Raw genomic sequence first — 117,790 nt, forward strand, 5'->3', positions numbered from 1 at the left:
TCTTGCACGATGGCGACGGCCAGTTTCTACAATAATTACGAGAGTGAAGGAACAGCAATTCATAAAATCCAAAAGAATTAATGTTTTTAGAAATTATTTTTCTTTAAATGGCAAAGGTATAATTTTATTAACCGTTAATTACTTCCCTCGTGTTTGTTTCTCAGATTCAGTATGACTTTTGCTCAGTGTTTTCTTGTGTGCTATTAAGCGCTGACCAGGAGCAGATTGATAGCAATATAATAATAATATATATTGTAGGGTGGATGCGTCCCTTTTCACCCAAAAGCACGAAAACTCTCCAGTTGGTTGGTTGGTTGATCCGCCAGAGCCCAACGGCAAGGGCTTCCGCAAGAAGTTTCCGCGCGTAAGCACTGCTTTGAACCTTTCCATCCGAACACACGTGTCTTGCTTCGGTCCGTCGATCTTCATGCAACGTAATAGACAAAAGAGGCGGGCCTCGTTAGGATGCTGCCAAGTGGCGTGTGTTTAATTTCCCACTGGGACGATAGGAGGCGGAGGCAGTTGGGCAACCTTGGTGGAGGCTGAGAAAAGCGACGCCATGGGGGATCCCATCTCTCACGCCCTCCTCGTACCCCAAGCTCATCTCCTTCGCTCCCGCTCCGCTTCTAGGGTTAGAGTTTCGCCGGAAGAGGTGGAGGGGCGGGGAGGATGGGGAGGGACGGGGCGCTGCGGTCGAGCCTGGTGGCGCTGTTGGCAGCGGTGCTCCTGGTCGGAGCCTGCACCTTCTCCTTCAAAAAGATGATGGGCACCTACTTCTTCGGCCTCCTGGGGATCTCCGGGATCCTCCTGCCCGACTGGGAGTTCTTCGATCGGGACTTCTCGCGGTGGGTCACTCCGATGCCGGCCCGGAGAAGGCCGCCGTCTGATCGGGCACCCGATGCTGGAAGGTTTGATCTCTCTCGCTCAGTTTGTTAAGGGATTTGTGAAAGTTTGAATTACTATGCGAAGAATTTTGTTTTAAGTTCCTTTTTTTAGGGGATTATGGATTAGTGTGTCATCACCTCATCCGAGATGGCACAAAATCTTATTTTGAACGTGAATGTTCAAATACGAAGTTCTGATATGTGATTTTATCAGGAAAAAGGTTTTCATTTGGGGGTTTGGAGTTTAAAACATTCTAACTGTCTTTTTGATAAATTGATTATAAAGAAAACTTTGGGATTTGAAGTTGGATATATGGAATTTCTTAATATGAAATTCCAACCGAGAAACTCTTGAGCTCAAGCTTTGTGTAAAGCTCTAGAAATTCTGACTCAGAACTTGGTGATTTTTTGAATTTAGAGGGCGATTCACCTTGTTGTATTAGGAGATATCATTGTTCACCGAATTGGTGGGGCAAGGATTTGGAATAGCTTGCAGTGACAACAGAGGTGGGCCTTAGTAGGAGTTATTATCGAGAATTAATGAAGCCAGCTATAGGCAGCTGGGGAAAAGGCTCCACCGTTATGGTCAAATTATTATGCACCAAAATCCTGAAAATTGTAGGGGAGGGAGAGAGGTACACAATTTTGTTCCATTTATCAAGTAGATCAGGTGAAAACAACCAAGGAAGAGAATTGTACGCTTGCTTATGTTTAATTGTGCTATATATTCTTTCCTTAATGATGCAGTGAGCCTTTTAAGTTAAAGATTCACACTGTTGATCGTAATTTACTATTTTTGAAAGACCTACACAGAACTTATGTGCTTTTGAGGTTTCTTACCTATAGATCAAGTGGACATACAATGGATAATTTAATGTAGTTAGCATATAAGATGTATTTTAGACCTCACTGATTGAGATTCCAAACCATCATATTGACATTTAAAATGCAGAGTCTACATTCAACTGACTTAGTTGCTTCTAAACTTTAAATTAAATCAAAACATTCTAACAGTTGGCTTGTCCATTTTGAAATCACTTGATGCATAAGTGGGAAAACTCTGAAACTTTTCTTTTTTGCACTCTGTAGCATGGAAGATAAAAGTATAGAATTCCTCAAGTAACATTGTCATCCATTGATTAGTGCCCTCATATTGGACTAAAAGGCACAAAATAGAACCACATATACTTCCAACACCAATATTAACTTGCTTGGGCATATTTGAGATTTCTCCTTCCAAACTATCTGCCCCACTACATTTAGGATCATGTACTAGGTTTTCTCTCCTTATACCTCCCATGAACATGTGAGACAAGAAATCAGAAAGACAGTACCAAAGGCTGCAACCAAAGTCACCATGAAGCAAAAATTTGAGATACGGTTCCCACCTAGGAACACATGTATGCTACTTCTAATATATTCTTAACAAGATTGTCAAAACCACCCACTGCACTGCATTCAGGATGATCTACTGGGCGCTCTCTCTTTCCTTATACCTCGCATACCTCATCAGTAATATGAGGTGAGAAACTGAAAAGACAGCACCAAAGGCTTGAAGTAAAGTCATAGTGGCGGCAAAAGTGAGTCATGATTGCCACCTTAGAGCACATGTTCCACTTTGAAAACAACTTAAGAAGATTGTCATTAGCAACTTATCTGGATACTTTTGTGTACATTAGCAACATGTTTCAGTTCATGTCATTATATCTATTTTAACATCCACTGATATATAAACCTGGTCTCTTTAAGTGATGAGCACTTAAAAAAAAAAACAAATCATTTGTTCAATCCTAAAAAAATAGATGTAAAAATCAAATTACTCAGTTTAATTGTGTATCATGAGCTGCGTTGAAGTTACTCAGATGTTGAGAATAGGTTAATTCCTTTACGGTTGCAGAGTATGAGGTTCATGTTCAACCAAATTGTTCATTACTTTTTCTTTACATGAAAAGTTATACTGCAAGTATAACATTATTTTCATTTTCAGGTATCAACAAATTATTCAACATATATACAATAGTGAGATGATGACCATGACAACTAAATCCTTTGGCTGTATGCAACTCTATTTGGTTTTGAATCACAATAAGACAGTATAGGTTGTTATTTTTTTTTAACTAAATTGAATAATTCTTGCTTATATATGCTTTGGAAGTTGAACCATTTTTACATTAGAATTAAGAGATGAATTGCAAGGATTTTATGAAGAAGAAGATGGAGCAAAAAGTGTACAATGAATTCCACATTAAAAGCAGACTGAGCTTTTTAGCAAAAAAAAAAAAAAAGCAGACTGAGCTCTGGTTTAAACTTTAAACTAAATGAAGGTGGGTAGTGTGTATCATGGACCCTAGGGATGCAATGATGGGGGAGTATCATTAGGGGAAAGTGGTTTGCATTTGTAGAATCATTCAAAAGAATTCTTTTGCAGTCTTGCCTCGCTGTTGTCAAATTGCAAGGTACCTCCTTGTTTGTCAGTATGTGAGATGGTTCACAATAGGTGTAAAGCTAGGTATGGATATTCCCTCAATCTTATGAAGGCTACCAAAAAATGAGTTCTGCTTCAGAATCATCCTCATATTGATTTGACAGTCTCGGTGATGGTGAAACCTGTTAGCACCAAGGTTCTAAGTGCCAGTCTATGCCTGCCTTGCAGTACCATGCTGGGCTTATGCTTGCAGGAGGCACACATAAATGCTGCATATGTGGATGTGTAAGTGCGGAGCTTATGCTCGCAAGAGGAACACATATGTGCCGCATGTATGTATGCATGTTTATTTGTTGCTGTGTGCGCATGTGCATGCCCGTGCATGTGGGTCTGTGTATATTAGTTTCAGCATAATACGGCATGCTGTGCTGGCCATGTTCCACAGGTTATTTATGTTAGTTTTGGTAGCAAGAACCTCATTTTTTTTTTTTTTTACAATTCAAACTGTATGTCTGCAAGAGTGGCCAGATCCTTATTAATGGTTTATTAATATGATAACTCGAAGTCAGAATGTCCTTCAAATATGAAGATCACCTTCATGCTAATCCCTTAAAACTTCTGCACCAGATAAAGCTGATTTAACCAGCTTCCATAATTAAATAGAGGGTGGAATGTATGACCCATAATTTCACATTGTCCAGCATTACCTGTGCCTTCGTTTTAGTTGCTAAGAATAGTTGAAGAATAAAGAGGTCTCAAAGGTTCTGCTTGGAAGCAGGTTACCAAATGAAAAAAGACAAAATGGTGGTTGATTTTGCCTCACTTGAAAGATGATCATGCCTATATTACTAAGATTTAAACTTTCCATTTCCAAAATTTTCCTAGTTTTGCCAGCATCGAAACAAAGCCCAAATATAAATTTATTAATTGTTGTTTTCCTATTCATTGTATTCTCTTTCCTCGTTAGTGTATGTAATCTACTGGACTATGCCTTATCATTTCTAGATATTTGATTTTTGTTATATTACTGTGTTTGCTGTGTTGGCATATCTAACTGAAAAAAATTTCATCCCATTATATCAGATCAATATTAACCATTTTGTTTCCTATTTTTTGTTGAGCAGATTTAAATTTCATCATCTCAGGGTTACTGTGATAGCTACAATTTATGGCTTTGGCCTGTGGAAGTGGTGGATGTTTGTAACCAGCTAGTTGGTTCAGCTTCTTCAGTGTCTCTTCATGCATTCTAACGCTGTAAACATTACTGCCTTATGCAACTTTTGGAAGTTTATGGGGTGTATTTATGGCTATAATGTATCTCTTTTCACTCAAACTTTTTCCAAGAAACTATAAGTCTCTGTGGATCATAGAGAAACTACAAGTCTCTCCGGATCATACTGTGGTGATTGTTTGTTGCTGTTTATTCTTCTGTTTACTGCTTCATTTTCTATACCTACTTTCAACTTTGAATGTTTTGGACAAGGGCTTCATTAATCTTGATTGCATTCTGATGCATCGGGATTTGTAGTTCTAGTGCAAGCAATGTAGTCTTGGTGAGATAATTATCGACTCTGCACCTTGGTGGCTTACACCGAGGATATTGAATGGAGCTTTGGTGGATAGGCTTGCAGAATTTTAGTTGCAATCATAGTGTTGAAGATTTTATAAAAGTTGGGATAACGCCAACCAAATTTTTAATTTGAAGCATATATTTGACATCTGAGGGTGTTGCAGTTATGGTTGCTGATGGGTTTTGTTCCTTTTATTTCCTCTCTGATAACTACTTGTCAAGCATTGGGGTTCGAGCCTTTATAGCGAAACGAGGGTTTGTACGTGGAGTCGGACAACATCTTGTATTGTATAAAACGGATGTAATCAAAGTATCTTACGCCATCAGAGTGGCGCAGCGGAAGCGTGGTGGGCCCATAACCCACAGGTCCCAGGATCGAAACCTGGCTCTGATATAGAGTAGCTTCCTCCATGCCCCCTTTTTTGTTTTTTTTTGTTTGTTTTCCAAAAACTTTATATGGTCCTACTTCCTAGCACAAAGTCTGTGCTTTTCACCAAGGAGCTTCTAATCTAGTCCCTCTAGCCATTTGAAGCCTGGGTTTGATTAATTATATTCAGCTTGGTTGACTTAATCCATATTGTGGATGGGTGAAGATATTGAGTCAATTTTTATCTTCCATTTTATTTTTTTATTTATTTCTCAAAAACTTTGCAAGATCCTGACAAAAACTTTGAACCTGTGCTTTTATTTTTGATGGGAGCCCATGCTTTTACAAAAGAGCTTCCAATCTAGTCTGTCTGAACCATTTGAAACTTTGGTTTGATTAATTACATTCGGCTTGTTCTAATCTAGCTTGATTTGCTCCAAATTGTGGATTGTATGAGATATTGAGACAATTTTTGAGTCAATTTTTGCTGACGGATTTATCTGTTTATTGGTTATTATCCTTGGTTAATTTTAGCTTGTTTATCTATCTCTGAATTAGGTGATCATGTAATCCAATAAATTTGAATGCATTAACCAACCAAATTCAAAGATAGTTTTATCTACAAAAAAATCTCCAAAAGAAAAAAAAAGGTGAAAAATTAGAATAAATAGAAATAGTCTGACAAATAACATATTGATCTCAAATGATGTCATGGATATGCCAAGATAGAGATGATTAACTATGCAGCTAGTTTTGATAAATCAACATGCTCACAGCCTGGTCAAAGCTGGTAGTCCTTTAAGGTATCAAAAATCAATTGCTTAATGAATTAGTTTATCTTGATGAACTACTGAATGTGGTTGTGCCTCAAAGTTAATGAAGCATAGTCATTAGTGACCTTTTCTATAAAAAAAAAAATGTTAATGAAAAAAAAGAATTATCTAGGTTAAAATTGTTCTCCCAGATGCATGGAGCTTTACATCTCTAGGAGATGTGTGTGTTGACTTGTGAAATAGAAGGAACAAACAGAGCAGTAGTGTAGTGGCTGTATTTTCTTTTCTATTAGCAAAATTTCTATGATAGAAAACTAGGTGGTTTACTTGATATTTCTTCCTCATATGGGACACTGCCACATTTTTTTAAAATATTTGTGAAATAGAAAACAAATGGTAAAAAAATATTTGAGGATAGAAATATCAAAAAAATCATGAAATAATAGAGTTTACTTTAGGACTTGTATAGATTTGTCCCCTTGATTTTTCTTTTCCAAGTTAGGGGAAGTCATGCTATCAACCACTACACTAGTGGTCACATAAGCATGGAGGTAAGTGACTTTGCTTGTTAACACTAACTATCTAAAAGCAGTGTATGACCAAACTGACTGTTAGAGAGTTGAGCCTGTTCTAGCCAGCATTTGGCAATTCCATCCTATGTGTGGGTATGGTAGCTCTTGACCATGCTACTACTACATCAAATTATGAAAAACTCTTCCTGCAATATCTTGCAATTTTCTTGGGCAAGATTTTATATGCTCCATTAGCTGGTTGGTCCTCCATATATTATTTCTTCTTTTTTGCCATAGCTTTTTCACAGATTTTTGACACATTGTGAGTGTGTACTTAGGAAATCAAATTTATTACCTGAACTTCTACTAAAAGAAATGAGCTTGGTTTAAATTGCAAACATAAATCATAAAATAGGAGTTGTTATTACATGGTTTTCTAGCTCATCATGCACATGACCGTTGCCATATGATTTTTTTTTTTAAAGCAGTTTTTTGCATGGAACATTGAGGGTGTCAGGGCCAAAAGCGACCACGCATGATGAAGACCTTTATAGTACTGTGAACGTTTTTATTAACATTTGAGATGAGGTATAATGCTCCGGATAGAGTGGCTACGTACTTGCACCAGCAGAAAATTTTATAAAAATGGGGAAGAATGCTCTGTGGCTTAAGCATGGCCACACGTTTGGCATATAGGAATATCTTGGTGAGTGACAGAATAGAAATTCGAAATAAAATAGACAATTACCAAAAGTTGGGAGAGATTTTATATGATTAAAATTATTAAAAAAATATAAAAAGATGAAGAATGTAAAACTTTTAGCATATTTATGCAATATTCACATAGAAAGAAGTAAAGGAGACCCAAAAAAACAATTAAGTAAATGCAAAAGCCATCACTACTACAGACCACCAACAATAAGTATCGTAATTAATCCACAAATTATTAACACTTCCTAAGTTGTCAACAGTTCGTGAATAAACCTACATATTCATGAGGGAGTGTTTTATTCTTAGCGAGTATGGGTTTAACTACCAAAAGAAAGCTCTATAATTTGTGCCAATAAATTTGATTGGACCTGTCCGATCTTCCTCCTAAAAAGTTATGCTGGCAACGTATGAAGCGTATTTTTTTTTTTTTTTGATAAATCGGATCATTCACTTCTAGTATGAATATATTCAATAAAAATAGAAAACAAGAAGTAATTTAGGTGTGGAGACATGGTCTCATAGCTGTTTCTAAAGGAAGCCGCCATAATGCTGAGCAACAAAGGATACAACTCAATCAGTTGCTCTATTTGCTTTCCTGTACACATAAACTGCTCGGAATGCTGTGCAATCCCTCATCAACCTGAGGATATCCTGCAGTAATGGATGCCCACAGACCTCTCTAGCTCGATTCTGGATCTATCTGATAACTATAGTAGAGTTCTCTTCTAGATAAATACACTCCATCCCCAATGTGCACCTTATATAGGTAATACCTTCCCATGCAACCCTCAGCTTCGCACCAGATACGAATATGTCAAAAATACAAGAACCTCCAGCCCCTACCAATCTAGAGTCATGTTTTAAATTACAAAGCCGACTTCGCCTCCAATTCCACCATTCGATACACTACCATCAAAATTAACCTTGATAAAGTTCAGAAGCGGGGGCTCCTAGAAGATAAAAATTGTCTGGGTCACGGCAAGAACTAAATGGGAATCCTGGATGTCCCTCACAATCACGATAACTTTGGCGGCAAGATACTGTATGGTCTCAGTAGCTTGAAGTAGGGCCCTATCAATAATAACCTTCAGTTGTTGCCTTCTGTTGTATTTTTGTGTTAGATACTTTTATTATTTTTGTTCTACTTCATTATAGTATGACATATATTAGTAAGGGTCCTTAACCTTAAGCCACTATATGCTTCTTTAGTAGAACACTTTCAGTTGTTATATATTTTATTTATTTTTTTTAAGAACTAGGATAGAAAGAAGCTTGACCATAATTAAGGTAAGGTGGAATTCTTATTCTAGTCACTTTACTAAGCAAGTTGATGCTCTACGTCATATGCCATTGTATATTTTCCACAACAATTTGAGCATCAAGGTGGCAATGGCATCGATATGGTTTATACAACAGAACTAATACATATGGGAATCCTAGAATTTATTTTTTTTAAATTTTATATGAGACAATAAATACGCCCCTAATTTCAATTGCTATATTTTTATTTTCTTTTTCAACATTCATAAATATACATAGATAAAGCAAGATAAATGTATTTGATAAAAAGCATCTATAAATGAGAGTATCCATAAAAAGGTGGATGATAGTCGATGATCTATTAAAAAGTTTGTTTTATTCTAAATAAAGATTATACATATTTACATATATATATATATATATATTTAATGCATATGTATATGCATAGATAGATAGGTCACACTACATATCTAATCTTGCGATTTTAATAACTCCAAAAATGAGATTGGTTGTATTTTGTTTGGGTTTGTGGACCATCTATCTCGAATTTTTGTCAGCCACTAATTTAAACTACCCCAAAGCCGTTAGCCTGGTAATTGTAACATTATGTGGGTAATATTTGAAAATTTTCTCCAATATAACCCCTTAAATCTCATAATGAATTTTTTTAAAAAAATAAAAAATAAATTGTGGGACACAGATCTCATCAGGGGCTTCAAAAAAAAGAAGAGGTGTGGCCCATCGACAAGGTCCCTCGTGCGTGGATGGGCATCCCCAGAAGAAAATATAAAAAGGTGGGCCACTGAGGTCAAACAGAAGTCAACCACTTATTTTGTCCATCATGACAGAGGACAGCACGGGTATTATGACTCTCAGAAAGGGGATGGTGGGGCATCCCCCAATAAATTCCCCTCCCACTCGGGTCATCCCATCCGTGTCATTACTATGCAGCAAAGTCAACACGGGGAAGCCCTTCCTCTGTGGCTGCCGTGCTCTCTTTTATTTTATTAGTTTCTTTTATCTTTCTTCTTTACATCCTTGGAGGACTTGTTCAACTCTTATAATCCGCCTGATTGCTTTTCCTCTGGCCCAAAAAAATCTCTCCTTTCTTTTTAAACTCGTCATATCGATCAAAAAGAGAGTAAGGAATCTTTGAACAGACTCTTCTTCTGAGGTAAGACGGATTTTGGATTCCAAAATTGTCTTTTTTGGCTTTTGATTGCTTATTTTGGTGGGGGATTCAATTTTGGTGATCGGGTTTGGGTTTGGCGACGCAGGGAGGAGATTTCTGTGAGAAAGTTGGGATTTTGCGGAGTCATTCGTGGTCAAAATCGCATCTTGGGGGTCGGAAGGAGGAATAGATGCGGAGAATTTAGCGGGAGGGGCAGAGGAACAAGAGGATTATATGGATAAATTATGCTGCTTCGGGGGCTCCTGCTCTCGGGTGAGAGAAGATTTGATCTATTTCCTTGTTTATCGATATTTTCCCCTTTTCGATGCTTCTTTTGAGTGAGCTTTTTGATTTCTGCTCTCCGTTTTGCTGCTCTTATTGGTGATTGGATTTGGGTACCTCTGTTCCGTGTGGTGTTGATTTGGTGCTATGAGATTAATAGGAAACTCTGTTTCTGATTTTTTCTGACTATTTTGTTGATTGGTAGAGGAAAAAATTAGAAACAAAATAGTTAAATCTGAAGTTTAATCATGAAGAGTTGATTAAGTCTTCTATTCTAGGGTTGTTGAACATTTGATGCAACTCAACTCAACTAAGCCTTAATCCAAACTACTTGGGGTCAGCTTGTCGAACATTCGATCTTCATTAATATTTCCCCTTTCATTTTAGCCTGATATATATATATATATGTGTGTGTGTGTGTGTGTGTGTTGGATTCTCTATTCTGTTTCCAAGTGTCATTTTTAGTTTTTTTAGTATATAGAGAATATGCATATGCTCAGTGAATTAGATTAGGCTTAGTTGGTTACATCAATTGCTAGTGTTTCCTTTTCTTAGTATTCTATTTCTTTTTCTAATTTAAATTGGGGATATAGTAAGATAATAGGCCTGACATTCTTAAGCTGGCGAGATAGCAGGGGATTTACTAAGGTGTATTTGGTAAAACTCATGGTTGCTGCCTTAACTGAATAGTGAGGAATAAATTTGTTTTGTTCCACAACAAGCTTACTTATTGAAACCAAGAACAAGGATAAATCTTTGTATTATAAGAACAAAAGTAAGGAGAAAACCAACATTGACAAAACTATGAACATAATTTATGGGTATGGTTGCCTCTATGTGGCTAGACCAGCTGTCAATTCAAAGAAACTCTAATGACAAGTCCCACTCAAACAAATAAGAAAACTCAAACCAAGATATGTAATTATTCAAGTTTTGCTCAACTATTGAGGGACATAAGGACAAACAAACTGAAAATTATAAAATAAAAGTTTTGGAGCTCATAGTTAGCTTCAAAATTAGTACATGCATGGGAGTTCACATTATGAGTTATACCTCCGAGAAGGAATTCAGATTTTCTACCAAGCTTGCAGCCTTAGCCACATGGATTGATGTTTTTGCATCTAGTTATGCCTCCAAAAGATCAATTAACTTTTTACCAAAATGTTGGAAACAGTTAAGCACCTTAAATGAAGCCTATCCTTAATGCTCGTTTGCTAACTTGTTTGCTAATTTTGCTTAAAACTCTTCCTTGAGTCTTAGAAACCCCAGAATATATGAAGCATGTGACACCTTGAAGATTTTGCAACTTGGACACTTTGAAGAAAGACTAACCATTGCCTCTGGAAGGATCACCAGATGAACTTTTGAACAATATATTGAAAAACCTTGGGACAGTTGCATTATGACTTTCATGGGAACATCAACCTCTTGGTGATTCTAATCCACAAAATTTTCCTGATTCCTTTCATTATGTAAAATCAATCCTCATCATAGATGAATGATGAGGGATCCCATTTTCCATGCTATGGCTCCTTTTGACATTGTTCTTCAAATCATGAAAGCCCTTAGTCCTTACCTTGTTGTATATAATTAGATTATAAAATCCAAAAAGACTGAAGAAAATTGAAATTTTACCTCGTGAGAACTTGGGGATTTAAACGGATTGCTGACTGCGTTGGCCTTTGCTAGTGGCTTCATTTTTGTTCTATATCCTGGATTGCGATCTTATGATTTAATGTTTTGTTTTAGATATTGCGGAAGCATATTCTTGATAGCTCTGCAAATCCAAGAATCATTAGTGGCTTACAGTTGCACAAATCGTCTTGGTAGAAAGGCTAATCCTTTTGCCATTTCTATTTCTCTTATTGATTCCTACATAAATGGCGATGTTAATGACCATATTGACAACAAACCTGCTGGTTGATTTGAATTAGGGAAGAACATAAAGCTAAAAATCAAATAAAAAAATTACTAAATAATCATTTCCTAAGGGTTAATTTGATTATTAGTGCAGAGAATTAAGCTTTTTGATGATGTTTTGCCTTCATAGATAGCCAACAAAATTGCTACTAAACTGACCATGCTACTTGCTAAGAACTCCACTTCTAAGATAATCCAGATTAGACTTCTAGTTCTACTTAACTCTTTCTGAAACTATCTATTATTTACTTATAGTACTTCTAACTTGTTTGAAATCTTCTTACAAAAAATACTTTAAAAGAAAATTCTTCAGTAGAAAACATTAATTAAAATCATATATTGAATATTTCATTAGTTCTGTCATGATCCTTTAGCCCACTGTCATAAGATCATGATGATTAAACTGAAAGCTGTTCAACAGAAATTGGGACTTTGTGCATAAATTAGATCAGTAGATTGAAATATGCCTGTAGTAATTTGGCTACTTGGTATACATAAATACCCATGAGTGATGCAAATTCTACAACTAGTAAATATTCTGTTAATCTTGATTTTTGGATAATCATTTTGATCCTGAACATCATCTCTTTTATTTGCAAGATTTGGATTCTAATATAGCTTGTGAAACAATCTGAAGCTTATATTTGTTGTGCATTTGTTAGTCAGAATTAGAAGTAGAAATTATCATTATTTTTTCTTCTGGAATATGTTTTGCAGAATGTAAATTAATAATCAGTGTTGCTGACTCATTTCCAGGTTCTTAGAACTCGTAGTGCAGAATACCTTTGTTATAGTTTTAACCAGATCCTAGTCAGCTTCTGGTTTTGCATTGGCTGATTTGTATAGTTTAAGTTGTAAAATTTGTTGCTGTATGAAATAAAGGTAGCATATTTATCCCTCTGAGGACGAAGCCTGAAATTAGATTCTGCTATATAGTTTGCAGGTCATTCTTCAGGTGATGCCGGTAAAGGGAAAAGCTGTCAAGGCCGCATAAAAATTACATATGGATTTAGCCTTGTAAAGGGAAAAGCTAGTCATCCAATGGAGGATTATCATGTCGCCAGATTTGTCCAGATGAGAGGGCAGGAGCTTGGGCTGTTTGCTATTTTTGATGGTCATTTGGGAGATAGCGTGCCTGCCTATTTGCAGAAGCATCTGTTTGCTAATATTCTGAAAGAGGTGTGTTGTTATTATCATATCTTATTTATTGTTTTCATCCATTTACATTATTTTTTTAATAAAATTTATTATTTTTTAATTCTTGATCTTTGATTATGCAATATAATTTTATAAAAGCCCTAAAATCATGAAAATGGAAACTTTGACGTTGAGTTGAATTTTCACAATTCACATCTGTCTCCTTATTAACTTATGCTTTTCCATTTTTGAACCGTCTCTTGTTAATGGCCGGATAACTCCTACAAACCTCAATCTCAAACTTCAATAATTTCTAAACAAAGTATACCGTACTGGCCTAAACCGGGCAGGGCGTACTGTACCGTACCGGTTCAGTACCAGTATCCAATACGGGTGGCGTACCGATACTTGGTATGCCAAAAAATTTGTACCATACCATACCAATATTGTGCTAGTGTGGCACTAGTACGGAGTCCGGTACCGAGACAACGAATCTTGTTTCTAAATATTGAAGAATTTAAAATTAAAAAACTCCAACTGCAGCCTCAGTATTTGTAGTTATCAGAGATGGATTAGCTGTTATTTCAGGGGAATAAATAATTTTTTTGGCACACAAAAGGTATAGCCTAATTTCTCTTTTCCGTATATCAGGAAGAATTTTGGACCCAGCCAGATAGAGCCATTTCAAAAGCCTATGAAAAGACTGACAAGGCAATTCTTTCACACAGTCCTGATATGGGACGAGGGGTTCCACTGCTGTTACTGCAATTCTTGTAAACGGTAGGAAGTTATGGGTAGCCAATGTTGGCGATTCACGAGCAGTTCTTGCAAAAGGTGGAAAGGTGATACAATTGACAGTTGATCATGAACCAAGCACCGAGCGTGAGCGTGGGAGTATCGAGACAAGAGGTGGCTTTGTTTCAAACATGCCAGGTTTGCTTCAGCAGCCTTTATTTAAATCAATTTCTGATTATGTTTGTGTTCTTATATAGTGTTACATATCCATGCTTGTCGATAAAATGCCATCCTCTATTATTTTCGACGTGTGATCTGTTTCTGCTTGTCAATGCCTACGAGCATCTTCATTTATTAATTTTTGAGGGAAGTATCAATGCAGCTTCCAGAGAAGCATCTGTTCAGAACCTTGCAAATTTGTTGGTGGCAATAACTCCACAGATGAATTTTCACTTAATATAGAATTGTTTCACACTTTTCTCACGCTAGGCAAGACTGCTAGGATGTCATCAATAAATCAAAATTAGCATTTCTTATAAGAGATTGACTGAAACCTAACTTGCTCGTATATAACCCTTAATAGCATAATTGTCAATTCTCATATAGCATCATATGATTAGATATTTTGTTGAATATCCATGTATTACATTTACAAACTTTATCTCCAGGCTTGTGGTCAATCGTACTTCTGCATTTTGTTTGGTAGCCCAAAAGTGGATTATTGCTCATTGGTGACCATTCAACACATTCTCCCCAGGTTACATAGTAATGATAATCATATTCCATGTTCTTTTTAAAAAGGCTCCGTAGAAGAGATAGAGTAGCCTGCCATCTAGGACATATAATTTGTTGTGATTGTCTTTATGAGCTTCTTGAGATTGTACCATTGCCAGACCAACCATCACCATTAAATGTGGTTGTCTTGTTTAATACTTTACAAGTCAGAACCACCTGCAGGCGATGTGAACCACATCCTATTAACTAACCAGTTTACCCCAAGCGCTTAAGCTACTAGGGAAGGGGGTCAACAACATATATTAGGCTTAACACACCTTCACATGTGTAGCCCGGACCAGGCATGTGGGGAGACCATATTGACTGGAATGAGTTAAGATAAACTGGAATAAGTGAAGATAATAACTGGATTAATTAAATAAATAATGGGGGGAAGGGGATTCGAACTCACGACCTCTAGTAAAGCTTGAGCTCAGATACATGTTAACCAACCAATTTACTAATAGGGAAAGGATCGACAATGAATGTCAGGCTTAACACGTCCTTCCCCACTTGAGATGTGGATTGTGCCTGACTTACTTGCAGTATGCACTTTAAAAGTGAGGCCTACATGGTTCAAGATGCATGTAGATGAAAGCTTTCATCTATGCACTCATGTTGGTGTAGCACCATTTTATTTATTATTTTTATAAACTTGATGGGAGAAAATATCTCATGTTATCTTTCTTTTATTTATTTCTTATTTAGTAGGCATCCTAATTCGGTTAAATAGAAAGTAATTGAAGGGGACTGTCAAGCCTGTTTGAAGGGTATTATAGTTGGCTGGGAACAAGTCATTGATTTTTCCCCATATAGCAGAGTTAAAGAAAGCCATGTCCAGCTTGTTTCCCTAATCTCTTCATTCTCTCTTTAGTTTTTCCTCTCTTCCTCTCTATAATTCTTTTCCTTCTCTGAAAAAAAAATCATCCTTCATTGGCATTTACTGCAACTGCAAACAGCATCTCCATAGATACTCAGAATCTGACCTTTTTCTCACTGCTGCTGCTTTACTTTATGCCCAACTGATTGCTCAATATTCTTTGGAGTCCTAAATACATTCAGGAACCCTGAAATCTTTATTTTTCCTTCTTTCAACTGCTACAACACTAAACCTGTCTGCATTATGAAAACCTGCGCACAGGCGCACAGCACCCTACATTTTTCAACATAAACCAGTAGAGACCCTTTGAACCCTGACCCAGTGCCTTTTAACCCTAGTTTATCATTTCCAATATTAAACCCCCTTCCTTAAATCTCTAAAGTAACCCTTTTACCTTCTCGTTTCTCTTTAGTCTGAATATCTATTCCATTCTGTCCTTAAATTATTTTCTGGACAGCATACCGATAGAACCTGTAAAGTTTAAACCCTATTAATCACTTGTATTTGCTTATCCATCTCTCCATCAAGGTTCCAATCAGTTGGTGGATACAGGAGTTTCACGCTTAACACTCCATCTAGAATTGGGCATCTTTAGTGACTGGTGAGCTTTCGCTTCATTAACAGTTCCTAAAGTTGACCTGATTCTTATTTTTCCATTTTGTATCCAACTTTCTCACCTACATTCTTCACCACCACCACCACCACCATGACCAAAAAGGAGCCTCTTATAGTGCTTTCTGATACATGTTCTGTTTATGATGTAACCCATAAATAGTCTATGAGGATGGGCCTCTTTCCAATGACAGGGAACTAAATTTCAAACAATGCTAGATGAATGCAAATGGTGTCATGTACAGAAGGCTAAAGATTTTTTTTATTTTTATTTTGGAATGGAATATATGAAGAAAAAAGGTTGATCTAAGAATGAAAGTGCATCAGGAATGAGTATCAGGAAGTTAAAGACATCAGCAAGTAAAAGAAAAGGAACGTGCTGACACCCAAAATGGAGTAAAAAGGTTGATTTTCATCAGTCCTTGGAAAAATTGTTAAAGTTGAGAGTTTCTGACATGGGATGATCTTTAGTGAAGGGAGATAAGGTAAGATTTAAATGCTATTGAATATATTTTGTCAAACACGTTTTGGTGTATATGAAAAGAAACATTTAATAGGATGACTGAGATTAGGAGTTGAAAGATATTTGCTTTTTCACATTGCAATTACAAATTCAGCAATCCAACTTTTACCATCATTTGCCAAATCTTCTATAGTGATAAATGTGGAGATAGGAGAATTCGTAGATAGTCCTTAGTGTCAGAAAATCTTAACAAATGTCTGATTGGATAGCAACTTGGAGCTTATATATTTCACTATCACGAGGATTTTTTTTCTTGAAATGTGTCCTTGCCATCTTATTGCCATAATGTCATATTCTCTGCTTCCATTTGCTTCTATCTTGCCTCTCTGCTTCCATTAGCTTCTATCTTGCCTATCAATATGTGATTCTTTTTATTTTCCTAAATAAATGAGTGAAAATTGTAATTGTAGATTGGCCATCAATATTCTAGTTGAAATGTGTTGATTTTGAGGGAGAGTTTTGCAGATCAATAGGAAAACTTTGAGGTATTGTGCCATCTAGTAGAGTGGCAGTCAGGCCTATTTGTTTGCTGAATATTATTCATAACTGTCAATTAGATGAGCTGATATTTGGGAGGTTTCATGGAATGATATTGCGGTTTGGAAGTTGGAAGCAACTTTGGTATATTAGCGGACTGAATTGATTCAAGTTATGAGCACTGCCGATAGGGGAGGAGTTTAGCTTTTTGAGTATTCTTAGTCGATTAACATGCAGTAGAGTAGCCTAGATTTGGCTCCAAAAGAGGATAATTCATTAGTGAATTATTTTACCTTATTGTAGACTTCCTTCTTCGGTTCTTCCATTATACTTCATATCAACTTTGTGTTAAATATTACTGATTTTGTTCATGACCAGTTGACAACTTCACTAAAAGTTAGGAGATTAACTTGGGAATTGATTTTTGGAGTGTCTTATTTGCTCAAAAGATTATTGGAATGTCTTAAACTGTGAGGAAATTCCATCATATTATAGAGATTGACCTGAAACTGGTGATATTGGATATTCTTTCAACATACAAATTATGTAATTATAATTTTTTGATTGGAAAGAAAATAACTCTATTACAAGTGGAAAATGATGATGGCAATGCAACCTTTCTTGTTGAGTACATGGAACCCAGATACAAGATTTAAAGTATTTTATATGCCTATTGGATTATTGGCACATACTAATGGCAAAGTAGGATTTATGAAGCTAACCACAAAATAGATGGTCAGGTCTTGTTGTTATTATAAGTAATTGATGATATATAAGTAATTTACAATAACTATTTACACCTATGAATGGTTAAGGAAAGAACTTCTTTTAATAAGAATTAATTTAGGAAGAGAAGGGGCAAGATCTTCAACAACAATTTGTCAACAATAATATGTTTCCTTATACTAAATCTTTTAAAGAAGGAAACCAATGGGGAAAGTATTATTATTAAGTATAGGAAGAAAGATTTCGATAAACAATTCATCAGAACAGGATATGGTCTTTTGGAAAGGAAGACTGAATTATTTAAATTTGACATCAATTGATGCATCAATAACTCGACATAAGCCTTAGGTGGGAGTAATAAGAAGTGATTAATGACATTCTATTTTATGGACTTGCTGTTTTGTATGAACTAAGGGAAAAGTAGGATCCAAAATGCTAACACCAAATTGATAGATAATGCTTTCTGAAAACACAAACCCTGTCAAATGCCATTACTGCAATATTGGAGGCACTTTTTCTATTTATTGTGGAAAAAGGATCCATGAACATGTAAGGTTTAAAGTTTTGTTTTTAGGTTTTTGAACTTGAGTGGTGATGTTTCAGAGTACTTTAGCAATTGGCTTTGGATTCTTTTTTTTCTCATGAATCTTAGCTAGGTTAGATTCGCTTGCTTATAGCAAATTAGATGTAGAGCTTTTGCATATAATAATTACTGTTTGCATACATGAAAAATTACTATTGAAAGACACCATTAAGCATTATCTAGAGAACCCCAGTCAATTTTTTGAAAGGATAGCATTGAAGGAAAGTGTTTTAGAGTTACTGTATTGCAGAAAGGAAAGAGGATTTTGGGTTAATGTGCATATAATTGGTAAAAAGCTAGCACAGTATACTCTCTGGAGGAACCTGAGGCTTGTAAAGAGACTGAAATTCATCCTTTTTTCTATAGCATGCACCTGATGCCCTCCTTTTCCCAAGCCTACTCTGCATTATTGTCTTGAATAGCTTTGCCAACCAATTTCTAGCATATGCCTATGTGATCTTGATAATATCTTAGAATTTTGTCAATGATATACCACAACTTAGCATGCTTTTCTTTTCTATTCTTTTATTTAAGAGGGTATAAAAGTGTATTTAATAAATTTCAGGAATTCCTTGGACTCTTCGGAATCATTTTCGGTTCCTTCTTTTGAGATTTGCTTTCATGGTCTAAAAGGCTCAAAGAGAAGAATACTTCCAAATTTCAGGAACAATCTTAGAATTTTCTAAACCTGGCTAAAAGGAAAACAATTTTCTTTATGCTTTAGGCTTCTCATTTCACCAAAATTTCTCCACCATCTCAAAGTAGCATTCAGGCTTATATGATTTATAAGGTTGTTCGATGATGTTTTAAAACCAAACTGCACTAATAGTCTAATCATGTACTTATGGAATCTTCATTATGCCTTGTAGCCTTCTGATGTAACTCTTACTCTACAATGCACGACATAACATTGAGCATGGCTGACATATGCTTGTGCATAAAGCTGCCTTCCCTTGACAAAGCACCCCCACATTACATCCCACACTCCATCATCTCTATCCTATACATTTTTCTAAATAGTGCTACCTCATGAGGCCTTCACATTATAAAAAGAATTGCTTTCACTCCTCTTCTTAATTTGTCATGTTCCACTCTGTATAAGCAAAATAATCCATTTATGAGCTTCTGCCGTTCTGCTCAGTGCTCATGCTTTGCATGTGATGTGTCTTGTGGCTTAACATTTTTCTTGAGTGAGCAACGTGATCATTGTTTTGACCTCCCAAGTGGTAAGCAAATTCTTGTAATAATTTCTTGATTTGTCATGCCTTCACTAGAGACAATTTGCTACATTCTTTTTCACTGTATTTGGTTTTGTTCCCCTAGTGTGCTTGCAATCTTTGCTCCCTCGCCTGTCTAATACGCATTGATGAAGTTTATGTTAAAGGAACTAATGGATTAGTTCCTTGAACATAAAACACTGCCTCCTTGACCAGTTGACCCACAAAGTCACTCTTTCTTTCTTTCTTTCTTTTTAAATCTATGCCCTAGTCTCAAAAAAAATCTTCTATATCGGCTTGCACCTCATCCATTAGTGCTTGTGGTTTTACATATAGGCTTCTAGCTAGGCCATCAAACCTCAAAGTATGCTGAAGTTGTGTCACGGAATTGATGCCTTAAATGTGAGACTAGTTCCTCAAATGTAATCACCACTTCCTTCCCATAATGTTACTCTAGTTTCTCACTTAATCCCAAGCTACTTATGTGTAGGTCCTAATCCTTCATTAATTTTTTATCACCCCTTTTGCATCTACTTCATTCCTTGACACTTCCATCTGAGTGGAGGTTACTTATTTGAATAACACCACATTAACAATCCTTGAATGTTACAGCTTCCTTGTGCTCAATATTCTTTAACCATACTGAACTTCTGTTCTATGGTGCCTCCCCTCCCAAGCAACATCCCTACATGAGGTTGTAATCTTGCCACCATGCATCATGGATTTATCAATCTCCACCCTTTCGGTGATCCCATGAAATTTAACTTCTCCGAAAAGATATTCTAGATTGTCATTGAATGCGAGGATCCTGAGCATCAATCTAATTTAACCATTTCATCCCTTAATGCAGCTTTCGCGCCCCTTAGTCATCGAGGTGCTGACTTCAATCATGCCCATGGAACTGGTACCCTAACTAGTTTATGTTTACGCACATTTTCAAGCACGATATATCCCATCCGGCAACTTGTTTGGCCTTATAAATGTAGCAAACCTCCAATTGAGCTAGAGAGAGACTTTGCCCTGGATAACTTACTACTTTTAACAACTGGTTATGTTTTCCTAGCATTTATACACCACTGTGCCAACTTCATGGGTGTTCACTTGCTTGCACAATTGTGACCCTGCTTCTGACACATGGATGTATTTGAGTGCTTCTTGACTAAGTGCAGTATCATAGGCACTGCTCTAGCACTGATACCTTTATGCCACAACACAGAAATTTACACAGGTTGCACTATGCAATGTGTATCATGTCCTTTTCAAAGCGCACTTGAATGAAAAGTGTTTTGCTAAATTAACAACCTATGCTTTGGTGAAGGACTTGATGATGTCTAAGAAAATTAGAAACCAATTACTCTACATGCGTCAATGCTTAAAATTAGAGATTTCTAAATGATGACATGGAATCTGTTCTGGAAACATGATCCTACTCCCATCCTTGGGCCACTTTGAACCGTAAAAGCTCGAGACGCTGAAGTTCATTGTTTCCTCCTTTGAATCTTGTTCCACTCTTGGTTTCTAAGATAGATTGCTACTATATGCTTACTGCAATTCTCTATTTGCACCTAATTACTTCAGGAATACTTGTGGATGGGTTTTCATAAACCACTAGTAGGATCTAATACATATCTACTGCTTTTCTGTGCTTCCATAGACTGTTTCGTGGAAAGACGCCAAGCTTGCATGCATCAGGAAGGGCATTTTTGAAGTCTTACCTTCTGATTTTCAGTGGTTAGAAGTTTGTTAACCACTGCAACTTAGGATAGATACCATGTAGCTTTGAAAATTGATAGACTCAAGTTGGCTATCAGTAGGTTTTTATCTATGTGCCTGGTTGCATAGGTCTCTCTTATGACTATAGAAAAATGTCAGTTCTGCGTTTTGTGCTTGAGAAAAGATGCTTTATCAGACAATCTGGCGGAATAAATGATGCATGGAACTTTGTTCTGATGATTGTTTTGATATACTTCATGCATCTTTTCTGATTACCATCCATTAGCAAATATAGTGGTTTCTCCTGTTTAGAAGTCCTATTTACTTTATTAAAATCAATCTTATCTTTACTTTACAAACATTACTGTTGTCTTATTGACACGATCATGGACATTTGAGAGATAATATTTTTGAAGATATAATCGGATATTTGTTTCATATTTAAATCTATAGCATATCTTTTACCTTTGTGGATATTTTGTCTTTAATCTGTATCTAAACTAGCTTCCTCGAAAGAATGCATACTATATGCTGTATGGCTTCTTTGTAGAAAGCATATGTGGCATGCCTTAATTCATATTGATATTGTTAAATCTTTAAATGAAATAAAAGCTTTATCCATGTAATAAAGCACTTATTTCATAAAAAGGTAGCTTTTCTCTTTTCCTCCTTGAAGTGTTCAGCCAAAATATTCACCTGAATTTGAAAAATATTTTTGTAGATGTGTATCTTTTGCTTCTTACCTTCGTCTTCATTTCACAAAGATTCATGTTAATACCGTACATAGGCTGATATTCATCTCTTTATCAGGAGATGTCCCAAGAGTTAACGGCCAATTAGCTGTTTCCCGTGCTTTTGGGGACAAGAGCCTCAAGTCGCATCTGCGGTCAGATCCAGACATACACCCTGAAGATATTACTGCTGATGCTGAATTACTTATCCTTGCAAGTGATGGCCTCTGGAAGGTTTGCTTCCAAAAGCCCCGGGCCTTCTCTAGTTTACTCATTTTATCAATATAAACCATATTTCTTCTGTAAATTTAATTCTGTTAGGTCATGAGAAATGAAGAGGCTGTTGATATCGCTCAAAAGATTAAGGACCCGCAAGCAGCAGCGAGGCAGTTAACAACTGAAGCAGTGAATAGAGACAGCAAAGATGATATTTCATGCATTGTTGTCCGGCTGAAAGCATAGAAAATAGTTGATTCTTTCAGATGATGGTCTCTCCGAGGTCTCTCCATTGTTCGAGAGAAGTCATCTATAGGTGGCTAGTAGCAGCATAAAGTTGAGTTGGTCATGTCCAATGAAGCCGGCAGAGGAATACCAAATGCTGGAGTACAAAAATTAGTTCTCGCACCCTTCTCGCTTATCTTGTATATGCTTTCATCCTTAATTAGTTATTAGCTGAGTGTGATATTGTTTGATTCCTTTAATGGATTAGTTAATCAAAGTGTCCCTTGCCTTCAACTGTGTGGTGACAAGAAGCCTTCTGGGACAGGAGGATTTATTTAGCATAATTGTTGGTGGTATTGCTTGCATTTTTCTTTCTTTCTTTTTGTTTCCTTTATTTTGTTTTAAGCTACAGTAAAAGCCAGATTGTGTTGATGAAATGCAACTGCTTATTTTGCTGATGATTTCCAAATGATGCAGCTGCTCCCGGTTTCTGTATCTCCTAATTACCTCTTGATATGGAGCTCTTGTAAATCAAAGATTGCCGGCCATGTTACACCATAGATAAAGCTCGTTTTGGCTGCCTGGGCGCTTAGTCGCCACTTCAACTTTACTGCACTACGAGACACACGTCTTGTCTCATCTTCTTCGTCATGATGGGCCAATCAAAGCTTGTCATGAAGCTAGGACCATCCTGTTAAAATCTGCCATATGGCTAACCTGGGAGTGCTTCGAATTTCAGAAGATAAATACAGGCAAAACATCTGTGCGTAACCTTCAGAAGATGCAATGAGCTATGAAAAACGGTCAATCTGTATATCCAAACTTTTCGACGACGTGCATCGATTTTTGTGCCCTAGTGTTGGAGTTTTGCTGCTCTCGTAATATCTTTGTTATTCCCTAAGAGTGTTTGACTTAGAAATTAGAAATTAGAGGGTCCTCCTGGCGACACTCTCCGATAAGAAATTTTTTTCGTTTTTGATATTTTAGATCTGATCCAGTATTAGAGCGAAGGTCTGGGCACAGTTTTTTCTTCCCTATACTATCTCTAGAGCACTGTGTTGGAGCCATCGCCGTCCGTGCACAGCGACCGCTGTCTTGCTACTGTGGCCCATAACAATTTTTTTCTGACCTTTAAAGTTTGAACAGCCCATTAAACCCTCGTTTTCATTGGGCCGATTTCCAGCGGCAGAACCGGGGAAACACCTCGAATCGAAGCGAGAAATCTCGAAGGCGCTCTTCCCGCCTCCTCGAGAACAACGGCCAAAATGCAGCGGGGAGGCATCGTGGCCGTTTGATTTCGCGCGAGGATGTGGAGGAGGGAAATCGGAGATTGAGATGGACGGCTCGACCAAGTGGTGGAGCCAGCTAGCCAGAACGCTTGTACGAAACTCAAAGCAACCTCAAGCCTAGGCCAAGGCAAGATGGCAGGAGCATGGTAAAGAGGGGGCTGCCGACGGCCAAACAAGAAAAACATACATTTTTCTCAAAAAGCTAAGGAGGCATCAGGCATGCATATGTACTTTGAGTTGATGAAGCATCAGGTTTTGCCCATAGCGTTCCATGTACATCTCAAATGACTAAGATAATACATGCTATTGTGGTCCTAAAATGAAATTATTGTATATGCTTTATATCCATATTTATTTTAAAATATTATATATACATATATATATTGCTAAATTTTGATTTGCTTTTCTATTTATTTAGAACAAATATGGATACAATTTGCGTGCCTGAAATATATATATCCACGGACAAAGAAGATAAGGATATACACACACACACATTTGATCTTAGTCCTAACTAATAATCATTGTTTTGGCCTTTTTTTCAATATTTACATTGTTATCATGTTCTAAATTCACTTTTTGTGCTTATTAAGAATATTTTATTCACTAGCTAAATGACACAACAAAATAACATCTTATCAGTGTTGTGACGGGTAGTTCGAAGCAATTATTATTTTATCCAATAATTTTATTAGAGGTTCAATTGATTTTTATTATAGCGTTAAGATAGGGTTCAAGAGAGTCTGTTGTTGTTAGAATATATCCATGATCTGAAACAATGTGTATTTGGATCTATTCTTAATTTGAAAGAGTATGCATTTTAGGTCCACTGCCTCAAACCTAATCCACCGCCTCCTCGAAATTTTTAGTTTTTTTTACTAGAAATATCTATTTAAAGAAAAAGAGTCATGTAGTTGAAGAGTCCGATCCAAATTATGCTAAGGTGGGCCTCATATTATAAATAGAGACTATTTACCTTATTTTTTAATCATTAATGAAAGATAATGGGACTTAAAGCTCTATTTTCGAAATTTCTCCATCTTCTTCTAGTTTTGTTTTGAGAAATTCAAGTTGCGCAGGTTGAAGAAAATTTTCTTTCTCTTCGATCGGATCATAGCCCATCTCACCTCAAGAGGTCAAAGCATAATTCTTGTAATACACTAAGCTGCTGCTCGTAAAAATCAGGACTCAGCTTAAGGCTGTAAGCTAGAGTCGAAGCATGTACATGTTTTCTTTTTATATATATATAAAATGGCAAGAGAAACCAAAATTAAGATATCTTATGTCCTCATCTCGTGTTATTACTTTTTATTTAATCAAACTATAAAAAGCAAAAACCAAAATGGGAAAAGATGGAATAATCCAAAACAAAATTCAATTTTTTTATCCTCCAATTATTACTTTATATTTTTATCAAAACTATAAAAAGAAAACAAATAAAGAGCGATGAAAGGAGAAAAGGGCGGAAGCTTCCGACCGGCCGTTGTCCCTCCCTCCTGACCCGGAGATCCAACGGTCGTTTAGACACCCGCCCGAACCAGCAAACGGCGGATCACGAGTCCGATTTAACTCCCAATCGTAAAACAAAACGAAAAGCTCCCTAATTCCCCCCGCCTACTGGCCTCCTCCTCCCTTGCCCCTCGGATCCGATCGCGCGAATCGGATCAGAGATCCGATCTCCGACCTGCCGCCGCGGAGATGACCCAGTGCCTCAGCTTCACCGCCTTGAGGGACCGGTGCTACGACCGCACCTTCTACGCCGCCGGGCTCCGCCCCACCGTCACCGTCCTCGGCGACGGCGCCACCGTCCACTTCTGGGCCCCCAGGTACCCCGACCCCGCCCGCCCCCCGCTCCTCCTCATCCACGGCTTCGGAGCCAACGCCAAATGGCAGTGGGCCGGCTACCTCCGCCCGCTCCTCCGATCCGGCTTCGACCTCTACGTCCCCAACCTCCTCTTCTTCGGCGGCTCGGAGGCGCCCGGGCCGGACCGATCGGAGGCGTACCAGGCGCGGTGCCTGGCGGCGGTCATGGATGCGGCCGGGGTGCGACGGTTCGGTGTGGTCGGGGTGAGCTACGGGGGGTTCGTGGCGTACCGGATGGCGGCCATGTTCCCTGAGAAGGTGGAGCGGGCGGTGCTTATCTGCGCCGGGGTGTGCATCGAGGAGCGGGACCTCGCCTCCGGCCTCTTCGTCGTCAGCAACCCCGCCGAGGCCGCCAGCATCCTCCTGCCCCAGCGGCCGGACAAGCTCCGCCAGCTCGTCCGTCTCTCCTTCTGCAATCCGCCACGCATCATGCCCTCTTGTTGTTTCTGGGACTACATCCAGGTCAAACTCGCGCACAATCTCTCTCTTCTCTTCCGTCATCCAATGCATTTTCTTGCTTTCTTTTTTTAAGAAAAAATTAATTCTTTCCTTCAGCTTGCTTCTCGATGAGCAGAGAATGTAAGATGGACCTGAGTGGAGACCCGAGAAAGATACTACCATTCCTATGGTTCAGTATTTTTAGATTTTTTAATAATCTCGTTTCTTTGTGTGACGCCACGTGTGAGGAGTCCGTGGCTCAGACAAGGAAGGAGATTACCGATTATTGCATATATTTTCAGTATTTCACACACACGCATACTGTTTTGAGCAGCGGCCAGGGGCAAAACATTAAGCGGTCATTTGCATCATAGGTTAGGGTTAGGGTTAAACTTTCAGTCAACAAAACGTAAACATCAAATGACAGTAAATTCATGAACCGGGTGTATATGGTCTCGTTTTGCAACTATCTACAATGACTATCATTGAACATTTTGTTCTTCTATTTCATGCCCTTTCTACTAAGGCTATTTAAGTATTTTAGTGTTAATTCTGCTGGCATGCAAATTTTTTGATTTTTTTTTTTTTTGTGTATTTTGTATTTTGTTGGTTGACCAATCATCCAGTTAATTCAATGCCTAAATACATGTGTCATCAACTCAAAGACTTCTTTCCAAAGATAAATTATTTTTTTTTTTCGAGAATGATTGCTACGTAATTTGCTGTGAAAGGTAAACCCTCACAGTTGAATTTATCTCTAATGATAGGTGATGTGCACAGATTATGTCACAGAGAAAATGGAGTTGATCAATACTCTAATCAAGGACAGAAAACTTTCAGATCTCCCTAAAATAATGCAGGTGATTTTATGTTCTTGTTCCCATGACTTTTAATGTGATGTCAAGGGAAAACTCAATGTTTTCCTTTTGTAGCCTCTGCAAAAGCGTGAGCTGCTTTTATCTTTTCCATGGCTGTGTAAAAGTTTTTTTGCTTTTATCGGTTTCACTTTTTTATCAAATGTGTTCCTAAAATTGTGTCTCTCTTTGTGCAGCCAACATTGATAATATGGGGAGAACAAGATAAAATATTTCCATTAGAACTGGGTTACCGGTTACAAAGGTATGCCAGGCATATAATAGATATGACTTTTTTCTTGAAAGAAACTTCTGTCGGAACTTTCTTGACAATTATTTTTCTAAAAGGAACGAACTATTTGAAAACTACAGGCATTTACAGGAGAATTCTCAACTAGTAGTTATCAAGAATGCTGGCCATGCTGTTAATCTTGAGAAGTCCAAAGAGCTCTGCGAGCATATAAAGGCATTTTTTCTTAATTTTTCTGTCAACAGTCACAAAGATCACATGGTATGGTAACGTATTCTAAAATAATATATTTAATTAAATAAAGTTAATGCTCCAGTGGAAAAGTAAATAGAAGGACAGCCTTTAACTCTGTATTCTTATTTTCTTTGATGCTTTAGGCCTTTAATGAAATCATTTTTTGAGATGTGAGTGCTTCAATTTAAGAATTTAGAATTCCAAATGCAATACCAGAATAGAACTTCTCTGTGAAACTGTTGCAATTTTATCAGATATGATCTAAACAAATTGGGTGTCCTAAAATTCTTTTTAGAGAGGTTGCTTATGGTGTTTCTTTGGATAAACATAGTGTTATGGAACGAGGTGGAAAGTTATAGTTAGATTTGCCGGTTTGAGCATGAGGAGGCTTGCTTCTAAACTTCCACTGCTGTTATGAAAAAAAGACATGGATAAATCTGGTCAATGTAAGAGAAATTCTTATTTCCATTATTATTTTATTGAGTTATCAAAGTTTGTGAAGGTGGCAATAACTTTAAAGGAAGCTAATCATTTGGAATGTTTATATGAATGATCCACATATTATTTTTTACTCTTTGCAGAGAAATAAGTTTGAAAAAATATATGACGTCTGGACATGCCAATACATTGCCACCTGTGATTTATAATGATTACTAGCTTTTGATATTTAATATAAAAGTTCTGTTTACATAAGGTACTGGATTTTTTTTTTTTTTGGAAAAGATTCCAAATATTGTTGTGCTTGAAACCTTAACATAACCAAATAATGCATAGATGAGAGAAATGAGATTTTATATATATGACAAATTGATTTAACAACCTAAAGATCATGAACATACAAAGTGTTATGTGATCTCTCTTGATTTATCTGTTCTAGTATGGTGTTTTAGAAGCTTGTGCATAAATCCCAAGTTTGAAGTCTTATTTTGTGGCATTTATGTTATTAACTTGAGCTTTGCATTGGTAAATGCAAATTATCTACAAAATGAAACATAAGAAAAGACAGATTTCCTAGTTAGAGATCAAATGCATTAGCTGGCAATTAAGATAAAATGTGCAAGTTTGGATTGATATCTTGAACTCTGAGTTGGTGCAATAGCAAGAAAGTGTAGTTTCCCAATGAAATAAAGTGTTTCTTATTAAGTGTTTGAATATAAACCAGCAGCATTCGTCACAATTTTCCGTTTGCTTGGTCGATTTCTTTCATAAACATATAAACAAATCTTAGAAATGACAAATCATAAATTTCCTTAAAAAAAGGTCGGAAAGAAGAAAAAAAAAGGAGCTTCACAGGAAACTTCATCAGAGATGTTTACAAGTTCTTTCAAATGGGAGAGCAACAATCTAGAGTATGTGCTGTGTTCTAGTGAAAAAATCCTACTATGATGGCGAAAAGTTTCATTTACCACATCCAGTGAGGTTAGTTTGTCATTTTAAAAGTATCCACGTAAAAGTTAAACTATCAAACTTTTTCAGGATACCTGCATTCTTTCTCACACAATTTCTTTACATCTGTAAAATACATTAAACTTCAATGTTTTTGAATGTTTAGAAGTAGTGGAAAGATTTCGCTAAGAATTCTTGTTCATCAACTTTTTTATATCGTAATCTCTTAATTCCTGTTAGCTTCCTGTGAGGGCTATGCATAAATTTGCCAGTTCTTATTATGATATTTATACATCTCACAATATCCAAGAGAAAGCTTTCAAAATAATCAGGTTTAACACATTATATTGAACTCTTTTTTGGCTTCAAAAACCAGTTGTTCTTACATATTAAGTGACCGTTTGTTTGACCCTTTAAGAAAGAGTTTGGCAACCTCAATATTTTCTTATAATTTTGTCTACTTTATACTTTGAAGATAGATTAAAATGACTACTGGAGAATTGTATTGAAACACTTCTCTAGTACACTCAGTATAATGCAAAGCTAATCCTAGATTTAATAAATAATACACACTCAGAATGATCGTTGTGGTTCTAGTGAAGACATTGTAGCCACAATCTTGATCTTTATAGCTGTGGTTGTAAGCTTCCATTAACATTTAACCTTTTTTAAAAAAAATAAATAAATGTATCTTGATTCCTGTCCATACCTATTCAATTAGTTTCTAGCAGCAGGTGCAAAACTGATAGGGTTAATGTCCTATACTTTACTAGTAGATGGTCGTAACGTTTAACATGGAAACAAGTCAATTACATTCACTCACACAAACTGGGTGCGTCCACAGATGATCAATAGGACTTCTGTATTTGAGGAGCATATGTTAAGTGAGTACTATTTCATTATTCTCCTAGCATTTGAAAAGATCGGTTTCAGAAATATTATTCATGTCATCAAGGTTCATAAATGGAGATGCCTGGCAATAATAAAGAAAGATATACTTATGGCCGTTTAAATGTTTGGTGCATGTGTTTGATATTGCTTAAGATGGAGGAAAAAAATAAAGTCACAAGTGAAGTCACTAAAAATTTCAAATGTTGCAGTAAGTATTATAAGAATGCTAGGAAAGCATTTATGTAACTACTAGTACAATTTTGCTTTTTTTTTTTGAATTGTAGTTTCTTTTTATTACATTAGTAAACAACTGGAGAAATTCATACGTTGAATTAGCTTATTAAAGTTAACTGGCCTACTTGGGTCACCAACATAATTTTGAGACATTAGATAATAATATTTAATCTATTGTGTTTTGAAAAAAAAAAAAAGATGGGAAAATTAGCTCAAAGTAGAGCAAATAGAATGGGCTGGTTATCTATATTTAGAAAGTTACAAAGTAAAAAAATTTCGGAATCTGGTTAGATTGTTAATTTTATGCTTTTAAGAAAATAACAATATGGTGAAGAGTAGCAACTTGCACCCCCAAATTGACCATGTAAATCATTCTGCTGTGGCAAAATCGTAGTGCATGCCCAGTGAAGATATTGATCAGTGAACACAATTAGTATAACATATACGCATTTTTCATTCACATTATTGGTGAAACATCTAATTATTTTTTTGAAGAAACAAAAAGTTGGATGATTTCTTTATTTGAGCATGCCATCCTTGTGCAACCTCTAATTGTTGATTGTTTTGTTTTTCTTTTTTTTGGACCAAAAGTTGTTGTACCATCAAAACTAACTATTGGTCGGATTGCAGATAAAAATGTAGCCTTTGATTAAATGTTCTAGACATTATTGTATTGATCAATAAAATTGTTCTGCTTTTACTAAACTTCAATAATTGGATTTTTCTTTTGTTGAAGGTGGCATACCAGGAAAATTGTTATCGATTGAATTGCAGATAAAAATTAAATATTCCAGACATCATTAGTATTAATCAACACTAAACATGTTTTGCTTCCATTAGAATTTAAAATTTGTTTCCATGATTATTTTCCGGTAGATGAGCTGGCCAAGGACATCAAGAAGCAACATCTACGACTGAGATTTTGCAAGCTCTTTTACTAAAACCATATTTGATGGGTTTCATGTAGGGTTGCAAGCGAATCAAGCTGCTAATTGGCAGCTCAATATTGGCTCGTTCAGGCTCCGCTCAGATGGAAAATGAGCCGAGCTCAAGCAGCTTTTCTAGCATGCAAATATGAGCTGCTTGCAAAAAGATATTGAAATTTAGCAGGCTCAATAAAAGCTCAGTTCAAGGCCGAGCTTGAACAACCCCTCTACGTATCTAGCCAAGCACAAGCAGCTCGATGCCTGGCTCAGCTTGGCTCTGCTCGGCTCTTTTGTGACCCTAGGTCCATCTGTAACATTGACCATTCCAAGTAATGAAGGTGGAATATGGTGTCACAGCCTCAAGCATCATCTCAGCATCCAGGAATACATTTGGACACTTGGACTAACAAGCTAGCGTCATGCTTCTTTTAGATCATTCCACAACTATGTCCATTAATTTGTTATATATTGATATGCCTGCATGATTGAGACTTAACCCAAGCAGATTAGATGCACTAATCATATAATTCTGATATTTACATAAATGGGTCTCCACGGATGAACTGAAAAGTTTCTATTATTGAAATGTTTTTAACAACTTGGTGTTTTTAATAGTGTGTAGTTTATTCTTTTAGTATTGTCCGTCGATACCATTGATCATCGTATGCCATACCATACCGAACTGAATAATATAGAGCGTACCATACTATATTGGTTAAGTACTGATATATGGTATGGAGGGCGTACCAGCACTTGGTATGCCGAACTGACTGCCGTACCGGATGTACCGATATAGTGATAGGGTAGTACCGGTACGGAGCCTGGTACTAAGTGGCATACCTTACTGTTGATATTTTATTTTGGGTTTGTATGACCATGGGAACAAATTAAATAGTTGATTGAAGATCTCAAAATTCAAATTGGAACTAGTTTTTGCTGTATTCTAATGTTTGATTTTTCCCCTGCATTTTTGTTGCAGGTGTAACTTAATTAATAACATATTGCCCTTTTTCATGGCCATATGCTTACTTAAGCATGGGAGCTGGATTCCTAAAGGAGTAGGAAGTTGTTTGTACCAATAAAAAAAAAGGGTACAAAGCGGTTACACATAAATCCAAAAGAATATCATTTGTGAAGACAAATTGTTCATGCAAAAGAATTGTTGGAAGTTTGATTAAGTCATTGATGATTCTTTCAGCCTCCTTATCACGATCCAAAAAAAAAAGCGGAGGCTCATTGTCTGCATGGAATGGTGCACATTGAATCTGATCATCTCTAGAATTTTTCTAATACCATTTTGATTCTTAGTTTGCAACTTGAGCTATTATTGTTGCCATCTGACACTTGAGTTTATGTTATTGGTTCATCACATATTTCTTTTCTTCTTCTTTTTTTTTTTGCTTCAATGGATGATTCATGCATTTTTAGTGTAATATATCTAAAAAAAATTCAAAAAATAACAAATTTTTTGGAGTGCTCTAGGCAACTCCCTCTTACCGACCTATAGGGCTCCAAAGTGGTTGAGGCCATCTAATCCGTAGCTTCATTGGCTTCTCTATATGCATGCTTCATCTACGAGTGTGACCCTAGTGATGTTGGCCTTTTAGCGAGTGGATTCGGCCACTTAAAGAAGAATCCCATTAACTAAAATAGCAGTCCATTTGTTGCCCCAAAACAAAGGTGGTTGAAATCCTTGACAACGGGTTTCCACCATCCAAAATTCATTTGATAACATTTAGTCATCATTCCTTAGGACAACCATTGAGGACATAATGTGGAGTGGAGATATTGGATGTGAAGTCCAAGCTCCAAGAGCAGCAAGATGTTCAAGCTAGAGAAATTGAGGACAACAGTTGAAATCTATGGCGGATAACTTCAGTTTGATTGAAACCAAGACATCTTTATTTCGAAGAATGCTTTAGAAAGATCCCACAGCTGAATCCTGTATGCGGGAACAAACCAACACTATCTTACCTCAAATAGCATAACCACTGCCCTAGGATATTTCCCATTCTCCCTAAAATAGTGGGGAGCATCAGCAACTGCCATCCCAGACACTCATAAAAAATTCCTCCATGTCCCCACAGTGTTTGCCATAAGCAGAAGCTGATCAATCCAATGATTTGTCAATATTTGCAGCCTTGCGGGGACCTTAGGTCTCAGGAGCCGAGTCCGAGAGAACAATCTTTCCGACAATGCTGGAGGAACTGGTAACTAAATATTTACCATTGTTCCACCCAGTACCAGTTTGCAAGACAAGCCATTAGCTACTGCTACCAGAAACAATCAAAGGAAATCAGTTTCATTGGCTTGGTAGAAATCAAAACGAAGCATGGGGCGGCCCTATATGAAAACAATCTCAAATCAATAATGACAGCGCATTCCAAGATTGCAACATTTTCTAAAACCAGCATCACTGAAAGAGGCTCCAATAAATGTCTAAACATTTTGGGTTAAGGAATGCCTGGAAACTGAATTTCACTGTTCCAAACTTGTAAGAAAGCTGTAAATATACATCAGCTAAATCCAAAAGAAAAGGAAGACACTACTTTTAAGCCACCAGCATACTGGAGCCACCTATCTCCTTCACCGACTGCAGTTCAAGGGCCTAGACCAAGCAACACCCCCTTTGTGCGCACCACCTATTCCTGCAAAAAACCAAAACTCAGTATAATCATACATAAATTTGTGGTATAATATTAACTTTCCAGACGAAAGTGTCCAATCTTTATTCCCAAAATATTAACCTAGAAGATAAGAACAAGAAAGCAATGCATACACATGGCTAAAATGCGCTAAAGAATGGATCTTCAGTTGCCACAGAATACGAGATGGCAAGGAAATGAATTAGGAAGGTTTAAGATTTGCACAAATTGGGTAACATGATGCGTTAGGGGACAATCTGCTCCCATTTGCTCAACTTCATCTCCTTTAATTTACTAGACCAAAGGAAGCCTTGGCATCCAACACAAATTACAACCCACAGTCCACCAAGTGAGAGAAAAATCCACGTCAGCATGGAGGTGATGTTGCTAGATATCCACATTGTAATTAAAAGTCATCTACATGAGATCAGATCAAATTTCAATGGTCATCCCTCAATCAGAGGCCAGACACAAGCAGATCATCGTCCCAGAGTATCATGCAAGTCACTTGAAAGAGGGCATTTTGTCAATGAGCTTCTAGGAGGAAAGTATACTGTTTTCTAAAATGGAAAATATAGATTTCCACCAAATTTCTTACTCTGTAATTCTATTTGCTTTTGTTGCAACCAATCTATCAGTTTTATTTAGCTCTAGCAAAATGTGGATATTGAACCGTATCAAGTATCAACCATATCGGGCAAACGGGACACCTGCACTAGCCTACAATTTCGTCTTGCTATGGATGAAATGCCTTACCTCCATATCAATGTTAGCGTCCTTGGATTTGTTCACCTGCAAAATGGAACAAATATCTCCAAAAACTACATCTGGAGATAATAAATCAACCAAATTTAATGATGAGAAGAAATTAACCAACAAAAGGCGGGTAAATTTAAGCCAACGATGTCACTGCAAAAGATTTTGTGGAAAACAAACACGATGAACACATTCAATCATAATAAAGCTAAAACTGATCAACAATGAGTTCGCAAGAAGTGAACATAAAAAAAACCATTGGAAAGTTGCTGAACTCCTGGGTGGTCAAAGCTAGCATCTCCTTTGCATCCAAATGGAATATTATCAGTCGAGCTAGACAAGGAGGGAATCTTCTTACTATTCAAACTTCAATACCTTCTCCCCCTCTAGGCATAGATAAGTTAGAAATTGATCCCTATGATCGAAGTTATATACTCTATAACATAGGCCTTATACACATAAGCAACGGAACGTTATGCGGTAGCTCTGCCATCTGAAGCGAAGGAAGGAGGGCTAGGGTGGGGAAGGGATGTCTGGGGAGACAGGTGCGGTAGAGAGGTCCCCCACTTCGATTCCCATCTCGTTAGTGTTCTTTGAAGAGTCAAAATTAACAACATAAGAAAAAAGGATAATCCCTGAGGCCATTTCCATGAAAAGCAATCATTTACCAAGTTAGTACAAGTGGCCATTAACTATTTGTTTATGTTCAGCAGGGATTTCTGTGCCTAGAGCGCCCATAATAGTAAATTCTGTTATACAGTTGTCAAATAAAAGAGGGTAATTAACTAATTATGATGTCCTAACAACATCCCAACTGACATGTTGCATGGATGCAAATATGAGAATCAGATTCCGACACATGTTCAAGTGTCTGACTTGGCAAGAGTAAAAAAGGAAATATTTAAATCTGTATAAAGATAACAATAAAACATATTATTTGTTTAGGTCTTTCAATATGCATCATTCTCATTCAAACGTACCAATTAGCTTACATATTATATAAAAAATGACATTTTGCAAAGTTACTTTAATACCTACGTTCTTGACAATATCCATAAAGAACAAGAGCTCGATTTAACACTATTTAGTCGGTTGAACTCATTCTGGAAGAGTTCAACCCACTGCTGATATTCAAAGCTGCAGTTTTAAAAAATAAGTATTCAAGCATCCGACGCATATCCAATTAGGATATATGTCTGACACAAATTCGAGGAGATGGATGTGAGTGCCAATGTAATGCTCTTACATAAATACCACAAAGATAAACTGCCAACCAGTGTCCACCATTGAGGATGTTACTTCATCATTGCTCCATGATACTCTTAACAACTAATAGTATAATTGACATCGGGACTCTATATGCAACCCAAGCATATGCAATATTTATACAAAAAGACTCTTTACAGAAATTTTAAATATCCAATAATCAACTTGTCAGTGATAACGTTCAAACTACATTTACATGAATAAACCATTAAACTTCTGAAGAGGGTAAGCTGTCATGGAAAAGATGGCATAATAGAATGGATACATGCATGCATGGAACATATAAATTTACCTCCTTTTTCTGGCAGTTCCATTGCCCATACTGTGAGATTATCCCTGATAAGCCGCATAATACTTGAGGTGTCCTTATAAGATTCTTCTTTGAAGGAAGGTTCTAAAATGAGGGAATCGATCTCCGTAATAGCCTCATCAAATGCTTGTTGAGCCAAGATACATGCTCTGTAAAGGTCCAAGAAGAATTAACAAGGATTCATGTGCAGCCACATATAAAGAGTAGCCATTGTATATGGGAAGACAGGTACACATACTACTGCATACGTAAGACCTTTACACATACAAAATACAATGCACGGACTTCTGATTTCTGAATCACAAATAGAAGAATACTAGAACCACTTTACTGCATTAGAAAGAGAAAGCAGGCATTTATTATGCTGGGTTACTTTTGTGTACTTACCAATAAATAGCATAAACTAGCATTCTTCTACACTGAAGTTTGTTCAGTACAATGAATACCAACATCAGAAAATTGAGCAAATATTTTTTTAAAAAATTAATTGTTAAAAGAAAATTGGTAAATTTAAGTAACACATATTTGCGTCTAATGACAATTATCCCGTCAATATATGAACAATATTTGATTCCCCTGCATGACTATGTTAGGACCCGTGTTTTATTCTTGGCATCAGGCCCCTTACAAGTGTGGTATGGTATATGCCCACATATCCACACATGATACACTGTAGGAGTCAGTACAGCACCTGTACCACGTGTCTTTCTGGGGGCATATGGAGATTTCGTACCATATAGGTGCCACATCACGTTCGTATGGTATACACCATACAGCCTGGCATGGCAATTACTTAAACACTGGTTAGGACCAAATAAAGGCCTGAGCACTGATGCTCAACCAAATGTGTGTTATGCATCAAACACAGAATTGAAGCATCAAAATATGAAACATTGAAATAATGTTGTTACTGAATGATATATCTATTTGATTCCATAATTCCAGGCAATACCAATATTATGAATGTTAACCAAAACTGAAGTACTAAAAATAGAAAAAAAAGAGGACAGTTGATAGAGGGAAATGAATAAGTTTTGATTTGACCTTTCAGGACAATTCATAATCTCATAGTAGAACACACAGAAATTCAGGGCAAGGCCAAGCCTTATTGGATTGCTGGGAGGCAGATCTGTCCTAGCAGCGCTGGTAGCAGCCTGCGTTGCCATTGCTTTTGTTAGGATATTTAAAATATTCACTAACAGAGATAAACAAACATTCATTAGAAAAAGAAATCAATGAACATCAAAGTATTGCAAGGTTCAACCACACCTCGTAAGCCATGAATGACTGCTCCGCAGCTTCTTTTTTTTCAATCCCGGTCTTAAACTCAGCCAAATATCGGTAATAATCCCCTTTCCTGGTGTTTACAGTGAAAATGGATTCATAAGGACAGAAAGAAGTTCAACTTTAGTCCAGAAATCATTAGTTCAATAAATTGGATTGGCTGCAGAGGTCCTCTGCTAAAACATATTGGGCAATACAAATTACCAATCGATTGGATGCTTGGGCTGCCACTGAGAGAGAGAGAGAGAGAGCTAAGAACTCGTAAAGGTTGATTGATTGGACAAGTTGACCACATAAATTCACCCTATGGAAATAGAATTTGCTTTTGAGCCTTGGATTCGAATTAAAAATGCTATCATTTTTTTAGCTCCTAAGATGGGAAATGTCTAATGTCAGGACTTCAATTTATAGCACCAGAAACAGAGAACAATAGTATTCAGGTAAAGCAGAAACTCGGGCTGTATACCTCAACCCAACCCAACCTCGGGTCAGGATTAATCCAATCCAACCCCATCTTAAGCTAAATCTTGATTGAGTCTGGCTATTTAGGCTTGCAATGGATTTTGTCAGATCAACTGGGTTAGATTGGGTTGTATATGTTAGATTTTGGGAAAGTTTCGTGTATTTGTGCTAAGCTACCATTGAATTGGTCGATATCATATTCGGGTGCACCTATGCAATTCTATTAACTCAACAAGAATAAAGATATTGTTAGATGGCATATAGAAATGTTTATAAGAAACCTGATTTTAAATTTATTTATTTATTTATCAGTTTCGACCAGGTTGGGTCAGGTTGGGCCAGATTGGATTGGGTTTGGGATGGATTAGGATAGTTTCGAGTTGGGTTTAAGCTCAACCACACCCAATTCAAATTGGGGTCGTGTTGGGCTGGTTGATTCTAGGTTGAGCCCAATTCAAGTTGCATCCATACATTCAGGACAGAAATGCACAAGTTACACAAGAGGAAGGTGTGTTTGACGAATGGCATTGATCCCATCAGAGGATGAAAGGAAAATAGAAATAGATGAAGAAAGGTAAGGTGCCACAGAAAGGAGAATGTGTCCTTTAGTCAAGTTAACATGGGGCCATAGGTGCTCGCATAAAGAATGAGATTTCTAAATTCCGGATTTCATGAAATTTGTGAGAATGAACAAACAAAAGGCAGCTCATTGTTTTGGTTATATAGCAAATAGTTAGAAAAGCAAAATAAAATTTTTAATATTTGAACATTGAGATGTCTTATCCATGCACACACACCTAATATCAGTCAACTTTTGAATCATAAAAACGAGAGTCCAAGTGTTCAACATATAAAGGGCAGAAAATACAAATACATTAAATGAAACAAGTAATAATTAGAAAGAAAAAAAGATGGAAGGTGCATAAACAGAGAAATATAGAGTTAGGTGGCCAAAGTAGATTACCCCTAAGGGCTCATTTGATGTTTCCTAAAGAAAGTTCTTTTGTGACTCTTTAAGTAACAGAAGTACTTACCAAGGAAAAAATAAGTGTTTCATATTATCATTTGAGAAATGCTTCTAAAAGAAGCAAAAGTACAAAAAGCACTTCTAGGAGAAGCTAGAAGGACTAGGTTCTAGCTAGTTTTCCAAGGTCGCACCTTGTCTTTCAAATATGGTAACTCCATCCATAAAAAGTAGTTATATAATGTGTAATTACCAAAAACCAAATATACAGAAAAAAGTACTTTTTGAGAACTCAAATAAATGTAATTTTTCAGAATACCTTTTTGACAAGAAAAAGCGACACCAAACATTTCCTAGTATTTATGCATATAGTACTAAATCCTTTAGTAGAAATGTTATATGGCAATTTCCTGGAACTTTAGGCAACAAATAACATAGTGAGTGCTTCGATCATGGCTAGTTCCACAACTGTAATGGGGCAGTGATAGAGGAATGCAGTTAAGCAAATTGGTGGTAGGTGCAGCGATTACAACTAGTATCTTGTGGCATGACAAGGTGATTGCAGCTACAACAGCAAATGTGGATGAAGAGTGAGTTGCTGCAGCAAGCAACTAACTCGATGGATGAACTAGGAATAAGGGGAAGTGAGCAACAGAGGATAGCAAGACATGCTGAGGATAAGCAACGACCACGGCAAATGGCACACATAGCAAGCTGTTGAGAGACAATGTTGTCGTGGAGAGCAATGGAGCAAGTATAGGAGCATGAGAATTAGGAAAAATCGAGGTTGTGAAAAGTAAAAGGTGTCCTCTAGGCAACAAGACCCCTATATTGCCTGAGACCATAACTTCAAATACTACCAAAACCGAACAATACCATCAACATCGTATTATTATGGCCAAAAAAAGGGACCGAGAGGGGTCCAATCACGAAAAGTGTAACAAATCAGGACATAGCAGCTATCTTGATTGAAACCTGCCAGTATCTACCGGTACTAACGTTGGTTTTGCAGGTATGATGTAGGAACCACATGTTCGGTAAGAATGGATCCATAAAAGGTGGTACCTAACCTGGTCAAGCCAGTACCAAGGCCATTCCATATGGGACGACAAATTTGTCAAACACATTGGTGGATGGCTGCTAGGTATAGCTAGTTCTCCCTTTTTATATCATGGGGCAGCCACTTGAGGAAGGGAGCGAGGAGGAGGGTGGGGTGCTGCTGCATTTCCACCCCTCAATATTGCTCAAAGATATCAAACATGCCAAATCCAATGAGAACATGTTTTCACCCCTTTTTTGTTTTCTTGGCCAGAAATAGGCAAGAAAACAAAAAAATAGAGAAATTTATCCAAAATCTTTCCATTCAGCATGAAATATGGATATAGAGGATGGACATCACACTACAAAACACTAATTTTTATAATAATTTTTTACATATATTTTATTTTTAAAATTAATAGTTTTGGAGTAAATTAATAGTGTGCACGTGCTATAATTTTTTTTGCATAATTTGGACAAATCAAGGTTGTGTTTGGGAGCACTCGAGAATTTGATAAATTTAAAATCATCCCACAAAAGGGCTTCCATTCATCTACTGCAAAATTCATATAACATTCATGGAAGGTGCCTATGTAAGACCTAAAAATTTTCATTTTATAATTTTCATAAATTTTAAATTAAAATTTTGGGGGAAGTAATGAAAAATTACAGAAATTAGATTAAATAGTTAAAGGTTAAAAAAACCTAGACAATATGGAGACATTGTATTTGAATAATTTTTAGAATTTGTGTGCTTTTTAAAAATATTTTTAAGAGCGTTGTTTGAAATGGATAAAATATCTTACGAAACGTAAAGAAATATGGAACATGTGCAGGTAATTTAGAGGCTCATGTTGAAAATACTTAGCATGCATTTTACTAATAAACTGACTTGTTTGTTTTAAATTATGATTAATATTTAATAGTTATTTTAAAGTAAAAAATTAAAAATCAACACACTCCCACATAATTTTGTATAGACTATATTGAATTTTGATCATTTATAATGAATATGCTAATGAGAGCATTGGTCTTTAGATGACTGTGTATAGCACAGAAGAGTTTAGGGAGGAAATATACCCTTAACATCCCATAAATTTGACCATTTCTCCTCCTAGTCATGTCAGGAAATGATTTTATATAGAAAAATTATTAAGTGCAGATGTGTGCAAACAGATAATTGAAAAGTGCATGGGAGATATTACCTTTTTTTATCTAAAAAAATAGTAATCTCTTTCTTTTGACAAAACATTTTATGATTCCTAATGCACTTTTCAATAATTTATTTGCGCACAGCTGCACTTTTCATAGTTTATTTCTGTTTGACCCCTTTTCTGACATGACTAGGAAGGGAGAGGGTCAAACTTACGTGATGATAAGGACATATTTCCTCACTAAATTCGTCTACATAAGGTTTCAATTTGATTTTACCCTAGACAAGAATGTTGCTTAGTCCCCCCTATCACAATCTGATATTAGTTGTGTATGTTTCTAAACTTTTAGTTGCCCCCCTATCACAATCTGTATGTTTTGAAAATTGGATTTATTTTTTACATGTTAGATAAATCATCCTTTTAATCTGTGTTACTTCTAACTTATTGGTGACTATCTAGCTATTGCTAATTTAATTAGTGACCTTATTCTAATAAGTTAAAGCAGTAGTCTAGTTTTACATGTTCAAATGAGAGAAGGATGTATTTCTTTGCCATCCAATCTGGTTTTACATGTTCATATAACACAGCCCAACAATCTTAGCAGTGAACTGGTAGATGCTTTCTAATTGCCTGTACAAATTATTATTTTATTGAATCAATAGTACACAAGTCTCCTATGCAAGCAACAGTATACAAGTGCAGATTACAAAACACTTAAAAGTTGAAAAATTATTGGATAGCTACAGCCATGAGAAGAGAACGACCAAAATTTCACAAAGCAAAATAGTTTCTGGTCAAATGGTAAAATTAATAGAAGGGAGGGAAAGACATCTTGACAAGATTATATGATGATGATCATGGAACAAAAACATGTATTAAACCAGTGGCAAATAGCCTATACCCGATCCTACCATGGATGAACATTTTGTTGTTAAAGAAAAAAGGAATGTGTAATGCTAGAATAAAAGAATCTCACATCTTGTTCAAGAAGGCAATGGATACACCAGCAGTGGAGGATGGAAGAAGATGGATGTCAATGATGGACAAGATGTCATTGCAGATCTGTGTGAGCTCATATTCAACTCTCTTCTTGTACTCCCGTATCCTCTTAAGACTTTGCTCCTTCCCCTTCTTCCCCTCCTTCACTTCAAGTAAAAAGAAGATCCTCCATGATGCTCTCCTCGAACCAATCTTATTTTTATATGCAACTGACAGTAAATTCCTCTCCTCTTCTGTCAGCTCTACGTCCATGCTAGCGATCTTCTTCATGGACTCCACCATTTCTGAGACAACGGTAACATCACAAATTAAACTTCTATTTGACACAACTGGAAAGAATGTGAGGTCAGATGACTGGCAAATACGTGTAACTATAATTAGTTTTCAGGTATATCAACCAGATAAGCTGGTGCAGACAGCACATTGTGGCATGTCCAACATCCAGTGGCCAGAAAAAACAATCACAATTCGGATTTAGGATCAAACATCATTTTGGTTCTCGATAGAAACCAGCATATGTGGAAGCAGTTTGCTTATCTAAAGAGTTTATGCTAATAGCAACGAAAACAGAATTTTTCTGTCTTACAAAATAACCAAATGTGATTTGGAACTAGTTAAGTACAACAGAGAAATAATCAACTACCTTTTTTCTCAGTGAATGCAGATCACCAAGAAAAAAGAAAAGTTTACTGGTTCATGAAATGTTGTAAGAAAAATTTAGACGCCAATACATTTAAACACTTGAAAGCATAACATTGAGCCCTCCTCCCAAACACATTTTCATAAAGAAATCATGACAGCATATTTTCAGAACCCCAATAGGAGGAGAAAAAAAATTCAATCTGGAACAGAAAGAGTAATAACAATAATAACAGAAACAATAAATAAATTGCCCAAGTAATCATTATCTGGTCCTTGTATACTCACTGATAAAAAATGACGAATCGAGATATAAGTATTTAAATAAAGAAAAGTTCATTAAAAAAACAAAATACGATTCTAAACCAATAAAATGATGGTGAATAAATCCAAAAACTTAGAAAAAATAAACCAAATATATACCAAAGGAATTCCAAATTACTACCAACCAAAGATGCAACCAAACTGGAGCAAAGAAACCGTCACGCCCACGAAGCCAAAAACTATTGTAAAACACGAAAAGCTACCCACGCTTGTGAACCCAAATGAATACGTCTACCCCATTTACAAACAATACATCAATATATTCCTCATCAACCCACTCCAAATTACGTCGACCAATCACCACATGAAGTAAATAAGCCCATTGGCCCAGAGAGGGGGGAAAAGGAAAAACCAGAAAACAAATCCACCTGCCGAACTTATAATCCAGTAGAACAACAAACCCACCCCACTGATCAGCAACGATTCATTGCTAATCAGAAGAAAATAATAATAATAATGACCAATTCCCAGAAAAAAAAAAGAAACAAATTTGCGTCTAAAATGCCAAATCTACGACTCCAGATGCTGCTCAGATGAAGCAAACGAGACCATTAACCTAACAAAAAAAAAAAAACAAATTCACCCACTCCACTTGTAACCCAAACGAACAAGCCCACTCACACATCATCAACCAAGATATTCAACATTGACCCATAAAAAAACAAGAACAAAGGGAACAACAAAATTCCACCAAAAAATCAAAACTATCATCCATTCAACGTCGAATCCAGATAACCAAATCAATCATTCACCACAAATCCCAACACGACAATCCCTAACGATATTTTCTTTTCGTTTTCGGTAAGAACCAAAAGACGAGAAAGAAACCCAGTAGCTTACCATGGTATCTCCCCACCTTCTCCGCTAGCTGCGCTGTATACACATGCTTATCCCTCTCCTCCATCTCTCTCTCTCTCGCTCTCGCTCTCGCTCGCTCGCTCGCTCTCCTATGCGAAAACTTCCTCCAACTTCCCCTTTTATTTCCGCCTCCCCGCCTCTATATTTGGTTGATGATTTGATTTCCTTGATTCGGGGGGAGTCTCCGATCCGGTCCGGCCCTTCGAGTCTAGTGCGAGTTGCTGCGGTTTTTTTTTTGTTCGCCCTTCCGCCTTTTTCTTCGCTGGGTACCCGAGAGACCGAAAGACTCGCGCAGGGACGCGTGGCGTGGGGGGATGGGTGCCGTTGCGGGTGAAGACGGTTAGGGCACTGTAGCGTTTCAGAGAGAAGAACGTCGGACGCGATTCGCGGGAGGCCCTCCGATCTAACTCCCTTCTGTTACGCGGAATCCCGCCCTCCCTTAATTGCTTATTATATGATTAAATAAATGTACCAAAAACAAAACGTACCAGAAAAAAGAAAAAACGGAGCCCAGTACCCCCAAAATAAAAAAGAGCCCAGTTACGTCTTATATGCATCCGATCGACTATTACCCAACGAAGGCCCAACCTGACCAATCCATGAAGAGAGAGCAAAAAAAAAAAATTGATGATATTCCTTGCATTATATAATAATATAATAACAATTACATAATTTTTTTTGTTGTTATATATAATGAACGTGGGAAAAATAGGAGAGAGGGGTACGTCAGTATGGGGTTGTGCTCTTGTTAAAGCGTAAAAATAGGAGAGAATGATGGAAAGGCACCACCACAAAGAGCCACAGCGCAAACAAACCGAGTTTGGTAGTTCTGGATATGGTTTGTTATAGTTTTTTTTTTTTTTTTTTTGGTGCAGTAGCACGGGAAGGTACCACTGTTTACTTTATATATATATATATATATTCTAGAAAGGAAACTTTTACCAGCTTGACTCCTGCTTATTTAGGCCCTCTTTGCTAACATTTTGGTATTTTATCCTTACAAACAATCTCAGAATGAAGATTTCCATGTTACAATGCCGAAGATCTTAGGTTGTGAGGGCCACATTATATCAACAAATTGATATCATAAACAATGAATTTTAGTGTTTATTCTTAGGTCCATGGTAGGATAGTTGAGGTTTTGGACCAAAACCTATTTCATCCATAATACGAGCCAAAATTGGCTACGGTCCAATCTATAAGAAATTATGCGGGCATGTGTTTAGTTCCACATCACTAATTTGCTGCATAAATCTTAATTACTTATACAAAATTAAGAAATCAAAATAATATCTTCCAGTTAATCATTCAGAGCTTAAATAAGTATTTTTATTAGAATTGAAGGGGGCATGGTTTGAACCGCATAGGACAAGACGCCATAAGATTGAGATCAAAATGTGGCCAGATTTAGAGTACTAACTTTTTATAATAATAGTAGGGCGGATCTCCGATCTGCCGGCTACCAACTTTTTGGATTTCTACATGCACCATTGACACTAAGCTGAAATTTTAATTAATATAATATTATAATTATATTATTTAATTAACCGGTCATGCATCAATATAATAGTATTTTTTTGGTCTTTCTCGATTGGAGTTGGGGCCGATGAACAGTGGAAGAGACGTATTTATTCTAGGACGGGACGGGTGTGCAGTAGTTGTTAATGATGATTTTTTGTACAAATTCTCCTAGCTAGTTACTTGCATCCTTTGCTGAAAACGAACATAAGAATTTATTAAGGACTGCATCCCGCTATGATGTAAGCTCTTTGTTTCTGTCACTGCTTCACAGCACACTCGACATTTGAGGATCTTCCAGTGTTTTCTCGAGGAATTTGGATAGTTTGGTCTCAAAAAGTTTGTTTGTTCTTTTTTTTTGGGGAAGCCACGTCAGTCGTTATAGCTAATTTTCTTTTGGTAGATGGTTATGGCGTCCCCATCAATGTCTTTACCTTCTTTACTTTCAAATCCTCTCTAATGGGTCATTCCCATCTACCTCAGCCACTCATCAGGATGTGCTGAAGCTACCACCACCTTCTAGTCTAGTAGTTCCTAATTAACTGGACAAAAAAAATTGTAGTTAGGGCCTGTTTGGTATTTCAGTAAGAATACTCTGATAAAAATCGTGCTTGTCGGCCTACCCAGCCCATGGGCCTAGCTTAAAACCCGCTTGCGGGCCTGATAGTTTGCAGGACAAAAAATAAATCTATAGCGATCTTTTTGTTCCCATAGATTTCGGGTTGCAGGGATATTGGATGGATACAGCCCAACAAAAGAAATAGGATAAAGACAAATAACAAAAAAGAGAAGGTGGAAGAAAAATAACCAGGATAAAAAAAAATACTTTTTTTAAAAAAAATGAGCTACACAAGTTGATTTCTACTCAAATTCAATACCTACTAAAAAGATAAAGATGAAAGTTAGAATAAGACTTATCATTACTAAAAGATAAGAATAAAACTCATGACTACTAAAAGAAAAAGATAAGACTTATCACTACTAAAAGATAAGTATGTTAGTAGAATAAAACTAGGGATAGAATCCCGGATAATCAATGATTCTTAACACCCACTTCATCCCATTCCTGTTGGATTTTTCAAAGAGACCCTGGCAACGTTCTTTATAAAATAATAATAATAATAATAAAAGTGGGTCCAGCTTAGAGAGTGCTGTTATAATTTGGTTAAATAATGTAAACGCAACACTGCTAGTTTGGTCCTCTGTTTCCCTTTTCTTTTCTGGAACAGCTAGTAGCAGAATCCTATATTATAATAGTAGAAGGTAGTTGCAGCTGGCATTAGGATTCTCACACAAATAACATTAGGATTCTTCTTAGACCAGGATCGAGTTTGATGAACGTGGCGTTGATTCATGCAGGATACCAACCTCTCTGTCAACTGCACGTAAACTGCTCCCATCTCCGAAACGTATTGCTGTAATTAGCACCTAAGCAGCTCCAACAGAGGCATCGCCTCATAGTATAGCTTATACCGACTGGAACTGCCCTCTCCTCACCCTGCACCTAAAGAGAGCTTGATGGCAAATTCCAAATAGAGTAGTTGCTGTAACCATTCTTCCGCCATGGCACAGGGCACACCTGATGGTCTGTGCAAATGGCAGCATGACCGATGACACGCCGCACCTGCTCCACCTTGCAGTTCTACTTCTTCCTCCATGGATTTTCTTTTGTTTCCAGCACCTTATCAGGAGCTCTCTTTAGATGCAATGGCTTTAATCTTGCAGGGAAAATCTTCAAGTCTATATGAAGTTCGAGTCTCCTTTCTCTTCTAACCTTTGTTCCAACAGAAACAACAAGAAGTGGGGAATTAGACTCTCCCTTCTCTTCTTTTCTAGAGCACTAGCCCGAACATCAGGCCTGGGTTCGAGCAATTCCCTGTATTTGGAGATTTGTATCAACCACTCTGATGGCAAGTGTAGGAGTTGTCTCCGTTTGCTGTACCCTGAACACAATAAAGTGAGTCCATCCTGATTATGGAGGCACACCCGATTGAGAACTTGGAGGTTTGTTCATGACAACGATATATTTCAAAAATTAATCCAGTATCCACCTAGTCACTAGATTATACAGCACAAGACATATCTCCAGCATCCTAAACAAGTACACTGAAGAGATTGCAAGTAATTTCTACCATTTACCCTGTTCATTAGAAGGATTCAAGTGATTTGATTACATGAGATTTACTCGAGTATATTGTTAGTAAGTCATGCAACAACCAGAAGTAAACAGGTGAACAATGAATCATCTACTTTGAAAAGGGAGGCTGCCGCAATAATTATCGGAGCCTGTAACAAAGCGTAATGTTGTTTGTGATAAATTGTACAGACATGGCATCGAGATCTACCAGAAAATTCTTAACTCCCTTCACTTCCAAAGTGTGTCCGTGCTGAGCTCGGCTCACCAATGGATACTGATGCTAGTGTCTTGCTAGCCCATGACTTTGCATTCATTGCGCCTTTGCTTCTTTTGCATGGATTCAGCCTGCAGAAAACCTGCTTGGCTTGCACAAAATATGCCTGGGAACAGTCCCACAAGCTCATTAAGCTTGCATGCCTCGTGCATCTCCACCATGCATTAAGCTTCGAAAGAAGAAAGTAGAGTAACCTCAAAAGCAGAAAAAAGGTAGCCAGCGCGAGGTATGTATTTTGCTGTAGCAACTTCTCCGGTGTCCTTGACCAAGAATATGGACAGTTTTTGCGATTTGTTTCTTCCACGAACTCGACAAGGCTTGATGAGCCAACAGTTACTTCCAGTGAGCTTGGATCCAGTGATTCAGGCTTAATGCCTAGAACAAGTCAAATGCACATTAAATGTATCATCATTCTAAAGAAGGAAAAGGATGCTGGAAATGTATGCCAGACTTTTGTATTCTACTGCATTATCAACTTTTTTTGATGGAATACTGCATTATCAGCTTGCAGTTATCCATTCTTCCATTTAAATAAAATGGTTTTGGATAGCTCCTGTTATCTGAATATGTATCATTCAAGATGTGGATTTTAACTTTAGACAGCCTTGCAGATTTTGAGGATTGTTAGTTCACACATGACTGAAATAGGCAAGTGTGCTTAAGAAATGGTCTCAAACATGTCAGGCTGCACTTTGCTGGTCATCTAATTTCTGTCACTTGATGTTTTTTTGACTGTTTTCTAGATAAGGCTAGCTGGTTTCTTTTCCTGTTAGATAATGTAGACTCTTGTCTGTTTCATTATCTCCCAGCTACAGGACATAGCCTAATTTTCTTATTGCTCTGCATCTTTCTTTCTTTCTTCTCCTTTTTTTAAAAGCCTTTCTGTGCCAGTTTCTAAAGTTTCTGATATCTACTAGTAATTAATCAAATAATCAATAAGCTTGAGCAGAATATCATGTCTAGATTTCCAATTTGACCAAAGAGACCAGTTGAATCATGGTCAATAGGAATACAAAGTGGAGTTACAGTAGTGAACTTCACCTTTAAGGTGGAGAAAAAAGTTATCTTGATTTCCTGCAAAGCTGTTATAAAGCTTTATTTTAACAGTTACTCTCTTCCCAGCATGCAGTTGCTAGCATTTATCGGGATGATTAGAGATCAATAAAAGATGCTTCTGACGGTCATCTCAAATCCTCTAGTTGTGAAACAATCAACATAAGTGAAAACTTTGGCATTGCAAACTATCGAAAAGGTTCATAAATAGCGAGCGATGACAGGTGCCTGCGGAGGCATGCGCTTTAAATGGAAATCCAGGTTTAACCTCTAAAGCACACCAATGGTCTAGCCTGTAAGTTTTGCTATACTCAGTACGTATCAGGATTTTCGAAAAAAAATGCTGCGGTCAGGGATTCCTTACATTTCTTTTGCTCTCGAAATGTCAATAACAATGGTGGGTTGCACATGATAAGGGAAGATATCTAGTTTACTGAAAAATGGCCAAAGGCAAAGAACAAAAACATAAATGTCATATGAACATATTCATGATCGGGACCTAACATATATGTTAAATTTCAACAGCAAACCAGTTGAATGGAAAACTTCTAGGATAAAGTTCCCTTCGACGCTGACCTTATAATAGATACCAATCATAATGAACAATGGATACAAAAATTCAAAAATAGTCAGAATGCAAATTACCTGTAATATCACTGTAGAAAGCTACAAGAGAATTGGTGCGTCGCGATCCATGATACTGTACCCGATAGGTACAATTCATAATAAAGAGGGTTGGAAACCCACGGACACCATACCTTGAGAGTATGCTGCAATTACATCCGTCAGTCATCTATGAGGATTCTATGTCCCTATAAATCCAAGCCTACAGACAGATTGCAGTGCACACCTTCGCCCGATTAAAGATTCTTCAACTGCAAAATGACGAACAGTGGGGTACAAGGAAGACAGTACATCGAAGCTTGGTCGGAATATTTTTGAGAAAGGACACCAAGAAGCATAAAATAGCACAGCCACAGAGGCCCCTTGCATGCTGTAAATTAGTTGTAATGCTCTTGACAACGCATGCTCACCCCCCTAAAAAAGTTCACCCCATAAGCAATGCATCACTGCATCAGAGTTCTATATAGAATGAAAGCACAATGCTATCCACCAATATATCATGCTTATCTTTACCCTACTTATTAAAAAGATCACCAAATCAAATTATAAAGAGAACAGGAAGAACAACAAAACCTGCTGACCAAATATGGTGTCACAACATGAACACCCAAAGTCTGTAACTATCCTGAATTGGTAACCCTTGGAATAAGAAACAGTCATGATATGGATCATTTAAACCACATCATCCTCACAGCAATCCAAAATATTGTAACTGATTTTGATGCTCCCAATAGTTCATATATTGAACACCATATGTTATTACTTGTCTAATGATTATAGTTATGTAAATGCATTTTGAAGAACATGAGACATCTAACTCCAATTTTGCAGTTCGAAACAAGCTAGTCATGAACTAAAACATTGAATCTTATAATAATTTTTCTCTCTGGCCAGATCAGAGTAGCCCAAAATAATTTAAAAATCAATTGTCTCCTCAAGTCATTACTAAAGTGAGGATTGTGATTATATCTCCATTGACTATCCCTTCAGAATGGAGGTGGGACTTCCAATAAATCAAAAATGTAATCCCCCAACTACATCAGCAAAATATATCTCTTACCTCCCATTCTTATCCTTTTACCAGTGAACACAAAGCTGTTGCTAAAGAGGCATTTATTAAAGAATATGGATGGCCACTGATATAAGATCCTAGAAAGAATGGAAATTAGCATATTATTACATGTGAGCTCATGAAATCTGTCAGCCTGTTAGATCACATGGTGACAGGCACTCTGACACACTGTGAACCAACTCTAATGGAGATGTTAGACTTTCTAAATATCTCAAATTGCAAGTTCATTAAACACAGAGTCTAGCCAGAACTAGCTTGCCAAACCTACTAAAATAGAGCAACATGTGGTTGGGTTTTCAGTTACGATATGAGTAGCATGTGAGCAGAAATTAGTTGAAAAAAAGAGCGATAGTGCAAGTATAGAGTTGAATGCCTGAATACAGATTAACTGAGAGCACATTCTGCAAAGAATGACATGGAAGAGATCATGAGGAACACTATGCAATGCATGAATGTGGTACCAGTAGTGTGTCCCTTGAGGCAAGAGTAGCGAACGTGGATCACAGAAAGATGAGCGCAAAGAAAGAATCAACTATATTATGTAAAAAGACCATAAAAAATAATAAAAAGAAATAAAACTTTGGTCTTGATGCCACAGTCAGACAATTTTCAGATAAAACAAAGGAATAAAGCAACTACTATCCACTGGGCATCAGAATATCTACTTCATCGTGTTATGAAGTGAAGCAACCACACAAAAGTAAAAGAGTATCTACTTCATCGTCAGAATTTTCAGGTTGATCCTATGACCCAAGGGATTCTATGATGCATAATATGTGTGTAGAACTTATGATCCTAACTGATCCCAATCCATGGACGAGATTCACATCATTTGCGGTTTCGATCCGACAGTAAGGTCCAAACTGTGGATAACTAACAGCATAAGATACCTGTTATCTGGATATCACCTTTTCCTTGAACGTGAATGGAAATTCTCACTCGCAATCATAATTATTGACTATTCTTGACCAGCTTTATGAGCCCTTCTACATCAATAATCCTTTAAAGGTTAAAACAGTTAATACTAGAACAAATTGCATTTCCTTTTTTGTTGCAGATGTCCATACCATCCCAGCAGTCTCTCGGCCAACTGTCCTTAAACCACACAATGACCACACTTCCTCTAATGTACAAATTCCTTATCCCAGCATTCCTACTTTTACCATGTATCAACCTATCTAAGATTCTCAAATTCTGAGTAATCTGATGCTCTTTATTACTCAACATTTTGAACCATACAGAATTTTTAGTCTTTGCCTGATCCCCCCATCCCAACCAAAATAAAATAAAAAAAACATGCTTCTATGAGAAAGATCCCACCACATTACCCTAAAATTTTTGCAACATTGTTAAACATCAAGCGTACATTTCTATAGTAAAATGACTGCGGATCCACATAATCACCTCAACCACACCCACGAATCGTAACCAATCCGTCATTTTCTCCATACATAAGCCCCATCTTGGCCATTAAACTATCGTACCATTTGGCTATTCTCTTACATCTTTCTTCCTTCGAGAAAAGCTCCTCCTCATTTCTGAGTCTTCACTGGTCGCTCCTTCCCTCAAGCCGCCCGGCCATAAAAATATCATCTTTTGTTCTTTAAAATCTAATGTACTAATCATCCCAACAATTCAAACTATTTGCAGAAAAAAAGCAATAAGTACGAGATTGCATCATTCCATGGACGAGGGATGTGACCATATGCATGAAATCCCAATTCTTTCCAAAATTATGTAGCAAATTGGGCCTAATTTCTCTCCATAAGATACAAAGGACGCATGGAACTGGAGCAGAAGCTAAATTCTGAGACGTCACCTCGATGACGCTGCTCGAATGCTCATTGTGGGCCGGAAAATCCACGGCAGTGCACGAATTCCGATGCCCGAGGATCGAGTCGCCGGCCGAGACCCTGGGGCAGAGGCCCTCCGTCGGCGGCGCACCGCAGGCGTGGCCTCCCGGCAGCGACGCCGCTCCAAGCAGGAGAAGAAACCCCGCCGTCCAAACCCTCGTTCCCATGGTTCCTAGCGCAGAGGCTCAGAGAAGGCAAGCAGGAGAAAAGAAATCCTTCGATCGAGGGTTTGGATGAGAGAAGAGAAAGGAGACGAGGAGGAACGCACGGCCTATAGTTCGTAGCTCTCGTCGCCATTCATGGCGGAGAGAGAGAAAGGGGAGCACTATTTCTGCTTCACTTTTAATGTCTCTCGTCTTCCAACCAAGTGGCGAGCGAAGACGAGGCCCAGCCCTGGATATAAGAGTTAGGTCGGTGTGGCCTTGGAGCAATTGGGAGGAGGACCAGGTCATGTTAGGCGCAAGGTGGTCATCTGGCCCTCTTGGATGTGGGAGGGTGAGGCTGGTCAAGGTTGGGTTGGAAAATTATTAATTTGGTTCAAGTTGAAGGCTTCATTGATCTGGGAGGGTGAGGTTGGTAAGTATAGGTTGGAAAATCTTAGCCTGATTTAAATCGGATATGGTTCTGGTTGAAGAATCCACAGATGTATGTGGCCTGCCACTTCGGAGATATCCTGTGGGCCGATGAGGAGGAGTTGTCGAGAGCACTCCAAGACTTGTTGTTCTTTAATTTTATTGGATATATCCGTACTCAAATCGTATAAAGTGCCCGTTTTAGCAAAGAAAAAAAAAACCCACATGTGGGAGGCTTAGGTTGATCAAGTTTGGGTTGGAGTATGTTTAAGCTTCCAGTCTCTTGTAATGCTGGCTTTATTCCTCAATAATAGTTGGATAAATTCAAGGATTCTACCACGGATGGAATCATTTCTGACCTTGAGCTCTTAGAGAGATGTGGGTTGGCTAGGTCATGGCCATGTAGCCTTTCTTAGCATCTGACCCAAAATGGGATTTTTATGTTTTTCTAATTCTCAAATCAAAGTAATTGAGGGTAGAACAAGGACAATTTATCAAGGGGTAGGATACGTTTAAAGAAAAGATTGTGACACCCCCATATAAAGATTCTAATATCTCTGCCATGTCACCCATAATTTAAGGGCAGGGTGTAATTTGAAAAAGTTATCATTATATCTCTTTTAGAATCCATTTATTGTTTGACCTTGGAATGGGCCCCGCGACCATTTTAATTGTGTCGGGCCTTGCGAGTCCAACTCGAGACTAATCTAACCCCAAACGTGGCCCAACAAGATCCATTGTACTCTGGATACACTAGACATGATATATTACTTCAAAATATTATTTATGTAGACAAATATATAGGATAATGGACTGCAAAGAGTGTTAACCATCAACATGTCACTTTTAATCACTACAGCAGGGCTATAGTACCAGGGAGTGGGAATTCTACCAATAGTGTTTGCTGTTTGGTGATTAGCGTTTGGGGCATCTCTCTTTGTAACAGGGGTTAAGGGAGCCAAATAAAAGAAGATGATTCAAGGCAGCCTAATTATTAATCGGGTGTATTTTTGCGATAATGGTATTGCGATAATACATACAATCCCTCCATTTGTTTAGCATATTTATTTTTTAAATCTTGCTAGTGTCATTATGATGAAAAAAAAGTCGTTCGACATCAACTCTTCCATATTTTGACTACAAAAACATCTGGCCTGCCGGATTCAAACCGGCGACCTAAGGATTTAGGTCGTTTACTACCCGACTATGGTTCTCCACTCTACCGAGCTAAAGTCGGCCTGGCAAAATTTTGTATTTTTTTTCTGTTTAATCATAATTTTCGCTTTGGTAGTTTTTGCAGCAACAACAAGATCCAGCCTGAGAGAAACAGCTGACAATTGTTGTCCCAAGAAAATGTTTGTAGAAATGACATGATGCACCTCACAAACAGGAGTCATGTAAGTTCATTTTATCTAGCATAGATCTGAGAATGTTAGTATCAGATTCTGTGACATATCTCAGCTTCAACAGTTTTAGCATGTTAAATAATAGAATCGGGTCAGTCCATCCCTCTGTAAGACATCCTAATTTTGAAGTGCATATATCATGGACTTGGGTTTTATTCCCTTTTTGGTTTGGGTTTTAGGGGCTTTATGCCCGAGTTATCCCGGATAAATAGCCGAACGGGCTATGAAGGGCTGGTATGGCTGAGATCCCTGAGACCCCGCCCGCGACCAAAACCCAGGCCTTTTGCGGGCCTTGGGACTCTTCTACTCCTCACCCTCGATTGACCGTCCTCTCTACCCACCCGGAGTTGTTGTTATTCAGGCTAACGTAAAGAATATGGAATAAAATTATGCATGATGTGCTGGGATTATTACAATATGCAGTTAGATTAATACGCATTAATGGAAGAAACGAGATTCCCAGTGACAGATTTAACCTTGTGGTAATCAGTAAACTTTATATTAATCTTGCCTATCGGGTGAGCAAGCTTAAATATCTTTTCTAACATCTTGGTACCTCACTGCCAAATCATTTCATGTACATGAGATACCATGAACGCAGCTAATTCGTGGTCCGTTTAGAGATCAAAAAAAATAAAGACAATTAGGTATTAGCTTACAAATTATATTTATCTCTCACATCGACGACTGAGATGAGCAATATAATGGTATGGATGCATAGAAAGAAACACTGCAGCAAAAGAGGATGCAATTTAAAAAGGAATAAATAATAGAGTTGAATAACAGGTCGGTGATAAGGAATAAAGAATATACTTAAAACAGTGGGTTTTTGGTCATAACGAGTACATATGTTACAGCATCATTCATTTATTTCTTGATCGTTTTAAAAATAGTAATAATCACTTGCAAACCTTCATCATCATATCCTTACACTAACCTTTTCGCTGACAAAAACTGAACGTACCCTTTGCTCTCCAAGCTGCTCTTTCTTAATTACATGATCTATGGAGACCTTGCGGTTCCACAGTAGTATGAGGTCTCCATTCTTCCTTCTTCCAACTCTTGTGGATACCCCTTTATGATGTGGCTTTATGACAATTACCATCCATGAAGTAATTGGATACCATATACCATGTGAAAAACAAAATATGGTGAATCCTATCTATTTCTGTTGTTTCTTGAAGAAGGGCTTCTGACAAATTAGCAGTTTCTCATTGCTGTTATTGTCAAGCTCCAACATGCGTGCATCCCATCTTAACTGTGTTATAACAGATCGAGCTGCTTCGATGAGAGGAGCTGTATCATGAAGTAATACCCAACCCTGCATACAGGCAAGCAAGCAACAGCTTTTGAATCAAAGTAGCACAAGAGCAATGATACTTATATCTTACTGGTTTTGTGTTATACTATAATGACTCGAGTCAAGATATAAGCAAGTATCTTGGAGATGCCGAGCAGTTTGAACTTAAAGGATTAAGTTCTTTGCATTCTATAGGTACTCTAAAATTCAATGAATTTTGATTCTTGAATAGAATATGGATCCACTGCTTTTGTCCTTCTTCTGTGAAAAAGAGTATTTCTGACCTCTTAAACTACAAAACAAAGGGAAAAAGAAAAGGTACACAGAGCAAAGGAATGAGCCAAATCTCTTGTGAAAGGATACGATAAAGTACAAAAATCCAATTCAGGCACGCAACTATGTCCATGCATAATATTGTTGATGCCCATTGGGTATTAGATTGCGCTATAGGGCAACCACAAGGTGCAGGGAATCAACCAAAGCATGTCCGATGAAGAAGAGTGAATGAAATGTTGTGATAACACTGTAGTCTAGATCTCGTAGATAGCTATAAAAATGTCTTGAAAAATGAAAAATCATTAATACAAGTATAATTTGCTTAATCTAGTAAGAAGGCCAAGACAAACTTCAATAGCTGTGTCTTGTGGTATCTTCGCTAAAGTAGCTGCTGCCCTTATAAGGATTCAAACCAACCACTAAGCACATTTGAACAAAAATACAGACTCTGTTGAATGATAAAACATGAATCCCACAGAAAACTTCCCAGATCTATACTTGCAGACTGAATTAAAGCCAAACACTTCCAAACTTTAATAGCAATAGCCAATTCTTAAAGATGGCTGTTAAGTCCTTAAATGAAATATAATCTCTGCAGAACTAGGGAAGATCTCTATAAAAAAATTTCTGAAACTATCCGGCCAAATCCACCTAATACAAGCAAAACTCGGCAACACTCAAATAACAATCCAGTTTCTGCAATGACTGTAAAATCCTTAAAAATTTTGCATCCTCCTCCAATCTAGAACCAAACACTGCTTTTGATAGGCTGAACTGGCAAGCTTATATTTCAGATCTTTGCTTGAGGCTAACTGCATCTTCCAGTCCTTTACATGGGAAATTATTTCAAACTCATCTTATCAGCAGCTCCACAACAGAAATAACCTAATAAGATCTGAAGCAAGTTCTCTGAGTTGCTGTTGCAGTTGTGCTAATACAATAAAACATCTTGTTAAATCTATTCTAAAAACCTTTTCTCCTTGCATTGCAGTTCAACTCTAACTCCAGCCTTAACTATGAATAGACTGATAAAGTTACTCCGTACTAAGCTGTATTTGGTAAAACTTACTGTTAGATGAAACCGTCATATAATTACGACTCTCCAATATATTTCATACTTAAAACATAAAATTATTGAGTATTCAATGCCACAAAATGATATAAGATAACCTTAATAGAATTGGAGATGATCAGTACACAGCATCGAATGATGTGAAGATATTTCGGAGATATGTGAAATACTTTTGACCTTCAAATAGAAATTTCTCCAAAGGCACAGAGGACAATAATTGGCAGTGAACCCATGGATATGGGTGGCATTACGAGAACAAATTTGGACCAGCCCCCTCCAAGTTAAGAATTCACTCTTGCTAACCAAAATATTAACCCAGGATCCTAACCCGCATCGAGACCTAGCATATATTATAATTCTCATCGTGACTGGGCAGGCTCGAACCCACTAATGGGCATTGGATTTTCACCTTTATTTTCACATTTACATTGAATGATAATTCTAACAAAAAAGTAGAATGAATAATGTTTGAAACTTAGTAATTGTTTTTAGCAAAGTTTACCATCTGGGTACTAGAACCCATGCCAGTACCATCCTAGTACAGTATTAGTATGCCTGGTATGGGCGTCGATTTGGTGTACCAACATTCGATATGGCCCCCATACTATGTTCCAACATGGTACCAGTTTGGTATGGTATGGTCAGTATGTACCAGTACCGACCGATATGGCATACCATGACTTCTTAGTACTTGTATTCACACATAACACTTCCTCGTTCCTTGTGCATACAACAATATTTGTGCAGCTCAGGGAATGTTTAGATGTGATGGACAATATAGTTTTCTTCTCCTTCATAGCTGGCTGTATGAAGATATCAATTGCACATCAAAACATTGTCACTAACATATAAGAGGTCCATATGAAACTTTGTTAAAGAATATCATACCTCGGGTCTGAGAATACGATCTACCTCCAAGAATATATCAATCATGGAACACCTGTCTTGTTGATTGGTCTCAAGTGTTAGCAATCCTTCAGCATGCACCATATCATATGTTCTTGGATATGTTGGAAATGCTTCACACCTATCATAGATAAGAATTCATAAGTAAATTTTCATATGTATTTTTCTAAAGGATAAGATGAACAAAGAAATGGTAAAACAGGTAATTATCAAAAAAATGCCAAGTAAACATCAAAAAGTTAAAAGAGTAACTCCATAATATTAATATCCACATTCTAGTCAAAACATCTCGGTGTTGAAAAGCCTAAGTACAGCTACATGAACTATCATTATGAACATTTGAGTCTTAAAAGATAAGAAGCTGGATGACTTACAAAGACAAAAGGGAAGATCAATGTATAGTTAAAAAAGTTAAATGAGGGAAACAGTCGAGGTGGCGGCTTAACTGCAGAAAAAATCAGGAGAAGGTCCAGTAGCTAGATATTTTAATCAGAAGAGTGGATCACTGAGCATGCATTTGGGTTTACCAACAAAATCATGAATTCCATGAATCTACATCTTTCTTAAGAGAACAACTTATGACTTTATACATCTGAGTGTTTGATTCTGCAGCAAAAATCCAAAATATTCTAAAACAACAGAATATTCTATTTTGAGTATAATATTCAACGTTCTTGATTCTCCCTCTATACCATCTCATATTGTTTTTCTTTTTGAGCCTCCCCCTTTTAGCAACCAAAACATCTCCTAAAAATCTCAACAATCAAAAAAAAATTGTCAAGTCATGTAAAATGATATAATCATGCTTTTAATGTTAGAGACCCCCAAAGGCAACCTATGGGGAAAAGAATGATTTTTACCCCAGGAAGATCCACATTTAGGTGGAGATATAAGAAATGAAATGCTTATGCAAACCATTGCTTGACCATCAGTCAACAAGAATAAAAGGGAAAAAAAATATACTGCAAAGTTGTCAGCCAATAAAAGCAGACATGCATACCAATCATGATGAACACCAATGAATCCCCTATCAAAGATAAGAGGAAGGTAGTTGGGACCACTTGTGGGAACTACATTCATAACCCATGCAGTCTTCCCAGCATCCAATAAAGCAGCATTAAAGCTGCCAAATCGAGCATTCATGTCTAGTACATTTCTGAGCATGTTGAAGGGTGGGGAAGGATCTTCATCACCAGGTCTCTTTGGATGATCTGAGAATATCAGCGGTGAAAGAAGAGTCCAATAATTATGAACCACAGACTTCCAGTTCAATGCATCCTCTGCAAAGTCCCATGACTGTAAGCCTGATGAAGGAAAAACATGAGTTAACAGACTGAAAAGTGAAAAGGAAATTCAATTTCTAACAATGATTTTTCATAATGCAGGCATGACAGTAAAATAATTAGTGATCACATGGGTATGCATATTATTTTGGTGAATATGATTATACCATAGATATCAAGTTCAGTGGAGTTTAATGTAGCTCGAGAAGGCCATGGTGTCCGGTATTCAATAGGAAGCCATCTCTGACTTCCGGTTCCTGCTATGCAAGGATTGAGTGGTTGGTAATATGGAGACTCAAGATCGTGAATTCTGTCACAGACAGGAGGTCCAGATTTCCTAGAGATGTTTTCATCAAATCAAGATAAATTAGGCAACATTCAAACCACATGTATTGAGACAGATGACTGCTCTTATTGCATGAGATATAATCCGACAGCAGAGAGAAAAACCTAATTCATAAAGAAGGGGATTGCATACCGAGAACTATAACATTTCTTCTTGGTAGTCTTTTTCCATACAATTGTCTCCTCTTGTTGTGACATCATATCCCAGCAGAGCTTCTCAGCAGAATCATGAATAAGTGACCACTTCTTCTGATTATCTTTATCATGCAGTAATCTTTGAGTATTTGTAAGTGAGGTCCAGATAAAGTAACCTCCAGGCCTTAAGAGTCTGTCAACCTCAATCAAGAAAATACCATCTGTAACAGCATCATAGGAGCAAGTTAGCAACTAAATGGATCGGCAAAACGGTGAAAAGCGCGTACTTAAATTTCAAGTGTATGGCCAATAATAGGAAATCCAGCTTCACTCACCACCCATCTTCCCCAACCACCCCCCGACCCGAAAACCAACAGGCCCCAAAAAAATGGAGATGTGCGTCTAGTTTTTGACGTAGTTTATAGCTCTCTGATATAAATAATTTAATTACAACAGTCAGCAATAATTAATAGAACATCAGCTGCTGGAGAAGTGAAACAAGTAGACAATTCAAAACTAAGAAAATGATCACAATATATACATACATACATACATTGTGATCATTTTTTTAGTTTTGAATTGTCTACTTGTTTCACTTCTCGAGCACCTGATGTCCTATTAATTATACCGACTGTTGTAATTAAATTATTTATATCAAAGAGCTATATATATATATATTACAGCTATCTAATTGGAATGGGTGCCCTTCAAATAAGAATGATGACTATAAAAATGCTTCAGTATAACCTTTCATCCAAGCAGCACCCTGGAACCTTATGCTTGCAAAGGACTTCATTTTCCAGTGCTGGCAGAGTTGATGGCATCGCATAATAAAGATTGCCATCCACAGAACTTATATTGTGCATTTACACTTGAGTAGGGTAGTCTCTTTAGGTTTTCGCATCCTTCTTGCTAGAAGAGTGTAGAAGCAGCACACCCAATTTGGGGAATATGTTGCTTCTACAACATCATCACCAATTCTAAAGGTTGTTAATCATTTTGTCATTTCTTAGCAAGAAAAAGAAAAGACTATGATGAAATGTGACGCTTAAAGTGTTTTTTTCCAAGCACATATATACAACAGAATATATACATTAAAGATGTTAGAAAGATGATAGATGGATTGGTACACAACATTTTGCCTTCCAAACCCAATTACCCACTTAACCCAGGAATTACTCCACCATGTAGGGTGGAGTAATTTATCGCAGCGTAAAGAGGGGTAGGAGCAAGTTAACAAATTTACTCCAGGTTAACTGATTCCACTTCCAAATGAAGCCTTAATAGAACAATTTAAGGTAGGTAGAATACTGAATGAAGTCTGTAATATGTCACAATTCTGAGGTCACTAACCAGGCAAATATCATTGCCCAGGGCTAGATGGAAGAGAATAAAAGCAGATGCTGGGACCACTCATAAATCATGAAAGAAAAAGTGTAGCTGCAATAATACCACTGCAAGAACACCTAGATAATTTTTTATATATATTTCCTGATTTTCCTTCTAGTTTTGATGTTCAACAATGATGAAAACGAACAGGCTCAAGGCTTCAAACATTCATGCAAATTATCAAATTTAGAAGAAGTGGAACTATCTATTTTGCTCTTTCTGTCAAGCATCCCAATCAACTGTTTGGAAATCTACAATAGTAAGATGGTTACTTCATCACATTAAATTCCATATATTTTTACACAGACACACACAGAGTGGGGAGAGAGGGGGAGAGAGTATCCTATATACATTTGCAGTAGCCTATAGAATGCAGGGAGGAATCGAACTTCTCCTGGATTCTCAACTGACTGAATCCTAGATTTGCCATATCATTTATTCTTTACTGGAAGAAGAGACCGAGCAACTATATGCTGTTCAAAAGCATATTCCGATGTAACAACAAAATGTACATCAGATAGGTCGTCAAATTTCTCTCATAGGTCATCATTACAAACTTAATGAGGCATGGTGCACACAGCACAAGAGACATAATACAAAGGTAGACATCAAGATTTAGCTTCATATCATTAATACAAGGTTAACTACAGTTGGGGCAAGAGGAGGTCCAGATTTGGGTTGGATACTGGGATTAGGAGCAAATCATCAAATAAAAACGACAGTATCAACTAAAAACTACCATAGCTGACATCCTCTTGGATGGGAGGAAAATGAGGGGGGAAGGTTGAGACCTAGGTAATGGAGTCTTATCACATTGGATGGAGTTGGTTGTTCTCAAAAATGATTCACTTGATACTTTTCGAAAGACTAACTAGTGATCAATTATAGTTGGCAACCAAGATTTCTAGAGTCGAAATCTTCAACATGACTATACTCTTGAATTTTGGGTTCCTCATCCCCTGCCATTATTCTGATCTTGTCTGCCTCTTCAGGTGACTATATTGGTTGACAAAGAATGCAAAATCCAGCATTTACATAAAATAGTAGTCAAATGAGATAATTAAACAAAACCAAGTGTCCTTCCCTGCTACTGATCATATTAGCAAATTTTCCCATATCATGGGTGACATTATTCTTGACTCTACACTTGTCCAACTTAAACATCAATTCTCTGGAACCTAATTCCTATATTCTAACAGGAATACTTCTGAATACGATTTGACATCAGAATTTGTCCTGTAATAAACTAAATGGCTATTTTGATCACAGAGTATTTTCAATCACTTACGTTTCATAATCATGTAGCTGACTCTATAAAAAACATCTGGTCAAGCTTGGTTAATTAAGAATATTGTGGCCCAGATACATTGTGGAAAGAGTAAATAGGAGATATGTACAATCAACCAAGAATAGTAAATTCAGAGCAATTATATAATTTAGTACAAACCTTTCTTCTCCCAGTCAATCTCACATCTTGCACAATGCACAATATCAAAAGAGAGGTATGGATATGGCAACTGTTTTGATGCAAAAGAACCGATCATAGCAGGCATGCCTCTTTCAAGAGTAATTTGGACTTGACTACCAAAGCGCTCATAGTTGGCAATACACATAGTCAGCAACTGTCTGGAGAAGAGGTGTGCCCCAAAGCTACCAAAGCCGCACCCTATATCTAAGACAGTTCTAATCTGCAAGATTATAGTTAAAAGTAATCCACTTGATATTGTATATATAGATGAGTAATAAAGAAAATTAGATAATTTCCTAAGATTGATGGTTCATGCATTTGAGGATGAACCTTGCTGGAATCCAAAACTACATCTAAATTTAAGCAGCTACAGAAAGGATCAATTATAAAGAAACGTTTCATGTTAAGCATAAAACAGAAACACATAAGAAAATTGTTCAATTAACTGACCTTGGTTCAAGAAATAGTGTTCAGTCCAATTTACATAGAAGTTTCTTGTTGAGGTCTAGAACCAGTTTCAATCTTAACAGAGATTGTCTCAGAAACAATTAAAGTCAAAATTAGCAAAGTCAAGATTTTGGAAATATAATCTGAGGTTTGTCTCATGAAACCATGACGCCAAGCGCAAAACCATAAATATTTGTGCAGTGCGGAACACTGAAATAGACTGGATGAGTTTTCATTCTAAAGAAAATTTCACCAGAGATATTATACACATTAACAAAACATACAATATCAAATGATGAATGTATCTATAATTAAGATAATGTTATAGACGATTAAATCATTAACAGTAATAGTATTATTTGCATATCATGTAAATGTCATCTTGGAAACATAAAAAGGGTGTACAAGTGCATGAGGCTCCTGCCACTGTGTTTGGGAAGGGTCACATATATCCAACATTACCACCATATGCAAAAAGGCTATTTCCATATTTCAAATTCATGATATCTAGGTCATAATAGAGCAACTTTATCGTTGCACTAAGACCTACCCTCACCTTTGAAATTTAAAAAGTTGCAAATTCATGAAAAGGATTAATTTTAGAACCAAAAATAAAATTATAAGGAGAAAATTGAGAGATGTAGGAGGCTTTGGAAAATAAATGGATAGAAAAAAAAACAAGAATAGAAGAAAAATCCGGAGAACAAGGACACAAGGCAATGATCATTCTGAGAAAAATCATGAAAATTTGCATCTCCAGTAAATATGTACATTTTTTTTCCTAGAAATCTCATAAAAGGGTATCATCTAAGAAGAAAAGAGCAGTATTGTCAAGGGAAAATTAAATAGGTTATGTTGACTTCATTTTCTTCACAAATGGGTAGAATCAAAATTAATCACCGATCAAAATCAAGGTGGGTAAAACAAGGTCTTTGGTTTTTGATGACAAATAATTTCATTAGCTCATGGCAATTGAAGTTGTAATAATCATCACAGACAGATAGCATGCACTGAGGAATTGTTATAGTGATAGTTTGATCCCAAGGAGCCATAAATATAAGATTACAACATCAAATACCTGACTGCTTTCAAAATTGAGAAATAAATGAGGTTAACAGAAAGAAAAAGAGTTCGTGTGATCTATAAAGGAAGTGCAAAATCACACTGTACTTCAGAACAATCTGAAAGCATGAAACGTAAACTACAAACTAGAATCCAGTCCAAAGTATAGCCCATCAAATCTCTTTCTCATATAATTTTAATATTTTCCCACACAATGTAATATCATCAGAATAACATAATTAGAGTCAAAAAAAGAATTGCTGCATAACATTTGTACAGTACTTAATTAAGTTAAGCAAGCACCATTTAAAAAGTACCATTATCATAAATTCAAACTAGTTTCAGTAAATTAGCTTTTTGATAAATTCTAATATTCTTTCTGCTCTTTACTTTCCATTATAAGCATATACAAACTGAATATCTTGATTATGTTCAAGGACCAAACAGTGACCTGTGAATGGAAAAATTGTACTCACCCCTGCTTCATTAAAATTAGACTCATTTTTCAGCCCAATCATCTCTGCTATCTGATGTGAATAATCTTCTACTCCATCAACCATAAGGGAGTCCGAGCGAAACGAGATCTGCTCTTCTTCCACCATCATCCTGCAATCCAACAGCTCTTATGCCAGAACTGTCAAATATAACATAAAAACAAGCTAATTAAGAAAACAATAGAGCCACTGAACCTCTTTGTCAAGCTCCCAGAGGAGAACTCGAGCCCGGTGATCTTCACATTCTCCTTCCAAATGAAGTTTCTCCCACTCGGCCATCTAATGGGAATTCTATAATTCCTCGGCGGCAGAACTAAACAGCCATGTTCCTTGGCAGACTCCCGAACACACTGGCGCTCATACTCCATTGTTCCATCTGGATCTCCGGCATCCAAACTCTCCGAAACATTGCAGTAACATGGGACATAATCCTCATACTCAGATGAGCAGAATTCAAGCTCCCTCAACTTGGCGGAACCAAGCGACAGCTCACCGATCTCCGAGAGGTCCAAGACAAGCAGCTCCTGCAGACGGCGGTGGCCCCGGTTGATGGGAACCTGAGACAAGGTGGAGATGGATATGGTCCAATAAAGGGAGCCGAGGAGGGCAAGCACCATGACAAGGGCCAAGCCTAGCTTGACGAAGGGAAGCCCTGTTCCCTGCCGGCTCTGACAAGCTCCGGCCTCGTGCCCGAAACCATTCTCAGCAAAATCCTTCGAGTAATCCTGATTGAATGGGTCTCGGTCGGAGATGCCAGTGATCCGCCCACTGCCGGTGGACCACCGGGAAAGCGGCCTCGACATCGCCCACACTGCCTGCCCCAATGCTAATTCACCAGAAGACCAAATCAAACACCTTCGAATCAAATCTAAGCAAATTAAAGGAGACACCTTTCCTGCCCCCAAGACAAAAACAAGTATGGAAGGAGAAGAGCGTTGTTGGAAAAAGAGAGGTTGGCCTTCAACTTGGCCACGAAAGGGTCCCCGTAAATGTCGATATCACAGTAACAAAAGAGAAACAAAGGAGGGAACTTTTTCCAAAGGGAGATCTTTGTGGTTCAGTTCCGATTCAGTAAAGTGCAGAACATGGCATTGGAGGCTGGATTTCTTATCATTCTATGAAGCTCCGCCGGACCTACCAGTAGATCATTAAAATTTAGAACACCAAGATGAGACTTTTAGAAGAAAAAGGGAAAAAGAACGCATATGGGCGGTCGAGAAAGATCGAAAACATATCCCACAAATCCCAGCTTTCTCAAGGGAAGAATCTCAGGAGCTCATCAAAACCAGAGCGGCATTGCTTCATAGCCTCTGTTTCAATTCAAAGGTCTCACCTTCGTCCTTGAATCTCTATTATTTCTTCTCTTCTTCTCTTCTTCTATTGAAAGAGATGGCAAGAGAGGAAGAATCCGCGTTTTCTCCCACCGCCGCGCTGCTATTGCCTTCACTCGCTCGTGAGGCTGGATTCCATTGCCCAACTGGATCCCCGTAGCAGCAAATAATGTAAAAAAAAAAATAATAATACTTTCAACTACAGAAAGGCTGCCAAGTTAACCACAGGGTTAAAAAAACTCGGACTGTTTTGGATGCATTGCACCACCCTAGATGCATTGAACCGTTAGATGGATATAAGATAAGAAGAGGCATGGCGAAATTATGGCTGCCAGGGGAAGTATTTATGAGTTCCATTTATGAGTCACTAAATCACCAATGCTGTTTGAATTAAAGAAGCATCACATGCATATGGAGCCCACCTCGTTAGGGTTTGCAAGGCCACTTTTTTGAGACGTCCATGGAAAATTAATCTGCTGTCCTGATACGACAATCCAGTGCAAATAGGAATTCCTTGTCTTGGATACCGAGCCACTTCAGTCTTGAATGACCGGATATAAATAATAATTTGGTATTATTCTCGAATATACCTGATATAGATTATTTGCCATTTTTTGATAAAATTTGGGCATTTTGAGGACAACAAAAACCAGCACCTCACATTGCAACAACGGAAAATATTTTTTCTTCTAAAACAATATTTAGACAGCCTTTTTTGCAAAAGACCTTATTGAACACTTGCATTATATGCCACAAAGGCTAGAATTGTATCATAGCTAAAGTAACAAGATTTGACGTTATATCAAGTGTTCATGAGGCCTACGACATGAATATTATATAGCATCATTTGACGGAAAGTAACACATATTGCATACGTTCATTTGTATTCATATAATTTTTTTTAAAGATTAGAAGCAACATCAGCAAATAAGAGCATGTTGATTGTTGACCTTACAAAAAAAAAATGGAACGTTTCGGACTTAATTATTCTTACTTCAAGTCATTTTTATTTGAGAACAAACAGTATGATCAATATTTTGAACCATGAAAAGAGGCAACAGAACCATTGCAACCGCAGGTCATTCATTCAATAATGTTTGGACGCTGGCAGAAAGGAGGAAGAGGACATTAGTTAATCTCCATACATCACTGCAGACCAATTGGAAAGCTGGGAACAAGTCGGACTACAAGATTGGAACCAGACCTTTCTATTCTTCACTTTAATGTAGCATAAACAAACAAATAAGAAGATTAAATGAACTAATTGGGGATAGGTTTTCCATGGATATCACTGTCAGTAGCACTATTGCCACGGTTTAGTGATTTGTTTGATCCAATTGCCTCACGGACTCAAATAAGAGTTTACCGAGTGGCTAGGTTGCATAAAGTATGTCCAAAAACTATGCAGCTTCGTGCACGTGAACAATCTCTTCATATGACATAGAATGAGGAGAACATTCTATTTTACAATTCGAAGAATAAATTATTTTACCTCAATTCTAGCTTGTGGCTTGATGCTGACCACTTGACCGGATTAAACATAATTATTGCCTTCAAACTCTTTTTTAAGCAATAACTTGGTTTTGAGAACACCACATCATTGTTGCTTGTCCGGATTCGTGAAAATAAAAAAGATTTTTTGATAATTAGCTATTAATTTCTTCAAATTTGCGATTTTTCTACTGAGACAAGCATATGACAAACTACATTTCTCAATAAAAGTAATTTTTTGAAGCAGTTTTCTTTACATCCAAATATATCTCATATCAACAAACCAAAATATTCGGAGAGGATTTAGATGTTGCAAAATCTTGCAAAGCAGTCTCTTTCTTTTTTTTGTCATTTTGAATAAAGATTCCATATATCAAGCCAAGTACATATGCATATGCTAAGATAATTATTTCAATCGGAAGATGCTAAATTTATTTGGTTTAATTGTAGATATCCTAGAGAAGCAAATCACTTATTCATGATTTTTATTATCTCTAGCTTGTTAATTTATTGCCGGCCTGCCATTCAACTTTCTGTCTTCACTCCTCACCGTATGGGCCTGTCGTCAACTGGGACAGGAAAAAAAAACTGTTCTCTCCTAAATGTTGGCATGAAATCCGGAGCTTTACGAAGAGTGAGCAGGCGAGCCATGCCGGCGGCCTGGGGCGATGGGTCCCACATGGAAGCAGATGAACACGCCTTTCTGGATGCCGCCGCGACGCTGCCGACACGGCTCTCCGGTTATCTTAAGAATATAATTGGAGATCAAATGGTGGTTGTTTTTCCTTAGAAACCCTGATAGCTAATACTGTGATACTCAGATACTTCATTTAATGCATCGTTTCTTATTAATTTGACTTGTAAATTTCTTGCAACAATGACGCTAGTGAATAATTCTCAGACATTGCTATATATATATATATATATATATATATATATATATATATATATATATATATATATATATATATATATATATATATATATATATATGAGCTAAAACATGGGATGCGAAGGAGCATCAGTAAGGCCAAATGGTCGTTATGATTGCCAGGGCTCGTTTCCAAGGTTTTCTGCATACGGATAATCCTGTACAAGTTTAAGATCGGTCGCAATGATGCACACCTTGACACACATACATGACTTAGAACAGCACATACATGCCTTTTCTAGAGATATACCTAGGCCTTATTTATGAGTTATTCGCACCTTATCTAATTTGATTTGCAATATTTGTCGATGCATAATTTATTTGTCATACACTAAGTACGTCATGCCGATACACACGTACTCGGTGTCCAATACACACAATTTGCTACCTGATCATTTTTGGCATCGCTAAGTCTGGTATTCAGTTGCACACTTGTTCTTCACTCGACACATGCATGTTTTGCTATCTAGTCCATTGATGCATGCCTAACCAATATATGGTGCATGCATGATTATAAATATATACTCTCGATACTGCATGTGGATACTTATCCTTTATCCTTGATATTATAATGCCTCTTTTGATTCTTTAGTGGTGCCAATGACGATAGTCAGACCATTAATTCCTCCAAAATTCTTTGTAGTCCCTCAACCAAAACATACGACCACCTCCATGTCTTCTTCTTCATCTACCTAGCCTATAGCCATATACATGCCCTCTTGCTGACATCACCATATTTTTCACCAACCGTCTTATCCGCTCCACTCCAAATTCATCACCATCGGTGCCATTGCCTCTCTCCTCCGAGTGGCCACCCATCATATCCTCCTCTGCCGAGGTCGGCCTTTTTGTCGTCCTAACTGCCTCGTCTCTAATTATATCTCTACTTATGCCCACTCTTTCAGAATCCTATAACTTATCTTCAAACTCATCTCCATCTTCTCCGCCATCATTGGAAACACCAACCTCAACGATGAGCCCTAACACAAGTTTTCTCAATGATGGCCATGTTCCTTCCCCAACTGGCCTTCCTCACCGCGTCGAGCCGATCATGATAATTTCCGGCACTGTATATATTTTGGGTGCTAACACAAGAAAACATGATGCAAGTCATATGCGGGGATAATTTGGTGTATGAGAGTAAACATAGACGGAACTGTAAAAAAAAAAAAACAATCCAGCCTTTTTTGTAAAATAAATTATGAAATATTTTTTTTACACAATCCACTTATATAAATAAAATTAATATTATTAATATATCTAAATAAATTGGATAGTTAGATATAACTATTTGATGATCCACCAGGCATGCAACAGAGATGTGCATGATCGATGTTATCTTTTCCTTTAGTAACGTACTGTTGGTACATATTTGCACTTCGACCTAGACCGTTCGAGTAAGGTTAGCATGTCCGACTAGCCTTTCTATGTATTCTTCACTTGGGTCTACAAGCCCAATATTGGGCAGCTGTGAAGTAAAAACTCATGGAGCCGCCAACCCCCTGTTTTGGCCATCTACAAAGCTACAAGGTTACACCGGAGACCCTGGTAATACGTAATCAAGTCAAGATAAGCTGGGATCCCATTTCGGAGCTCATGCTCCCACAGAACACAAGATAACGCCAAACAGTGATGCCAACTGCCGTCGATAAGTGCACAACCGTATCACCCGTCATCACGTCCCATCCCACCAACCCCTGCGTCTTCGCCCCATCCCTCCCTCTTCTTCCATCCAAACCCAGAAACTTTTCTCTCCCCTCAACCCCGCTGCTTTATGCAAACCCCCAGGCACCGTCCTCTCAGCCCCAATCCACGTCCGCGTCCTCTATTAGAGAAAAACACCTCTTGCTCGCAGGGAGCAAAGAGGGAGAGAGAGAAAAAAACCATCAACTTATAATAAGTACTATAAATCCACCCACAAACACCGCAATTAACTTATAATCAATCAAAATGAATATTTATTATACCATCATAGTTTACATGGATCACATATCAGATTCACTGTTACTTTTTTAACAATCCAGATTTTCACCTTAAAAAGATTAATGAGAAGATATTTGAATTTTTTGATACTGTGTAGATACCTAAAATCTACTAATGCATAGCTAATATAGAACTAAATACACACCTCCTCCTACAATAAAATCTAGATGGAAAATGTATATAAAGAAAAGAAAGCCAACGAACAGGCAGCTGAAAGATGTTTGAAACTTGAGTTCAGAATCATATTAAGATTACCCATAAATAATTGTCAGATAGATGTGATCGTACTATTAAAAAGAAGAAGAAGAAGAAGAATTGACTCGAATTTGCCGTAGAGAATTGAAGCTCTCAGGTTGAATTATTTACCGGATGGATGGCTGCCTCTAGACAGCCAAAAATCAGTTGCTTGATTTCTCTTAAGCTCCACTTGTTCAATCGGCTCGCTCAGAGACTGTTTATATTAGCTACAGCATATGAAGGCAAGCGTCGTGGCCTTGCAAAATAGGGCAAACAGATGGGCTATATTTTCACTGCTGCCATTCCATCTCTTCAACCTACATGTTCTCCAAGCAAAATTTAAGTACTTAATAAGTGCCTTCGAATTTGATCTTCCTCGCCAAAAACATACCCACGATGAGAGCCCTCAGTAACATATGCGTGACACTCGTGCAACTCACCTAATTAATTCAATCTCAATAATATGGAAGCTCATTAGATTTTAAATAAGGAAAATATAAGACATACCATCACAAACAGTTACCCCTGTTTAACATAAATGCAAGACTGAAGGCACTAAATAAGTTCAGATGGGCATAAAGACACATTCTTGTTCCCTGAGACATGGGAACTCACAGATAGGCTCAAATTGAAAAACAGAGAGCCAGAGTTCCATCCATAAAATGTCAGGGTCATGGATGAAAGCTAGACTGATGATCCAGAAATCAAAACAAAGAATAATTTCAGTCACCTCTTGGTATCGTCTTTCAGAAACTTATAAGATGATCGCTTTCTAGACATATATGTGCCGATGGAGTAAAGACCTCTTGATTGTTATTTTAAGGGCCTCTCCACAAATAGGCATGCAGCTGTACCTGATACAAGTGGGGGAAAGCATGATACAAAAAAATAGTTTATTAAAAAGTTTATCTCTACCTTCCATGAGCATGGAAATCATAATATCCTCCTGAGCAATGATACTTTTTATCAACATAAGTCTTTATTTTGATGCAACGAAAAAATTTATTTAGGTAGAGCCTGCCCCAAGCTTTTGGTCAATAGCCAAAGCTTGCGATATCTTATAAGTGGATATGTTTTCTGGCTGTTAAGCCATTTCTCACTCAAAGCAAGTTCAAAAGAACCCTCTCCTGAGCTTGCCATCTTGCATTGAACCCATGGTATGCTGAACCGGCCCGTACCGGCCGGTTCAGCACATACCATATCGGTCCGAGCCCTGACCGGTACGGCGGAGCCGCGGAAACCAGTACATGGCCCGTAGATGCCGAACCCAGCCAGAGCCGAGGAAGAAGAAGAGAACAAGAGAGTGAGCGGGGGCGGGAGGGAGAAGGAGAGGCCTCCGCCGCCCCCCGCAAAGGACCGTGGGGGGCCGGCGGAGGCCCGAGGGGGGCAAGTTTTTTTAATTTGGAGATTTTTAAGTGACTTGCTGACTTCACTTAAAAGTCCTAATTTTTTTTCTGCGGCCGCGCCCCCGCGGGCTCCGCCGCCACCCCCCCCCCCCCCCCGCGGCCCTCCGCGAGCAGTGGAGGCCTCTCCTCCCTCCCTCCCTCCCCCGCTCGCTCTCTCTTTCTCTTCTTCTTCCCAGGCTCTGGCTGGGCGCACCCGCTTCCGCGGGGAAGAGCTGGCCGGTTCGGTATTGGTTTAAATTGATCCGAACCAGAACCGTACCGGTCCGATAGGCGACCGGTATGCCTATCGGTACCGGTACGGCGTACCTTAATTGAACCCACTACTATTAGATTGAGTTCGTAACATAAAGTTCATACCTGACTTTTGATTAACTGACAGTATTAAGATAACTTGCTAAACATAGAAGGCTGTCAACAAGTAGTTACCTCTATAACTATGCAGAAACACATTATGTAGACCAGTAGGACAAGTTATCTTCTCCAAAGCTGAAGGTCTTATATTGCCATTTTCATTTCTATCTTGTAGTGAGGGTCGTACCCAACAAGCTCGAAGTCGGATGCAACAAAGGAATCTACATCCTTCTTCAAAGGGTTGATCTTCAGAATCTGTGTTTGATGAACGAAAAAAAGTGGTAACATAAAATCAAATAATTGGAATACTACAATTAACTTCAGACCAACCATTTCTTCTTTTATTCTACTTAATTCTATTAGTAGAATAATTTACATAGCATTGCTCACCGGGAATGCTTTTGGTTGCTTTTGAAGCTGCTCTTCTAAAGGCCTCACATGAGTTCTATAAACATGAGCATCTCCTATAACATGGATAAAATCTCCAGGCAAAAGATCTGCATATAGAAAACAGCCATGAAGCAAAATAATAACAAAAGCACTGGTCCATGTAAGGAGACAAACAAATGTATATAGACAAAATAAAAGGAAAAGGATCATTAATGTGTAGCAATCTCATCAGTATGATTTTTTATGCAAATGGCTTCAAATAACTACAACAGAGTATATCCATGGTTCTATATGCATTATGCATCCTAGTTGGAATCCATAACCTAATTTGCACAGGTAGGGAAAAAGCAAGAACCAAGGAGATTTTCATCAGCCCAACATATTCTATAAATTGTCCCCCCAAAACCCAACGTGCCCACCAAATCCCAAAATAGAAATAATTAAAAAATACTGATAGAAGTGGATGACAGATTGAACAGCTAAATATAAGGTGGACTATGCACTAAAGCAAGGAACAGATTTCGTACCAAAAGGTTGATAACTAAACATGCAAGTAACCACCTTTAAGCATCCTTCAGACCTTCCAAAGACTACTACATAATACCACATTTCTATGCTTAAACTGGCTTCGTTAGATACATATGATGAGGATCCTAAATGCTAGAGGGAGCAAATTACTGCTGGAACATTAAGGCTTCCTGCAAGCTCCAAGCCTTTATTTGGCTGGTCATCTAGAATCCTCAGAGAAGAGAACCTCTGAATGAGGGCATCAAATTTGAATGAAAATGCACTTTTTCAGTCAAAGATGAGAGCATGGATCATGTGCTTCCTTCCTTCACCTAGACATTGTGGCAAGATTCTAGTTTTGACCGAGCTATAAATTGGTGTCTCAAGACATACAACCTTGGTTATTAGCTTGGAGCTCCCAACTGCTGTGTGATAGGGCTACAAAAGAATGGAGCTTGACATTCCATATAGTTCGGTAGGCATTTGGAAAAAGTCATAGAAGTATTCTCTAGAAAGTGAGACGGTGTCTTGATTATTTGTAGTCAACCATGCTCAACTTCTGATTTGTCAAAAGAACCTCCCAAAATACCAAACAATGCATTATTTGCAACCAATATACACCTCAGCACATTTAACTCCCAAAGAACCTCCCAAAATATCAAACCATTAAATATTGGCATCTATAAACTCTTCAAAAAATGTTTATTGCACTCCAATAACTATGTATTTCCTAACATGTAGATCATGCATAAGGTTAGCCAGTTTTAACAATCATATTCAGATGTATTGACTTGCTGGCATCAAAATATAATCCATACCCAGGCAGCTCATGAATATTTAACAGTTTCTTAAGCATAAAACAATTCAACAAATTCTGTGAAAACAAAGATAACATACCGCAAACTTGAGCAATCATGCATGTCAAAAGCGAATACGACGCAATGTTAAATGGCACACCAAGACCCATGTCTGCAGACCGTTGGTACATTTGGCATGATAGCTCACCATTCTCCACATAAAACTGGGGAGAAGCAACAACTTTTATAGATAGAAACAGAAAGAGGAGCATGCACTGAAAAAGTATGATTAAGATCTAAATAAAGAAAAATAAATAAACATAAATTACATGTGTGACAAAAGTCATCCCACACCAAGAAAATGTTTTCAAATATCACTTTCACATAGCTTCTAAAGTCTCTGAAATCATTTCACTCCCCCTTCCAGAGAGAGGGAGAGAGAAAGAGAGAGAGAGAGAGAGGGAGGGAGAGAGAGAGAGGGAGAGAGAGAGAGGGAGAGAGGCTTGCAACAAGTGAATAACCTAAACAAGCAAATTATCAAGCAGTAATAATAGATGAGATCATGAGCCTATTGATTTATGCTAAAGGTGAAAACCTTAATATTCAAAATGTGTTAAATGGCCATTTTACGGCAATTGGCAGCAGGTAAGGATCCTCAGATGAGAGGATTGATACCAATATGGATGCTTTTGGGTAAATGGAACCCTGTCCCCTGTTTTGGCTGCCATTTAACCATAAATTCTTGCCCAAGTTCCATTTATCAATTAGTCCATAATATACAATATATATACACCTTTTACATGGGCCAGGAATTAAAAATTAAATAGCCATAAAAACCGAGGTCCAGCAATAAAAATTTCTAGTCAACAAGTTCTAGATGTGCAGTCAAAACAACTGGTGGAGTTAATTTTCCTAATGCATTTGCTACCATTCCAAGTGCTAAAAAGAGTAGTTACTAATTGTCTTCTAAGAACATTTCTACGTTAATCTTGCATTGCTTCACAGACAAGAACAGGATGTGGCAGTAATGTCAAGGCTGGGAAATATAGAAATATCAATAGCTCATTTCAGACACTGTTGCTCCCAATGGGTTACACTTGTCCTCACTTTTTGAAAGATAAGGTTTAAAAGTTTCCAGGACTAATTTAATAATAAACTGTGCTTTAAGAAAAATGCATAAGCATACAACAACACCTGAAAATGATTACTGAATAACAAATTCAACAGCTAAAACCTACGGTGGTGCAACGGGTTCATATTATTTAGAATTTCTGCATAATCACTAACTTGTGCAAGCATGTGGCAAGGAGGAAGGGCCATTATCTTGAGATCTGAAGGATTCCAAGCTGAGAGAATGATGCGACGATCATCTGGATTGTTCTTTATTTTGTCAATTACATCCAATAGCTGATCAAATCCTTTTCCAGTGTAATCAGCATGCATGTCAGTGTATCTGCAAAATATGCGATTCTAGGTTAGAAGTTCACCAAGTCAGAGCAGAGATAGATGGACAGGTTTCCAAAATTATATCATACTCGGCACCAAAATGTCTCCACTGAAACCCATATATTGGTCCTAAGTCGCCTTCTTCTCTACATGATAACCCAACACTGGAAAAAGAAATTTAATGACATCAGATAGCAAGATTCGATGGAAATCAAAACATCAAATTTATAGTAAAGAAAGCATGGTGCATGCCTATCAAGGTACTCTCGTGATGCATTGCCATCCCAAATATGTATACCCTTTTCCTGTAAAACCTGTTCAAAAAATAAAAGTCTTTGTCACAGAATTGCATCCAAACGAAATAATGAAAAAAATTGGTTCAGAGCTATATGGCCACTATGCAGCTCACAGTTAAAAAAGAGACTTGTCCACTAGAATGTGTTAAAACAAAGACAAAACCAGCAAATTAAACTTCTATTACAGAATGGGATACAAAAGGATGTTAGTGTGCACCATATAATTCATCAAATAATTAGTCCAATCAGCAACAACCTAAGTTGTGGATAGCCTCATCAGAACATAGATCTTGAAAAAATATAGTAATTGTTTCCACATAATTGTCAAATATATATTAAGATTAGCTGGTCAATAGCAAGACTTCCTATTCATTATCCAGCTCACATTATAAAAGAACCAGAGCTGCAATCATGCGGTTCACCCCAAAAGTAGCTAGCCCAACCTTGCCAATCTTGGCCATCTTGAAAAGAGAGAAGAACCTGGTTGGATTCAAGAAAACTACATCCAGACCAAACCATTCCAGCTCATGTTCAGGTTGCCACCTTAAGTGACAAGACCCAACCTGATCCCACTACAGAATATCAACATATATATATATATATAAAACATACCATATGTATAGGTTTCAAAAGTTATCACAGGCATGCAATAGTGTGTAAGCGTTACATACTTCAACAAACCCTATAAACTTCAATCTAAAATTCTTAAATCAACCATCCACCACTTAGAAACAAGAAAAGATCACTTCATGACTGGACTGTCTTCAAGTGAACTTAAACCCTTTCCTAGTTATTATGTTATTTTGACTTGTTAGATAGTAAATTCTTTTGTTCCAGATCCCAATAACTCAATCCTATCTAATTTCATTTACAGTTGAATTGTTGGTTTCAGATCAACTTTAAATGTTGGTGTTCCAGATTGCAATATGTCGGATTAGGCTGCCATCTAACCAACTGCAAGATTGGGTTGAACTATGGTTCACACATGACTGAACTTGCCCCTTAATAGGCTTTTGAGCTCCAATCACTCTAATAGGTGCAATGTAGTCATGAACTAGCAATTTAATAGCCATTAGTACAATGCACCTGAATATGTACCCCACACACAACATCATCAGAACATTTACAGAAACATGTTTCAAATGCTGTGCAGATTACATAACAGGCCTCATTAATATAGAGTAGGTTTCATCAGCATCTTGTCACCAAAAAGCCACTAGGATAGCATAACCAGAAAAGACCATTTCGATGCCATTTTCTTCTAATATCATCCATGAGAAGATTCAAGATTGTATTAATCACATTGCCAAACATTTTTTCAGCATTTTTTCATCATTTCCAGAACTCAAAATATCTTTACCAAGCTTGAATGTCCATCAGGATTTCACCAAGACTAGTCAACTCATGCATGACTAATTTCTATGCATTACGATAGCAGAATTTTTTTCTTTTCTAGTGGAGTTATTGCAAATCACCTGATTTATCCACCATAAATTGTACATTACATATCATTTCTTCCTTAACCAATAAAAACATGAAACTACAGGACTAGCAAATAGAAACCAGCACTTGAAAGTTGAAACAAATCTTAGCCAATACAACCCAGGCAATTCGATAGATAGAAATGATTCATGAGCTAATCTAGCTGATAGAAACATTTGGATATAAAAGAGTATAGGAGCATTGAATTCGATAGATAGATTCATGAGCTAATCTAGATCACAGAAACATTTCCATATAAAAGAGGATAGGAGAATTGATGATGGTGGTGGTCATGGTGGTAGTGGTGGTGGTGATGGAGATATGCATCACAGCTGATATAAAATTTACCCATAATATGTTACCCACCTTTGCATTCGTCGAACCACTGATGAACCACAAGAGTTCTTCAACAACACCTCGCCAAAATACTTTCTGCAAAAGTGACCATATAGTGATATTCTGTGGTACTAGAAAATGAAAGAAAATGTACATCCATGTCATGTTGAACTTTAGAAGGCAGTGGTATCCTCTCCATAATTGGTAGGGTGAAATTACTAATCATAAGACCATAAGTAAATTATAGCATCCAGAAAGTAAAATCATGATTAAACAACTAAAATTCGAATCAAGCTTTTTTTGCATGCAGGTGCATATGGTGGGGGTTGTGGTCCACTGTGAGCAGACAAAGGAATTTTATATAGAAACGCCAAATTTTCCATAAAAAGACAAAGCAAAACATTTTTCAAAGTTTTGCAAAATTACAAAAGCTAAACGCAAACCCTGAATTTCTGGCAAATTTACAAATAATTCACCAACTAACGTAAACAACCAGGAAGCATCTGAGCATGTTCAAAATATTTTTTATTAATGTGTTTCTAATATCCCATATTGTCTCTCGATTCAACTGACATCCTTAAGTTTTTTTCAAATTTCAAAGTAATATTTTTAGCAATTGCTACCTGTGCACTTGCTGAACTAATTCCAGATCTCAGCTTTGTGATCATAAACTCTAGCATACTGCAGACACAAACATCAAGATTCAAACAAGATAACAGGTAGTACCTTGGTTGTAAGCAGCGGAAAAGATCTTCGCAAATTAAACCGCATCTGTAGTGCAGGCAGACAATTTTAAGATGCTTGTGTTTTTTTTAATGAAACAAATTTATTGGCACGAAAAGTAGACAAGCATTTACCAGAAAAACAGGCATACCTGACAACCAAATTTTGATAGTGTTCCAGTCCCTGTCCTGTCATTCTTTTGGGCACCATTTTCTATGATATCTTGCACAAGTCTAAGATACACATATTCATCATGTCTTTCATGTATTATTTTAGGAAGAAATGAGAACCTCTCAACCTCAAACTTGTTCAAATATAATTTATCATCAGTTTTTTCCCCATCATGCAGAGCATGAAGCTCAGTAGCCGAATGTCGCACACGAACATATGTCACAAAAGAATACCTGATATTGTTCTCTACCAATGGAAAGGATGAATACCAAGGTTGAAACACTGAAAAATCAATTGGAGGGATGAAAGTGTCACATTCAATGTTTGTTTCTATGTCTGTGAGATGAATGGCTTCACATTCAGGTGCGTTAAGAGATTCCCTGCAATTAATATTGTCAACATTTCTGATGCCGTAAATACTTAAATGAGTTAATTAAAACTCACCTTAATACCTGGCCACCACCTATAACGAACACTTTCTCAATTGACAAACAATAAGGGGTTGCTGCTAGCAGCTTTAAGGCAGAATTCATGCTTCCACAGATGACGACATTCTCAGCTGTTGCAATATCAAAACTCCCGGAGCGAGTCAGCACAACATTCAAACGACCAGGCAGAGGCCTATTCTGAAGAGGAATGCTTTCCCATGTTTTCCTACCCATTATCACAGCATTCTTTTTTACAGGATCTGATGTAGTCATAGTAACCTCCTTAAAAAATTTAAGGTCGGATGGCAGCTTCCATGGCAACTTCCCATCCTTCCCAATACCCATATCTCGAGTGCCAGCAACAACAACCTGAAAAGTTCTTCTAGGATCATGTTGCGTATTACCATTTGAAATGTTTGTGGGAATGTCACCAGCCATAACTGGAATGGAATGGCAATAGCTGCACTTTATCACTTTGTTAAAAATTCCAACTCCTAGGCAATGCCTCTCAAGTCCAATGCGAGATAAGCAACTTTTGCTCGAAACTGGTACAATCTGAACATAGTAAGACAACTAAATGAATTAGACATGATTAATAAAGGTTAAAGAATCAATGCCTCGATGCAACTAAAACACACGTCAACAAGACAAATAAGAAACATGGCAACAGTGAAACTGAAACTTGGAACAGAAAAGGATACTGTAAGTACAATATGCAACATGATGGAACGGCAAAAGCTGCAACATGTATGTACTTAACATGTGTGCTTGAGAAAACCTTGAAAGCTATCTTCCCAGAGAAAAAAATCCTATTGTCTTGTTACGATTTGAGAAACATGACAAGATCTGACACACCAAAAATGATGCAAATTCCTGCAGTTCAATAGTTATTAGTAATGAAATGTAAATATAATGCCAATACATAAAGTGAGGAACTTCACAACTTATCATGAACATAAAAATCTGGAAAAATCTGCAGTTCTTTTATGTGCCTATGAAGCCAGTCAAACCAACTTCGGCATAAATTTGTCTTGACATTAAAATCATATTCTTTTTTTAAGCAATATGCTGGCATAGCTTAATGATAAGATTACAAGACCATTAATTCAGAACAATTAATTAGAATTTATCAAATGACACCACAACTATGGACATAACATCAAGGCAAAGTTTTTTGTGTTTCACTCTTAGAGGGTACACCACAGGCTTCAATTTCATAAAAATGGACAACCAGTTTTCAGGTTCTCATGATGAATATATCTGCAAAACTAAATTCAGAAACTCGGCAGGGAAAAGCGAAATCCCCCTCCAATGCAACTGAGCGGCTCCTCTTGTGGCCTTCGGTAAAAGGAAGCAGACTTTCATGATAGAGTAGACACCCACTAAAAGATACATTCAAGAGACAGCTCAGTAGCGGGAGATTGATGGAGAATATAGAGAGGAGCTCGTTCAAGAAGAGCAATCCATTAAAAAAGCATTAAAAATGAGATTTTCCTCTAACGCTTCCACCAAATGAAGAAATTTCACCTTAAATAGCGAAACAGTGCTCGAAACTGAACAAAATGTCTTCTTTTGTCCTCAAATAATACACGGGACGGCATTCCTCCGTAATCTCACAACAAATTGGAGGAAACCTAGATTTTTGCGTACATTGATACAAAACACCGCCCAAAAAAAGACCAAAAATCCTGAAAAGAACTCGAAATGCAAACCCTACTCCCAGAAAATCCATACTTTAGTAATTTCCGGAAACCCTCGTCATCGATTCCAAACGAATAACAAAAGGAAAAACTAAAACCACATATCTACTACGATTCCATCCAAAAAAAAAACGCACAAATTCGCTAAGACCCCACACGAACCGATCATAAAGTCAAAAATCATCAATAAAAAATCAAGAAAAATGCGCGAAAATCAAGAATCCGGCGTTTACCTCACAAACTGAAGCGGGAAAACCCAACGAGGGCCTCTGAGAAGATCTCGGCCCACTCACTTCCTTCCGGGTCGCCGGCACGACTCCCGGAGACCTCTCCGCTTTTGCTTTCCAGAAGCCAGCCGGATTTCAAAGCCACTTCAGAGGCGGAGTGGAAAGTGAGCGTAACAGAAAAAGAATAAAAAAGAAAAAAGAGAGAAATTGACAGTTTGCAAATCAAAGGCTTTTATTGTTATAAAGTTTAATCTCAACAATCCTAAAACCCAGTCAAATAAGTTACTCAGCACCAACATTTAAAAGATGATCATGTAATAATAGACAGGGAACACAAAAGAAAAAAAATAATAAATAAAAAATAAACACCCAAGGAAATCCCGCATTACTCCAAAATATGAGAGCTCATCGTCCCAAGAACCCAGAAACCTCCGCTCAAAAAACCTCCAAAAGATTGAATCTTTCCGCACTTCCCCGCAAAAAGAAGCGTCAAAACACAATAAACCAGTAAATTCACGCTACCTCTCGGATTAAAACCCCACATCCGCCAACTTCCAGGCCATAAATCATCAAAACCGCCATACAAACAGAAAAAGGAGACCAAGATTCAAGATTCCACTACCTGGTACCGCGCTTGGATGCTTTTCTTGCCGGTCGGGAATGGCGCTCGTCGCCGATCGCCGGTTGCCGGTCGAGAATGGCGCTCGTCGCCGATCGCCGGTTGCCGCTCGGGAGGGCGGAAGGTGTTGGGAAGTGGGAAAGAACCCTAGCCGGCCTTGAACACTCGAAGACTTCGAGGAGTGAAGAACCGAAGAGAATTGGGAAAGGGAACGGCGGAACGCGGATCGGGTTTGCCTGGATCCGGGACCTCCTGGCTATTATCCAAATACGCATGAGGCCATTTTGCTGCCAGTGTCCGGATCCGTATCGGATCTGGTCAGACACGGTCGAATTATACCCGACCCGCTTCAGCCTTTGGCTTCACGGACCCGACTATAATTGAGTCGGGTTGACTGGGACCCCTGAGTTCCGGTCCAGATTCCTGTATTTCTTCACTCCCGAGCCCTCCCCAATTAACGATGTCTGTTTTGATAAAACCCAATTAAGGAGGTTTAGAATTATCAACATGCCTAGGGATGGCAAAATCTGATTTAGATCCATCAACCTGCATGAATCTAACACTCATTTGGTTTGCGAGAAGAGAAGGTAGAGAGTATGGTCAATAAAAAATTTAAAAAATATATTTGGTTGAAGTTTTCAAAAAAAATATTTTTTCTATGAAAATAAAATTTTCATATTCATAAAAAAAAAATCTACATGGGCCTAGAATAGGGCCATTTTCACGTGTTGAAAATTATGATAATTTTTTTTTCAAAAATATCCTCAAGTTTTTACATAAAATGTATAAAAAAAATTTCTTTACTAAAGTCATAATAAGTATTTTACATAACTTTTTCATAAAATATATATATGCTTAGCCAAACACAAGCCATTTTCAAATATGCTATTTTGTCATAATCAACCAAATATGTAAAAAATACTTTTTCAGACATCATATACTCGGATATCAACTTCCAAAAAAAAATATTCTAATAATGAGAAATTTTTCTGTGAACGAACAAGTCCTAAAATAAATAGATTTTAGTTAACTATTTCAAAAATTGGATTCGCACCCCTTTTCAAGTGAAAGAGATTTAAAATTGCTAATATAATCTACAGATGGTAAAATCTAATCTGGACCTGCCACATGAACCCACCTGAAGCAAATAGGTTTGTGTTAACTATTTTGAAATTTGGGCCTCATTTGTCAACTCCGGGCTAATATATTTGTAAATGGATTGGTTTGCATGCTTTTGGGTTTAATGCCAGGAATCAATGAGTCATTAGAACCAAATTGGTTGGAAATTAATTGGCTCCACGCGGGACTTAGAAAAGTCCAATTTCCACCGGCTGAAAATTTATGATATTTCTTTTTAAAAAAATATCCTCAAAGTTTTAGCTCAAATGCGTAAGATTTTTTTCATTATTAAAATCAAAATAGTTATTTTATATAACTTTTTCAAAAAAATATATGCTTAACCGAATATAAGTCATTTTCAAATATGCTATTTTACTGTAGTCAACCAAATATGAAAATAAATATTTTTTCAGGTATCATATATTCAGACATCAACTTTTAAAAAAAAATATTCTAGTGAAAAACATTTTTTTTGGTGAACTAAACGAGTCCTCAAATAAATAAATTTTAGTTAACTATTTCAAAAATTGGATTCAAGCCCCATTCCAAGTGATAGAGATTTAAAATTACTGATATAATCTACGGATGGTAAAATCTGATATTGACCCACCAACTTACATGAACCCACCAGAAGCAAATAGGTTTGTGCTAACTATTTTGAAATTTGGGTCTCACTTGTCAACCCCAAGCTAATTAATATATTTATACATGGATTGGTTCATATGCTTTTGGGTTTAATATCAGAAACCACTGGGTCGGCTGAATCAAATTGGTTGGAAATTAACTGGCTCCTAGACCCATGAACCATATTGAATTCTCTTATTCGTAGTATATGGTTTAGTTTATTAATGAAATATCAAAAGCTGAGTCAAACTAGATTGTCCCAAAACATGACCATGATGGGGACTTAGGAGTTGAGTAGCCTTGGGATTTGAGGTTTAGGGCGAGGATAAATCCAAAATTTTTCTTTTGAGATAATCGAAAACATAAATCTATTATAAACTAAAAATGTAGTTGGTCAGGACTTTCTTTCTACTTGGAGATGAACATGCCTGAAAGCTCAGAACAAATCTCGGGGTGCCTAAGATATTACATTAGCTGAAAATAGAGTAATCAAACAATAACGAGGACAGTAACATGATATTCAAAAACAATTTATTACCATCAAACTATTCATTTTAAACAGATGGATAAGACAGGATAGAGTGTAGCCGAGGCTACAGTAGAAATGATCCATTGTTACTGCTACTCTTAAAGTATGATCCAACTAATAAACTACTTGTGAATAAAGTTGAAGTAAAAAATAATTAAGGATAAACTGAACTCATTGATGTGCTGAAGATTTTTTTTAGCATTACAATATGACACATGTAAATGACTCCCATTAACTATTTTGATAAGACAACCTTGGTGAGAAAACTAGGCAGGGAATAAGAGAGAGAATATGGGTGACGGGATCCAGACAACCATGATAAAATAGTTTGGCCTCAGAGTCCGAGACAATGGAGACTAGAAATTATAGTACAGTCAACAAAGCAACCGGATATCAATTTCTTTTAAATATGCGCTGGCGCACCCGTTACTCTATTTCATCCAACTAATCTTGATTCCATTTAGTTTGGTAGGTTCGGTACAACTGAACCTATATAAATTGTCTGAAATTTGCTAAAGACAAATCACCTATATAAAACTTCATATAGGTGTTTCTATCAAGGAAAAATTAGGCCCATCCTAATATGGATACAGCATTTTATGTTTATTCTATGTTCACCTTTATTCTCACTCCTTGATTTCTATGATCATTTTAATACCCACGGCTAGTAATTTACTTCGCTCCATCAACGACCTATTTGACCGCAATGAGGCCAGTTTTTCACAACCCGTAGCAGATCCAGAATAGGTGCATGTAATGGTAAAATTAGCTCCGAACCGAAATCGAATATATATAACTCTTCATAAATTTTCTCTTTGTCTTTGTCTTAATCACTTTATTCTTAATAAAAATTCAACATGTGAAAGCTATAAGCCGTGATGCTTAGATATTTTTTTAATTTAAGAAATATTCGGCTTTTTTAAACAATAATATTTTTGTTTATTATGTTTTTATTATTCTTGATAAATCAGTCTATTATATCTTATATCTTCAACTATTATTTATTTAATCTAGTATGGACTATGAAGTACTAAAGTTTATTTTTATTTTATTTTTATTTAGTTAATTTGCATTAAAATAAAAAAATAGCTTTATCCGACTCGATCCGTCTAACCCTTTCTGTCTAACCTATCCACTCTGCCCCGCTCCGAGACGAGTATAGAACAAGTGTAAATAAAGGCTGATCTGTTGCCATTTCTATTAATATAATGTCCGACCTATGTATTTGAAGGTGCAAATTAAGGATAACCATTTACAAACCAACAAAGAAGATCAACCATCCTTTCGTGCCAAGGGTACAACCCGAGCCGAGCCGCGGGCATAAAAGACCTAATGTTTACAAGCACTTGACATAAAACCTTAGTTGTGTATTGATAAAAAAAAATATAATGATGGACGGACAGACCTCCTGGCATTAAGTTATTTTATACGAATCAGCTACAATCGGATACAGTCAATAAAACACTGTAAAAGAATTGCACCAAACATCAAATGCTGATTGTGGGATGGCAAATGAAGTCTCCTTAGGATAATAAAATGCTGCAGATGTGCAGGAATTAGTTATCCGCTGTTACACTCAAGAAAAAGAAAAATATACTATAGCAATTAAATATTTTTATTTCCTTCCGCTTATTTTTTGGACTGAAATTGTATTTGGGGCCATCTGAACTTCTTTAGGATTTAATTAGGCTAGCCTAAGTTTAACAAGCTAAGGGCACAAATAGATCGAGCTAGTCCATCAGGCCAGCATGACACATTGATAAAATAGTTATGTCAGGCTATAATTTCAGACCATCCTGATCCGGTAGTTCAGCATTTTAAGCTCGATTTTTTTTTCTAATGTTTTAATACTATTTGGAAGAATCTAAGATTCCATCCAAAAAATTAGTCGGAAGATATTATTTAAGTTTATTAATTATATATACTAAAATCTATTTAATGCTATCCAATGTTGACCAATGTGTAACTAAGGGCTCGTTTGGTTCGCGGGAAAAAAAGGGGAAAGTGTGGTCAACGGAAAAGTAATGAGATGCCTCTTGTTTGGTTGGAGTTTTCAAAGGAGAGAGATGAGAAAGTTGTATTCTCATGGAAATATGATTCCCATATTTTATGGAAAAGTCTTTCCCATGAGGCAGGAATCATTTTATTTTTATTTTTTCCAAAAAGTTCCTTTAGCATTAAAGAAGCATTAAAGACCTAATTTTTATTAAGGGCATAATAAGAATTATACATAACTTTCTCAGAAAAGTGGAAATTTGTCGCTTTCCCATGGTCAACCAAACATGCCAAAAGTACTTTCCTAGACATGCTCTTTCTAAAAATTTGTTTTCTAAAAATCATATTTATAGGAAGGAAAAAAAAAAAGCTTCCTGCGAACCATACCAGCCCTAAATACATTCCATATACCCTTACACAGTCTCTCCTCCCACCAACCCCCTCTTCGATGTGCCATCTCCTTGATGCAGTCAAGTCGCTATCCCTCTTTATGGTTGATGGTGGAGTATTGACGCTGGAGTGAACTCTCTTCTTAGTTGTGCGAGAGAGAGAGAGAGAGAGGGAGGGCCCTGATCCCGACTTGGCATTGGTAAACCATGTTTCTTCTTGTTTCTGGTTCCTTGCTGAAGGTAGCTAGTGGTCTTTGCCACCTCTATTCCTGATTAAAATCTTTTTGTTTTTTTGAAAAGCCCAAACTAGTGGTTGTCATTAATGGTAACTTGTGAAGTCTTTCTCTCAGATAAATACTTCTGAGAAAATCTTTGACACTACAAAAAATACTTGCACAAGATCATCTAATTTGGACTCCTTTCTCTCATGGGGCACTGCACAAAAATGTCATCATGCAAACTCCTTATCAAAAATCTTTGTAAAGCTTCTTCTTCTAACCCACAAAGATTTGCAAAGAGTCCCAGACTATGATATAGCAAAGCTGAGGCAGTGCGAAGCTACAGAAGCATCACCATGTCCATATTACCCACCTAAGATAACCCATCTTCAACACATCCCTCGAGAAAAGAGATGAACTGGGAAGAGATTGGTAAGAATCAAGTGGCTATCTTCTTCTGTAGTTCACACTAAGTTGCAGAAACTGCTTCCATGTGAAGTTACTGTGGGTTGGTTTGGTTTGCGGAAAAAGAAAGGAAAAAAGTGTAGTCAATAGAAAAGTAAATAAATGCCTCTTGTTTGGTTGGAGTTTTAAATAAGAGAGACGAAAAATTTATATTTTCATTGAAATATGATTTCCACATTTCAGAGAAAAGTCTTTTCCATGAGAAACATAGAAAAGTTACTTTTCCGTGATCTAAAAATTGAAACATTTTTATTTTTTCCAAAAAAGCCCTTCAGCTATCAAATCAAGGATCCTTATTTGATACAAAGCATTAAAGACCTAATTTTTATTAAGATTATAATAAAAATTGCACATAACTTTTTCAGAAAAGTGGATGGTCAATCAAATATAAGCACTCTAAAATTCTATTACTTTTCCATGGTCAACTAAACATGCCAAAAGTACTTTTTCAGGCATCCTCTTCTCAGAAATTTGCTTTACAGGAATCATATTCGTATGAAAGAAAATGCTTCCCGCGAACCAAACGAGCCCTAATTATTAGATAAAAAACTCTACCGCTATTTTTTACATCAAAGCCAAATTGAGCTGGCTTCAAATTCAAAATTCGTGACTGTTACGGGGGAACTAAGCCGCCATGCTCCACGTGACCGGCACGCGCGCCCATGAAGACTACGGCTGTCCTTTGATCCAGCAATCCGACCCCGAGTCGGACATCTTCGGCTCCACAGCCCGACCTCGAGTCGGCTGCCCTTCGATCCAGCAGTCCGGCCCCGAGTCGGACATCCTCGGCTTCGCAGCCCGACCCCGAGTCGGCTGCCCCTTAATCTAGCAATCCGACCCCAAGTCGGATATCCTCAGCACCGCAGCCCGACCCCGGGTCAGCTGCCCCCTGATCCAGCACTCCGACCCCGAGTCGGAGATCTCTTGATAACGACAGGCTGCTTCCCAGAGGCACGCCGAGGCCTCCTGCTCCACTACTCCCTGCAACGGCTGTACCCGATGCTGTTCCACGATCTCCTGTATCAGCCGTACAAAGCGGAACTCCACTACGCCCTGTCATGGCCGTACCCAGCGCTGCTCCACGACGCCCTGTAACGGCCATGTCAGTGGCCACTCCATCGCGCCCACGATGACAAACCCCCCTGAGAGACCCCCCAGCCAGGTATATATGCGGCTGGGGGGAGAAGGGGGGTAAGCAATATCTTCCAGAGCATTCTCTTGCTTGCGATTATCATCTCTCCTCCTCCTCCAATCTTCTCTGACTTGATCGTCGGAGGGCCCCCACTACCCCAGTGGTGGTGCGAGGCTTGCTTGCAGGTTTCCCGGTGGAAGGTGGAGCGTAACCAACACCAACCAAGACAACTCAGACGGAACCCCGTTCACACCGCTGTGTCAATCGTTCTCGGTTTGGACCACCAGCAACAGTTGGCGCTAGAGGAAGGGACTGATCTCAGAGCGATCGTAATGGCACGGCGAGGTGGTCGTGGAGCTTCCAATGCCTCCGGTCGCGGGGCCTCTCGCGCCTCCGGCCGGGAGGCCGCTGCGTCTCCAGCACATTCTCAGCAACACTCCACCGTTCCACCCCCGATTCAGATGGTCGAAGCCGCTCAGTTCGACCAGTTAGCCCAGCAGGTCCGCACCCTCGCGGAGGCGGTGCAGAACCTGCAGGGTGTGATGTCTCGGGCGCCGCAGCGGGCCCAGGAGCCGCTGCTCCCTGAGCGCTCACCTGTCCTCCTTAACCGCGCTCCTTCCTCTCCCATGGGGAGGAGCGCCGGCGCGAGGAAGATTCTCGAGCACGGTCCATTCTGCCGGGACCGTCCCATCGAAGCTGCGCGGGGTACAAGAGGCGGGCCCGGGCGCGTTCCCAGACCCCCCAGTCCTCAAGGAACCCACGCTCCAGTCGGTCCCCCTCTCGGTGCTCCTTGTCTCCCACCCATCGGTCGCGCTCCCTGGACCGGCGGGTGGACGATCTCCACCGACAACTCCAGATCCTGAAGGGCCACTCTAAAGATCCCTTCGCCGACTTGGAGATCTCCTCCCAACCGGCGCTTGCCTCGAGGATCCTGCGGACCCCAAATCCGCCGGGATTCAAAATGCCGGCGATCAAGCCCTATGACGGGGCGGCGGACCCGCGGGATCACGTGGAGAGTTTCAGGACTCTTATGCTCCTCCATGGAGCATCAGATCCTCTCCTCTGCAAGGCCTTCCCGGCGACCCTCCGTGGCCCAGCCAGGGCGTGGTTCGCCGGCCTGGAGGCTGACTCTATCCAGTCCTTTGACCAGTTCACTCGCCTCTTCATCAGCCATTTCGCCGTCAGTAGCCGGCGGCGATTGGTTTCCGACTCCCTCTTTGATGTCCGGCAAAACGAGGGAGAAAGCCTGCGGGATTACCTTACCCGCTTCAACAAGGCTACATTGGAGGTCCGGAACCTGAGCCAGGAGGTGGCTCTCTCAGCCCTGAAGCGTGGCTTCCGGAAGGGCAGACTCACCTTCTCCCTGGACAAACGCCTGCCGCGGAGCTTCCCGGAGCTGTTGTCTCGGGCGAACCAGTATGCAGACGCCGAGGAGGCAGCCGCCCACCGGAACAAGGAGGCCGCCGAGGCCCCTCTAAAGCTCGGAAAGAAAAGGCGAAAAGAGGCACCCCAGAGGAGGAGCCCGACGCCTCAACATCGGCGCAGAAGCCCATCACCGGCGAGGAACCACGGCGCCCCACGCCCTCGTTCTCCGCACTGACGCTTCAACCGGTACACCCCACTCCTGGCCCCCCGGGCCCAGATCCTTATGGAGGTCAAGGGGCGGGAGAACCTCCCGGTCCCGAGACAGATGAAGAAAATCCCTGGGAGGAGGCCCTCTCGAGCGTACTGTGAGTACCACCGAGACCACGGCCACGACACCGAAGACTGCTTCCAGCTTCGGGACGAGATCGAGGCTCTCATCCGCCGAGGGCGTCTCGGTCGATATGTAAACGACCGACGTCCCCCCGCAGACCCGCGTCCGGCCGACCCGGCCCCTCAGGAGCCTCGGGAGCAGAATCGACCCGTCGCGGGGCGTGATCCACACCATCACTGGGGGCTGCTCTCGGCCCGTGAGGAACGCGGGGGGCTCGGTGGAAGCATCAGGGGTGGCCGTCGCGAAGAGGCAGCGGGTCGGAAATGTAATCACTTTTTGTGATGAGGATGTAAAGGGGGTTCAGACCCCCCATGATGATGCCATGGTGATCTCCCTCACTATGGCGAACTATGATGTAAGGCGTGTTCTTGTGGATAGTGGAAGCTCAGCTGATATTTTGTTTTACGAGGCCTTCCAAAAGATGAGCTTGTCCCGACAAGTGTTGCACAAAACATCCACCCCCCTCATAGGATTCACTGGAGACGCTATCTCGGCCGAAGGCGTCGTTGAGCTGCCTGTGACTGCGGGCGTTGCACCCGCAGAAGCCACGGTGCGGCTCGGGTTCTTGGTCGTCCGTGTTCCCTCGGCCTACAACGCTATCCTCGGACGACCCGGACTGAACGCCCTTCGCGCGGTAGTCTCTACATACCATTTGCTAATGCGGTTCCCCACGGCGGCCGGGATTGGAGAGGTCCGAGGTGACCAACCGACCGCACGGCAATGTTTCCTAGCAACTCTCAAAGGGAAGAAGCCCGTGGAGGCCCTAAGCGTCGAGTCCCTTGACGCCAGAGACGAGGTGGCTTTGCGGCACGGGGAGCCGGCCGAGGGTGTGATCGAAGTTCCCCTTGAAGAGGGTCGCCCGGACCGTACGGTCCGAGTCGGTGCCAACCTCGACTCGGAAGCTCGGCTCAGGTTAGTGGAATTCCTCCGAGCCAATGCTGATGTATTTGCCTGGTCGGCGGCCGATGTACCTGGGATCGACCCGGAGGTCATTTCTCACGCCCTCAACGTCGACCCGACCCACCGACCAGTAAAGCAGAAGAAGAGACACTGTGCCCCGGATCGGATCCGGGTGGTCGACCAGGAGGTAGACAAGCTCTTGGAGGCAGGATTCATAAGGGAGGTCAGCTACCCCGAATGGCTGGCAAATGTCGTACTTGTCCGGAAGGCGAGCGGAAAGTGGAGGATGTGCGTCGACTACACCGACCTGAACAAGGCATGCCCCAAGGATAGCTTTCCGCTTCCGCGGATAGACCAACTGGTCGACGCGACTTCCGGATATCAGCTGCTGTCTTTCATGGACGCCTTCTCCGGCTACAACCAGATAATGATGGCTCCACAGGACGAGGAGAAAACTGCCTTTATAACAGACCGGGGGCTGTACTGTTACAAGGTAATGCCCTTCGGTCTGAAGAATGCTGGCGCCACTTACCAGCGCCTCGTCAACAAAATCTTCAAAGGGCAAATCGGCCGGAACATGGAGGTGTACGTGGACGATATGCTGGTGAAGAGCCGCCATGCAGACCAGCACATCGCGGATCTGGAGGAGACTTTTGCCACCCTGCGGAAGTTTCGCATGAAGCTGAACCCAGCGAAGTGCGCCTTTGGCGCTTCGGCCGGGAGGTTCCTCGGTTTCATTGTCAACCAGCGGGGGATCGAGGCCAACCCGGACAAAATCAAGGCCATCCAAGATATGTCCCCTCCGACCAAAGTGAAGGAGGTTCAGGAGCTCGCTGGAAGGGTCGCCGCACTCGGACGATTTGTGGCAAAATCGGCCGAACGCTGCCAACCGTTCTTCAAGGTGTTGAAGCGCCCGAAAGACTTCCTTTGGACGGCCGAATGTCAAGTGGCATTCGACCAACTCAAGGAGTACTTGGCGTCTCCTCCCCTGCTGTCCAAGCCGCAAGAGGGGGAGATGCTCTACCTCTATCTGGCGGTCTCCCCAACCGCAGTCAGCGCAGTACTGGTTCGGGAAGAGGCAAAGCTCCAGAAGCCTGTGTACTACATCAGCCGGGTCCTACGGGATGCCGAGACGCGGTATACGAAGGCGGAAAAGATCGCCTTCGCGCTGCTCACCGCGGCCAGGAGGCTTCGCCCCTATTTCCAGGCTCATCCTGTCACCCTCTTGACCGATCAACCACTGCGGCAGATTCTCAGCAATCCTGAGAATGCGGGACGGCTGGTGAAGTGGGCAGTAGAACTTGGTGAGTTCGACATCCGCTACCAGCCCCGACCCGCCATCAAGGCCCAGGTGCTCGCGGACTTCCTCGCTGAGTGCACTATGCAGGAGGCGGAACCTAGGCCGCCGGAAACACCCAGCCTCGACCTCCCAATCTGGACGCTTCACATTGATGGGTCGTCGAACCCCGAAGGTGGAGGGGCCGGGCTGGTCCTTACCAGTCCAGATGGAGTGATAGCCGAGTATGCCTTGAGGTTCGGATTTCCAGTGACCAACAACGAGGCGGAATACGAGGCCCTAGTCACAGGACTCAAACTCACCAAGGAGCTCGGCATCCGGCGTTTGAAGGTCTTCACCGACTCCCAGCTGGTGGTCGGGCAGGTCCGAGGGGAGTTCGAGGCTCGGAGCCCGACCATGCAGAGCTATGTCTGGAAGGTGCAAGCACTCATTCCCGACCTCGGCAGTGTTGACATTCAGCAGGTCCCAAGAAGCGAAAATGCCAGGGCCGACAGGCTGTCCCGCTTGGTGGACGCAGACGCGCACAACTTGTCGAGGGCGATCTACCTGGAGACCCTGGATGCCCCGAGCATCGGCGAGGCCGGAGCGGTGATGGCGATTGATCCGGAGCCATCTTGGATGGACCCGCTCGTCGCCTACCTCGCCGAAGGGATCCTCCCAGAGGACGAAGATCAAGCTCGGCGACTCGTCATGAAGTCCGCCCACTACGTACTCTATGAAGGGAGGCTGTATCGGACCTCGTTCACCGCCCCCCTCTTAAGGTGCCTCCGCCCTTCGGAAGCGGCTTACGCCCTCAGCGAAGTCCACGAAGGCATCTGCGGATCGCACCTGGGGGCTAGGTCCTTGGCGCATAAGATTATGAGGCAAGGCTATTATTGGCCTACCTTGTTGGAGGACTCAAAGGATCATGTGCGGAAATGCGACGCCTGCCAGTGCCACGCCAACGTCCAGAGAGTCCCTTCTGTCCCCTTGGCACCAATCACTGCACCCTGGCCCTTCGCCCAGTGGGGAATGGATATCCTCGGACCATTCCCCGTCGCTTCAGCTCAGAGGAAATTTTTGATTGTTGCAATCGACTACTTCACCAAGTGGGTGGAGGCAGAGCCGCTGGCCACTATCACGGAGGTGCAAGTCCGGAAGTTCGTGAAGAAGAACATCATTGTCCGATTTGGGGTACCTCGGGTCCTCATCTCGGATAATGGGCGACAGTTCGACAACAAGCATTTCCGTGACTTCTGCGAGGAGTTCGGGATCGAGCATCGGTTCACATCTGTGTCGCATCCCCAAACCAACGGCGAGGCCGAGGTCACAAATCGGACAATCCTCCAAGGAATCAAAGCGCGAATCGGTCGGACGGGGCAAGCTTGGGTCGAAGAACTCGAGAATGTCCTTTGGGCGTATCGGACCACGCATCGGACCCCTACCGGGGAGACGCCTTTCAGCCTAACCTATGGCACGGAAGCCGTTGTCCCCGTGGAGCTCGGACTCCCCTCACCTCGGGTGGCCGCGCACCGACCCGAGGCCAATTCGGAACAACTCCGAGGGAACCTGGATCTCTTGGAAGAAGCGAGGGAAATGGCGCAGGTTCGGATGGCGATGTATCAGCGGAGGGTGGCCCGATATTACAACTCCAAGGTCCGACCGAAGCTTTTCAGAATCGGAGATCTGGTGCTAAGGCGAGCTAAAGCATCTCGACCTGCGGAAGGTGGGAAGCTAGCGCCAAATTGGGAAGGCCCATATAAGGTTCGCTGGGTAAACCGACCTGGCTCCTACCAGCTGGAGGCCCTAGATGGTCGAGAAATTCTAAGGAGCTGGAATTCCGCTAACCTGCGGATGTATTACCAGTTAGAACGACGATGCCAGAAAGACAGTTCAAAAATGTATAACACTTTGCATTTCAATAATTTCTGGTTACAACGGCGTGCTCGTGTGATTACAAGGAATTCCCAGGGGGGAATTAGGGTGTAAAGAAAGTAAAGAAGAGGTGGAGACTCCGAGGAGCTGAAGATCTGGGATCCCGAAACCTCCATCTGAAGCGGTTGCAATCCCGTCGGAAGTGGGTGCTTCCAACCGGAGGCGCCATCGGCGTCTCACGAAAGAGACGAAGAGCCGGCGCGGATGAAGAAGAAGTGGACGAAGGAGAAGTCCACACTGCCTCCAACCGGAGGCGCCATCCACGTCCCATGAAGAGGATGAGGAGCCGCCGCCGACGAAGCTCCCGCTGCCTCCAGAGGAACGCCACCTCCAAGGGATATTCCGGTCCTCCCCATTGTTAGGGGAGAGAAGGAATACAAAGGGGAAGAGCATATGGAGGCGCGGTCCCGGATCAGGCGTCTGGTGCAGAGCTCAATCGGGAGGCTGAACTTCAAGGAGGGGAGATGTGATCCCGGATGAAACGCCTAGAGCGGAGTTCCGCCGGAGAGACCCTCCTTGCTGATCCCAGAAGAAACGGCTAGTTGGCTAAAGTCGCGAGGGGCGCGCCTCCCGTTCCTTCGGCAGGAGTCTCTCAGCCATGCGCCAGAGAGAAGGTCCACGATCCATGGCAACTTGAACAGCTCCGGCTTGGCAAACTCCATCGCACCTGCACCTGTATTTATAGCCAAACTGCAGCCCCCCGGTCGTTCCGATGCGGGTGGCTCCCATAAATGCGGACGCATTGAATCCGGAGCCGTTCTGGCTCTCGAGGCGTATCTTCCCGCGATTTCCTAAGCGTCATTCTCCTTAACCGCATTCTTTGTGCAGGACACTCCGGGTGGCACGTACCCCTAGGACCACATATCTCCGCTCGCGCCCAGGCCGCATCCGCCTCGAAGAACGCGCGCATCGCGGCCGCTTAACTGACACTCCTCGCAAGCAGCAACTGGCGATCCGATTTCCCAGGTAACGCATCAATTAGCGTTTAATGCCCTTCTGGTGTTCCCCAGGCAACGCTTGGAGAAGAGGAGAAACACGATCGCAGCTGGCCACGGAGAAACCCCGTCGGGCTGCAAGCGACAGGCGCATGGCCAACGAGCGGAATTTCCCGAGGCACGGCCCTCGGATGCCAGGCTAACCCGATGATCATCCCGGGAGCAGACTAGCCTGAAGCCCCGACCGGTCGCCTTGGCTTGCGCCAGCCTTGGCCGACCAACGAGCGGAATCTCCCGAGGCTCGGCCCTCGGATGCCAGGCTAACCCGATGATCATCCCGGGAGCAGACTAGCCTGAAGCCCCGACCGGTCGCCTTGGCTTGCGCCAGCCTTGGCCGACCAACGAGCGGAATCTCCCGAGGCTCGGCCCTCGGATGCCAGGCTAACCCGATGATCATCCCGGGAGCAGACTAGCCTGAAGCCCCGACCGGTCGCCTTGGCTTGCGCCAGCCTTGGCCGACCAACGAGCGGAATCTCCCGAGGCTCGGTCCTCGGATGCCAGGCTAACCCGATGATCATCCCGGGAGCAGACTAGCCTGAAGCCCCGACCGGTCGCCCTGGCTTGCGCCAGCCTTGGCCGACCAACGAGCGGAATCTCCCGAGGCCCGGCCCTCGGATGCCAGGCTAACCCGATGATCATCCCGGGAGCAGACTAGCCTGAAGCCCCGACCGGTCGCCTTGGCTTGCCGCCAGCCTTGGCCGACCAACGAGCGGAATCTTCCCGAGGCCCGGCCCTCGGATGCCAGGCTAACCCGATGATCATCCCGGGAGCAGACTAGCCTGAAGCCCCGACCGGTCGCCTTGGCTTGCGCCAGCCTTGGCTGACCAACGAGCGGAATCTCCCGAGGCTCGGCCCTCGGATGCCAGGCTAACCCGATGACCATCCCGGGACCAGACTAGCCTGAAGCCCCGACCGGTGCGCCTCGGCTTGCGCCAGCCTTGGCCGACCAACGAGCGGAATTTTCTGAGGGCCTAACCCCTCGGATGCCTGGCTTAGTGCCGGAAGAATTTCCTGAGGCCTAACCCTCGGGATGCCTGGCTTAGTGCCGGAAGAATTTCCTGAGGCCTAACCCTCGGATGCCTGGCTTAGCGCCGGAAGAATTTCCTGAGGCCTAACCCTCGGATGGCCTGGCTTAGTGCCGGAAGAATTTCCTGAGGCCTAACCCTCGGATGCCTGGCTTAGCGCCGGAAGAATTTTCTGAGGCCTAACCCTCGGAATGCCTGGCTTAGTGCCGGAAGAATTTCCTGAGGGCCTAACCCTCGAATGCCTGGCTTAGTGCCGGAAGAATTTCCTGAGGGCCTAAACCCTCGGATGCCTGGCTTAGTGCCGGAAGAATTGTTCTGAGGCCTAACCCTCGGATGCCTGGCTAGTGCCGGAAGAATTTCCTGAGGCATAACCCTCGAATGCCTGGCCTTAGCGCCGGAAGAATTTCCTGAGGCCTAACCCTCGGATGCCTGGCTTAGCGCCGGAAGAATTTCCTGAGGCCTAACCCTCGGATGCCTGGCTTAGCGCCGGAAGAATTTCCTGAGGCCTAACCCTCGGATGCCTGGCTTAGGGCCGGAAGAACTTCGAGAGTCAGGAGTCGGCAAGACGCTGCCAAGAGTCAAAAAGAAAAAAAAGGGGAGGACGAAAGCGAGATGAAGAAACATTCGACTTGTATTAATTTTTCATTGTTTCAGGGCCAAGGCCCCATACCATTTGGCAAAACGCCGACATACAAAAAAAAGAGGACAACGAAAGGTACAAGAGGTCAGCTTGGAGGAACCCCCGGGTCGGGAGCGTCGGGCTCGTCCGCAGGGGGTAGGGAAGGCGGTAGGAGAATCAGCAGCGATGCGCCGGAGAGGAGTCGAGAAGGGAAATCCCACTCAGGTCAACTTCGGGGTACTTAGCCGACACCCTGGCCAGGCCCTCCTCGAAGCCTAAGATGAAGGATTCGGACCCCGCATCCGACGCGTCAACGGACGAACTCGTCAGACTGACGATAGGCCCGTACCGCCTCCGACATATCTCGGGTGAACTCAGCGGACTGACGATAAGCCTGTACCGCCTGGCGCCCGATCTCCGCACTCTTCTCGGCCAGCGCCGCCTCTGCTCGCTCCGTAATCTGAGCCTTAGCCTCCAAGACCTTCGCCCACAATCCGGTCCTTCAGCTCGGAGGAGACCCTCAGCAGATTAGGCCTGAGCCTCCTTATGCTCCGCCTCGGCAGGCAGTGCGAGCGGCCTCAGCTTCCTCCAGGCGCGAACGGAGCTCTTGGTCGTTCGCCGCGGACCTCTCCAAGGCTGACTCCAATTCGGCCCAGTTTGGCTTCAAGAGACCGGGTTCGGTTGCGGGCGCTGTCCGGCAGACCGCTGAGACCTTCTCCCACCTCTCTCGATAGTCCGCGACCTTCCGGGACTTGCTTTTCAGCTCGTTCTTCGCCGTTCTTAACCCTGGCTTTCGAGGCCCGAGGCGACTTTTGAGTTGCCCCCGAGCTTCCAACAGTTGTCTTCTCGAAGCGGGCGAAGCCGGCAGTCCCGCTCTGTCGGCCTCCCGGAGCCTGCGCCTTGAGGTCCCCGGTCGTCCTGCCCGCCACAGCCTGGCCTCCTCTTCCACTGCTTTCAGTCGGGTCCTCGGCCTTCGCCAGAAGCCCCGCCTGTTCCTTGTAGCAGCTCCTCTAGACGGATCATGTACTTGGGCGAGTAAGAGATAGGAAAAGTGAGGGCGTCAGGCGGAGAACAACAGAGCTAATAAATGGTGAAGAGCGGCCAGAAGACAACTCACCGACATGAGACAGACCACAGCTTGGCAGCACCCCCGACGTCAGAGACCCCCAACTCCCGGACCCGCCGACGTCCTTCTCCAGCAGCACTGTTTCGATGAGGTTCGGGCGGCCATCGGTAGTGGAAGGGCCGACCCCGATTTCTCCCCGGAGGCCGGATGGTGGTTCTGCAGCCTTACCCCTTATCCATCGCCTGGGGAAGAGTCCCTGCTGATTGTGCTCGGGGGCGGGGGCCACTCCAGGAATTGATAGGGCCCCGCTCGCTGGGGCTCGGGCGGCGTCCTCTCGAATCATCAGGAGCCGGCTGAGCGAAGGCCGGGCCGGGGACCGATTACGTCCGACCCGTCCGTCTCGAGCGGGCTCGGATGATACCTCCGGAATAGCGGCAGTTCTCACCACCGGAGGGCTGATACAGCGTCAGCTTGCCTGGTCGTGCCCCACGGCGTCTCCCCTGATCGGTGGGCCCGGACTCGTCGGTCGGCGTCGGAGGCACCTCCTTGCGGGACTTCTTCGCCGGCGGGGCCCCGCTCGGAGGAGCTCGTTTCCTCCTCCGGACCGCTTCCAGTAGGGACGACCTACCAACAGCCGGTCCCTTGTCCGACCGCATGACGTCGTCAATCTCTGCAACAAGAACGAGATGTCGAGGGCTGAGAAACCGAAGGAAAGAACGAGACGAAAGAGGAGAAAAGAGTCAAAAAAAGAAATGGTGGCGGGCTCACGGTCGGTGGGGACCGAGCTCAGACCGACATTCACCAAGGTATCCTCGGAAATAAGGCGGGCCACCGGGGGGGAGCTGGCCCTCGGCAACCAACCCCTTCAAGGCGGCCAAGCCATCGGATTCCTCCCTCGACAGTCTCGATAGGCCGATCGGGGACTTCATCGGCGTCTCCCAGGTCGCCCTGATTTCCCAAGAGGATCTACATCGATGAAGAAGAAACGCTCCTTCCAGCCGTGAATGGAGGAAGGAGCCTCTTTGACGAGGCCGCACCCTCGCCGCGCCGCAAAGCACCACCACCCTTTGTCCTGGGGGTGGCCACTCAGGCTGTAGAACTCCAAAAAACATTCAGAGTGGCGGGAATCTCGTGCATGCGGCAGAGAACCTGGAAGACCGTCAGGGCACGCCACGAGTTCGGCACCAGTTGCGTCGGCGCAACTCTTAAACCCCGGAGTACCTGCACGACTAAGTCCGAAGGGGGAAAGCGGAACCCGGCCTGGGAGAATGCCCTCATTGATGGCGATCTTCCCTGGAGGAGGATGGGACATCCTCTCCTCAGGCCCCGGGAGCGTAACGTTGCAGGCCTCGGGAAGGTGGTACCGAGCCACGAGTTTGTCTAAGTCCTCGGCGACCAGCTCCGACTTAATGCGGTCTGCTCTCACTTCGCCCATTCCTAATGGCCAATAACCTACGGTCAGGACGGGGACAAGAAGGGGGGAAAGACCGGAACGACTGGGGTACACTAGTACAAAAGGAGAAAGTACGAGAGCCCTAAGTAGAAGAATGGGGTAACTCACCGGAAGAGAAGGAAGAACGGCTCCGAGAGCGTCAAAGGAGAAGCAAGCGAACAGTCCGACGGCAACAACGGCAGCGCAAAGGGGAAACTCGAAAATGTCTGTAAAGAGGAAGACGGACGGGGGAGGGCCCCGGTTAAATAGGCGGAAAGGCGGGTGATGCCTCGATGACGCCAGAGGACGCCTGGCCGCCGAAGGGTCGCTCGCGCCCCAAAGGCAATCGACACCATTAAGGAAGGATGTCCGCCGAAATCCTCAGACTGCCAGGTCAGCAACAACCGCCATACGCCATAAAGAAGGCGGGGAGCTCGAAGCGCGCGCGCCTCTCCGAGGGATGGCGGCAATCTCGAAGCATCACTCCCTTCACCCGTTCCCCTTCTGGTTCCAGGCTCGGAAGTGGGGGGGCTACTGTTACGGGGAACTAAGCCGCCATGCTCCACGTGACCGGCACGCGCGCCCATGAAGACTACGGCTGTCCTTTGATCCAGCAATCCGACCCCGAGTCGGACATCTTCGGCTCCCGCCCGACCTCGAGTCGGCTGCCCTTCGATCCAGCAGTCCGGCCCCGAGTCGGACATCTTCGGCTTCGCGGCCCGACCCCGAGTCGGCTGCCCCTTAATCTAGCAATCCGACCCCAAGTCGGATATCCTCAGCACCGCAGCCCGACCCCGGGTCGGCTGCCCCCTGATCCAGCACTCCGACCCCGAGTCGGAGATCTCTTGATAACGACAGGCTGCTTCCCAGAGGCACGCCGAGGCCTCCTGCTCCACTACTCCCTGCAACGGCTGTATCCGATGCTGTTCCACGATCTCCTGTATCAGCCGTACAAAGCGGAACTCCACTACGCCCTGTCATGGCCGTACCCAGCGCTGCTCCACGACGCCCTGTAACGGCCATGTCAGTGGCCACTCCATCGCGCCCCACGATGACAAACCCCCCTGAGAGACCCCCCAGCCAGGTATATATGCGGCTGGGGGGAGAAGGGGGGGGTAAGCAATATCTTCCAGAGCACTCTCTTGCTCGCTATTATCATTTCTCCTCCTCCTCCAATCTCCTCTGACTTGATCGTCGGAGGGCCCCCACTACCCCAGTGGTGGTGCGAGGCTTGCTCGCAGGTTTCCCGGTGGAAGGTGGAGCGTAACCAACACCAACCAAGACAACTCAGACGGAACCCCGTTCACACCGCTGTGTCAATCGTTTCTCGGTTTGGACCACCAGCAACATAACCAATTGCCATTTTGCTGAGAGATAGCATGACATCCGTTCCCATTTAAGCTCCTGTGGGCAGAATGATCTCTTCCGATTTTCTTTGTATATAAAGAAAGCAATATCATTGTGTATTTTAATCATGATTAATTGTTACAGCAGCTTTTTTATTACCAGCAACAATGTCTACACTGCTCAATCCAAGCTTTTGCTTTAGGAGTAGGCAAACTTCCTGGTTCCTGGTTGCATCCAACCAATTAATTTCCAAGATGCCTTTTATCATGACTTTCTTTGTAGCTGTTCCCATGGAAACTATTGCACTATATATCATTTTATATTTGTAATTCCTGCACTTTTGACCACTGCAGTGGATGCAGTTAGAAACTTAGTGGTTGAATGCTTCAATCTAGGGCAATATCCACGGAGGAAACTCTTTGGAAACTTTGATCCTCCCCCCCCCCCCCAAAAAAAAAAAAAAACCCAACCCCACCTCACCCCACCACCTTTCTAATTGCTTGTTTAGCTCAAATGTTTTTAAGATATCTGCTTCCCTTCACAATAATTCCGCTCCACCTGCACCCAAAAAAAAAAACAGTTCTGCACTTGTTCTTTATTTTGGCAACTGAGGCTGGGAATGTTGGGAGTAGATTTGAAGATATTTCAATAATGTGTTGTCTGATTTACTGTACTATGGAAAATGGAAAACGGTAAAAGGCTTATGCTACTATATAACTGAGCTCATGTTGAAACATTTGCATCCAATAAGTAGTATTTGTCATTATTAGTGTTGTTATTAGACAAACTGTGGTTGGGTTGATCATCACATCAAGAATTGATAGTTAATGTCTGATCAAGCAAGTCTGTAGCAACAACATATCTGAGTATTTCCTGAGCAATTACATGTATCTTAATAGAATTAAAGATCTATCCCAAAGGGCGCCCCTCCCCCTCCCCTCCCCCTCCCTCCCTCCCTCCCTTGCTCCCTCTCCTTTTCTTCTTTTTTGTTAATCTCTCCCCACTATGCATCAATTTTGTCCCCTTTTTTTAATACAACAAATGGAGCATCTAAACATCTGCTAGGATAATAGAAGGAAAGACTGAAAGAAACACTTAATATTGCTCTTTGATACGAATTTATGTGGTTTATTTTGTCAGACTTGTCCATGTTCAAGAGAGCTCCCCTTGAATTCTCAAAACAAAACGAGGAGTACCATGGTATTCATATCTTGCTTCACAGACTTGATGTTTTAAAGTTTGTTCTGTAATCACATCAAGAATTGCTAGTTAATGTCTGATCAATCAAGTCTGTAGCAACTAGCAACAACATATCTGAGTATTTCCCTGTAGCAATTACATGTATCTTAATAGAAATAAAGATCTATCCCAAAGGGCGCCCCTCCCCCTCCCTCCCTTGCTCCCTCTCCTTTTCTTTTTTTGTTAATCTCTCCCCCACCATGCATCAAATTTGTCCCTTTTTTTAATACAACAAATGGAGCATCTAAATATCTGTTAGGCTAATAGAAGGAAAGACTGAAAGAAGCACTTAATATTGGCTCTTTGATATGAATTTATGTGGTTTATCTTGTCAGAATTGTCCATGTTCAAGAGAGCTCCCTTGAACTTCTAAAACAAAACAACGTTGTAGCATGGTATTCATATCTTTCTTTACAGACCTTGATGTTTTAAAGTTTGTTCTGTAATCACAGATTCAGAACCACTCTTACATTTTTTAAGCTGTTCGCACGTTGGATATCTTCTATGATATTTAAAGAGAATTAACTTATATTCTGTGACGCTCGAAGGACATGCTGAGTCATTCTCATCATAGGACAAGTCACATTGTGTAAAAGCTCTCCAGACCTAAAAGTGATGGCAGAACACTGATTCGTCTCTGGTTCCTCATGTTTTTTCATCTTGTGGATGTAATGAACATTTATACAGTTCCGCATGTTTTTTTCATCTTCCGCATGCATTAACAGTTCTTTTCTTCTGACTACAGGCTTCATTGAAGACCGAACGACAGAAGAAAAAGGAGATGTACTTCCCAATGAGGAAGTATGCCATTAAGGCATAGATTAGGTTATTATTTAGACTTGTCTTTTTCGTTTAAGTGGCTGTCCTCTGGGATCCAATTTTTGTCATGTGTTTTATGGATTAGCAATCCTGTTTAGTACCATGCTTTGGGTTTATGACATACAAAATGCTAGTTGTCTTTTCTGGGATTCAGATAAGTTTGATGTTTGATTTTTGATTTTTGATTCATCTTTCCTTTGCTGGTATTAAACTTGGTTTGACATGTCGATGGAGATTTCTGCTCTACACTGACTTCCATCAAGTGCTGCGGATATTCATTGCAATTTCTGCTCGACCACTGTTGCTTCATCTGTCTGCTTAAATTATTGAGAACGGCAATCTGAATTGCTGAGCCCTTTAAGTTCTATTCTTGCTGCCTTGCTGGGTGGCCTGGTTTGTCCCCCTTTCACCTCCAGAAAAGGAGAATTCTCAAATCTTACATGCAGGTGCAGCTTGGCGTAGTTCTTATTCTTGTTATTATTTTGGTGTATCAAGTAAATTTGTACATGTGAGAACAACCACAATCACAACGAGTCCGTTAAAGCTGTATTGCATCCTTTAGAATGAGTCCGTTGCAAAGCTATACTGATTTCTCCCTAACGAAATATCAAAAAATAGCTATCCTGTGGAATGCAGGAATAGCCTAGCCTTCAGAAGAAGAAGAAGAAGGGATGTCTCTCCAAAAGTTATCCCCTCTACGTAACAAAGCTTTAAGCTTTGGTACTTATGTTTAGACTGTCGAAATACTTGGCGAGTTTTAAATTTCTTGAAAAAAGGTGTATTCCCCAACCATTTTCTCACTCGGTGGCCAGATTTCTGTTTTCATAGCCAAAGGCAGCCTTTCATACAGTGCACGTGTCTCAAAGCAAGGAACTGCATGTTCCTCTTAGAAAAAAAATCTTTCACTCTTCCGCTTTCTTTTCTTCTTTAAGATGGAATTTTCGGTCGTACCATATTTCTGCACACGTTAGACATTTTGGCCTTCCAGATCGGTAGCTTATAACATGGAAAACAAAAATTGCACACGAATAGGGAAAATAAAAGTAAATGAATGTTGAATGTTCGTTGTCAGACAAATAATCCTGACTATTGTTATTTGCCGTTGTTGGATGCCTACGAGAGAAGATACCTCTCATCTTTTAATTCCAACAATGCCTCCCCAGTTGTATGAGACGAGCCAAATAAGCAATGAAATTATATAGTTTGTGTGTATCAAAGTCTGTGAAAGTACTATCTCAGCCCACTACATGGGGTGGGGGGCGGGTGGAATCCAGTACAACCTTTTTTTTTTTTTTTTTTTTTTTGCGCTATTGCTTTCCAGAATCAAAAACATGTTGTTCGATGGCAATGGCACTTTCACTTGGGACAATAGTGTAGCTGACTGGATGGCATCCTTCGCAGCTCATCATTTTGAGAGTTTCACTTGGGACAACCTATCCTTGGTTCCATCATTTTTGTATTCTCTTATTCTTTTTGATCTTATGGCTGCATCCACATCCATTGTGTGTGAGCTGCCGTCTGTACCAAAAAAAAAATTTGGATTTCTATCTACAGTCGATAGGGTACACCCTTATTTTATTTTTTTATTTTGACTCTTTTTATCCAACATACTCCTTTTCTCAGAAATCAAAAACATATTCTTTGATGGCAATGGGGACACTTAAAATTGGCAAAAGTCAGCATTGAAAGTTGAGATCTATTTTCTACAGAGACAATCCGGCCTTGGCTAATTGCTAATCCACTCCCTCTGAAGAAGAAAGATCAGTCAAAGTAACATTTGCCAACAATCTTTCAGAATGCATTTTTTTTATTCGTATAAAATGTCTTCCTCTGGTGTATATATGCCGACATTATGAAGAACCCGTGTGGAAAGTCCCGCAGAATTGGACTAGATTTTCTAAAAGTCCAACCCATATCTTCTAAAAGCTCATCCTAATCTTAATTTAAATTCTATCAATGCATCATTGGCTTGTAGGAAGAAAAAAAAAAAAGAAAAACACTTATATAGGTTTTTTCCTCCCATAAAATTTGGGCTGGAACGCATTGCATGGATATGTGCCTACTCAAATAGACTGTCCACTTCCGAATTCAATAAAAAAATCCAATCCAATCTAATCTTGTTGGATTTTTTCCAACTAAGTTACAAGTTAAATCTTCCACATACGATGCATCTCTTCGCTTACAGTCCTTAAAGGTTATGACAATATATAAACATAAATAAAACTCCTTATTACCCTTTATCCATTCCTCCGTTGTAGTCTAGTTGGTTAGGATACTCGGCTCTCACCCGAGAGACCCGGGTTCGAGTCCCGGCAACGGAATGTTTTTTTTCATATTTTGAGAAAAAAAAAATGGAACTCCATTTTTAACAATAAAAAGGATTTCTTTTACTTTTTAATAAAATTATAAAACAAAAACGTAAACGAGGAAAATGTTTTTACTCAAAGTCTAAATGAATTATAAATAATTGATTCACAAAAGGAACTTTGAAAGGTTGACAAAAAGTTAATAACAGAAGCAAAATGCAGTATAAAAGAAAAGACAAAAGAAGGAGAATAGTATTATCTTTTGTAAAATCAAATGCATTATAAAAGAAAAATATAAGAGATGCAAAATGAATTATAAAAGAAAATAATAGACAAGGGGGAAATGTCTATATCTTTTAAAAAATCAAATGAATTATAAAAAAATAAAATATAAAAGTGGAAAAATAAAGAGGTTAATAGAAATAAAGAAGAAAAGTGAGTTGTAGAAGAAAAATTAATGAAGGAACATTCTTATCTTTGTGAGAAAAAAAAGAATTATAAAAGGAAGAATAAGAAGTTGAAGGAAAAAAGAAGATAAATAAGAAGTTGAAGAAAAAACTAGTAGGACAAAACAGTCGAAGAGAAAAGTAGTTTTCTTTGAGAAAACAAATGAATTATAAAAGAAAGAATAAAAAGTTGAATTAAAAAATAAAGAAGGAAATATAAGAGGTTGAAGGAAAAAAAATAGAAGGAAAATAGTTGAAAAAAAATAGAGGAAAATTAATCTGGGGAAATGTTTTTATCTTTAAAAGAATCAAATGAATTATACACAAATAAATTACAAAACGAAAATAAAAAGTTGAAAAATAAAAATGTTGTAGATTTAATAATAGAACTAAAGTGAATTACAGAAGAAAATTAAATGATCAAGCATTTGTTTCTTGATAGAACAAATAAATTCTAAAAGAAATAATAAGAATGGAAAAAAAAGGAAGAGTTAGAAGTTGAAGAGAGGGGGGGATAAGAATTTGAAGAAAAAAAAAGAATGAAATTTTAAAAAATAGAAAGAATTTGAATTATAAACAAATAAAACATTTGATAACCAGATATCGACCACAGTGGGAGTCGAACCCACGACCTTCTGATCCGAAGTCAGACGCGCTAATCCACTGCGCTATGCGGTCAATTTTATGTTTCCAGTTCAACAAACATTGTTATTCTCTCAAAGCGTTTACACTAAGGCATGCGTTAAAATGGCATACTATTGCTGTTTGTGCATTGCATTAAGTTTTATAATGTGATTATTTGGTTGGATTTGAATTTAGGTTATGTGGTTGGTATCTTCACAACTTCAGATATCAAGTTGGCGATGGAGTTGAGATCACTACACGTATGACCGGAAGGACAACATGTCTTGCTATCTGTCAAACTTAACTTACATGAGACTGAAGCATGATCCTTTTATGATATGGACCGGGAAAGAAAAAAAAAAAGATAGCATTAGTGGATTTCATTGTCTTGCTAATTAAATTAGGACATGGTATGCCATGGTAAAGAAGAAGCCGGGCTTGGCATTAAGAATTTAGAAATATGAATCTCTCCCTTCATGCAAAATGGGATTGGAGATTGATGATGAATCATAGTGTTGGTAGTGGCAGCGAATCTATTTGAGGAAGCAAGTTACAACTGCCTACCGCACGAGATGTCGGTTGCCGTGCGTGTCAGGCGGCGACCCTTCAGAGCCTACCCGGTTTGGAAGGGCATTTGCTCTGACTTGAAGCCTTTTGGAACTGTGCTTCCTTTAAACATGGCAATGGTGAAAATATTAGATTTTGGGAAGATTGATTGTTAGGACCAATTCCTTTTGAATCCTTATTTCATGATTTGTTCTTTAGAGGAGTCAAGCTTTTAAAATCACCAATTGTCCAGAAGCTTAAATTTATAGGATGAGATAGATTTATTTACATATTTTATATTTTCTTACACTCTTTCTCATATATACTATATAGTTCGGACTTTTCTTTAATGGGTGAGCTCAACATGTGAAATTTTTTGATAACGGAGTTAAAGAATACGGAAACAAAGTTCGAACTCAGAACTTCTACTCTGATATTATGTTAAAATTACTAATAGTCCCAAAAACTTATAAAAGCCTTAAACATATATGAATAATCTGAATATTATATATAAAGCAGCGGAAATAGGAACGCATACCTCTTGCCATAGTGAATGTCTTTGATCAGGATAACTCGGCAAGAACACTTTAATGAGAAAAAGGACTTCTAGTCTTTTTCTAACTTTATGGGACATAATGATGAATGTACACAAGCCCCTTTTATAGGCAAGACCAGGACCCTTGATTCTCTATTGTAATAAATATTATCATTCAATCCATCACTAAGAGATATTGTACCCGTTAATTTTAGTTAACTCTACAACTACCTTATAATGATGTTTATCCAACAGTTTATCAAGCAAGCCGTACATGAATGTGGTATGGGGCCACCTTAAGGATAATTATCGATTAAAGTTTACAACTTAAATTTATAAAGTAAAATAAATTTATTTATATATTTTATATTTTTTTTACACCAGCGGAACGTCCCAATTGAAGGCCCTGTTCTCCTCTGTTCATCCAATTGATTCTGGTGATGTGCCAGTGTGGAAGCCCTGTCGTGATGGAAAGTATAGTGTTGATTCGTACTACAAGTTTATTAATAATGGCGGGGTCCGTTGTCAATTCTACAAGACAATTTGAAAGGCTCCAGTGCCTGAAAAGGTCAAAGTATTCATTTGGCTGGCTACATACTGGAGAAATTTTGGCAAGGAAAGGATAGAGGGCAAGTGTCGGCTGCCCCTTTCGTGGCTCCCGCTCTGAGGCTGCTTCTCACCTTTTCATTCGTTGTCTGTTTGCCCAAGCATTGTGGTCTTCTCTTTTATCATGCTTAAATCTCCGCAGATTGCCACCGAATTTAACATCTCTTTGGTCCCCATGGAGGAAAAGGACAATTCACAAGTCCATCTAAGAAAAGGTTGGGATCAATTGCTCATGGCACGAGAGAAACTCAAGGATCTTCTTGAAAAGAAGAGCATCACCTCCTCTGTTTTGCATAAAATACTATACTTTTTTTTTTCCTGTGGAGCTTGTCTTTGTAATGCCAAAACCTCTGTTTCCTATCTCTCTATGTGTGTAATTACCACCCTTCTTCTTGTAAATATTTTTTTTCTTTCAATAAAGTTTGGGGGAAGTTGCTCACTCTCTCTATTTTACGTCAAAAAAAAAAGTCTGAACTGGGAAGAAAGATTTCATACGGGGAGCTCAATTCTAAGATGCATGCGATCTGGGGAAAAAAAAAATCTAAAATGCATGTTTCAAACTAGAGAACCAGAATAAAATTTAATACAGAAACTTCAGAATTCCTGAACACTATAAATTCTACATTAGCTTCATTTAAATGATCATTAGGTGGGTAAAAAGTTTATGCAGAAGAGAAGCAGAGGTTTGCGGTAAACAATAAATAGCAATGCTCGGGAAGCGCCGAACCAGATTTGGGTTGTTTATACTCCTGCCATTTATCCGATGAAACTCATATGTAAGCCCGAATTATAACAAAATTAACATCCAAAACAGGTCATGTTGCTGCCCATCTTGGACCGATAATGCAGGCCACTCCTGTGGAGCTCATCGGATTGGCTCCTCCGATGCTCGAGTCAGAGAGGATTTCTAGTGGAAAGTGAGGAAGTAGAAGAATAGTTCATGTATTAAGTGATTCATTATTTGAGGATTGGGTATTACGCCATGCACCTTTCATGAAGGGTCTCTAAGTTTAATTATAATTGAGATTCTAAATTTTCTGCGGATCGTATCCCAACAACATCAATTCAAAGACGTGTCGTAACTATTTGATATATGATGGAATTGCTAGAGCCCCATTCGCACTTAGGTTAAGAACCAGATTTGTTGTGCCTTTGGAGTCTTGGACCCGGACCCCGGCCCGATTCGAACTTGCAAAGTTTAGTCTGGTTCAGTCTCAAGTGCATCTAATATGCTTCATGCAAAGTACGACATTACCGGCTAAGATTTTCTTTTTCAGAAAAAAAAACCCTCTCCCCTTTCTATGCAAAATATAACGTTGACATCTCATAAAATCTCACACTACAATATAATTCGCGCTTCATAATTTAAATTATATCTATATAATTAAAGATGAGATTGCAGGTTGCGGACCTAACTACAAACTCGTGTTTGGCCTGGTGGTCAGGATCTTGCATCTTTTTGTAGTGTGGACGAGATGCAACTCGTGCATCAGATAAGTGTACCCCTTCGTCGTCGGTCAAAATCTAGCAAATGTGGAGAAGAAGAGACAGAGGACTTTAATGCTAGTTAATTAGTGGGGAGGATGTTCTAACCAGCCATGATAAATGTGCAGTCTGCCTCCTCGTTGAAAATTCTCTCATTAAAAGCTCATATCGTGCCATCCTACTGAGGGTAAAAGAATATACATACCGGTGCCATGACCAACGGGTAAATGCTTTGAATCACAAATTTCATGCAAGTGCTGCTTCTAAGAGTTTCGCACTTGATTTTGAGAAATGCTCCTTTTTCTGTGTTTAAATTGAGCTTGCACTGTTCTCGTGAGAATTTGGACTTTGTACCAGAGTTAGACATAACAATGGCATAATAATTTCAAGCATAGCATGCGGGCAATAGACTAAGAGCCTAGCCTAAAGCCCCATGCAAAATCAAGATATAATTTTTAGTTGGACTAGATCTATCGTTGAGTCGGTAGACCAATTTAATTGCAAAGCAAGATGCACGGAAGCGCATGTATTGCGCTCCTTTTTCTTTGTCTATTTGTTTGTGTACGTGTTGCTCTATGATTGGACTGGTCCATTGACTAACCATTCATTTTATTTTCTGAATTTTATTGGGTGTATTCGTAGTCGTCAAGTATGATTCTATCGCTTTAGCAAAAAATGAAAATAAAAAAAATACTCTTTTGGGTTGGGGCCCCAAAACATCTTAGCATCTAGGGTGGGCCCTTGTTCCATGCACCAAATGAATGGTCCACGTTGGTGAGCTCGTGTGGGGCTCCCTCTCCCTATTAAATAGGTCAAACATCCGAGTCTCACGTGAAAACAACTTTCCACGTGCTCCCCGTCTTTCCACTCGATCGGGGCGCCCTTCTTCCTTCCCTAGACGCACGTGCTACTCGTGTGAATGTAGCACCAAGGGTGTCTTCAATCCTAATCATGTCCCAAGATTGTATATTTCGCTCCAATTCAGAAGGCTGGAGCTATAGACGTGCATGGTCCAGCTTGGGGGCTAAAGCTATTAAAAATTTATGGTCTTCATGACCTACCAGCCTAATTGATCTGTATCCCTGAGTCAAACAATTAAATGTAGGGCTAGGGTTTGGGGTTTACAATTCAGGAATAGGAGTGGTATATGGTACGTACATTTATCTCACATAAGCAAGTTATAGGCAATTGATTGTGCTAACATTCGTTTCCACATCACAAACTATTAGGCTACATGGTGGTTGTTAGGCCTATAACGAAGCCTAGCTTGAACAAGGACGAGCGTGATTGAACTTGACCCAATCTTCTTTCGAGTTATGATTTATAGATTCGGATCTTACAGAATGTTCTCGGAGAACTTCTGGACCGACGATCATTCAGGCTATGGTAGGTCAAACATAACCCAAAAACCAACTTGATCCTTTTGAGTCTGGATTAGGGCAGGCCAAATTTGAACCTCATAAAAGAAAGATTATTCATTTTATGTTCGGAAGGAAACCTTAGAATGATAAGTCACAAACAAAGTTATTTTCTTTTTTATTTAAAAAATGTTTCCAGTTTCCTCTAATGCCTCAAGATGACGTAATTCGAGCTAAAACAAGATAGTTCAATATAAGCCAAGCCTTCATCCTATAGATAGTAAATTTAATATCTAATCTATAAGCCCAAACATGACAGCAGGGCAAGGATAAGAGAACTAAAGTCATCTATTCTTGGATTGAGTTAGATCAGAGTCTCGATTGGATTGAACTGAATTACGTAATATTTGACCTGTTTTTGACTTGGTCAATGGTTTAATTTGGGGTCACTTTCAGGTTTAGACCCGATTCACCACTGCTCTGCTATAACTCCATTGAGAGCTGGTCGAATCACAGGTTTACTGAACCAATTGCAGGCCAAGCTGCGTTCAGTGTGCCAGCACTGGAAGAATCAAGCGATAGCTGGATACATTTAGATTCCATCACGTCACACCTGTAAACACCGATCTGATGCAGATCACCAAAGCCGTGCCGTGGTGACTGGAATTGAATTGGACTTATCCAGGATTTCACGAGAATAAGAGTTGGATTAAAGGTGGGTCTGCATTCTAATTTGGCCACATTGGATAGCCTCCAAAAACAAACATCAAACGTGGAGGATAGGGATGGCGCAGAAGAGTACGCACGTTTATGCGGTTGACTGATTCCAATTCCAGGATAGCTGAATAGACCCGGAGCTGCTGTAAAAAAGCTGGCGACCGAGTCTGTCTTCAAGGAGAAGGCAAAAACTCCCCAATATAAAGGGAGGAACGGGGAGGAGAGCCAAGTCCAAACCGTCGCCACCTTTTAACGCTGCAACAAAACAACTGCTTCCATCCTTCCTTCTATCTAAACCCTTCTACTCTCTATCTTATTGGCACTTGTAAGATCTCTCTGCTGCACGGTAGGTTCATCACAAAACAAGACTCCATGTGGAATAATTTTTATTTAGTTCAGGCTTCCTTCTTATTTTAATCCCGTCTGTTCTCTGTTTTTTTTTTGGCAGGGACAGAGTATGGAGGGAATCAAATATGAAGAGGTTAGCGATGGGAACTCCTCTTCATCTTTATGTTTTTCATGTCTTTAATCTCGATATATCTCAAACTAACGGCGGCGAGTCTCTTGGTTTCAGGAATTCCTATTGAATTCTCGTGGATTGAAGCTCTTTACATGCCGATGGCTTCCTGAGAACCGAGAACCGAAAGCTCTGATCTTTCTATGTCATGGTATTCATTGCCAAGACCCTCTTCTTTCTGATATTTAAATATTTATTTTGTTCTCAAGCAAATATATATATATATATATATATATATATATATATATATATATATATATATATATATAATATATATATATATATATATATATATATATATATATATATATATATCAAGAGAGAGAGGCAAAGCCATTAGAAAAAAAGAGTTTACAGAAATTATTTATAAAAAATTATAAGAAAGGAAAACACGAAAGAGCAATAAAAATACTTTATAAAAGATAGTGGTCTGGATCTTTGTATCTTCTATGTATCTCTCTCTCTCTATGATTTGACATTGATGGGTTTCGTGTCTTTCTGTTCTTTCCATGTATTTTTTTTAATTGCTTTTTTTTATTGCCAGGATATGCCATGGAGTGCAGCATCTCAATGAAAGGTAAGAAGTTATTCTGTTTAAATTGACTTCCAATTAAATTATTTAAGAATTAACTGTACATATTAAAGCCGCATATTAATTATAATGTGGCACCAATACGTGGATTCATTCTTAACGTTAGATTTTTAACATATTTCTTTGTACCATTCAGGTACTGGGATACAGCTTGCTAAGGCGGGATTTGCAGTCTATGGAATCGACTATGAGGGCCATGGGAAGTCCTCTGGATTGCAAGGCTACATCCGAAGCTTTGATGGCCTCGTGAATGATTGCTCTGATTATTTTACCAGCATATGCGGTAAGGCAATTAAAGGATATTCTTTATCCCATACCAGTAACTTGTTCATCTAATGCACATCAAAAATAAATCAAAAAAAATTTTAAAACACTGAGGGATTAGAAAAATAAAATATATAAATTAAAGAAACAATGTTTTTATTTATTTCTTTAATCTAAGAAGAGTCCATCAAATAGAGGTGTTGATATTTTCATTTAATAATATCCAGGTGATCTGGGATAATTAGGAAAAACCATGTAGTCTATAGATAACTTCTTTCAAATATATTCATGAGGAGAGGAACCATTAAGGTTATATTGGTTATAAAATTTGATACTCGTTGATAATATAGAACAGATAAGCATGTAAATGTGTTCATTATTTCGACTCTTTTTTTAATTTTTACTCACCTTTGTTTTAGAGAGAAGAGAGAATAGAATGAAGAAGAGATTTTTACTTGGCGAGTCCATGGGAGGAGCTATGGTCCTTCTTCTACACAGGAAGAGGCCGACCTATTGGGATGGAGCAGTTTTGGTTGCTCCCATGTGCAAGGTTTGCCTCCTATCTCTTTTTCACTTCGTTTCACTCTTAAAATTCACTTGTATATATAGGATATTTTGTAGCCTTCCTTCCTTATATACATCCGAGCTATTATTACTATCCTGCGACTAAAGTATTCTGCATGAGATTAGGCTAGGGACGTGATTTCCTTTTTCTCTTCCAGTCACAAGCTTAAATATATGTTCACATGAATGTTGTTTTGGATATTGGACAGATTGCTGAAGAAATGAAACCTCCTCCAATAATCATCAAGATTTTGACACAGCTTAGTAAGATCATTCCAACTTGGAAGTTAATTCCCACCAAAGACATCATCGATAGCGCCATCAAAAATCCAGAATGGCGAGAAAAGGCAAGCAAGCAAAACCAACCAGCTCAAGATTCCCACAGATCATATTGTCGTCTGCTCTCCGCTTGCAACGTTTTCTTGACGTTTTATAATTGGCATCATCGCAGGTTCGCAGCAATCCTTATTGCTACAAGGGGAAGCCTCGCCTTAAGACCGGCTACGAGCTTCTCATGGTTAGCTTGGACATTGAAAAGAACCTGCACCAGGCATGTCTGCCGGCCTCCCTCCATCTCGCATCACACTTGCATCTCTTCCTTATCACATTATATGAGGACGTACTAATTATCCAATGACAAGAACTCATGACTCCATTGTTTTTTTTTTTGGCTGCTTCAGGTGACATTGCCATTTATAGTCGTTCATGGAGGTGATGACATTGTTACCGACCCTTCGGTGAGCCGATCCCTCTACGAGACAGCATCGAGCAAAGACAAAACCTTTAAGCTCTACCCAGGGATGTGGCATGCACTGACCTCAGGGGAGCCTCAGGAGAGCATCGATCTCGTGTTCTCAGACATCATTGCATGGCTTGATGATAGGGCAACGCCCTCTAATTCGAGATCAGAAAGAGAACACAAGGCCGGGCACGACCCAAGATCGAGTCATAGCTCTGCATGGCGAGAAAGCAACGTGTTAACTACTCCGAGGAGTACTGATACTACTAATATGAGCTTTCGTCTCACGAAGATCTCTACAGCACTCAACTAATTTCTTTCATGACGAATTGATTGAGAAGTTAAGTTGATGTGGGTGCAGGAAAGAGAGTACTCTATTAGTTTTTTTATTTTTGGGAAAAAGATGACTATAGTGTATCAGTGGGGTGTGTGAGAATTGAAAGCTCTCTGATGTAAAGTTTACAAAATAATAATTGCATATGTTTGTTTCATTGGACATCTTGGGTAATTTTCCTTGGGATCCATTTGGTACTCCTTCTATCACTCCAAGACCAAACAAGAAGCCATAGCTATTTAATTACTTGCCTATTTCTCTATTCCATATAGAGGCTAGGAGCAGCCTATTTGGTGGATAAAGCTAAGAGAACACATGTTCTGTTAGTTTTATTCTAATTCTCCCATATTCCCTCTTTAATTGGAGACAAGGATAGATAATGGTGCATTTGCTATAAACTTGCTAAGAGACTCCTGCTAAAGGACATGCCGGCTATTTGATCTTTAAAGTGGGGCTCTCCGAGCAGCAACAATTAGGTATTTAGTTATAGAATGTCTTGTAGGTAAAATTATTGGTCATTTGGGATGATTTGTTTAAACAAATGTGTTAGCTAAATGGAATGTGCAACATGGCAGATCCTGCAGATCATTTGACAACGTAGACTTCTTCAATTATGTTTTTTGACTTTTGCTAATATATAAATAATGTGGAGGGAGACCTTACGATCTCTTAAATAGCCTATTTTAATGCTCTTGCAATAAGTAAGTTGATGTTGGAAAACTCGGCCAAATTTAAAATTAAGTTTATTGAGCCAGAAATCAAGATGACTCTAGCAATATTCAAAATCGACCCAGACTCAACCGAGTCTTGTCGAATTTTTCATAATTTAGTTGAATCGATAAGTCAAAAAAATGACCGAGTTTTATTTTTTCTGTTTATTCAAGATCCCCACTCGTGTGAGTTACATTGATGAGTTTGTGAGATCTTATCCCTCCACCAACCACAAGTAGAGTTGTGATTTTTTATGTGTATGAAAGAATAGTGGATGATAAATAATAAGCATGAAGATCATGAAAACTCTGATATTTTCTTTTTTCCATGTCAATTTAGCATTTACATATTTTTAGACTGAATGGACATTTGGATATAATTGAATTTGACTACTTGGAATGTCTCATGACTATTTGGGTAAATACTATTCTCTCATTTAGTTTTGCTCAAACTTGCTAATAGAGTCTATGGTAAAGATTCAAGCATATTAAATTCATATTTAATTATATTTAGACCAATCAAATATATTTCATGATTTATAAAAGCATGTATGTATGTATGACATATGGATATATACATATATAGTGTATGTATATATATGTGTACATAGATACGTACGTACCTACCTACCTACATAAGTATGTATATATATGTAGAAAGAAAGAAAGAGAGAGAGAGGAGTAGGAGTTAAGTTTGAGATTTGCAAATATGTTATCTTACGAGTCGAGCCGAGTACGACTAGTGGAATGCATGGGAGAATTTTTATCTTGTTGGAATAAATTACATACTTGGTTGGTGAGGACAGTAAAACTCTTGTTGCTGGGAAATTGGACCCGGGGGCCACCGCGAAGCCGGGGAAGGAGGAGCTCCACTGCTACAGGGGGCGGACGGCGGTGCGCCGGCCGGCTGCGTCTCCGCTGCGGGGGGGTGTGCAAGTCCTGCAAGGAAAACCGGTGGCCGGGCTCCCCGGCGCCGGCCCTCGATGCCTAAGTCAGAGGGGGGCAAGTATGTGAAGAGAGCAGGGAAGAGAGTATATGGAGAAGACAGCAAGAATATTTGGATAGGGATAAAGAAGACGAAGAGGATGACGTCCTCAATTGTATCTATGCTTCCCGGCGGGTTCAGTCCCGGGGATCTGTTTCCGTTTTTTGTTTGTTCCCCCCTTGGTTCTCCCAGCTTCCCTTTATAGGAGGGGATTACGTTACCTGGGAGGTAACCGGGGGATTTGTCCCCTGTCTGTGATATATTGGGCACGATTTGGCCCATTTATGAACATAGTGGAGAACAGGCCGAATCAGACCGGAATCAGGGAGTTGTCACGGTCGATCGGACCTGTTGGAGTGGTTGAACCGCCGGCCGTAGCGGGCCTGGGGTCTGTGGATGGTAAGTGCATTTATTACCGAATGAACCGGCGGTCAGGTAGAGCCATGCGCTCTGATGGTTCAGTGATCCGGAGATCGTCTTGGGCCGTGTTCATTAAATGACTGAGTGCATCGGAGGCTTGAGAGAGTCTCGTGCATTAATGGCAGGTCGTGCCGAATACCTGCGAAGATCTTATGCCTTGATGGCTTGGAGATAGTGGCAGGTCGCAAGCCGTAGGAGTTGTCAGTCCCTTGGACTTTAGGCGGAGGTTGAACATTTGGTTAAGGCATCGGCTCGGCAAGAGTGCCGAGCCGAGCTGGTCGCCCAATGGGGCGCCTGTGGCGGGGTTGCTTCAAGTACTCCTGGTCGGCGCCCTTTAGGCGAGCACCTTCTAGCAGAGCGCCTTGGCGCTGTCTTTGGTCGGCACTTTCTAACCGAGCAGCTTTGGGTGGGGCACCTCTTGGCGCGCGCTCTGGTCGACGCCCTCTAGTCGAGCGCCTTCCTGGTCGGCATCCTTTGGCCGAGCGGCTTTCCGGTCGGCGCTCTTCGGCCGAGCGCCTCTGTGGATATATGACCTAGGGTTTTTCCCCTAACAACTCTATATACCATAAAGGTGATGCTGACTAGTGGAATGCATGAGAAACTTTGTTTTTTCTTTTTTTTTTTTGTGGAATAAACTACATATTCTTGGTTTGGTCAGAACAGTATGTATAACTCTATATATCATAAAGATGGGGCCCAGAAACCATAAAGCATATGAAAAAAATAGTATTTCTTTGGAACATTAAGTTACTTTCTTGTTTCCTGACTTTTGACCATCATAATCAGATACCTAAATAATTTGGCTATTTGCATAATAATCCCTAGCTAACTTTCTGACTCATGATAAATGGAATAAGATTTTTCTCTGTTTCGATCGTCACCTCACTCTCAATTAAATAATTTGTTTTGATATTTTAAAGCGTTAGACTTGTTGCATGCGATTGCACAACCACCTTTGGTGACCTGCGAGGCCACAATCTTTGTACGAGCTTACGAGTGCAAAGAGCGTGGCCCAAGCTTCTCGCACAGACACTTGGGCAACGTGAACATTCTATTTCCAAGGCTAATGTGGGTAAGCAGCCGCTTAAAAAAAAAATGCTTAGCTAAATTTGTACAGACAGAGAGGGAAAAAAAAGAAAAAGGAGATGATCAAAATGTGATGGATATAGGTTGAATTTTGGAAAATGCTAAAGTAATCAGTTCTACGGCCCAATTGGTTTGTAAAAACATTTTTTTCTCACTCAAATATTTTTTATAAAACTTTGATGTCCAAAAAAGATAATTTTTGTATGGGTAGTTTAATATAAAAAAGTGACAAATTTTAGAGTAGCTTATATTCTATTATACCGTTACTTTGTTTTATTTAAAAACTGAAAAAGTATCTTTTAAAAAATTATCCTAATTTACAGATATTGGAAATTAGACTTTTCTAAATTCCACAAATTTTATTCATAAAATATAAGAATATAATTATTATGTAAAAATTAATTTTTTTTAATAACTCTAACCAAATAGAAATTATTTTTTTTTGATCATACTTTTTTTTATGGATGTTTTCATGACTGTTTTTCTTTTTTTTTTTTTTTTTCACCAAAGAGACAACTTTCTTTTTTTTTTCCCTCACGTCCATCGGAATGCTGGAAAGAAGGAATAGAAAGTAGATTCTGGGCCCTCGAGGCGTACTGTTGGTCTCAGCTCCTGTGTGGGACCTAGCTGGACCTATTCGCATCATGTCTTGGTGTAATTATGTTTCTATTTCTTCCATTTCGTTTCTTTCCCTTCCTTCAGGCCAAGTTTCCCGTCCAAGTTGTGAGAAATTTCTCTAATTCAGGTTGCAAAAAATTTTGCCATCCTAACATACCATTTTCTTACTCTTCAATCGTTATTTCTCTAATGTGAGCTGCTAGATCTTTTGCCTGTAATCTTGAGACTCTTGTTGAAAATTTGGTCCTCTTCAAATATACCATTATGTTCCTCTTTTTCTCCATGATGTGAACTGCTAAATCTTTCGTCTAAAATCTTGAACCTCCTGCATCCTTGTGGGAGAGTTAGCACGTACTCTCAGAGTTGGTCCAAAGATCTCCTCGTTTGAGGATATAAATACAATTAGTTTAGTTTCTGTGGAGGAAAGAGAAT

General features: G+C 39.9%; 8 protein-coding genes and 3 non-coding genes across 19 annotated transcripts; 6 read left to right on the plus strand and 5 right to left on the minus strand.

Moving 5' to 3' along the window:
* The first annotated feature begins 594 nt into the window (after positions 1-594).
* On the plus strand, positions 595-4,836 carry LOC103701764 (signal peptidase complex-like protein DTM1). The gene is made up of 2 exons (XM_008783933.4): positions 595-908; positions 4,434-4,836. Exons 1-2 carry the CDS (start codon positions 670-672, stop codon positions 4,519-4,521), a joined length of 327 nt encoding a protein of 108 aa, XP_008782155.2. The 5' UTR covers positions 595-669; the 3' UTR covers positions 4,522-4,836.
* Positions 4,837-5,201: 365 nt separating this feature from the next.
* Positions 5,202-5,273, plus strand: TRNAM-CAU. Its single transcript has one exon. It is a non-coding gene; the product is annotated as a tRNA-Met (tRNA).
* Positions 5,274-9,437: 4,164 nt separating this feature from the next.
* LOC103701765 (probable protein phosphatase 2C 41) lies at positions 9,438-22,885 on the plus strand. Its single transcript, XM_008783934.4, is given in 7 exon segments — positions 9,438-9,676; positions 9,780-9,946; positions 12,812-13,054; positions 13,664-13,748; positions 13,751-13,945; positions 22,063-22,217; positions 22,305-22,885. Coding segments are annotated over 6 exon segments (858 nt in total). The 5' UTR covers positions 9,438-9,676; positions 9,780-9,907; the 3' UTR covers positions 22,446-22,885.
* Positions 22,886-25,116: 2,231 nt separating this feature from the next.
* Positions 25,117-32,171, plus strand: LOC103701766 (uncharacterized hydrolase YugF-like). Of its 2 annotated transcripts, none has more exons than XM_008783936.4 (5): positions 25,117-26,038; positions 26,782-26,874; positions 27,066-27,133; positions 27,241-27,379; positions 30,831-31,387. In XM_008783936.4, the coding sequence occupies exons 1-5, from the start codon at positions 25,412-25,414 to the stop codon at positions 30,939-30,941; spliced, it is 1,038 nt and encodes a 345-aa protein (XP_008782158.1). In that variant the 5' UTR covers positions 25,117-25,411; the 3' UTR covers positions 30,942-31,387. The 2 variants fall into 2 exon arrangements, with proteins under 2 accessions (XP_008782158.1, XP_008782159.1); XM_008783937.4 differs by lacking the exon at positions 30,831-31,387 and adding an exon at positions 31,769-32,171 and having other exon boundaries at positions 25,122-26,038.
* A 977-nt stretch (positions 32,172-33,148) lies between these two features.
* LOC103701768 (14-3-3 protein 7-like) lies at positions 33,149-43,872 on the minus strand. 2 transcript variants are annotated; one of them, XM_026802488.2, is made up of 7 exons: positions 43,471-43,872; positions 41,645-41,951; positions 37,036-37,123; positions 36,811-36,920; positions 35,749-35,915; positions 34,191-34,226; positions 33,149-33,437 (listed from the first exon to the last, which is right to left on the minus strand). In XM_026802488.2, the coding sequence occupies exons 1-6, from the start codon at positions 43,532-43,534 to the stop codon at positions 34,204-34,206; spliced, it is 759 nt and encodes a 252-aa protein (XP_026658289.1). In that variant the 5' UTR covers positions 43,535-43,872; the 3' UTR covers positions 33,149-33,437; positions 34,191-34,203. The 2 variants fall into 2 exon arrangements, with proteins under 2 accessions (XP_026658289.1, XP_008782160.1); XM_008783938.4 differs by lacking the exon at positions 34,191-34,226 and having other exon boundaries at positions 43,471-43,867.
* A 3,249-nt stretch (positions 43,873-47,121) lies between these two features.
* LOC103701769 (5'-adenylylsulfate reductase-like 4) lies at positions 47,122-52,459 on the minus strand. Its single transcript, XM_008783939.4, has 4 exons — positions 51,986-52,459; positions 49,321-49,508; positions 49,116-49,240; positions 47,122-47,792 (listed from the first exon to the last, which is right to left on the minus strand). Exons 1-4 carry the CDS (start codon positions 52,184-52,186, stop codon positions 47,362-47,364), a joined length of 945 nt encoding a protein of 314 aa, XP_008782161.2. The 5' UTR covers positions 52,187-52,459; the 3' UTR covers positions 47,122-47,361.
* Positions 52,460-54,788: 2,329 nt separating this feature from the next.
* Positions 54,789-65,768, minus strand: LOC103701770 (probable pectin methyltransferase QUA2). Of its 3 annotated transcripts, XM_039130035.1 has the most exons (9): positions 65,508-65,768; positions 64,370-65,308; positions 64,157-64,286; positions 62,151-62,391; positions 59,313-59,535; positions 59,002-59,171; positions 58,552-58,855; positions 57,534-57,672; positions 55,326-57,448 (listed from the first exon to the last, which is right to left on the minus strand). In XM_039130035.1, exons 2-9 carry the CDS (start codon positions 64,975-64,977, stop codon positions 57,287-57,289), a joined length of 1,977 nt encoding a protein of 658 aa, XP_038985963.1. In that variant the 5' UTR covers positions 64,978-65,308; positions 65,508-65,768; the 3' UTR covers positions 55,326-57,286. The 3 variants fall into 3 exon arrangements, with proteins under 3 accessions (XP_038985964.1, XP_038985963.1, XP_038985962.1); XM_039130036.1 differs by lacking the exon at positions 55,326-57,448 and adding an exon at positions 54,789-55,318 and having other exon boundaries at positions 64,370-65,763; XM_039130034.1 differs by having other exon boundaries at positions 64,370-65,768.
* A 4,834-nt stretch (positions 65,769-70,602) lies between these two features.
* Positions 70,603-81,241, minus strand: LOC103701887 (bifunctional dihydrofolate reductase-thymidylate synthase-like). 5 transcript variants are annotated; one of them, XM_026802490.2, is made up of 14 exons: positions 81,030-81,241; positions 80,414-80,551; positions 79,259-79,353; positions 78,497-79,035; positions 78,033-78,432; positions 77,885-77,929; positions 77,189-77,254; positions 75,297-75,358; positions 75,134-75,208; positions 74,886-75,051; positions 73,699-73,822; positions 72,295-72,401; positions 71,980-72,159; positions 70,603-71,001 (listed from the first exon to the last, which is right to left on the minus strand). In XM_026802490.2, exons 4-13 carry the CDS (start codon positions 78,916-78,918, stop codon positions 72,049-72,051), a joined length of 1,578 nt encoding a protein of 525 aa, XP_026658291.2. In that variant the 5' UTR covers positions 78,919-79,035; positions 79,259-79,353; positions 80,414-80,551; positions 81,030-81,241; the 3' UTR covers positions 70,603-71,001; positions 71,980-72,048. The 5 variants fall into 5 exon arrangements, with proteins under 5 accessions (XP_026658291.2, XP_038985966.1, XP_038985967.1 ...); XM_039130038.1 differs by having other exon boundaries at positions 79,241-79,353; XM_039130039.1 differs by lacking the exon at positions 80,414-80,551 and having other exon boundaries at positions 79,241-79,353.
* Positions 81,242-104,154: 22,913 nt separating this feature from the next.
* TRNAE-CUC lies at positions 104,155-104,227 on the plus strand. Its single transcript has one exon. It is a non-coding gene; the product is annotated as a tRNA-Glu (tRNA).
* Positions 104,228-105,262: 1,035 nt separating this feature from the next.
* TRNAR-UCG lies at positions 105,263-105,336 on the minus strand. The gene has a single exon. It is a non-coding gene; the product is annotated as a tRNA-Arg (tRNA).
* A 5,492-nt stretch (positions 105,337-110,828) lies between these two features.
* On the plus strand, positions 110,829-113,701 carry LOC120112047 (caffeoylshikimate esterase-like). The gene is made up of 9 exons (XM_039130636.1): positions 110,829-110,875; positions 110,978-111,010; positions 111,104-111,197; positions 111,591-111,623; positions 111,775-111,921; positions 112,322-112,452; positions 112,676-112,813; positions 112,918-113,016; positions 113,147-113,701. Exons 2-9 carry the CDS (start codon positions 110,987-110,989, stop codon positions 113,516-113,518), a joined length of 1,038 nt encoding a protein of 345 aa, XP_038986564.1. The 5' UTR covers positions 110,829-110,875; positions 110,978-110,986; the 3' UTR covers positions 113,519-113,701.
* The last annotated feature ends 4,089 nt before the right edge of the window (positions 113,702-117,790 follow it).

The sequence above is a fragment of the Phoenix dactylifera genome, chromosome 9, assembly GCF_009389715.1.
Source record: "Phoenix dactylifera cultivar Barhee BC4 chromosome 9, palm_55x_up_171113_PBpolish2nd_filt_p, whole genome shotgun sequence".
In the NCBI taxonomy this organism is placed as follows: Eukaryota; Viridiplantae; Streptophyta; class Magnoliopsida; order Arecales; family Arecaceae; genus Phoenix; species Phoenix dactylifera.

Bases quoted from the DNA above. Each gene is read 5' to 3' on its own strand.
- LOC103701764 (XM_008783933.4), top strand. From the start codon at position 670: ATGGGGAGGGACGGGGCGCTGCGGTCGAGCCTGGTGGCGCTGTTGGCA. The intron at 909-4,433 runs GTTTGATCTCTC...TTTGTTGAGCAG, and splicing joins CGGGCACCCGATGCTGGAAG to ATTTAAATTTCATCATCTCA.
- LOC103701766 (XM_008783936.4), top strand. From the start codon at position 25,412: ATGACCCAGTGCCTCAGCTTCACCGCCTTGAGGGACCGGTGCTACGAC. The intron at 26,039-26,781 runs GTCAAACTCGCG...CTCTAATGATAG, and splicing joins GTTTCTGGGACTACATCCAG to GTGATGTGCACAGATTATGT. The intron at 26,875-27,065 runs GTGATTTTATGT...CTCTTTGTGCAG, and splicing joins ATCTCCCTAAAATAATGCAG to CCAACATTGATAATATGGGG.
- LOC103701768 (XM_008783938.4), bottom strand. From the start codon at position 43,534: ATGGAGGAGAGGGATAAGCATGTGTATACAGCGCAGCTAGCGGAGAAG. The intron at 37,124-41,644 runs GTGAGATTCTTT...TGTAAACACCAG, and splicing joins ATTGCCTTCTTGAACAAGAT to GAAAGGGGATTATTACCGAT. The intron at 36,921-37,035 runs GTGTGGTTGAAC...ATGGCAACGCAG, and splicing joins AGTCATTCATGGCTTACGAG to GCTGCTACCAGCGCTGCTAG.
- LOC103701769 (XM_008783939.4), bottom strand. From the start codon at position 52,186: ATGGGAACGAGGGTTTGGACGGCGGGGTTTCTTCTCCTGCTTGGAGCG. The intron at 49,509-51,985 runs GTGACGTCTCAG...GAACTTTTTTAG, and splicing joins ATTCGAGCAGCGTCATCGAG to GGGGGTGAGCATGCGTTGTC. The intron at 47,793-49,115 runs GTAATTTGCATT...GACTTGTTCTAG, and splicing joins TTTCTACAGTGATATTACAG to GCATTAAGCCTGAATCACTG.
- LOC103701770 (XM_039130035.1), bottom strand. From the start codon at position 64,977: ATGTCGAGGCCGCTTTCCCGGTGGTCCACCGGCAGTGGGCGGATCACT. The intron at 59,536-62,150 runs GTTTGTACTAAA...ATGCTGTTACAG, and splicing joins GATTGACTGGGAGAAGAAAG to ATGGTATTTTCTTGATTGAG. The intron at 58,856-59,001 runs GTATAATCATAT...TTCCTTCATCAG, and splicing joins CACTGAACTTGATATCTATG to GCTTACAGTCATGGGACTTT.
- LOC103701887 (XM_039130039.1), bottom strand. From the start codon at position 78,918: ATGGCTGGTGACATTCCCACAAACATTTCAAATGGTAATACGCAACAT. The intron at 77,930-78,032 runs GTATGCCTGTTT...CCTGCACTACAG, and splicing joins TATCAAAATTTGGTTGTCAG to ATGCGGTTTAATTTGCGAAG. The intron at 72,160-72,294 runs GTGAGCAATGCT...CATCAAACACAG, and splicing joins AGCAACCAAAAGCATTCCCG to ATTCTGAAGATCAACCCTTT.
- LOC120112047 (XM_039130636.1), top strand. From the start codon at position 110,987: ATGGAGGGAATCAAATATGAAGAG. The intron at 111,922-112,321 runs GTAAGGCAATTA...CCTTTGTTTTAG, and splicing joins TTATTTTACCAGCATATGCG to AGAGAAGAGAGAATAGAATG. The intron at 112,814-112,917 runs GCAAGCAAGCAA...GCATCATCGCAG, and splicing joins ATCCAGAATGGCGAGAAAAG to GTTCGCAGCAATCCTTATTG.